The 144,179-nt window shown below is 42.5% G+C and overlaps 1 protein-coding gene and 1 long non-coding RNA gene across 4 annotated transcripts; one reads left to right on the top strand and one right to left on the bottom strand.

Moving 5' to 3' along the window:
• Positions 1 to 45,600: 45,600 nt before the first annotated feature.
• On the bottom strand, positions 45,601 to 55,854 carry LOC123625364. Its single transcript, XR_006730478.1, has 3 exons — positions 55,797 to 55,854; positions 51,715 to 51,835; positions 45,601 to 45,699 (listed from the first exon to the last, which is right to left on the bottom strand). It is a non-coding gene; the product is annotated as an uncharacterized LOC123625364 (long non-coding RNA).
• An 8,091-nt stretch (positions 55,855 to 63,945) lies between these two features.
• Positions 63,946 to 127,183, top strand: FAM107B (family with sequence similarity 107 member B). Of its 3 annotated transcripts, XM_045533770.1 has the most exons (5): positions 63,988 to 64,003; positions 85,723 to 85,807; positions 118,430 to 118,613; positions 123,702 to 123,852; positions 124,415 to 127,183. In XM_045533770.1, the coding sequence occupies exons 3-5, from the start codon at positions 118,486 to 118,488 to the stop codon at positions 124,529 to 124,531; spliced, it is 396 nt and encodes a 131-aa protein (XP_045389726.1). In that variant the 5' UTR covers positions 63,988 to 64,003; positions 85,723 to 85,807; positions 118,430 to 118,485; the 3' UTR covers positions 124,532 to 127,183. The 3 variants fall into 3 exon arrangements, with proteins under 3 accessions (XP_045389718.1, XP_045389726.1, XP_045389711.1); XM_045533762.1 differs by lacking the exon at positions 85,723 to 85,807 and having other exon boundaries at positions 63,946 to 64,003; XM_045533755.1 differs by lacking the exons at positions 63,988 to 64,003; positions 85,723 to 85,807 and adding an exon at positions 116,895 to 117,020.
• The last annotated feature ends 16,996 nt before the right edge of the window (positions 127,184 to 144,179 follow it).

Genomic DNA, 144,179 nt, shown 5'->3' with positions numbered 1-144,179 from the left:
AGAAAAAACAACCCTAAAATTTATATGGAATCACAAATGACCCCAAATAGCCAAAGCAATCTCGAGAAAAAACAACTGGAGGCATAATACTTCCTGATTTAAAATTATATTACAAAGATATAGTGGTTAAAACAGCATGGTACTAGCACACATAGACCAGTGGGACAGAATAAAGAGCCCAGAAATAAATCAAAACAAAAACAGTCAACTAATTTTTGACAAGGGCACCTAGAAGACACAATGGGGAAAGGGTAGTCTCTTCAATAAATGGTGCTGGGGAAACCAGATTTCCACATGCAAAAGAATGAAATTGTACCCTTATCTTATACTATACATAAAAATCAACTCAAATTGTATAAAAGACCTAAATCTAAGACCTGAAACCATAAAATTCTTGGAAGAGAACACAGGGGAAAAGCTCTATGACGTTAGCCCTGGCAATGATTATTTGGATATTATACCAAAAGCTCAGGCTACAAAAGTAAAACTAAACAAATGGAACTACATCCAACAAGAAGCTTCTGGGCAGCAAAGGAAACAATCAACAAAATAAAACAACTACCTAGGAATTGGGAAAATATCTGCAAACTATGTATCTGATAAGGGATTAATACCCAAAATATATAAAGAACTCATATAACTCAAGAAGAGAAAAACAAATAACCTGATTTTAAAAATGGGCAAAGGACCCAAATAAACATTTCTGCAAAGAAGACATAAAAATGGCTGACATATGACCCAGCAATCTCTATTCTGGGCATATACCCAAAGAAAATAAAATCACCACCTGGTAAAGACAACCCACGTTCATTGCAGCATTATTCAGGATAGCCAAGATATGGAAACATCCTAAGTGTCCACTGATGGATGAATGGATAAAGAAACTGTGGGAATATATATACACCGTGAAATATTACTCAGCATTGAAAAAGGAGATCCTGCCATTTGCCATAACATGGATGAAACTGGAGGACATTATGCTCAGTGAAATAAGCCAGACTCAAAGAAAAATATTGCATGACCTCACTTATATGTGAAATTTTTAAAAAAAAAAGATCCAATACTGTGTATAGAGATTAAAGAATAAAATGGTGGTCACCAGATGTGACAGGGGCAGGTAGGGGGAGGAAATAAGAGGATATAGGTCACTAGCTATAAAGTAGCAGATATGTAGGATGAACAAATCTAGCGATCTAATGTACAGCGTGATGACTATAGTTAATAAAATTGTATTGTATTTGGGATTCCTGCTAAATGAGTGTATTTTAGCTGCTCTTGCCACAAACAAAAGCAAAAACCCATAAAAAAGGATAACTATGTGAGATGATGGATAAGTTAATTGGCTTCACTATAGTAACTATTTTAATATTTATGTGTATTCCATAACATCCCATTGTATACCTTAAATAGTAACAATAAAATTTATGTTTAAAACACACACGGAGAGACGCAGACTGATTGGAAGTTAGAATTCCACTTGATAAAAAGTTTAAGTCCCCGAGCCATCAGCTCTCTGTGCTGTAGTTTATCGTGGCTGAGTTGATTCACTAGATTTCTCCAAGACAACAGAGGACCCGAGTGAAGACTGACTGTGTCACCGGGGTTTTTGTATGGCCCTTCAGAGGTCTGTGCACTAAATGATCTCTTGAGGTTGTTTCTAGCTCTAAGATCTATAACTCCATAAACTACCTCTATTTGTTATGGCTCGTAAAAGTCGCTGGCCGCGTACTTTATTCCCACTTGGCACATAAAGGATCAGAGAGGTTAATTGAATAACCCAGGCCCATGCAGCAAGACCACATTCATTCTGCAACCAGACTTTGGCTATCTGAAGCTCAGAGACCTACGGCTTCACACTTCCTTTCTTGATCAATTACATACAACATATGGACGGTGATCATTTATCTTCCAAATCGACACTTTGGAGAGTAAACGGGGACACCATTAATATTCATGCGGAGATGACAGGCTTAAACCATGACATATGGGTACTTAAGCCTAGCTGGGAGAGTAAGGTAGTTTTTTTATGAAGGTATCAACGGGTCTTAAATTTGAATTCTACAGAATTTATGGGGTACTTGAAATTTACAATCATTTGTATTGCCTGCCACTCATAAAAACCCTCCTGTGTGATTAGGTTTGGCTGCTCTTGTTGCCCAAAGCAAGCATATGGTGAATCTCAAGTAGAACAGCCTCAAATTCCAAACGTATTTAATACCCTTCTTACACATACCCCAATCTCTGCCACCTTCTCAAAGCAATAATTATGAGATAGTTCAAAAGGAAAAGCGTGTCCACAGAAGCTAATCTTTGGTGTGTCCTGGGGTGCACCTTGTTCTGCTTGCCCCTCTAATTTCTTTCTAATCCCAGAACAAATTGTTATCTGCGGTCTGATTTGGCCATGCGGAATCTGAAAGGGTCCCCTTTTGGGCTGCTTCTCCAGTCTGTTTCTTACTGTGTGGATTTAATAACAGAGATTAAACCAAAATTGCAGGATAGCCCTTTGCTTCCAAACCTATAATTGTCTCATAGTCTCCAAACACACTTTGGTCTTGGCCAAAGAGGACTGTCTATTCCTGGGAGAGATGATGCCATGGCACAGTGTAGAGTGGGGGCCTTGGTTGCAGACTCCGGTGCCAACCCAGCTGCTGCCAACTCCTAGCTGTTTCATGTTTTAAGCCTCCATCTTCTCTTCTGCAAAACAAGGAAGACAACGCCTGTTTCTAGGGTTGTCATGAAGAATATTTAATACTGTGTGTAAAGCTTTCAGCTCACTGCCTGGCCCATACCGAGCTTTTGTGATTGATTAGGGAAGGTTGGATCCCAAAGCTTGGGTCTCATTACTGAGCAGGTGAGGGGGCTTGACCCAGTGTGCAACCCACAGAATGCAGACCTGGTATTCAGCAGATCTTAGACTTCCTCCACTTGCTCTTTTCTTTTAGATGCATGGACTTTGGACACCTGAGCTAGATTAGATTGTACCCTCTGGGAATACAATCCCATCTCTCTCATTCTCCCATCACCCATAGCTATAGAGATTATATTTTCTGAACCTCAAATTAAAATATTACTATATGCTCTGACCCTAATAAGGGATGTTGTAACTAACACTGTCTCATAAAAGCCAGGAAGTATGGTTTCCTTACCCACTGTCCTTTTCATGTCGTTGGCCATTGGTCAATAAATACCCATGGAATGAATGAGTGGATCAACCAGATACCATCACTACCATCATTGGCACTTATACAGTTTTTGCATCCTGTCCTCCTCATTGTGTTTGCCTTATTAGTCAAGGTCCCAAGAGGAAACGGATGGCCTTCAAATTAGAATGATTCAAGGAGAGATTAATAAAGGGACTACTTATGAAAGTTCAGGTGAGGTGTAAAGAAGCCACGAGGGATACTAGTAACAGTGGAAGAGCTGTTACCACTCTTAGGCCCAGAGGGATGAGGGGAGGAAGTAGAAACAGGAACCTACAACAAAGAGCCTTTCATAGAGAAGACTGCCTTGGCGGGAGCCTTGGCCGTCAGTGACCTCAAGGTGAGAGCCAGTGGGATAAGCACCTTGACCTCACTCAGATCTGCTTGTGACTCCCATGGACTGAACCCAACGAGATGCCAGAAGGTAAAGGAACCCCTGATGTAATCCATCAACGCAGGAACAGAAGAATGGGGCACATGAAGATGGTGGGTACATGTGCTATCTCTGAGATGCAAGGTGTATTTCTGTTTTTTGAGACAGAATCTTGCTCTGTCACCCTGGCTAGAGTGCAGTGGCATCATCATAGTTCACTGCAACCTCAAACTTCTGGCTCAAGCAATTCTCCTGCCTCAGTTTCCTGGGTAGCTGGGACTACAGGTGCATACATCACACCCAGCTGATTTTTCTATTTTTTGTGCAGACAGTGTTTTGCTATTGCTCAGGCTTGTCTCAAACTCCTGGCCTCAAGCGATCCTCCTGCCTCGGCCTCCCAGAGTGCTAGGATTTACATGCATGAGCCACTGTGCCTGGCCTGTATATTTCTTAAAGAAGGAATTAAAAGGGAAAAATATTATCAGAGGATTTGTTTAAGGAAGCAGCTCCCTATAGGGAAGTTGGGTGAGTACAAGGAAGATGGTGTGTGCCACCACCTCCATCTTCTTGGCATGCACCATCTTCCCTGAGACTCTTCTTGTACTCGTCTCTCCCCACTTTCAGACAAGAAGGTGTCCCTCCTCCGTACTCCTGGTCACGTTGCCCTTCACTCTACCCTAGCACTTCCCAGTTTGTAATGATTGGTTTCCTTCTCCCAGAGCTTCTTGAGGACAAGGACCATGTGTTGGTCCCCTGGTCTCTCCCACACTAGCCCAGTGACATGCACATAGTAGGTGCTCAGGCAATGTTTGCTGAATGGACGATGTTTCCCATGGAATGAAGGAATGCTTGGTCTTAGATTACAACAAAATTCTCCTTCGGTTTTCTAGATTAAAGCCCAGAGTCGACCTCCTTCCCCAGTAAATCTCTCTCCTCCCCCTCAGAGAAGTAGGCATGTTCAGACCCACAGAAAGCGGTCAAAGGGCACTGATGGGTTTGGACATCTGGATGGTGTTAGTGGTGGCTGTGGGAAGCAGCAGGCTCGCAGGAAGGTGTGGGTGGGGAGGGTGGTCAGACTGTGGAACGATGTCTGGAAAAAGGAGACTCCGTTTATTAATTTCTTGTAAAGGAACTTTGGCCATAACTTAAATTCACACTCGAATTCCCAGCAACTCCCCTTCCCTTTCTGGAAGCTCTGGAAAAAGAGAGATCGCAACAAATGGCACGTCTCCTGCTATAGAGATCAGGGGCAGCGACAGGAGGCGTGGGAAGGCTGAGCAACTGAAAATCTCTTCACCAGACTTGCTGTTTGTTGTTTTCTTCACTTTTGGTTGGCTGCGCGAATGTGTATTTGAATGTGTACCTGCATGTGTGTGTGCTTGTGTGTGCATCCGTGTTTGTGTGTGTGTGTATGTTTGTGTATGCATGTGTGTGTTTGAGTGTGTGTGTGCACGTATGTTTATGGGTGTGCTTGTGCATGTGAGTTACCCCAATCTTTAGGTCTAGAAGTGGTTCTATCAGACCTTATCCAGGAGTTAAGAATTGGGCAGAGAAACATTTACAGGCAGAAAGGGAATGAAAATGGAAGTAACTATTGGAAGTACTTTTCATTATAACCCATCCTTGTCCACCTCCGCCTTCTTGTTCCCTGGCTGGATTTTCCTGGGTGCTTCATGCAGACATGAAACGCTCTGTAGGGTGAGGTTAGTCCACAAACAATAAATATCTGCTGCATGATCGCTGTGTGCAAGGTGACAGGATTCTATTCATTGGGTTGATTTTGTATTTGCCCAGAAGTACCTGGGTTCTGTTGAAGCCAAAAGATAAATACTGACCTTTATAATTATTTCTTTCTAAATAACAAGAGTGTTGAGCCTTCTGTTGTTCCAAAGAGCTCAGGATACTGTTCATGCTTCCTCTCTTCTTTCATTGATAGCTATGTTTGACCATGAGGCTGCAAAGAGCTGTTGTTCTCTCCTTTTTGTTCAGGAGAAAATGAAGCCCCAGGACGTGTGAACTTGGTCAGGTTCACGTAATTATGTTAGACTGGAACGTGGGTCTCCTGAGTCTCATTTTCCAGGAGATAACACTGCCTTTCTAAAATGAGCTCAACAAGGATTAATGGGAAGAATATTATTTTTACAAAAAGTATTGTATTACCGATAGCCTGAAAGATGAGCACTATATATTCACCCAAGGCAATCCTTAATCCCCTTATGAGGCTTTGCCAGGTTTCTCGAGCATCAGTTTTTTTGAAATTCCTAAAAAGCTATGAGTTGCATGACACGACTGTCATTAAAAGAGCTGGCACAATTATATTCAAAAATAATATTGCTTGAGATATGCTTTGTGAGGGTTCTGTGTATTGGTGGGGCCTGAGAGAGGGCTGGTTCCCTCCCTCCCTCTCTCCAATTCTTTAGTTGGCATTGAACAACCCTAGTTCAGCATTTCTTCCCAGGATGAATTCAAACTGTATTTTCAGTTCACGTGGGCAATCTGTGAATAGTACTTTGTGTCAACTCAAGCTTCAGGCAAGGAGCTTGGGTGTCAGACCTAAGGTCTACACTTCTTTATCACAACTCTAGCTTCAGCAAGGACTAGAAAAATTTAGGGAAAAAAAATCACCACCAAGTTTCCATTTATTCTGGAAGGTTCCACAGGAAACCAAAAGAGTTGTTGGGTGTCATTACTTAGGGCTGTGACTTCTGCTCGCAGACATAATTCCAGCTTTCACAAACACCAGGGCTTAGAATAAGTTCTGGGAGTGGGATTGGTTAGGATATGGAAGCTGGAACTCAGAAATAGTCTCCAGGATTTTCACAAAAGCTCCAAGGAGATGCTCATCCTGGGGCAGTTTAAGGTTCCTGACAGTACCTCTCATCCTTCCCTCTGCCTAAACTTTGAGGGAGCAAGAGGTGCCCACTGGAGAATGTCCAGCTGTGCTCCCCCAATGTGTGTGAGCAGGGGGCCCGTCTTTCTTTCTTTACAGGTGTGTGGTGGTGGGGCTCAAATTCCACCTGTAGAAACTGGGGGACAACGTGCTCTTCCCACCTAGCAAAGTTATTGAAGGAGTCAAAGAGATCATGGATTAAGTAGCACCTTATAAATGGAGAGGTACCCGCTAGATAAGAGGTATTACCAATTTTTTGAACCAATGTAGAGACAGAATAAAAAATGGTGCACCGATTTCCAAAAAAACCCCTCATTCTCTCGTGCACAGTGTTTTTATGAAATCCTTTTGGCACCGTACTGTGGTCTGAATGTTTTTGTCCCCCAAAATTCATATGTTGAACTCCTAAGCCCCCAGGTGATGATATTAGGAGGTGGGGCCTTTGGAAGGTGATTAGGTTATGAGGGTGGAGCATCCATGAATGGAATTAGTGCCCTTTTAAAAAAAATTATTTCAAAGTATTATGGGGGTACAAATGTTTTTGGTTACATGGATTGCTTTTGTAATGCTCGAGTGAGGGTTAAAACTGTGCCTGTGACCCAGATAGTGTTCACTGTGCCCGTTAGGTAGGTTTTCACCCATCCCTTCCTCCCCCTGCCCTCCTGCTTGATTTCAAATTAGTGCTATTTTAAAAGAGGCCCAAGGGAGCCTGTTCACTCTTCTTACCTGTGAGGATGCAACTGAGAAGGCACCATCTGTGAACAAGGAGTGGGGCTCTCACCAGACACCGAGTCTGCCATTGCCTTGATCTTGGACTTCCCAGCTTCTAGAACTGTGAGAAATAAGTTTCTGTTGTTTATAAGTCACCCAGTCTATAGTATTCTGTTAGCAGCCCAAATAGACTAAAACAGACATCTCTCTCAAACTGTGCATCATTTTCCAGGGATATGTAGCAGTGTGCCCTGAAGTGCTTGAGGCCATGTGGTATGCATACGTAGCTTCCCAGATCTTCTATTTTATGCAAAAAGATTTTTGGGAGAAACATATTTCTTTAAAACAAACATAGGTCATTCACATTTATGTATTCATTCAATAAGTGTTTATAGAATGCCTGCACAGTAGAATGAGATGATATAAGTAGCTTAAGAGCCACGATTCTCTCATCACTTACTCATGATCTGTGACACATACACTCCATACAATATATATAATTTTCAGCGCATCGGTATAGGCAACCAGTCTAACTTCTTCTGTTCTCCAGGAATTCGAGAAGAGTTTACTTTAATTCAGATAATTTTTGCAATCATTGTGGAACTTTGGACTTCAGACTAGTAGGCTGACTTACAGCTGAAAGATTGTGTCAAACTTCCCTATGCAACTGGTTCTGAAATTTCCACCATGTGATCAATGTTGTTTTGTTCCTGTGGTTTGCTTGGCACGGGGCTCTCTAACCCTCGAAACACACAATAGTCTGTCTTTGTAAAAAGGCCTCTCCTAACAGGAGGAACAGTCCCCTCATTCGGCTGCAGAACTGTGCCATCCACACTCTCCCTTACCTTGAAGTTCTGTTCACTAAGGAGAGCTATTCAACAACTTTGTTTTTCTTCCCACTGAAGATTAAATTTTTCAAAAATCAAAATAACACCAGCAAGGAGCTAACATTAAGGAAGGCAGTGTGATATTGATGAAGGAGTAGGTGCTTTGAGCCAAGGCAGATGGCATGAATTCTTACTCCACTTAAAAGCATGTGTCCTTAGACAAAGTCTTCACCCTCTCCAGCCCCTCTTCTGTATAATGGGGGCACAAATGTCTACATTGTTGCTCTCATGGTGCTTTTCAATCTTTGCTATAGGAGTGCTCTGTATGTCAGAGATTCCATGTCCAAACTGCCTTGACATTTCATGTTCATCCTATACATTTGTGCCTATTCCACATACCCTTCTGCACTGGAGTCAGACTTGTTTCAGTATACAATGTTTTCCCTCCCAAATCTTTGAGTAAGATTGGTGCTCCCATAAGAGACCTTGCGTAACTCCAGCACACAACAGCATACCTCCAGGATATACATATATTCTAGAAGTATGGTTATTAAGAGGATACTCAAGGCTGAAAATTCTCAACAGGTATGCATCTTTAAGAACATATTGGCTGTTAAAATATTAAATCCATCTATTCCCACTAATTAAAGGGTGCTCCCCGGGCCCTTGAGTAGTGTGCATTTCCCACATCAGCCCCCTCCCTGAACCTCTGAACTCTGCATGGTCCAGGAACTGATGGGTTAAGGCCTGTACACCAGGGACTCCAGGAGCCACCTTGTTCTCACTAGCCTGTGCCGTTCATGCTGTTAAATCTTTTGAATGCCACCTCATGTTACGTGGAACCTGTATGAAGCCCCTGGCACAAGCAAGGCACTAAATAAGCAGGAAGTATCTTTAGCCTCATGGCAGTGATTAGAATTCAGTCTGCTTGGGAGTGAACCATCGTGTTGTGGATATTTAGAACAGCACTGTGGCCAGTGGCCAGTGTCCCTTGCTTGCTCCTCTGCTTTGGGATACAGTCTTCTTTCGCTTGGGGAACGTTGCCTTCCCCATTCCATGAGGTTCTGGGAGGCTTCCAATCACAGCACCCCCTTTCTCCTGCCGGTGGCTCTGGGAATAGGCAGTGATTCAGGTCTGGAAAATCAAAGCCCCCACCAACTCCCCTGGGAGTAGTGATAGGCATGTGCCTGTGACTTGGGTAAGTGTGTGACCCAAGATGGACCACTCAGTCTTGTCCTGGAACTCTGTCTATGGATGTAGGGACTGAGAAGCTCCTTGTCCCCCTTTGAAACATGAGCCAAAAGGATGGGACCCCAGAGCTTCTGGTGACTTTGACCGTCCTATAAAGGAGGAGCCTTCTTGGAGGAACTGCTCCAAGAAGTACCTGGAGGGACATGTTTGAATTTTTATTATGGGATGTGTTACTGTGTTGGACGTTAAACACAGATATCAAGTAGAAGAATAACTGAATTCATCCAACAGTTGTTTGGTAAGTTTGGTAAACACCTGTTAAGGGAGAGGATAGACTCTGGATGGAGCTTGAAAGAGGAAGCCCAGCCTCTGCTCTGGAAGAACCTATAATTTAGTGGGACAGAAAGGGCTTAGATATTGGATTCTATGAAAAATTAAACATATTTTTATTAGTAGCAATGCAACACAGTAGGAGAGACTCTTGGCGCTGGAATGGTGGGTGTTGGATATCAGTTTCTAAAATGATTTCCAATAAGAGACTCTTCATATCCATCAAAATGTGGAATTTGATGCTACTAGAGAGGTTGTAATGAAACTTTCACCCTTAACACATTAACTTGCTGAAACATTTTTAGGGGTAATTTTGAATCTACATCAAGGGCCTCAAAGACACTTGTAGCCTTTGATCCACAATCCTATCCTTGAAATGCTAATCCAAAACTATTTGAAATAAGAAAAAAAATATTAAATAAAAAGCTACACACCAAAAGATGTTCTTTGTAGTATAGCTCATAATAGAGAGAACTTGAAAATTGCTTAAGTGTTTGGTGATAGGGAAATAATTATTTAAAATTGAAATTAAATCTTCTTAGAAAGGAATGAGTCATATTTGGACCCATTTTACAAATGGAGGAAGTTGAGGCCAAGAATCAGTTATAGACTTGGTACAATGGGTGGAGACAAATAGAACCAGGTGACGTCAGGAATATGGAGGAATAGGAAGCTCCTGACCCATCTCCACCCACAGATGCACCAAATAAACATCTGCCCATGGGTCAATTCCCTCTGTGAGAAAGTCAGAGACCAGTTGAGAGGCTCCTACCTACCGGGCAACTGAGAAAACATTCACAGTGAATGGATAGGAAAAGCCGAGGCACACTTGGGCACAGATTCCACCCTGGACACTGTACCATCAAATTGGGAAAGGAATCTCCAATGCCCAGCTTTTGGGTGAAGGTCTGGGCCCCACATACAGGTCCCTGACCCTAAAGTTTTCCCATGGCTTGACACTTAATTCACCAACCTTGAGAGTGAAAGGGATTAGATGCATATGTGTCTCACTAGACTGTAGAGGGAAAAATGGTTTAATATGGGCATTCAAGAACTTTCAGGAACTTCATACTCCTGGGATCAGTGCAGAGAAGGAGGTTAAAAAACACACCCAGTGTTTTTTTCTTTATTTCTTTTTTTTTTTTTTAAATAAAACACACCTTCACCGGCTATCTGATGGGCTGACTTCTAACTAACTTGCACAGAGGAGTTAAAGAGACAGTCAATTATTAACCCACCACCAGTCAGGGAGGAGGTTGCACTCATACCAAGAGCCTCAACACTTATATCATCCACCTAAAAGACTGCATCCTAAATCTCCTAGCTCAGGGAGCAGAGAGTACTGGCAAACGCATGTATTTTAAGACTGCAGGAAAAAAAGCAGTGGTTTTATATACCAGTGTGCAAGCTCTTTAAAGCTGTGGTCCCCAACCCCTGGGCTGTGGCCCTGTACCAGTCTGTGGCCTGTTAGAAACCGGACCACACATTACCGCCTGAGCTCCGCCCCCTCCATCCGTGGAAAAATTGTCTTCCATGAAACTTAGGAACTGGGCTGCACACAGGAGGTCAGTGGAGGGCAAGTGAGTGAAGCTTCGTCTGTATTTACAGTTGCTCCCCATCACTAACATCACCCCATGAGCCCCTGACTCCCCCTAGCCATAGCAAAATTGTCTTCCGTGAAACCAGTCCCTGGTGCCAAAAAGGTTGGGGGCTGCTGCTTTAAAGGACTCTATCCCCCAGGGAACACTGTCTAGAGGGGGCTTAAAAAATACAGCTGCTTGTATATCCTGGATATTAACCCCCTGTTGGATGAATAGCTTGCATTTCTCCCATTCTGTAGGTTGTCATTTCACTTTGTTGATTCTTTGCTGTGAAGAAGCTTTTTAGTTTAATATCATTCCATTTGTCGATTTCCACTTCTATTCCCTGTGCTTTTGAGGTATAATCCATAAAATCTTTGTCCCGACCAATGTCCTAAAACATTTCTCCTGTGTTTTCTTCCAGTAGTTTCATAGTTTCCGGTCTTAAATTTAAGTCTTTAATCCATTTTGAGTTGATTTTTGTATATGGTGAGAAATAGGAGTTGAGTTTCATTCTTATGCATATGGATAGCCACTTTTCTTGGCACCATTTATTGAATAGAGTCTTGGTACTCAAACAACTCAACAGCAAAAAAACAAATAATCCATTTAAAAAATGGGCAAATGATCTGAGTAGACATTTCTCAAAAGAAGACATACAAGTGACCAACAAATATATGAAAAAATTCTCAACATAACTAATCATCGGGGAAATGCAAATCAAAACTACAGTGAGCCAGTTAGAATAGCTATTATCAAAAAGATAAAAACAAAACAAAACAAAACCAAAAAATACAAATGCTGGCAAGGATGTGGAGAAAGGGACTCTCTTATACACTGTTGGTGGGAATGCAAATTAGTACAGCCACTATGAAAAAAACTATGGAGGTTCTCAAAAAACTAAAAGTAGAACTATCATATGATCCAGCAATCACACCGTTGAGTATATATCCAACGGAAAGGAAATCAGTATGTCAAAGAGATATCTGCACCCCCATGTTTATTGCAGCATCACTCACAATAGCCAAGATATGAGGTCAACCTAAGTGCCCATCAACAGATGAATGGATAAAGAAAATGTGGTATACATGCACAATGGAATACTACTCACACATAACAAAGAATGAAATCCTATCATTTGCAGCTATATGGATGGAACTGGAGGTCATTATATTTAGTGAAATAAACCAGGCACAGAAAGACAAATATCACATCTTCTGACTCATATGTGGGAGCTAAAAAAGTTGATTTCATGGAAATAGAGAATAGAATAATGGTTACCAGAGGCTGGGGAAGGGTAAGGAGAGGAGGAGTGGGAGAGGTTGACTAATGAGTACAAAATTTTAGTTAGGAGGAATAATTTCCAGTGTTCTATAAAATACTAGGGTGACTATAGTTAACAGTGATTTATTTTATATTTCAAAATAGCTAGAAGAGAGGATTTTGAATGTTTTGACCACAAAGCAATGATGTTTGAGGTGATGAATATGCCAATTATCTGATTTGAACATTATCCACTTATACATGCATTGAAGTGTCACATGTACCCCATAAATATGTGTGATTATTATGTGTCAATTAAAAAAAAATGGAACCATTCCTCCTTAATCCTTGGTCAGGATTTCTATCTCTTTCTCACACAAACTGCCTACTTGCTTCTAAACATGCCACCCTGGAGTGAAATGCTGATTGTTAGTATTGCCAAACTTGAGGCCAAAGTAAAATGAATTATTGTTAGTGATTTATATTAGTGAAGTTATTTTCTTCATGTTTTTGAAAGTTTTTTTTCTTTTCTTTTTCTTTTTTTTTTTTTAAACACAATGTCCAACTAGGTGAATCATAGGAAAAGAAATTAATGTATATCAAAATCATACTTTGAACTCAACTAAGTGTAGACTCAGGTGTGGGTTAGCATTGGCTTTTCAATCAAACACCTTGGGATTAGTTCTCAAAGGAGATACAGTCATGTACCATATAGCATGTCGGTCAACGATGGACCCCAATACAACAGCATTCCCATAAGCCTATAATGCTGTATTTTTACTGTACCTTTTCTATGTTTAGATGCACGAATACCTACCACTGTTTTACAATCGCCTACAGGCTTTTTAGTACAGTAACATGCTGTACAGGTTTGCAGCCTAGGAGCTATAGGCTGTACCATATAGTCTAGGTGTGCAGTAGGCGACATCACAAGGGTTGTGTAAGAACACTCTAGGATGTTCACACAATGACAAAATTGCCTAATGATGCATTTCTCAGAATATATCCCTATTGTTAAGGGATAGATGATAGTAGATGAAAATTCGAACTTTTTGATAAACTTTAATAGTACCCTCTTGGTACATCATCATGGTCACATTCAATTTAACAGCATTGCAAAGCATGATGGCATGTGAGGTACAGAACCAAAGATCCGCACACCTGACTGCTGGCTTCCCAGAGCTCGGGTTCTTACACTGACATATCAGCTAGGACTTGCTCTGTTAGAAGAGACAGAAAACCTGATAGAAATTAGTTTGATTAAAAAAAGAAATATATACATTTAAAAATAAAAGGAATGTATTAGCTGACTTACGCTGAAAAGCCCGGGGTGAAACGTGCATCAGGCATGGCTGAATTGGGGGCTCAACTGATGTCATCAGGACAAAGTATCAGTCCATTTCTTGGCTCTGTCTTCCTTTGTGTGGGCTTCAGTCTCGGCCCCATGTGATAGCAAGATGGTGACAACAGCAAGAACTGCAACCTCTGCAGTTGTCTCTGGTCTCCAAGCCAATGTAGAAATGAGTCATATTCCCAGAAGTCTGGGTCACATGACCACTGTGTACCAATCAGAGGGAGCTAGGCATAGGCCTGGGTCACAGGCTCCACCCCTGGAGTGAGGGACAGGGAGCATGGAGCCGGTTTCATGGACCACATGAAACCACAGTTCCTTAAGAGTGGGATGAGATGGCTTTAAAGAGGAAATCAGGACACGCTTACTACATAGAGAGTGAGTGAATGCCCAACAGCGAAACCAACAGATGTCCACTATAGTTGGACTGTTGTCATTTTATTCTAGCCTTGCTGGGAAAAAGCCACAAAGAACAAATTCAGCAAATCACAGACTTTCACTGAAGGGAAGAGACGCAAGGATCTGAAGAGCTCAGCCTCTTTTCTCTAAATAGAAAATAGTTTATGCTATCGAAGACAGATGCTTGTTTATCGTGTGCTGAAAGCTCTCCAGCCAGGAGGATTCCAGACACCCTTCCCTCTGCAGATTGTCGCAGGGCTTTGCAACTCTTACTAGTTAAAGAGAAACCTCGGGAGGAGCTATTTAAAATAGAGTAATAAATATGTTTGGAGGAAATCTAAAGGCTGTTATTTCACAATTCTGGAGTTCAGAGCAATAAAAAAGTAAACAGTCTTATTGGCTCAAAGGGGAGAATCTTTTCATCTCTGAAACAACTTTAGTTGGATTATTTTGGCATCTCAAAAGTCTTTCCCTGTGGCTATGTTATAAAATAACTCCTTGTGTTTTTATCATACACTGTTTTGTTGGGCCTTGTGAAACAAGAAATTACTTGCTGCATTTAGTTGCTGTGTGATGGGGCTTTTCTATAATTTATGTGTCCTTTGGTCTACTATTAATTCACACCCTTTTTTAAATATGTAACTTTAGAAGCCATTTTCATTAAAATTTCTTATAAGAAATAAATTTGAGATAATTGGACTGAAAGCTATTTACCCAAATTGCCCATGCCAAAACTACTTCATGGGTTCTAAAAGTAGGACAAATTTCTGGAACTGGTCTTTGACAATGACCATTTATTTGGAGATGATTTTTGATCTCTGGAAAAACGTTTGTTCCCAACGTTACCCAACAGGTAAAATCAATTCCCTTATGAGTTTATTCTGATAGGTGTTTAATGAAACTACTCTTTATAAATGATACACCTTTTTAAACTTTTTTAATTGATACATAATATTTGTACATATTTATGGGGTACATGTCATGTTTTGTTGTGTGCATAGAATGTGTAATGATCAAGTTAGGGTACTTAAGACATCCATCACTTTGAGTATTTGTCATTTCTACGTGTTGGGAACATTTCAGGTCCTCTCTTTTGTACCCATTAACCAGTCATGCTGCGTCTCCCTCCAGCCCTTCCCCGTCTCTGCTATCAACATTCTCTTCCCTACTTCCATGAGATCAACTTTTTAGATCCCATATAGGAGTGAGAACATGTGACATTTGTCTTTCTGTGCCTGGCTTATTTTAGGTAACCCAATCACCTCCCGTTCCATCCATGTTGCTGCAAATGACAGAATTTCATTCTTTGTTATGTCTGAATAGTTTTCCATCGTGTATATACACCACATTTTCTTCATCCAACTTTTGATGGACACGTAGGTTGATTTCATATCTTTGTTATTGTAAGTAAGTAGTGCTGTAATAAATATGGGAGTACAGGTGTCCTTTGATATAATGATTTCCTTTGAAAAGGACATTTTTTTAAATCTTAATAACTGAGCTCAAGAATCCGGTGGATTCTGATCCAGATGAAATATTATCTAAGAACTGGCAAATTTTGAGCAAATTTGGGAGTGTTCCTATCATAGCAAATATCAGTTTTGGGGTTCAATTGTTCCACTCTGGTTATAGAATAGCCCCAGTTTTTGTTGATGGAAACTCACACCCATGTGCTTTATTATGGTCTAGGATATCTTCTATTGAGTTAATTTCTTAGAAAGAACAAAGTATGCACAGAAAGCATGTCAGACTAGGAAGGAAGCCAAGTAGGCAACTCTCTGCAGTATAATTCAAGAGTTGTTAGAGAGGATCTTGTTTAAAGATTGAGATCCCATCGAGATAGCTCATAAAAGGCACTCAACAAATATCTGTGCAATGAAGGGAAAAATAAATGAATGAATCAGCATAAAGTCATCTTGCAGACAAATTAGAAAAGTATCATTTAGACATTCCTCTTAATTTACCTCCCTCACTTCTAAGAGGGTCCACTTTTATCAGTGTTTTAGCAGTGACAATTGTCATTAAAGAATATTATAGCAGGACTCAGAGAAGAACGTGTACACCCACCTTCCCAGAGATAAAAATAACTGTGAACAGTGAGCGAACTTTCAGAAGGACATGAATCAGCTCCTTGAATTGTGAAAAATAAAACTGTCTTTGTTCCACTGTACTGGCAGAACTTCTATCTTATGGAGAAACACATCACCATCGTGCTAAGTAATGAATGCTCCCAAATGTATTAGTTATAGGGGGACCCTGGGTTGTACTTCTCCAATTACAATATTCATAGAGGCTACCATGTGAATGGTACCCTGGAGTTGTGTAACCCAACATCCCCATAGTTATTCTCCATGAAACCTATTGTGGAATTTGTAGCTTGTCCAAAACCTCAGTTCTTTAGGGTTTGGTCTAATTTTTTCAGGTCTTGATCTCATATGAATTAGGAGGTTTGCAAAAAGTGTTGCTTTAAATTAATGCGTTATTTTTACTTTCTCCCTGCTTTTCTGGTTTGTGGGGCTGGAGCTTAGGAAGAAGGATTTCAAGAAGAGCCTAAATGCCTCGAGTTGGAACAGAAGATGTCCTCAGGTAGAGTAATTCAGTGTGATTCCCCCTTTTCTGGGCCGCTGTTGCTGACAGCATGTCTTAGAGCACCCGAAAGCTCTGCAGAGCACAAAGGAAAATCTGTATGTTCCAAACGATTGGAAACACGACTAGAAATGTCACATGTGATGTATTCCAGGCGCAACATCTGGGCAATCTGCTCACGATGCAGAAAATAGCTCGTTCTCGTCTTTGTCTTCTTTCTTTTATTGATTACAGTTCTTGATGAACAAATGCTTACAAAGAAGTAGATGATGATAATGATGAAGAAATTTCAAATTCAATAATGCTAAAATCGGGAGTGCAGTTATTTCTTGAAATATTTATGATTATCTTGGAGAACATTATTTGGATAAGTTTGCAGATTTTCTTTTGATGTTAGTGGATAAAGTATGCAGCTAGGCTAAAGTGATTTACCCCATAATAGGACTTCCCGTGAGCTCATGTGAAAGGAAACAAATGGCGAGCGAGTTTATAACTTAGTTTATGGCTAGAATCAGTAATGATAATGACATGCAATGGTCATAAAAATAAACATCACTAGAATGGACCTAATAATAATGAAAGTTAAATCTTAATACTCTCAGCCTCTATTTTCCGATGGCTTTTAGTTTGGTGTTTTCTATGATTCAGTGTTAAAGGATGACTCCAGATGTGTTCGCTGCTGGCAGAGGGTCCTGTTCTTACAATTTAATGAAAATGAAGGAGCAGGATGAAGAAACTGGAAATGGTAGATGAACAGATGATGGAAAGTAAGGGGAAAGTGGCTCCCTGCTCTGGCAGAGACGGATGAGAGACAATCAGCAATGAACCAGCTCCACCATTGCTTTCCACACCTGTCCCCTCCCACGTTGCCTAGGGGTAGGGAACCTGCAGCCTCAGAGCCACACGTGGCTTTCTGGATCCTTGAGCGCAGCCTTTTGACTGAATCCACATTTTACAGAACAAATCTTTTAATAGAGGGATTTGTTCTGTGAAGTTTGCCTTCAGATGAGGGGCCACACTTGGGGATCTGAAGGGCCCCATGTGACCTGGAGGCTGCAGGTTCCCCACCCCTGTGACACATGTTCATATTTTTCATGATGCTTTTATTCCGATACAAAATCGTCTTTCTGTTGATCTGTGGTTTATTAACTTATCGTCTGCTAGAGAGCAGGGACGTTGCCTGTCTTGTTTAAGGGTATCCCTAGCACCTTGGACAGTGCCCAGCACATAGTAGTCATTCAGGAAATTCTTAAGTGGCTCCCTCGTGTCCACTATGTGCAAGACACTCTCTTCCTCTCTGCAATGGGGACTCAGCTGGGGTGGGTCTGATATGGGCCAACTTTATGCCCATTTTAGATTTCTGGGATATGACATGGCACTTGCCGTCAAGACAACAAATTATGTTTGCAACGGGAGAAATAAATGGAAAAGATTGATAGAATCAAAGCACTGCTGGGAGCACTGAGGAAGGGGCGATGTATTTGCGCTGGGAAGTAGGATCAAAGAAGGTGCCTTGGGGTTGATGGTGCCCGTAATGAAGTTTGGAGTTTGAAAGCAGGGGCATGGCTGGGGCAGAGCTGGAGCTTGCCTCTCATACCTCTGAAAATTGTTCTGGGCACCACTTTTGCACACTGACCTTTGATTTCTAATTCCTCAGCAAGTTGAGAAGGCTGGGAGGATGGGTGGTCACGACTGTGACAATGCAAATTCAGCCACGCCAGAGAGTGTCCCAGCTGCTGTAATAAAGGATTTTATTTGCCGTCTTGGCATCATACGCACTGTGGGGCAGGAAACAGGATGTGCTAAAACAGAGACAAAGGCAGGGGGGGTTGGGAGCACCATAGAGGGGAGAGAAACCCCATTTGGGGGGATCTAGGATGTTTTCCGAGAGAATGTGGCAAATGAGCTGGACCTTGAAGGATACAGATGAAATTCATTTGTGAAGAGAGACACAGTAGTCAATTGAATCCAAAGTGATACCTGTTTGGACTTGAGCCCATGTGCTGGGAGGGCATCGCTGCTCGCCAAGGATTTTCTAAGACGTGAGTTGACCCTGCTGAATTCTCCCATGACATCTCAGGGTGAGAAAGCAGACATCCCTTTCTCAAAAGTCTGCTAGGGTCCCCAGATCTTTAGACCCTCAGAGCATATCATTAGACATCCAGCAAAGCAGGATAGATTTCCCTCAGCAAATACATTGGAGTTGGATATCCCCGTGAACAATAATTCTGCAAAAAAGGAGAAACAATGCTTAGTTAGAAATCAAGACTCCCAAGTTCTTGGTGATCAACTGGTATGGTTTTAGATTTTTGAAATGTGAATAAAGGGCTTATTTTCCTGATTCCTTCAAAAAACATATAATAATTCTCTTCTCTAGGTGGACATTTCAAGCGGAAAATGCACAGTTTCTCACTATTTCTGAAAAATGCTGAGGTCAGCTGCCCTGGAAGCTTGCTATAGAATCCCTCTTCTTTATTCGGGATTTATTCCCAAATGTGTGTCTTTGCATTGTGTCTTTCCATAGTGCACTTGTGTCTCTAGTTTTAGTTCATTCAATTCATATCTCCCATGTATATTAACCATTCTTTGAAATCCTGTTAAGTATAAGTTGTGTCTACTAAATTCTTTGAAAAGTATGAACATATATTCACGCAAGTAATCTTTATTGAGTATCCACTAGGTGCTAGGTATTTCGGTAGGAATTATGCTACACAGTCATGCATTGCTTAATGACAGATGCATGTTCTGAGAAACACATCATTAGGCAATTTCGTCGTCGTGCTAACATCAGAATGTATTCACACAAGCCTAGATGGTAGAGCCTGCTACACACCTAGGCTATATGGTGTAGTGTCTATTGCTCCTAGGCTAAAACCTGGACAGCACATTACTGCACTGAATACTGTAGGCAACTGTAACACAGTGGTAAGTGTTTGTGTATCTAAACATATCTAGGTGCAGTAAAAGGTGCAATAAAAGATCCGGTATTATAATCTTATGGAACCACGATTGTAAATGTGGTCTGCTGTTGACCCAAATGTCATTATATGGCACCTGGTTGTATATACAGTGGCAAATCTAACAGACATGACTCCATGCCTCATAGAACTTAAGGAAATGAGAAATGCAGCCATTAAAAAAATAAAAAGAAAGCATCAGTACAGAGAAACGATAGCCTTTAAACAGGTATAAGGTGAATGTTGGAGGAAGCAGGGTGCTGACCATTCAACAGGGCCTGTAAAACATGAACACATGACACTAAGACCAAAGGTAGGATACGGGACGTGTTGAAACACAGCCAAGAGCAGGAAGCTTGGGGGCACTAGAGAGGTGACAGGGAACCCAATTTGGGAGGATCCAGGAAGTTTTCCGAAAGAAGGTGGCCTATGAGCTGGGCCTTGAAGGATAGATATGAAATTAATTTGTGCACAGAGACACATTAGCCGGGGTCTTCATAAAGTCAAAACCAGACACTGTAAATTGAATCCAAAGTGATACCTGTTTGGAGTTCAGCCTATTTTTTTGGCTGGTGACCTAATCCTTAGGCATCTGACACTTTATCCTGAGGTCTATAATTTATACTTGCAGGGGCCACCCCGGGGCCAAGGACAGACTAATTAGGAGTGTGTGTAATCTTTTCCACCACCGTTACCTGCCTCCTGCCCTCGGATAATTCAGTCTACGTATCTTCGAGGGTTTTCTCCGTAGGTGACTTGTCTGTAATAGATAGGACCCTAGTGCCCATTTGGACTCAGGTGGCACCTCCCCTCCACTCCACGGATATATCAGTTCCATGGATATATTAGCCCATTTATAACAAGTCCCTCTTAATGTGACACAGTGTCAGTTGCTGTCAACAGGTGCCCCATTTCAGCAAGACAAGTGCTGGGCAGTTTCTTCAGGTAGATGAAGTTGACCTTTGTCCCCACCTGCCCTTTCTGTGTCCTGCTTCTCCTCAGTGGGACTCCACCCTCACCACCTGGAGTTCCAGTTTCCCTCCCATCAGGAGGACACGACTCAGGCATGCACACATGGGTACGCGGTGTCACCTCTCTTCAGCCTGTTGGTATTTTTAAGCCTCAGATCTACCTAAGGAATGGGAAGATGTGGTGGTTGTTAGAGATTTGAAACATCAGCAAACAGGGAAAGAAGGCCGGGGGTGGGGGAAGGGGTGGGAGAGGAAGGTGCTTTCAGCGGATTACACCGCATGGTGAGTCGCTTTCTCCACCTTAGCATAGGAAGTCCCCGAATCATGGCAGCACTCAGAGGGGACTCCCTTCGACTGTGCTCCCTAACAGCAGGAATTGCATCTGCTCAAAAGTGAGGTGAGACCTTTGTTGAAAGGCTCCATTTTAACAATACATTGCAGCCAGGCGCGGTGGCTCATGCCTGTAATTCCCAGTGTTTTGGGAGGCTGAGGCGGGAGGATTGCTTGAGGCCAGGAGTTCGAGGCTACAGTGAGCTGTGATCACACCACTGCACTCCAGCCTGGGCGACAGAGGAAGACCCTGTCTCTAAAAGTAAATGAATAAATAAATAAGAAAGATGCATTGCCATCCTTTGGATACAATATTCAGTGCAAAAATAAAGAAAAGGATATAAAACTGAATCTAAGCTATGCTTATAACTCTGCACAGGGAAGAGGAAGAATGAGGTAATAGGCCCACGAAAAATGGTGATACGTAGGGTGGAAACTTTGTGGAGGAAAGTTTTCCATGCTTAAGAGTTCCTTTGATGTGGTCAAGATGTTGTTCAGATAATAGAGAATAAAACAGCCGGATATGGTGGTTCTTGCCTGTAATCCCAGCATTTTGGGAAGCCAAGGCAGGAGGATTACTTGAAGCTAGGAGTTCGAGACCAGCCTGAGCAAGAGTGAGATCCAATCTCTACAAAAAATAGAAAAATTAGCTAGGTGTGGTGGCGTCCCTATAGTTTCAGCCACTCAGGAGGCTGAAGCAGGAGGATCACTTGAGCCCAGGAGTTCGAGGTTACAGTGAACTATTATGACACCATTGTACTCCAGTCTGGGTGACAGATTGAGACCTTGTCTCAAAATGAAATCAAACAAAACAAAACAAAACAAAGATGCTTTATTAATAGTGACAAGGAGAAGGCTATGGCTATAATGCCAAACAGAGAACCGTGTGTCAGTGCAAAGGCACAATTCGAAGTCTTACAACATGACTCTGAGGATAAGCCAGTTATTGGAAGTGGCTGAGGACAGGGACAGAGAGTGGTTTACCTGTTCTCACCTGGGCTTATGCTTTGATTCTCAGCAGCTGCTAAACCAAAAGCTCTATTTCTTTCTTTCTGTACTAGTCAAAGTTCACCAGAGAAACAGAACCACTGGGATATAGATACAGAAAGAGATTTATTATGAGGCATTGGCTCACATAAGGCAGCAAAGTCACACAATTTGCCATCTGCAAGCCGGACATCCAGGAGACCTGGATAGTTCCAGTGGTACAATTCTAGTCCAAGTCCAAAGACCTGAGAACCCAGGGAGCTGATGATGTAGGTCCCAGACGAAGGTCAGGCGGAAACTGATGCTCCAGCTCAAGCTGCCAGGCAGGAAGAAAAAGAGACAAATTCCTCCTTCCTCCACCTGTTGTTCTATTCATACCTTCAACAAGTTGGATGCTGCCCGCTGAACACTGGGGAGGGTAGTCACCTTTCCTGAGCCCGCTGACTCAAATGCTAATCTCATCCAGAAACACCCTTATAGAAATGCTTAATCTGGGCACCCCATAGCCCAGTCAAGTTGACACATAGAATTAACCATCGCACTTTCCCTGGGTAGCCTCTTTCTCCTTTTTGCCTTTCCATTGAACATGGTTCTTTCCCAGAACCTTCTACAGTTGCTGTGCCTTTTTTATATCTCAGAGAGAACATTTTAACATGAGGTTCCATTTAATCTCGTCTTGAAGGCTCTTGGAACAACAAGCCAAGCACCATGCATATATACAACAGCTTACAAAACTAAGATTAAAATCGAACATTTCTTTTTTAGTACAGAGACTCAGGTTTAAGCTAACCTACAGAAACTACAGATCCTGCCCTTACTAACTTTATTTGTAGCTGAATGAGTAGAAATGAGGTAGTACTACTTTTGTAAAAAGAGGGAGATTAGCAGTCTTTTAGAGGTGGCACATCATAACTGTATTCATGCATTCATTGCCTTGTGGGCAGGAGATAGCTGAATGGGCCAACCATGCTTTCTTGAGAGAATTCTTTTTGCAAATGAGTTGCATCCTTTCTGGTGGCTATGTTTAAAAACAAAACAAAACTCAAATGTGTTTGAAAAATGTGGGCACCGTCTTGCCATTCTTCTTGCTCAGGCTGAGTAGTTTTGAATGCTGAAGCAACTTTCAAATGTGTGCAAAACTCAAGAACACCTTGTGGCACCATTATCTTTTAGGTTGCACTCACCCTGTGCCACCAGGGCCTCAGAGATGACCATACTCGGTCGTACGAGGGGAGAACCCTGCAAGTTGGAGCCGTTTGCAAACAGTCCTGGGATTTCATCAGAACACACCCCCCCCTTTTTTTTTTGCTAAAGGTCACCTAGAGCTGAGTGGGGCCCAGCACGTTTTCGGAGTTGGCCGTGTCTGTCATCTGCAGTGAGTTCAGTTTCATTTCCTGTGGTTTGTCAGTTTCTTAAGTGTGAAATAACGAACCCCAAACGGTTAAAATCCTTCAGCTAAAAATGAATGCAGTGAGGAAAAAAAAATATGCGTATTTTTGTAACTTCTGTGGGGAAGTGAGACCAAGGTTCCCCTGCACAGCTCCCTGTGGCTGCACGTGCGAGGCCAGTCTCTCTACGGGACAGCCACACGCTCGGAGGTCAGGCCTTCTTGCTAGGCGAGGCACTTCAGGAGGGGGGAAAATGAAACCTATTTTCTGATAATTCAGACACATAAAGTGTCTGCTTTTACTTTCATGTCATGGGAGAACAGTCAAAAGTGAGGTTTCCACCAGCACCAACTATATTTCAATCATGCTCTCCTTTGATTTTGCAGAAAAGTTAACTTATTTTCCACAAGGACTTCTGTGGCTCTGGCTAAAGAATGCATCGAAAACTGTTCAGGGAGGGAGGTTAGGAAAATGAGAAGGAGGATATTTCCTTCATCCTGAATTTCTTTCTCTTAACCCTAGGCAGATGGTCTGAGGGTTCATGGGAGGCCATGTCTTAGGGAAAATGCTACAGGGGGTTGTGGATGCCTCTCAGTGAAGACCTGGTCCCTCAACTCCTTTATGGGACTTTTTGGTCTGCGGTTCACTTGCTTTTTGTTGGTTTTTCCCTTCCAGAAGGCAAGCGCCGTGAAGTCAGGGAGGTTAGACCATTTCGAGTCTTGCCACACAAATAATGAATGACTAGAGTAGAGCCTGACCTTGTAGCAGGTGCTCAGTAAACAGTCATCGAATGAGGAAGGAATGCCTTTTCCTTTTAAAGTCTTGCTGAAGCAGTTAAACCATCAGAAGCTGAACACCATGTCTTTTACTCTTCCCCCCACCCCAGCTCCTAGCACAATGCTTGCAGTATATCAGAACTCAAAATTAACGGTTGTTTGACTAGAGTACGAGTGCATGATTTACTCACCGTGTCTGATTTACAACCCAACCTGTGATATAAAAATTGGTGTTCATTTGAGTATTTAAGAAACACGAAGCCAACCATGACTCCGTGGGGGATCAAAGATGATTCAGACATGGGGCTTGCCTTCAAGAAGCTAAAGGTACTTCCTTTTTCTCGAGTTTACTTTCTTTCCATTCCCTTAAACCTAGGACAGTCTGACGGTTCGTGGGAGGCCTTTTATTAGGGAAGATGCTACTGGGAGTTGTAGAGGATTTTTAGCAAAGACTTGATCCCTAAACTCTTTCACGAGACTTAATTATCATACCTGTATTTTAGTCTAAAGAATCTTACTATTTTGTCTCAGTTTCAAATAATAGTGATTGGACTTTCACTATTATTATTATAAATTCTTCTCAAGAAGGGAAGGTGACAATATACTTGTTGCTGGAGATTTACTTAAGGAACACAGACTTGTGAAAATGACATATTCCCTACTCCAAAAATTTAAAACACTACTAGACTGGAGGCCATGGGCTCTAATATATATTTATTGAGTAAAGAGAAGTTGTTTCTAGAATGTACTTATAGGTCTTATGTTATCAAGTGTTAGTAGTAGGAGGAAGTTGTTTGGGTTTTGTTTTTTTTTAAGCCTAGATTTTTTTCTACCTGTTAAATCAGTTGGAACTGCCCTAGAATGCAAGGAGATGTTTCTCTGGTGACCAGGGCCAGAGGTAATGTTTGTCATTGGCAGGAGAAGGCAGCCGTGATTTGCTCAGTGTCTGAGGCAAAGGGAGACTTCCTGGCCTGCCTAAGAAAGAGGTACCAGTCTGCTTCTAGCTCACTGCCATTTTGCATTGAGAAGGTGCCAGGCTAATGAAATAGGATTTCAGTGTTCTCAGCACTCTTGTAGGCCGAATGTGTTAAATGATGTCACCACCCACGGCTCTGAAACCAGAGCATCTGTCCCCCTCTCAGGGTCATCTGGAGAGCAGTCTCTGTGCTTTGCCCTCTCACCATGGGCAGAGAGCTAATTGTTTCCAGAATTTTTTAAACTCAGGAAATTCAACAGACCACTGATTGTTCATAAAGGGAATGGAAAAATACAAACATAAATAAAAATGAGAATGCAGTTTAGTCGTCCATGTTCAAGATACACCTGAAATGCCATGGATTGATGGGGTACCTGTGCCTTAAAGGAGAGCTGGGCTGCACCTGATAGTGAGCTGTTCAGTCTTGACCTTGTGCCCACACACCCACGGGACACTTTGGTAGCCCATTTAGTATGGCGGACCAGTCTCCACCCAATCCTATGCCCTCTTAACACAGTGGAAGTGGAGAAATGGAACTTTCTAGAAGTGTACCCAAGCTGCAAGGTGAATTGGTTACCAGGAAATGAAATTTTCGGTGTGGTAACACTTGGAGCAGAATTGCCTGTTTTGTTTGTTTGTTTATTGTTTGTTTTTTGTGCCACAAGATGTGTTTCTACACTATTTTACTTTCTTTTAGTATTATCTTATGTGTTTGTTTAAAATTTAATGTTGGCCTTTAGTAAACATTTTTTAGAGGAAGAAGAATTGTGAAGGTGACATTAACATCCAAAATCAGAAGTAAAGCAGTGGTCTAAATGTTTCCACCCTGGAGGAATCTCTCTAACCACTTCCTACTTCTCACTTTCCTTCCCTCGAAAATGAATAAAAAGGCAGAACTTGTGTTGCGTGCCGTGAACTTGGACGTGCAACCAGCTCTCTCCTTGGACTGCACCTTTCTCCCATTCTCGGCGTGTGGAAGGTGGAAGTCATCATCTAGAAATCTCAGCAGATGTTTATAAGAGAGAAAGCCCGAGGTTTGCAAATCTCCAAGAACGTTGCTGCTGGCATTGTTTTTGCTATTTACTCGTGTTTCTCTGCACATCTTTAAATGAAGTGACATTTTTGGCCCTAGAAGTCCCTGTGATGTCAGCTTCTTTATTTCCCCCAACTCTCCATACTCCAGTTCTATTTGGCTTAGTAGCCTCCACACCTTACTCTACACCACCTCGTGTCCTGGTCAATCAGTCACTGCTCCAGAAGTTGCACATAGGAGGGGCACAGGGCCAGCAACATGATGGAAGAGACATTAAGGGACTAAATGTCCTAAAGTCGCTCTTGCACAGCACTTTGTGTAATACTGAGAAAATGTCAATTGGCATGACAAGGATTGGGGGGCTGATGAAGTTGGGACGTGTGGCCGACACTTAGCACTCTGCTCTGTCCCTTTGTCCTTCACCTCAGTGTACACTGGCCCCACTTCCTGCACCTGCATGTCTCTCCCTAAAGCCTTTCTCTTACCCTAGAGTCCGCCTTAGTCCCTGGGGACCAGTTCTCACCCAATCCCTGATGGGACTTAGTGAGTACTGACACCTGCTTGCCCCGGAGTTGGTAGCTGTGGCGCATGCGCCGCACCAGCTCCCGGGGTTTCCCTGGCAGGGCGAAGCCCCAGGCCCCCACAGGAGTCACTGGCTGGGCAAACCCTGTCCCAGTTCCCCGCCCCTCCTCCACCTCCCACATATCTGCTTCCATCTGAATCCACATCTCAAAGTCTGCTTCCGGGGGAACCCGAACTAAAAGAGGTCCCGTGGGACAGTTACTGTGTTGAACACAACCGTAATATATTGAAAGCATCAGTGAGCCTGATTGAGATCATACATGCACACAAAACTATCAAAAAGAATTTAAAAACTAAATGCAAAGTAGCTTCTTTGACTACATACTTAATGCCTCACTTAACTAGTCAAACTGATGGCCTTCCCAAGCCTCTTAAAATTCGCTGACCTTTTTCTGAATGCAGTGTTTTATCCTGTGTGTCCACTGGGGGATGTTTCATGATGAAAGGGAACGTGATTTTTCCATCTTGAAGTTGACTGTCACAAAGCATATCTGCCTAGTTACTGCCATATTTCAACTCAATTAGAATGCACTTGATTTAAGAGTGGATTTGAATCATAAAATCATTTACTTTTGAGCCCCCAAACGTGGGCCGTAATGTTCAGCCTAGTTGCTGACTGTTCCTTGTGAACTTGAATATGTAATCACATCCTCTGTTTTGAGCCTTTGTTTTGTTGTTTTCTAAAAACAGCTTAGAAAAGAACACCCCTGGTGTCTTATCCTTCATCACAGAGAGATGATGAGAGAAAGGAATAATATTTTGCATCTTTTAGCTGGTACCTCCCCATCCTGCCTGGCTTCCTCTGCAGACATTCGAAATTTAAACACCAGCCTTATGCCATGAGGAAAAATTTGCCAAAAAAGGAAGGAACACAAACAAATGATAAACCTTACAATTTTCAAGCAAGAAGAAACTCTTCCTCTCTCTTCCTCGCGTGTTTATAGTTTTATGGACAGTGTGGTGGTTTTGCTATTTTATCAGAAATCTCTTCTTTGGGTGTGGTCTGGGGAGCAGGTAGGCATGTGTGTGGGCCATTGCTATGGAAACGGGAAGAAACACTTAGCATCGTGGTGCTTAGCTTGAGGGTGCATACCTCGGCGGGTGATCTTTACACAGTTCCCCAAAGTTTCCTGCAGTCACATTTTACTCTGTGTAAGAGGCTATAATACCATACTATTTAGGGGCTTTTTGTGATTTGGGCAATAGAGGATTACAAAACATTTTGCAACTAGGAAGGATACTGCCAGGAAATGGAACCATTTAATGGATGGGCATGGCTGAGCAGCTAGAAGGAACAGTTCTACCTTGTACCATCATGGCACAGGTGGTTGAGGTCTCAGGGAAAGTTCTAGAATCCTGAGCTTCTCCCCTAAGCCCTCTCCTTTAAGGAAACTTAGAGGCCTCTGTGCTCCTGAGACGCTGGGGTAAACAACAGCTTGTCCTCTAGCTCCGCAAGGCTGATGATGTAAAATTGCCTTTGTGAGCATTTGCCCCTCTGCCTGTGTGCCCTTTTAGATGGATTTTGATCAAGCATCACTCCAGTGAAGCCACAGAAGCAGAACAGATCAAAGACTCAAAAAGTCAGGGCACATTTTGCAAAGGCCTGATTCTAGTATTTGGCCCCAATTGTAAATACCGTGGCATCGGTCCATTCAATCACAAGTTTAATTTGTCCATGTGGTTCAGTGAGCATTTATGAAGCCTTCCCTCTGTGCAGGGCACTAAGATAGGGCTGTAAATTTTGCCTTCTTGGTTTTATGCTCAACCAGAGCCAGTTACCACTCTCAACCCTGATGGTCAGGTTTCCAGAAGTTGACGCCTTATGATTTTCCCTGTGCCTGGATTCTTTTCATGACTGCCCTGCTCTAAGTAGTTTCACTGTACGTAGTTTCCACCAACTTGAAAAGGGTTCAAGAAAATGGATCATTGCATCGATTCCTTCAGTTGACTGCAACTTTCTCAGCTTCTTACCAATTCTAACCCACTGGTTGTGTCCTGAGTTCATCTGGTCCAGCTGCCATATTTGATTTTAGCACATTCAGGATCATATTATCTTAACTGGTCTTTTATCACGACTGAACACAAGACATCTGGTGTCTGTGCTTGCCTTGATACTATAGCAATAACAATAGCTAATATTTACTAAGTACTGTAATTGCAAAGGGCACCATGCTAAGTGCTTTACGTGGATTTCTTATTAATCCTCTTAACAGCCCTATGAAGTAGTACTATCTTATCACTACTTTGCAGATAAGAAAGTTAAAAAGCTAATTTAGCCAAGGTTGCACAGCAAGGAAGGGCTGGAGCCAGGACTCAGCCCAGTCCTGGTTGAGTCCAAAGTCCAAAATGATGAGTCTTCATTGGTTGATTTTATATCCCTCTGATTTGAGGGAGTTTCTGAGCAGGGATCTTAGAGCTGATATCCTTTAAAAAGCCTAACCCTCCTGGATTCCTGGAAGGAGGAAGGTCTGGGTCTGAGTTCTTGGAATTTCCCCTGAGCATATAAAGTCATGCTTCGATTGAGATGAAGTATAGATATGAGAGTCATTACTTTAAAAAAATTTTTTTTTAGATTTGGTGAAGTTGAGTAAATGTTTTAAATCTTACTTCCCTTTTTTGGGATGTCCTGTTTAAACCTGATAGAATCAACGACAATAACAAATATCCCCCGAACTTGGCTCTTCTCTCTAACTGTACCACTTCTGTTCACGGTGCCACCAACCATCTTGACTGCCAGCTTCAAGATCGTGTTGGATTCCTTCTTTCCACTTAACCTCTGTATCAGTGTCATTGAGTATTTCAGTATTTCTCATACATATTCCAAATCTCCAGTCTTGGTATCACACTCTAGGTCATTATTCTTTTATACCCAAATGCTTCTTTATCGTTTATTAACTGGTCTTTCTGTGCATGCTTTGGCTATTCTGATAGATCCTACACACCACTGCCAGAGTATCTCTTCACCTAGTAAAATCACACCTAGATTTGAAGGTCCAAGTCAAATTCTATAGTCTCCATGAAGTAATGAAGTACCTATGAAAAAGTAATCGCTCCAGTACCTCTCTTATGGCCCATAATTTGCAGTGATGTGAGGCTATGTCTTATCTCCCATGGCAGAGATGGCCAGGATGTTGTTTACCCAATATTTATCTTCTCTTCCTTAGCCACAGATCCTGATATGGTTGGGTGCAGTTATAGCCCCAGCTCTAAAACTACACTTCCTGGTAGTCCCCCTCCCCCGCAGCCTTATAGATGGGGTACCTATCTGGCCAGTGATCTATGAGCTTGAAGTTGTCAAGGGGTGTCTTCATTTGGTTCCCCCAGAAGTAGATCCTAAGATAAAGCTTCTAGTACAGCTTGTTTATTTTGGAGGTTGTCTCAGGAAACACAGGTAGTGGAAAGAAATAAAACAGCATAAGGAAGACAGCCAGTAAAGCATTGGTTTATTCAGAAATGAATTACTTTTAATGATTAGAGTTTCATCCTACTGGGGAACTCCAGGATGTATCTCAGGTGCTAGAAGATTCCACCACTATCCTTAATGCTTAACACCCAACTTATCTTTAAGTTGGGGTGGTGTGCACTGAAGGGGTGAGAGCAAGAGAATATGCTGTTTTTTATTAATTTCAATTTTACTATGAGCATATATTACCTATTAAAAATTTAGTAAAGTGGCCCAGTGTGGTGGCTCATGCCTATAATCCTAGCACTCTGGGAGGCTGAGGTAGGAAGATCACTTGAAGCCAGGAGTTTGAGACCACCCTGAGCAAGGGTGAGACTCCATCTCTACAAAAAATAGAAAAGTTATCCAGGTATGGTCCCAGATACTTGGGAGACTGAGGCAGGAGGATCTCTTGAGCCCAGGAGTTTGAGATTGCAGTGAGCTGTGATGATGCCACTGTACCACTGCACTCTAGCCCAGGTGACAAAGTGAGACTACTCTATCTCAAAAAAAAAGAAAAAAAAAAAAGAAAGATTTAGTAATGTAAAAAAATGGAACAAAAGCTAATTATTTAACGCTGTGTGGAAAAAAGTGGCATAAAAAACTGTTTACTGTAGTTATAAGTACAGAACACAGCAACTGATGCATAGCTTTACAAATTGAGGAAATAAATCAGAATGCTTACCTCAGTTGCTCACCTTTGCAGCCCTGGCTCTTAGCGCAATACGTATGCAATAAGTATTTATTGTTCTTAAATAAGTACTGGGATTATGGATGAACTCATTTATCTTCCAAATTTGCAGTAATGAGATTCTGTAATCTTCATAATGAAAAAAAAAAAGGAACTCTATACAAATAAAACTGATTTTACAACCTGAAACAACACAGGCAAAGGGGCTTTGATGTTGTTGCTCAGAAGACTTCAGATGTAGCATCCACTATAGTAGGGCTTCTGGAAAGCTCCATCCAGGGAGCACACCCTTCCTCCTTCTTCCTGTTTGGAACATTGACAGGCTATCATGGCAGTCACCTTGGACCAGGTGGTGACCTTAAAGATGAAACCCATCAAGGATAGTGGAGGGAGAATACAAGAAAAGGCTGGGTCTCTGGTGACCAGGGAGCAACAAAACCAACTCTGGACTGCCCACCTGCAGGCACCTCTTATGTGTAAGAACCAAAAAACTGAAACCTGCTATCTTGTTGGCGCCGCTGTTACTTGTGTTACTGTGGTTGGTAGCCAGCTAATCTGCATTTGTGTTTCTCTTGTAAGATGTAGAAGCTTCTTCAGGGGAAGATTATCTTTGTGTATTTCTGCTTGTGTCCCCTCTCTTGCACAGTGCACGTAGTCCTCAATGGATCTTTCTGGAATGACGGAGTTGAATTCAGTGAACTTGGAGAACCACGTGTGAGACACTGTGCTCGGAGGTGTGGGATCAGAAGACGAAGGAAACAGTGTTTCACTCTTAAGGGACCCAAAATGAAACTGTGTGCGGTGTGTCACTGTGAAATTGTGTGCGGGTGTGTCACTGTGAAATTGTGTGCGGTGTGTCACTGTGAAATTGTGTGCGGGTGTGTCACTGTTTGCCACCGACACACATCTGGGTAGGAAAGGCAGAAGGTCTCTGAATAAAAACAAGATGTCCATTCATGTCTGGTTGTCCCCCAGCCCCTGTGGGCTCTGTGGCGTCTGCTGGGAAAGCCGGGCTTTGCCTGGGGTTACCATGACGTCTGAGCTTTGAGAGCCATTGCTCCCCCACCCCCGAAGTCGAGGAGAGATTATTCCAGCGATATCTGAATAGCTTGAGTTAGCTGTGTACGAACACAGAGGAAGTGGTTCCCTAGCAACAGGCGCCTCTGAAAGTCTCTTAGCGCTCAGCACTTCTCCAGCCTTTGTGTTTCCTGTCCTCCATGTCGCCTGTCAGCAAATGGCCAGAGCGACTGCACCTGCTCCGAATTGGGCCGGACAGTTCAACTCTAGCCGTTGGGTTTTACTGACTCAAAGCGCTCTGTTCCTCTCATGGTCATGCGTCCCTGTGAGGTGTCTGGGGCCTCTTTGGCACCTGGTCAGACCATAACTACCTCAGACCGTACTTCCTTCTTTGTTGTTTAGATTTTGACCAGAAATGGAAAATACTGAAGTGACTGAAGAAAATTGTAATTGAATGGTTTAAATAATACTATTTAGGGTGGTGGGGGGAGGGGAGATGGCACATTTTTGCATATGTGCTAAATCTCCTAAGAAAACGTTTTATTTTAGTCATCCTTTTTCCTCTGCCTCTGAAAAAGGGATTCTCACCCCATTCTTACTTTCAGTTTTTCCACAGAAAACAAAACAATTTCTTCAGTCCTTAAATATGCCAGCATCTGAATCCATATTTGAATATGCAAGGTGGTTGGGACAATACTAAAGTTTTTTCTTGGAATGTGTTTGCCGCATTGCTTGAGGTTCTACAGACAGTTCTACCTGGGGGCATAGGTCCATTTGTACGGACCATAGCGCATAACTCTGGCATGGGTCCAGAACTGCTGACTAGAAATGCCTTCTTTCCTTTTCCAACAGCAATCTGTGTGAGAACAGCAATCTCAGGGGACATTAGACATCTGTGCCTACCAGTTGACTAGCATCGATTCGTAGTGTTGAAAACCTGTCCAAGGCCGCCAGTAATAAATGACTGCATGCAGCTAAATTATAATGGAGCCTAACACCCTCCAGAATTCTTGTCATCCATACCTTTGAAAATATTTTTGTGCATTCATTCAACCCACAGATACTTGTAGTTGAGCGTTTCCTATGTGGAAGACGCTATGTTGTGTCTTATGGGAAAAACATGAATGGCTGGTCTGTAGCCATAGGGAGATCTCAATTTACAAGAGGAGGTAAATACCAGCGTTACTAGTAACTATCAGGCAAGATGGTAGCCTCAAGAAAGATAAACCAGGCCTTATAGACATTCTCTTTAATCTCCTCTTCCTCTGAGCCTGGGGTGGTGGTTTAGGGTGAACCCACCTTTCAGAGGAAGATGGAGAGCTGAGGAGGTTGTGTCTGTTCTGTAGATAAACAGAGGGCTTGGTTTCCAAGACTATTACTGGTTCTTTTCATTAACCTTTCATTTATTAAAGTAACTAAACAGTAAGATCCCACTGCATCACAATATTCTGTTTCCACCCAAATGGGCTATTTTTAATCAAAGCTAAGAGCTTGACATATGTCAGCCCAAAGTGACGTAAACCAGAAATCTGGAAGAGAATTTATCTGGAAGCTGGGAAAAGTGAAAAAAAAAAAAAAAAAAAAAAAAAAAAACCAACAAAATTAAACCCTAGCTTAAGGGCCATTTGAATTGCCACTGTTTATCTCATTTTTGGCCCAGTTGTTATTTTCCAGGAGTAAATGAGAAAGGAAGAAAAATCCGTCTTAGTAGCCAAACCCTCTGGGAGCGAGGCTGTGTCTTTAACAGCCATATCCCCGACAAGCAGAGGCAGCTCTCCGGGGTAGCATGCTCACTTATAACCATGGTCATGGTGAACTGGAAAAAAATGAGTTATAAATGAATGGAGATGTGGGGGAAGAAAGGAGCCACTGAATCAGACAGCCACGGTGTGTGCTTTCTCAGGCTCACTTAGACTAGCAGGGAGCAGGAATCTGAAAGTCATTCTTCATGTACACAGGTGACAAGCCTTTGGGGATCATTCCAGATTTACTAAAACAGCCATTGCCTTCTGTGCTGTTGACACCTCTTGAAGATTTATGAAGTGGAGAATGGGAGACAGGCAATAAAGGAGCTTTTTGTAGCCCAATAAGTGATTTGCACCCTTGGGCAGAAAGGACAGTGATGTCTCACCCATGAAAAGAACCTGAATTTCCCCAAAGACATGACCTGAATCATGAGGCTAGAGCTCTAATGTAACTCAGCGGTTCCTGAGGCAGAGTTCCCTCATCCTACCAGACTCAGTGTTTTCAGTTTTGAATCTGATCACTTACAAGAAAGATCATGGCTGGTGACTAGTGTTGGGATACTGCAAATGGATTTCCCATGGCGCTGGGTGGGCAGGTGGGTACCAGGCTCTGCCTCCTATGCCCGTTCACACAAAGCAAGGAAATTAATATTTATCTAACACCTACTAGGTCATACATTCTACGTATATCCTTTCTTATAATTAAGAAGCAATTTATTACTAGTTCCTGCTTTGCACAGCTGGGCAGGAGATGATGAGTTAGAGGAAGACTATAAAGAGGGCCTCTTCTGTCTCCTATACAAGAAAAGGTTTCTGTGCTTTGTAGCAAGCATGATCATACCAACACCCACATTTGTATTAATATAACATTCTTCATAATGCTTTCAGAATCATTTTATTTGCATCTATCATTAAACACCTTGATGCAGGATGGGACAGATAAAATTTTTACTTTACAGGTAAAGAAACTGAGTCCCAGAGAAATTAAGCGACACGCTTCAGGTCATATGGAAAATTAGAAGCAAAACCAAAATGAGATCCGACTTCCAGCCTAGAGGAGTGTATCAACCATATTTGTATTAATTATTTCTGCTCATTTGCATGTTCCTAATGGGTCTTAGCAGGGACGGGCAGCATACGTGTGAAAGAACATGGGCTTCCTGGCCAGACATGCTGCATGCAAATCCCAGCTCAACTTCTGGTTTGTCGTTTGACTTTGGGACATTTCCTTATTGGTAAAATAGGATAACAAGACCTACTTCATAAGTTAGTTGTGAGGATAACACAATATAATATATAGAGTGTACAATGCTAGTTATAGTAAAGGATTAAATAGAGAATTAAATGAGAAGAGTGCCTGGAACATAGTAAGCATTTGATGAATGTGAGCCGTCATTATTACTATTGTTGTATCATTGTAGAAGCTCAATATATATTGCCACTCCCCTCACAAGTCTAATATTTTACTGCACTAACAGGATTAAGTACACAGAGGAAGAGAGAATAAAAATATGAAGAGGGAGAGGAAATATCATTCATTCTCATACTTGATTTCTCCTTCTCAATTACTGGTATCATTAGGTAATTTCTAAATAAATGATACAACAACAGCTTTAAAAAAAAATCTTAAATGGGACAGTTGTTTTCTTACGTCTTTTCCCAAAGTGACATCATTTAAATTGCCCTCTGGAATTATTTCTTGGAAGCCTGCAGTGGCTGCTGAGTGCTGAGGTCATGTCCCTGAGGATCAGTATAATGGTTAATTTTATATGTCAACTTGACTGGGCCATAGGGTGCCCAGATATTGGGTCAAACATTACTCTGGGTATGTCTGTGAGGATGTTTCTGAAGGATATTAATGCTTGAATCAGTAGATGAATAAAACACATTGACCTCCCTAATGTGGGTGGGGCTCAACCAGCCAGTTGAAGACTTGAATAGAACAAAAAGGCTAAGGAAGAGGAACCTCTTCTTGGCTGACAGCTTGAGCTGGGACATTGGTCTTTTCCAGCCTTTAGAAACAGACTAAAATTCTGGCTCTTCTTGGGTCTTGAGCCTGCCGGCTCAAGATGGATTGGAACTTCACCATCAGCTCAGGAGTCTCTGGATTGCTGACTTTGATCATGGGATTATCCTCCCTAATCCCATTAACTAATTCCTTATTATCTACCTATCATCTATCTATCTATCCATATATCTCCAACCAGTTCTGTTTCTCTTAAGAACCCTAATATGAATTTTGAAGTCAAGTAGTGGGAAGATGCTGTCACAAATACCTAAAAATGTGGAAATGACCTTGGAATTGGGTCATGGGTAGAGGCTAGAAGAATTTTGAGGTACGTACTAGAAATATGAACAGTAGGGGTGATTCTGGTGAGGTCCCAGGCAGAAGTGAGGATGGTGTTATTGGAAAGTGGAGGAAAGATAATCCTTGTTATAAAGTGATGAATTGGCTGAATTGTGGTCTAGTGTTTTGTGGAAGGTAGAACATGGAAGTGATGAAACTGAATATCTAACTGAGGCGATTTCTAAGCAGTGTCGAAGGAGTGGCTTGGTTACTCCTCACTGCTTATAGTGAAATGTGGAAGGAGAGAGAGGAATTGAAGAAGGAATTGTGAAGCCAAAGGGAACCAGAACTTGAAGACTTAGAAGATTCTCAGTCTTTCCGTACTGCAAACAGTAAGAAAGCATGTTCCGAAGAGAACACTGAGGGTGTGGCTGGACTACCACTCAGTGATGAATTTATAGGGTTATATGAGCAGAAACACTGCCAGTTTGAACTGAAGTGAGTGGAGAGGGGACAAAATGAAGGAAGGCTGTTGGACTTCTTGGATTTGACAGGGCAGGTCAATGGGGCTATTTGGCTGCAAATGTGTGTTATTCTCCAGGAAGAGGAAAAAATGATGCTAAAGCAATTCAGAGACCATCAGGTCCATGACCTTGGGTCCAACAGGCTGGACAGCCTCTATCTGGAACCTTGGGGACAAAATCTCCCAACAGGACCCAGTGCCTGGAAGAGCCATAGGGGCAGGACCCATGCCTGGAGCCCTGGGAATGATGCTGCTACCCCAGTGGGCCTGGAAGGTGGGACATCAAGCCCAAGAGGATGATTCTTGAGACTTAAGATCTGATGGAATTTGCCTTGCTAGGTTTTGGACTTTCTTGGGGACTGTCACCCCTTTCTTCTTTGCAATTTTTCCCTTTTAGAATGAATGTCTGTCCTATGCCTGTCCCACCATCATATTTTGCAGTGCATAACTTGTCTGGTTTTACAGGTTCACAGCTGGACAGGACTTTTGCCTCAGAATGAATTGCTCTTCAAGTTTCATCCATATCTGATGTAGATGATATTTAAATGACTTTGGAATTTAGACTTTAGAATTGATGCTGGAACAAGTTAAGATTCTTGGGGCTGTTGAGATGGAGTGAGAATGTATCTCACATGCAAGAAGGATATGAATTTTGTGGAGATGGGGTGGAATATTATGGACTGAATTGTGTCTCCCCTGCACCCAAATTCATATGCTGAAGCTCTAATCTTCCATGTGGTGGTATCTGGAGGTGGGGCCTTTGGGAGATAATTAAGTTTAGATGAGGTCATGAAGATGGGGCCCTCATAATAGGATTAGTGCCCTTAGAATAAGAAACACCAGAGAGCATTCTCTCTCTCCCTCCCTCCCTCTCTCTCTCTCCCCTCCACCCCATGTGAAGACACAACAAGAAGGTGGCCGTCTGCAAACCAGGAAAAGAGTCCTCACCACAACCTGACCATGTTGGCACTTGGATCTTGGACTTCCAGCTTCCAGAACTGTGAGAAAGTAAATTTCTGTTGTGCAAGCCACCCAGACTATGGGATTTTGTTATGGCAGCCCAAGCTAAGATGTACAGTCACCTTAAACTGGCCAAACGTGGTTTTGCATCTATTTGTCTAACTCAAGCACAGTGCTCAATGCAGCCACTTAAATTTTCCCAAACCTATGTTGGCTCAAATTATTCAGAATTCTCACATGTCAGAAGACCCCAAACTCTCAAAATGTGTTTTATGTATTTATCTATAAAGGTTAGTAGTTACTATAAGCTTGGTGATTGTAATGATTAGGAATGGAAAGTACTGACTTGGTTATTTTATCTTCGTAAGAAGAAACTACAGAGGGTAGCACGGCTTTGTTGATGATCAGTTACATTATTTAAAGCAAACACATTTGGATAAAGCACATTTCCCCTTCTGCTGAAACTGCTGGTAAGGAAAGCAAAGTAGTCTCTGCATTTGTGAGACAAAAGAACATTCATCTGATAGGATGTTATAGAACCACCATAAATCCTTTGAATCTAAGCCAACTTGGATGTGGAAGCCATAGATAATTATGTTAGGTAAAGGATGAAACAATTAAATCTAGATTATGACTCCTTTAATGCAAGTTTTTTCTTTAAAAAATGGGAAAAAATGTCAGAATTGGGCATTGCCCTTGGAAAAAAAGATGTGCCAATAGATTAGATTTTCTAGTATTTTATCCCCTCTGGACTCTGGCTCAGGAATCACTAACTAACTGGGTAATCCTGGGCAGTTTGACTGTTTTGCTGTTATGAGCCTCAGTTTCCTCGTCATTAGATTAAGGAGTTGGAATGCATCATCTCTAAGGTCCTTCTAGCTCTGAAATCTCCATGATGCTAGCTAGGATTTCTGTAGGGTGCTATCCTAGGAACCCAACAAGCAAAAAGAAAATGCACTGGTTTTATTTAACCTTCAGGAAAGCAGGTATGTATTAGCCAGTATTTGCCACTCAGCTAGGTCATAGTGGGCTCATGTCGGAGCTCAGTTGGTCCAGGGTTGGCCAGTCCTCTGCTTTTCTTCCAAGAGAACTAGAGCAGATGAGAACCTTCCTTGAGAGATGTGAACCAAAGAGGGTTTACCTTGGATGTGCTAAAGTGAGCAATGAAGGCATATGGGAAAGAAGAGTTAATCACCACCTACCATTCTGGAGAAATCATTCATGTGTGCACACATTTATTTAACCAGCACTTATTGGGAGGCAGTATAGTACATGGTTAATGGTTCAGGCTCTGGAATTATTAATAGATGCTCTGGGTTCAAATCTCAGCTTGTGTGTTTTGTGGCCTTGAATGAACACCAAATTTCTCATTCCCTTCGTCTGTAGTCCTCATTTCAGAGGCTTGCTGCAAGGGTTAAATGAGTTAATACATGCAAAATTGTAACAGTGCCCAGTACATAGAAATCATTCAGTGAATGTCATGTGTTGCCATGGCCATCTCTGCATTAGATACAGATGGGGACTGAGAGATGGCACTATGGACAAGACTGCAATTGACATACAAAGAAGGAAGTGGGAAAACTTCACAGGGGAGGTAATTTCATCCGAGTGTCAAAGTTGAGGTTGAGATAAACCTTTGTTAGACAAAGAAAGGTTACTCCAAGTAGCAGAGGCAGTGTTCGCTGAAGGAGGAAGGTACAAATTCTGCTTCTATTCAGATAACTGTGTTGGGTATGGCTGGAGTTTAGGAGAAGGAGAAAGCTAGGTGGGAGGTGAGGCTGAAAGAGAAGGTGATTTCATGGAGGGCTTCATGGGGGGGGCACTCTATGTCCCATGGAAGCCACTGAAGTCATTTTAAGATGGAAAATGCCATAACCAGTAAACCCTCAGGTTGGGAGCGAGGCTGGAATGGGAATGAGAAGGGAAGTCAAAGAATGGGGTTGGATTTGGATCCAGGGTCTGGGGGATCCTGGAGGTGGTCTTGGGGCACATGCTCTTTCCAAAGGGGTCTCACTCAGTAAGGTGCTTTTGAGCAGCTGTGATTGAAAATTAGTTGCTTGTTCCTGCAAGTGGGTCCTTCTTGGCCTGTTGCCCCCTCATCTCTGTCCTCTGCTGGTTGGACTCTCAATGCCCTGCCACCCACTGCATCTCTCCCTCCCTTTCTCTTTTGTACCTTACCCTTTCCTGGAGAAAAAGTTACTTTTGGATTTCCATTACCTAATAATTCTCACATGCAGATTTCTGAATCCTGTGGGAGGATTCTAATGATGCCAGTGGCTCAGGATCCTGTACTTTTCTCCATGGGCTACAACCTGTGCAGCCCTACAGGGACCTGCCCTCAGCAGAACCCTCACTTGGCTTCATCCTCTGCTCTCACCCTCTGGAAATGCGAAATCATCTTTTCACAAAGGGCCACACATTTTCATTTTGCCTGGGACCTCACAACCTATGTAGCCAGCCCTGCATTACAGAGAAATGCTCACGGGGTTGCGATTCACTGTGGAGCAAAAGGGAAGAATCAGGGCTGATGCTGAAGTCATTGGGGTGAGGACAAGGAGGCGAGGAGATGGGAGGAGGGCCTCTTTCTCCCTGGAGATCTCCTTAAATTGCAGGGCCAGCTTTGGGGGACCTGGAGGCAGACTTCCTCTAAATCAGTCAGGGAAACTTCTAGATGATCATAGTCAATTCTGGTCTGCTCCTGAGGAATCTCTGCCAAATTCCAAAGAAACAAGCTGTCTTTAAAAATAGATGGATCCTACAAGTCGTGCCGTGGAATTTGCACACTGGTCCATCTCTTCCATCTGAACAGGTAGCTGAATATAAAAGGATATACAAGATTATTTTCCAGGGAAGTGATGAGCAAAAACTTGTCCTGAGATGACACTTTCTATGGATGTTGGTTATAAGGAGATTTTATCTGGGGGGGTCCAAGAGAAACATCCTAGGAGAGCAAACCAGGAAGAGGATTGGGATATAGACCTGTCAAAGAAGAGTAAGATGGTGCCCAGGCAGAGCTTGGGGAAAAACACTGAGACTCATATGTGAGAAGGAAACAAAAGAAGATGTGAGATAATTACAAACTGTCCTGGGGGAAAAAATATCTATGTTGATCCTAATAGAAAGGTCTTTGTAATGACCAGTACAATAGAAAGAGAGACAGGGTTTAGATTACAGATTCATGCCTTTCTGTTTGCTCTGTGTTCAGTGTTTTGTTGGCTCTCAAAAAATGTAAAATAATAATAAAAGTCCATTAGGTAAACCATTTCAAACAGACTCGATCCCATTATAATTCATAGAATTCAAACAATAGCATTTGAAGGTCCTTTACTGATGTTCTTAAAAAAAAAATACACACACACAGAATTGACTGCGCTTAAAGAGAATGAATTTCAAAACATGGTTTTGAAAAGGGGAAGAGAATGTAATACATACACATATGTATGTCAAATCCAGCTCTGCCTAAATGCATTGTTTTATTTCTTTTTTGTTGGGATTCTTTGGGAGCAGTGGACATTTGTAGGCAATTCTATATTTTGCTAATGATCACTATGGTAAATCTTGCAATTCAGATGTTTTTTTTCCTGCAATTCTATTTCCATTGTTTCTTTTAGCACCAGGGGAGAAGTAAGACATAGTAAATTCAACAACCGTGTCTTAAGCATGTATGGGGCATAAAGAGTTTATGTTACAGCTAACTGCTGAAGTGAGCAAGAGAAGTGTATTTTGCAAGTTTTCTTGAAAGGCTTGATTATTGCACTGAGATTTAAGTATGAAGAACAGGAAATTCTTCCGTGAAGGAAGCTCCTATCTATACCTAGCATCCTGCCGAAGGAGATAAAGTTCCACCAAGGTTTTACCATGCATGATAAATACAGTTCATTTATTGTATAACCTCAAAGAAGATATATAAATTTTCATATATCTTAGGTGGAAAGATGGTTTGCACTTTTGCAACTTATGTGTTTTTTAATATTAACACTTGATTTTAAAAAGTAAATTTAAAAATCATGATTTTTCCTTAAGTTTATAAATGTTACACTATATATAATGCTAACAAACTTTAACAATTATTTTTATGTCCTTGATTAATATTTGGTCTCACTTATAAACTTAAACTCTCTCAAACATTTTTAAATTGCATTTGTATTTATAGATTTTATATATATTTAGCTTTCTTTCTAAGTCCTTCAATTTTTTAACACCAAGATTTTCCAGACTTGTAAAATAAAGTTAACATAGATTAATAATATATGCATTTTTATGGTCTTAAATTCTCCTAAGCTTTTCAATACTGTTTACAAATGTGGTTTTACTGTATCATCTTAAAAGCGTGAGTCTAAGTCTATTAATCATGCCAAGTTGTTTTAGATAATATTAATGCAAACATTTAAAATGTAAGGTACATGCAAACATTGCCCATCTTCACACCAAAATATTAACACTGTGAGTGTTATTTATTTAATCATCTTTAGAATTGGTTTTAAGCTTGTTTGGGGTTAAAATACAGACACCTAACCAAGGAACCAATCACAGTATCCCACATTCATTCTATTTGTCTTTCCAAGGAATTGGGGAATATTCTTCCAAGGAAGTTGGGGTTTCTGTTCCAATGCATTGGGATTACCTTCTCAGAGCCTGAGTTGTACGTGACTAGAGATTGGCCCAGCTATGAAATGTAGAGCCACAAACTTCCAGCATCACTTTTCTTACCAACAAGCTGCTGTATTTGGCCTTTTGATCATAATGGCTTGTACAAACTGTGGACTCCAGGTCAATGTCCTGTACTCTAGGCTCCCTGAATTCATTCTCATCCTTTGTAATTACTCTAAATTGTGTCCTGTGATTAGGGCAAATGATATCATGTAACTTTCCCTCCAAACTCCAACGCCAATCTCCCTCTTTGCTTCACTTCCTGATTGGATTCAACCCCTCTGTTTAATGTTTATTTCTGCTCAGAATTTTTTTTCCATTCTTTTTATCCGGCAGAGCCATTATGTTAACAGATATGTGCATGATTTTAACAGATATGCGCATAGCACCCTTTAGATTCTGTTTGTCTCCTCCTGCCTGTTTATCCGTAGGGTCAGTTTCTAAAGTCGTCCTAATGATAATATTCCATACTTAACATTACACAGATTGGGACATAGAAAATTAGGACTGTGATAAAAGTATGTTATGGTAGAATCAGATTACAGTACTTTAAGAATTAATACTATTCATTTAGGAAATTTTCCTTTTTAATCCTATGACCACAATTTAGACTCTGCTGTTCAAGCAATGGCAATTTTCCTAAATTGCCCGGTAGTGATTGGGGCCGGGAAGGGGCTAGGCCACCCATGTTTGTCTTGTAAGTATCCTGCCTGAAACTCACCTTCAGGCCATGGTCATATCTAATTAGGGGCATCTTGAGAGAGGAGAGCTGTTGATGAGAACAGGGAACATAGCCAATGGGTGCAGAAAAAATCCGGATAATAAATGAGGATTTATAAAGGGATGGCCAAGAGATGGAATGAGATACAAACAGATCATGCGGGCACAGATGGGAAACTAATTCACAGGCTGGTGATCAGATTTCTCAGTGGTGCTTTTTATGCATGGCCCAAAGAGCTTTGCTGAGATGCACAGAGATTCTTATAGGAACCAAGCAGAGTAAGACAACTAAAGCTATAAAACGATCCATCTCAAATGCCAAAATTTGTTTCCATGAAAGTCAGGTCCTGTGATAACCGGGACCCCAAATGAGAAACCAAATAGCAGAAGCGTTGTGGGAGAAGATGCTCTTTTGCACCTAAATTCCAAGGTTTCCGGCTTTTCAACCATTGTACAATTGGAAACTCCAAATTGCCATTCAAGTATAAAACGGCATTGTTTTTATTGTTTATCTAATGAATTGTATATTGAAGACAGAGGAGAGGGGAGGGACCTCAGTTAATTCATGCTACATGAAGAGAGGCTTCTGTCACTCTGAGGCCACCCAGGCGCTGGCAGTGACCAGCAGTGACCAGCCCTCAACAAAGTAAATGAAATCATCACCATAACAGGAGATGGCTTTTCTCTTCCCTTCTGCTTTGCCAGCTTCAAAACAACCACTGTCTCAAATGAGTCCCGCGTGTACCTTGGGGGGACCCCCATGTCCTGAGCCTCCTGCAGCCCTAATGAGGGAGGAGGATGTGCTTTGCTTTGATGTACAGCTGCATGTTTTCTAACGATGCAGGCAAGAGATCAGATTCCATTAGGACTTCTCCTTTTAAGCTTTGATTATTCAGCAGCCCTGTTGAAATTAGCTGTTCATTTATCCACGAGCAGCTGCATGGAGGGTTGGGTGGTTTTGCTTGTAGTGTCAAACCGAGTGGGTCTGGGCTAAAGCACTCTTGAATATTTATTTAATTCAATTATGCTTCTGTGCCGCTTTTCTTTTTTACCCTTCTAAGCAAGAGCACTAGATTCTGCAAGCACTAGAATTGCACCATAAAAAAGACCAAGAAATTTGATCTGGATTGTGAAATGCAGCTCAGTTCTAATATGAGACAAATCGTTTCTGCCCCTTCCGCCTGTTTCTCCTGCATGCGACATTAATGCTGATTTTGGCACATCATGTCACAGCTGCAAAGCAGAGCGGGTCCCTCCTGTTTCCCTGTTCTGATGAGCTCCCGCAGGGCTGCCAGAACAGTCAGGCTCTGGCTGGAGCAGTTACAAAGTCCTCATCTCAGAGCAGGGGCCAGGCTTTGCTTGCTGCCCTGGGGACGTGGGTGGGACTAGATGGGGCTTTGTCAGCGAGTGGAAGAAGAAGAAATGAAGGATGACCCTGAGACAGGGCAGAGATTTAGTGCCAGCTGGGACAATTGGCAGGGTGGGAAGGGATTCTCACACATATACACACACATAAACACACATATGTACACACACACACATGTATACACATACAAAGTGACATTCTGATCAGCAGAACTATTGTCATCCATTTAGATCAGTGGACTTCTAGGAGTACAAGAGTTTCTTACTCTTAAATGTTTATTGATCAAGATACATAAACTTTGTTATGTATGTACTTTTTATCAGACCTCTGTATTATTGATTCAATAATCCCACCCACCTTGTTCTTTTATCCCTGTTGGCCAGCTGTTTCTGTTATTATATCACATTTGTCATAAGGACAGCTTATTGTGCCCAGATATGGAAAACTACTCAGGAACATTCAAATTCATTGGGAATTGACTCTCAAGTTCTTTTGACTTTGAGATGAAGGAGGGTAGACTAAGTCTTGGCCATTTCTTGTCCAGTGTTTTCAACCAACATTGGGGCAGCTTCCACATGTCTCACATTTTCTGATGGGTTTCATGGTCTTATTTGTTGCTCTGATGGCCACTACATTGTCAGTATTGTTAATAGATCTCTTTCAGGGCTTCTTTCTAGTGGTTTTTGAATGGCCCTCGTGTGTTTTCTGAATCAGGCCCCAGCTTCCCTCACCTGCCTCTACATTGTCTTACGTTTGCTAGGAACCATTTAGGGGTAAGTTAGGGGATGTTAATGACATGAGCAACTGATATCTTATGATGCTCCACTCATCAGAAGAATGTTTTATAACTGGTGTTGGCAAGTTCATTAAAAAAATGGTGTCTTCACCAATGTTTAGTGCTAATGCTGAGAAAGATGAGTTTGACATTTTCCTTGGACAACAGAAAAATTAAGAAAAATGGGCTGTCTTATATGCCTTTAAAATACAAAGATCAACTGTGAGATATTTAGCTTGGAGCCTGAGCCTGTCCTCTGGTTCTCTCATCTATTTCTCCTTCTTTTGTGCCCATCTCACGTCTCTGTTGGTCACTCTCCTTTGCAAATCTGTGTATCTTCTGTAGTACATATTCTTTTACCAGATCTCCACTTAGCCACCGCCCGGATGAACTGTCCCCTAAATTCATGACCTGCTGGACTCTTGCAGCTGATGGACTATTCCGCATACACTTCTGCTTGTACTGATTGAGTTGTTTGCTTATGAAGAATAAGGTGTGTTTGCTTTAAACTTGTTTGTGCTACTTGTACTTGTTATTGTCATACTGACATACAGGTAAACATTAAGTTGTATGAGCAGAAAAAGAAAGAGGGTCGTGATGATAAAAATCAAGTCAAATGCTTGGAAAAGGACGAAGATGAGCTGCTTAGGACGAACTGCTGTCCAATGAGGTGTGGGCAAGAGAATTGTATCAGACTGATGAATCAGCATCCATCAAGATGGATTCTTGATTCAGATCACTTTGCAATTTTCTCCACATTCTTGCTCCCCTTTAAAGAAACAGACTTGAAATGATGTAGTTGATGCATTATGGGGGTGATTTCTGCAGGAAAGAAAACAGGGAACTCCAATTAGAAGGCTTAAGCTTAAAGAAAAACCCAGACCCTGCAATCAACCAAAGTGGGAAACAAATGCCCAATAGGTTTAAATTAAATGAAGTGTTTAAGGCATACATTATTTTTCTATAAATTCCTGTTCTGATTAACTGACCATCTACCTGAACCAAAATAGCTGGTAATAGAGGGTTTCTAGTGTCTGGAACCTTTAACGCAGTGCTCAGATGCGATCTCCTCGCTTTCTGACTCCTCTCCAGCCTGGGTTACGAATCCCCGAATCCCCTGTGCTGGCTCCCAGGTGTTTGTCCATCACAAGCATTTTATCACATCGTCAGTGTTTGCTCTGTTGTCTTTCTCCTCTGCTGGGCTGTAAGCTTGCTGAGGGCTGTGACCTCATTTTTTTATCTCTATATTCTTAGGTCCCAAAACATTGCCTGTCCCCCAGTGTGGATGCATGGATATTTATGGAATGAATGTTGAAAGATGGGCTTTATTAAAGGTGTTGATGGAAAAGCCCAGATTAAAAAAAAAAACAAAAAAAAAACAAAAAAAACAGGTCTTTTATTTTATGGACAGACTGAAAAAAAAAAAGCTTCGTTGGTATAAGGGGGTCATTTCTCTGGTATTTAAGATGTGTATGATTAATTTCAAGAGAAAAGATATAGAGATCACAGAGCAACTTGAATATATTTTGTTGTTAGCGTTCATTGTCTTCACAGATCTTAACTGCAAGATATTTTTGTATGTTGTTTTCACTCCGAAGAATTTTTCCTGCGTTTTCATTTTGCTTTCCATGTGTTATATACTCTGCCTCCAGCAGCTAGCAGGCGAGCTGTGCAACAGGGCTGGGACCACCCCGCATGGGCTGGGAAGGCCTCAAAGAATCTGAATCCTTCTGTTTCAAATCTTGTTTATGCTCCTTCCTCTCTTCCCCAACCTCAAATCAACAGATGCTTCTAGCCTGGAAACCCAGGGGAGTTCTCAAGGCCCTGTATCCTGTTTCTTTTAATAGCGTTACAGTCTAACTAAGGTAAGAATTAGCTTCTTTTCTGACCTTTAGATTCTTTAATTCCTTGGTCTTCACTCTTTAATCAAATGTCTTGCTTTAATTTTTCCTTGCCCTGTAGCGTTTGGTTTATGTCTAGCCACAAAATGTTCCATTTTGTATACATTTTAAAAAGTGGACCACAGGAGGAAATATTCTAGCCAAGGGGAACATTATAGTTTGAACCACTTAAGATCTCAGAATAAAATAGTCTGCAGTAGGATTCAATCACAAAATACAAATAACACAGGCATGGTTTCACAGAAAAATTTAAAAATGAAGCCATGTAATATAAACAGCAGTTAAATGTATGCTTTCGGGGTTATTAGATATGAAACTGAATCTCATTCCCCTCACTGGCAGCAAACTTGCCTCCTACCCTTGAGTTCCGTGAAAGGAATGGCAAATTTTTTAAAATACAGAACCTAACAAATATTAATAAAATGGTCTTCATTACAAATGGCACCATTATCTACATTAACAGTCCCAGGGCATTATTTAAAAAACTACTACAAACTAATATGTGACTTTGTCAAGTTCATAAGATACAAGGTCAATATATGGGAATCAGCTGCATTTCTATATATTAGCAATAAATATTGGAAATTGAAGTTTTAAAAACATATCATTTACAATAGCAACAAACCAAGAAATATTTAGGGATAACTTTAACAAAATATGTGTAAGGTTTGCATGCCAAAACGTATAAAATATTGGTGAGAGAAATCTAAGAAGACCTACACATGTGGAAAGATATACCATGTTTATGGATTAGAAAACTAGATATTGTTAAGACATTGGTTCTCCCCAAATTGATCTATAGATTTAATATAGTTTCAATTAAAGCCCAGTAAGTATTTTGTAAAGATCAACATGTTATTCTAAAATGTATATATAAAAAGCAATGGAACCTAGCACAACCAAAATAATTTTGGAGAACAACAAAGTTAGATGACTCATACAGCCTGATTTTTAGACTTACTGTAAAGCAAGACAAATAAGACAGTGTGGAGTTGATGAAAAGGGATAGATATATAGACACACTGTACAGCATAGTAAGTCTAGAAATAGATCCACACTTACATAGTCAGTTGACTTCCAGCAAAACTATCAGAATAATCAAAGTATAAAACATAGTCCTTTCAGCAAATGGAGCTAGAACAATAGAACAGCTGTATGTTTAAAAAAAAAAAAAAGAAACAAACAAACACATTCAATCCTTACCTAGCACCATATGAAAAGGTTAACTTGAAATAGATCATAATTGAAGTGTAAAAGCAAAAGCTATAAAACTTCTACAGAAAAACATAAGAGAAATTATTTGAAACCTTCACTTGAGCAAAGGTTTGTTTAGCTAGGACACAAAAACACAATCTGTAAAAGAAAATATGGATAAATATAAACATCACATTTAAAGGTTTTTTTTTCCCCTCCAAAAGACATTGTTTACAGAATAAAAAAGAGAAGTCACAGACGGGGAGAAAAATACTTGCAAAACTCACATCTGATAAAGGATAAAAGAACTCTTACAACTGATTAATTAAGAAAACATACACAACCAATAAAAGCTGGATGAAAGACTTGAACAGAGGCTTCACTAAAGATACACTGTTGGCAAATAGCATATGAAAAGATGCTCAACATCATTACTCATTAGGAAAATAAATACTAAAACCATTATACACCTATTAGAATGGTTAAAATAAAAAACACTGATAATACCAAGTGCTGACAGATTGTAGAACAACCAGAACTCCCATGTATTGCTGGTGGGAATGTAAATACAGGCACTTTGGAAACCAGTTTGGCAACTCCTACTAAGCAAAATATACACTTACCCTTTGCATCATTTTCCTAGGGTTGCTGTAACAATGTAGCACAAAGTGGGTGGCTTAAAACAACAGAAATTTATGGCTCATACTTCTGGTGGCTGGAAGTGAGAAGTGAAGGTGTCTGCAGGGCTGAGCTCCCTCTTAAGCTTGGACGAGAGTACCCTTTGCGTCTTCTAGCTTCTGGTGTTTGCCTGCAATCCTTGGCATTTCTTGGCTTGGAGACACATCACTCCAATCTCTGCCTGTATTGTCACATGGCCATATTCTTCCTGTGTGCCTGTTTCTGTGTCTCTTCTCCTCTTCTTATGAGGATACTTGTCATATTGGACTAAGGGCTCACCCTACTCTAATATGACCTCATCTTAATTACATCTGCAATGACTTTTTTTCCAAAGAAGGTCCCGTTCTGAGGTCCCATGGATTAGGACTTCCATACATCTTTTTTGTAGGGGCACAGACACAATTCAACCCATAACACTATACAACCTGCCAAGGTATTTACCCAAGAGAAATGGAAACATATGTTCTCACTAAGACCCAGTAGCAGCTTCGTTCGTAGTCACCCCAAACTGGAAACAAGCCAAGCGTTCAATCAACTGTAAATGGATGAATTGGGGAAGATCCATCCAACGGAATACTTGGAAACACAAAGAACAAACTACTGATGTGTCCAAGAACATAGCTGAATCTCAGAAGCAATGGAAGTGAAAGAAGCTGTACGGAAAACACTGTAAACTGCATGGTGTCATTTCTTCCACCTTCTGGAAAGGGCAAAGTTATGGAGCAAAAATTAGAGTGGGATTGCAGTGGCTGTGGGTTGGGGGAAGAGTGTTCAGCACAAAAGGGAGCAAGTCAACTTTTTCAGGGAGCGAAATGTTCTCTATCGTCATTGAGCCAATGATTACCCAACTCTATCACATTTGACAACATTCAAAGAATGGCACATCAAAAAGAGTAAAGTTTACTGTATATAAATTACACCTCAGGAAAATGGTCACAAAAATTCTTAAATACTACAATTTGAAAACTAAAAGTGCTTAAGAAAAAAAGACCCAAGATTCTTTGAGATTCAAGGAGTGAATGAATACCAAGATTCGCTGTGGGTAATCTATGTGTAAACTGTTCTAATTTGAGGAATTATTGCTGCTAACAAAGATTGTTAGACATATTAGGGTTAACTGAAATTTGTAAAAAAATCAAGAAAATTAAAAAAAGAAAAAAAAACAAGGAAAAATGCAGGAAATCTCCAAATAGGCAGGGTCTGCACTTTGAGGATGGTCCTTTGGTGACTACAGGCAACAGCCCTAATGACAAACTCAGGTCTGGGGTGCAGCAGTTAGGCTTCCAGCTCTGGTTCATGTGCATAACTCAGGCTATGTCTTTGGTATCTTCCTAAATTGTTCCCTAGTTCTTACTTCTTTTCTCCTGACAGCCCTTTCCTAGACCTGCCTGTGTTCTGCCTTCCCTTCTAGGACAGCTGGCTCTTGGATTACAACTGCCTGTGACTCTGGGCTCACAGTTTGACTATTGCCTGAACTCAAATGTAGACAGCTACTTCCACGTTTCAACAATTCGAAGAAGCCATCAGTGGTAAAATCATGATATCTTAAGCTTCAAATGCTAGAATGTACAATTTTATATGAAATCATACTCAGTTTATACCATTTTTTTAAAAGATGGTGTTTCCTGAATGGCTTAACTTCTCATGAGCAAAACTAGGGCTCTCCCCCACTTCCTGTTTCAAGTTTGAGAGACGTGCATCCTCCCCCTCCCCAGGAATCTAAACCAGCAAGGGCCCCATCCTTCAGGTGCAAATCCCTTCTCTTTGCAGATATTCTTTTCTTAATATGCAACAGTCGCTAGCAAGGTGCATAACAAGAATTATACACATGCCTCAACAGGAAGGTTTGTTTCCTGCGTCTTTAATTCACAGTGAAAACCAGAGCATGACCTTCCAAAAATATCTGAAAATATCCCAGTTCGGCTAATTTCCTTTTCCTTCGCTCCTACCCCATTCTTGTCTATGATTAGTTTTTCCTCTTCATCTTTTTTCTTCTTTTTCCTCCTTTTTTCTTATTGGACCTTCTTCTCTTTCTTCTCTTCCTCATCCTGCTCTTATTTACCCACCTGCCTGCCTTATTTTTATTTATTGTTTTACTTTCTTTACTCCCATTAGCTGACTGTCCCAATGGCTCATGTGTCTTTCATTACCGCTGTTCTTATTCAAAAAAAGTTTTGTGTTCTCTGATAAGCCTAGAAGAAAGTCTGCCACAAACTTGCCAACAATATACCCACGGGGTCTTTCCATTTTTTTTATACCAGGCTGACCTAGGCAATGGAACAATACCTTTTATCGGCTTCTTGGTATGAGTCCAGCTCATGCATATTCATTTGCTACCTCATTAGTAGTCCCCTGGGTTTCCTTTATGTCACTGGGGGAGTGGTGGAAATCTCAGTAAAAACAATGTCTCTTGTCTTTTCCTTTGCCATGGTGTTTTTGAAGCTTGAGTTTCTAATAGCTCCATAGAACTGCTAATCAGATTGTTTTCCTATATCTAAAACTGAGTTTTCTGGCAAACGTGCAATGTGCCCTAAGTTCAGCTTGATCATAATGTCCCATAAAGACACACAGTTCTGCTATCCAAAATCAGAATCATTCTTGAAACACACTGCCCTTAAGGATCTTTCTTTAACCCAACAAAGAAACATCTAACCTCTTTTAGAATGTTTCAAAATAACTGTTATAAAAATGTTTGAAGGAATAAACTATTAAGCTAAGTTTTTGTGATTATTTCATATAATTGACAAGTAGGAGAATGATGCCTTAAGTAATTCCACTATACTTATTTTTAATGTAATTCAATAAATGTCTACCTAGCTCCTAGGATGAACCTCTCATGGTGGTAAATGCTGAGGAGATTAAAACATTAACTACTGGCTGCCTTCAAGATTTATAGGGAAATTAGGGAAAAAAAAACATATGTACAAAAAATTATTTTATACCACAGATATGTTTGTTAGCTTCTTGAGTATAGATACTATCTAGAATACAAAAATTAGGGAAGGTCTGGCAGCAGAAGTTAAGACTTGAGCAGAAACTTAATATATGGGTAGAACTTTCTCACATTTCTGCTGGATGGAATGTCACCAACGGAGATTCCGAGGTGGGAGGAAGCGTGTTCATGTCTAACTGAGGGAAACTGGGTGAAGCAGAAGGTTCACTTCAGTGAGGCCACAGTTGAACGTCTAGAAGACCAAAAAAGATATTCACTAATCCTCTCACTACAACGTCATTTCAGCTTACAGAAAATCATCCATTTCTCCCATTTGTAAGACAAAAATGAAACAATTCAATGAAACATTTTGCGGCACCATATCCCCCTCAGTCTACTTACCCTTGACAAATGTGGCTCTACTAGCAGCCTCCAATTCTTCTCCTCCCGTCCTTTCTTGAAACCACCCCGGCCAGGCCTCCCTCTCCCCACCCTGCTCCCCTGTGACACTCTGGTTGGTACATAGTCCCTATCTCATGCGACTGGCAATTGCTTTGACAAAGGTGACTATGCTCTCCTGCCTGAAACCCCAGCCTTGCCTGGCTCCCAGGCCCCAGGTTCCCTTGGTTCCATTCTCCCTCACCGGCCACTCCTTCTCAGTCTCTTTCACTCATTCCCAGCAGCTCCTTAACCCCTAAATGACAGGGTGGTCCAGGACACAGTGCTCAGTCCCTCCCCTGTTAATACGCCCATGGCCTGGTGTCAGCATCACACACACACTGACGACCCCTGAGTTTAGAGCTCCTGCCTCGACCTCCCGCTCAGCTCTTAACCATATCCAGCTGCTTCCTTGATATCTTCATGAGATGCCAGGTGACCGATGGCATCTCGGACCCATCGTGGCTTCTCATGCAGCCTCTCCCTTCTTTGAAAGAGGAGACTTCATCCTCTCAAGCCCTCAGGCCAAAAACACTGGAGTTGCCATTGACTGTTTTTTATTCCCATTGCACCTCTATTCCACGAGCAAATCCTGCTGGTTCCCCCTGCAAAATATCCATCACGTGATCATTTCTCAACCAACCCCCTCCCTCTCGCAACAGCATTCTGGCTGGTCTCTCTGCCCCCACCTCTGTGCCCCTAGAATCTAATTTTCAATGCAACAACCAGGTGGTCCTCTTAAAATGTTCATCAGACCAGATCCCTCCTCTGTTCAAAACCCTCCAATAGCTTCCGATCTTGCTCAGAGTAAAGGCCAGAGTCCCTAAATAGCCCACAGGCTCTGTGATCTGTGGCCCTTGCCCCCGCCCCAGGGCTGCCCCCAGTGTCTGGCATCCATCCCTTCTGGCTGCTGTCCCTTGAACTCAGCACGTGTGCTCGCCTCAAGACCTCTGCACTTGCTATTCCAGCTGCCTAGAAAGCTTTTCCTCCAGGTAGCTGCACAGTTAACTCCTTCGCCTTCTTCAGGTGTCTGCTCAAATGTCACTTTCTCAGAGAAACTGTCCCTTGCCACCTTATTTAAAATGAAACCCCTCCCACTTTCTCTCCCCATAGCGTAGCAATAGCGAATGCTGACATCCCGTAAATATTTCTATTTTTCTTATTTCTTTTCTTCTTCCTTCCTGCCATTCCTTTTCCTTTCTTACTTTCATTTTGGACTCTGTCTTCTAGAATGTACCTCCCATACTGGCAGGGATTTTTTTCTGTTTTGTTCACTGCTGTGTCCTCAGGGACCACAACGGTGCCTGGCACAAAGAATGTACTTGCTAAATGCCATTTGTTAAATAAATACTGAGTCTTAGAAAAGTTGAATGACTTAAGGTTTCTCAGCTGATAAGGGGGGAATTTGGGACATAAACTCATATCCTTTGGCCAATGGACCCAATTACTATAATATCTGGCCCCTCCAGTAGGCAACACAAGCATTCTTTCCTTTCTTTTTTATTTTCTTTTTTTAATGACAGGGTCTCACTCTGTCACCCAGGCTGGAGTGCAGTGACACCATCAGAACTCACAGCAACCTCAAACTCCTGGGCTCAAGTGATCCTCCTGCGTCAGCCTCCTGAGTATCTGGGACTACAGGTGTGCTCCACCATGCCTGGCTAATTTTCTTTCCTTTATCTTACACAGACATGGCATTATTCTCCAAGATATTTTTAATTATATTATTTGATGACTTCTCCATGACTTGAAAAATGTATGATATTTTTCCCATTATTGAGAGTCACAACTTGCTCAAAAATAAATAAGGGTGATAAAAGAACATATGAATTCCAAATCCACATGTTACTTTATAGAATACTAAAGGTTTTATTTGGGGATTCATTTCTAATTTGAGAAGACAGAAAAAAATCAGTAATTGAATTAAATTCATTATCAAAGTAGTAAAGCAGATCAGAAAAATTTCATGAAAGCAGTGTTCAGAGTTCTTCATGACTTGGCTTATCTATTTTCACCCTAAACAAACAGAGAAAATAGCTAATTGGGGAAGAATTATCTAGACATATGTTTTGATAATTGTTCATAAGACCCAGGTCTTTCTAAGTCATTTAAAGAAGCTACTATTTCTGAAGAAGTGTAAAGTTTTCTTTGAAAGTGATCATTCTGACCAGTAACTATAATTCATGAGAAAATGCATTATTCTGAGAGTGAAATTCTCCTTCCTCTGTGTATTTTCTTAATTGTCAGCTCAGCTGTGTTTAGGGGAAAAGAAAACCATTTCTTTCTTTCTTTCTTTTTTTTTTTTTTTGGTTGATTATTTGTGTCCTTTTTCTTCCATTTATTTTTTATTGTATATATTCATGGGGTACAAGTGCAATTTTGCTACATTGATACATCACATTGTGATGAAGTTAGGGCCTTCAGTGCAAACATCATTGAAGCCACCTACATTGTACCCACCAGGCCACATCCCATCATCCACCCCCCACTCGCCCCCCACCTCTCCAAGTCTCCACTGTCCATTGTTCCACACTCTGCTTCCATGTGGGCACGTTATTTAGCTCCCACTTATAAGTGATGGAAAGCCCTTTCTTAAAAAAAGAAGTAACTCTGAATTTTAATAAAAGAAGAGCCACTGGTCTGGCTTTGAGGGGGAAGCATTGTGTCATTTGTTTTACTGGCTTAACCGAGCTGATGTGGCCTCCTTGGGAGATGGCTTGAGTCACAGTGTCTACTGTGTGGGGCAGATGGAAGGAAAGCCGTAGCAGGTGACAGGCACTCGGTGAGGATTATGTATGTGTGGGCCAGGCAGAATTTGATAGGAATAAAGAGGAAAATGTGAATTTGAGAGAAATGATAGAGAAAGCAATAGCTTGGCTTTGTCACCAAAGTAGATGTGGGGCCTGAGAGAGGAAATGAAGATTTTCTTGAAGTTTATGCAGCAAACTGCCAGGGTATTCTTGATAAGGGACCACAGGGGTAAGTAGGGAAATAAAGAGTGAAAAGAGGCTGGACACAATGGCTCACACCTGTAATCCTAGCATTTTGGGAGGCCAAAGCCGGAGGATCGCTTGAGCCTAGGAGTTTGAGACCAGCATGGACAACATAGCGAGACACCTGTCTCTAAAAAATAAAAGTAAATAGCTGGGTGTGGTGGCGAGTGCCTGTAGTCTCAGCTACTTGAGAGGCTGAGGCAGGAGGATCACTTGAGCCCAGGAGTTGGAGGCTGCTGTGAACTATGATGATGCCACTGCACTCCAGCCTGGGCGACAGAGCAAGACCCTGTCTCAAAAAAAAAAAAAAAAAAAAGAGTGAAAAGAGAAGTTCTGCTTTTGATTAGTCACACTGATAGACTGTCTCTTAAAAGACTATCAATCTTTCCAACCAAGCTAAGAATTGTCATGAGCAAATCATTATTAAAATCAATGTTCATACACTAGGTTCCTCCTATTCTGTGAGAAAATTTTAATTTGCAGTCCAATTCGTTGAAAGTTTATGGTCCCCTCTAGGTTACCTATTTCATCCTGAGTCACTTGTAGCACGTTGTATTTTTCTAGGAATTCTTCTAAACTTTCCAAGAAAGTTGTTTGTAGTGTTTTTGTATTCTCGTTTCAGTTTTGAGTATCTACAGTTATGTCTCCATTTTCGTTCCTAATATCTTTTGATTTGTTCTTTGTGTGTCATTGTCTCTTAGCCTCTTTTGTCTCTGTCTCTCATCATTTTGGACAGAGGTCTGTCAACTTTTGGGGGCTGGCGAACATAAAGATGGTGTCTACCATATCTTCACATTTTCTTCTTTCTTTTATCCCTAGGAGTAGTTGTGTACGAAGTGTTGTAGATGACAGCAAATGGCTCCCACAGTTGTTGTAAAGAGAAATGAGCTGGCAAAACAGGTGCCCGTCAAAGTACAGTGTCCTGCAATGTGTCTCAGCTGTTGACTTACAAAAGCGAGGTCACCGGGGCAAGTTGGAATCTGAGGACAGGGCAGGTTGTTCAGAGTCCTGGTGGTGACTGTCTGAGAGGGGAATGGGGAGAACTGGGTAACATCACCAGAAATTGCCCTCAGCTGCCTCAGAAGCACTCTGTCCTTTTATCATTCATTCATTCTTTTGTCCCTTATAAAATTCAAACTTACATGAACATTAACATTATCTGGCTGTTGCTAACACCAGTTTGTTAGTTCATGTTCAATTTTGTGTTATCACTTGGAATGCAGTTTTAAAAGTCCACTAATCATTAGCAGTTCAGATGTGTGGGTGGCACACTTCCCTAAGCGGAGTTAATAAGCAAACCTTCTCTGGCAGGATTTAACCTTAGCTGCAGTTTGGACTTTACTGGCAAGCTCAGAGTGGGTCAGATTGACCCTCTTTCTAGCCAAGTCTGGGCAGCAACACTGCTAGTGCCAAACTTTTTATACATATGAGGATTAATAAATAAATAAGCTACAAAATCACTTACCATTAAGTCCAGAAGAAACTGAAGGCTACAGTGAGTTAAGTGTCTTATCCGAGGTCACCAAGCAGACCTCTTTGGTCCTAGCCTAGTCTTCATTTTATTATTCCATGCACTTATTTTATTACAATGAATAAAAGGCAGGTGAATATATAAAAATGGCGTTCAAGTAGTTATTACTAATCCACGCATGCCAAGGGGTACTTCATGCTAATGGAAATGTGTGTATCAAGAGTGAAAAACAGAAAGAAGAAAAAGTTGGAGGACATTCTAGAACTTTCTCAGTACAATGGCCATTTGTATTATACGTTAGTTAGTTGAATTAAGAAATACATAGGAATTATCTTTATTGTGTTTAAATACAGAGATGGTTTCTTTACTCATTGATACCGACTAGTAAGGCATCTTCATATTTTTGAGAGGGTGAGCATTTGAGGATTCTTTCCTCTCTCTGGTTTGTAGAGATTTTCGTTTTAATATGCAGGAAGACTCTCAGGAAATCCTTTTTTCTGCTTGTGGATTCATGGAAAGAAAAAGACATAAAAGTCACATCTTTGCCTCCTGCAGTGGTTCATGTGACTAACGGCAGTTACAAATGAGAACCACCATTTTACAGAGTCGCTTTAATTTTAAAATTGCAAACAACAAAGAGCAAGTGTTTTATCAAAACCCAGTTAAGCATTGTAGGCGATACATATATTAAAGGTTTTGAAATTAAAACTCTCCTGAATTTTAAACTCTCTAAAAGTGGTGAAGTATTCGGCTACATTATGAAATATAGCTCTGTGTGGCGGAGCTTGCAAAATGCTTTGTGGTGAGTAACTATCGCACGACAGAATATCCATCTTTATTAATGGCGCTATTAGCATATTTAATGAAATGATTCCACTACTTTGCTCACAAATGCTCATGCTCAGAGGCTGTTTTAATATAACAGCTTATGGTCTAGTTTATAACACCGTCATTCAGATTTGAGTGTATCATTTGGATCCCTTTTAAGTGCTACTGGTTTTAAAAGGTAGATATGCACTATATGTACTTGGCAAACCACACATCTTTTCAAAAAAATTTTCCACCAATGAATTCTATAAGTCCCTTCATTGACAAGCATTATCCTTCTGGGCTATGGAACATTATGTTAATATCACCTAATAACCATGCAATCTAGTTAAGCAAAGTAAGGGAAACACTATTATATTAATATTATTGTGCTATTTAAGTGATGAAATTAGGGTGCCATGTTCTTAACTTTGTTTTACATTCCCTATTTTTTCAGGATTCAGGTTGTCAGGGTTCAGTGAAGACTGACTACCCATTGAGCTGTGCGGGAGCTCCGTTATTACCCATTAAGAATTCCTTCTGGCTCCTGGCTTACCTGAATAACTGCCGAGCTCTGTATGCAATGCCTCTGCAAGGCTCTCACCTTCCGCCTGCCCTCACATTCTCTAAGTTTTATCCTAAAGAGCATCTGTCTGTCTGCCTGTTCATCCATCTGTTGTAGAATTCTAAGACAGCCTCCACGATTTCTGGCGCCTGGTACACACACCTTCACCAGTTATTCAGCCATATATTAATACTAATCTAGGTATTGCTGGGAAGGGATTTTGCAGATGTAATGAAGGTCTCAAATCAGTCGACTATAAGATAGGAAGATGATCTGGGTGGGGCCTGCCCTGATCACATGAACACTTTAAATCTGAGTCTAGAGGAAGTCAGAGATTGGAAGGCCAGAAGGATTTGTCGAGCCATTGCTCATGGGGATAACCACATGGTGAGGTATGTGGGCAGACTGTGACACCTGACAGTGGCTCCCAGGTGATAACAAGGAAACTGAGATCTTAGTTCTAGAACCACAAAGAACTGAATTCTGCCAGAATCTGAATGAGCTTAGAAGAGACCTTGAGCTCCAGATGAGATGAACCACGAACCCTGCCAAATTTTGATTTTGGCTTTGGGAGGCCTTCAGCAGAGAACCCAGCCATGCCATGCCTGGATTAACAATGAGGGTTATGTTAAGCCACCAAGTACATGGTAAGTTGTTAAGCAGCAATAGATGTCTAATACCCCAATTTAGAACCTGGTCAACCTTAGTTCCATTCGAGTCCTAAAGCCTTTCTTCTTTTTTCTTTCCCTGCTCCCCATTATTATTTTAAACCAAAAACAAATAAGCAGAATTTAATTATTTTCTTTGATCTATCAATTCAGGACAGGAACACCAGTTTATCGAATCTGTTCTTACAGGTATTATGTTCAACGGCAAAGGGCTTTTGTCTTGTTTATAATCAGAGAGATTTCCCTTGAGACAATTGTAGCACCTGTTACTGTCACCCTCCGCTATTAGTTCCTCATGTCTGACTCTGGGGAAGATTATTTGCAAAGAGGGCCACACCAATTCTTCCTATCTTAGGACTGTACTCAGGTCCCTTTGCAATGTTACTACTGCTTCTACCATCAAAGAATGGAATCTATTTCCCCAATCCTTGGATTTGAGCTGGCTTTGTGATGTTTTGGAATGAGCGAATACTGCAGAATGACCTTGAAGCTATAACCTCACCATTTCCTCTTTCGCCCACATGGTCCTGGCTGCCACATAGGGAGGTCTCAGCCATCTTGCTGAGGAGGCCCTGAGTAGGGCATCTGAGATACCCACGCCCATAACTGCAGTCACCTTCTGGACTTTGAGGCCAGCCAGGACAAGCCAGTCCCTGGCCAACCTCCCAATTGACTTCAAATGCAAGACAGAACTCAGCTAATGCCACATGGAGTAGAAACGACTTATCCCAGCAGAGGCTTGTCCAAATTGCCAGCCCACAGTATTGTGAGCAAATCACGCACTCTAGTTTTAAGCCACTAAGTTTTCAGGTGATTTGCTATACAATAATAGATAGATAATGAGGCCAGGCACGGTGGCTCACGCCTGTAATCCTAGCACTCTGGGAGGCCGAGGCAGGAGGATCGCTCGAGGTCAGGAGTTCGAGACCAGCCTGAGCAAGAGCAAGATTCCGTCTCTATTAAAAATAGAAAGAAATTATCTGGCCAACTAAAAATATATATAGAAAAAATTAGCCGGGCGTGGTGGCGCATGTCTGTAGTCCCAGCTACTCGGGAGGCTGAGGCAGTAGGATCACTTGAGCCCAGGAGTTTGAGGTTGCTGTGAGCTAGGCTGACACCATGGCACTCACTCTAGCCAGGGCAACAAAGCGGCCGGGCGCGGTGGCTCACGCCTGTAATCCTAGCTCTGGGAGGCCGAGGCGGGTGGATCGCTCGAGGTCAGGAGTTCGAGACCAGCCTGAGCAAGAGTGAGACCCCGTCTCTACTAAAAATAGAAAGAAATTATCTGGCCAACCAAAAATATATATACAAAAAAATTAGCCGGGCATGGTGGCGCATGCCTGTAGTCCCAGCTACTCGGGAGGCTGAGGCAGTAGGATCGCTTAAGCCCAGGAGTCTGAGGTTGCTGTGAGCTAGGCTGATGCCACAGCACTCACTCTAGCCTGGGCAACAAAGTGAGACTCTGTCTCAAAAAAAAAAAAAAAAAAAAAAACAAAGCAACACTCTGTCTAAAAAAAAAAAAATAGATAATGGGTGCAGATATTAAATGAAATGGCTTAAAATATATGATTTTAAAATTAAAACTTTATTTCTTTTTGAATGTATTATTGCCTATTCAAATGTCCCTGTACACAGTGCAAAATTTAAGATACAAAGAGTATACCTGTAAAAACAAACTTCCCTCCTCTAGGATATTGTTAAGCTTTTCTCATCTCTTTGGAGCTTTTCAGGGTGATGGTTAGGGCAAAAAGTAACAAGATTATGCATAGGGAAGATGACCAAAGTCGAAGATAAAAAACAACGTATCTTATTCTAAATTGATCTGCTTTGCTCCGTTTTATGTCCCCAAATGTTCATTTCTGCTTTCTTCAATTTTCCTTAGGAATGAACTTAAGAGGCCCCCAGATGTCAAAGCAAAAGATTGAGGTTGAGGCTGAGTATAAGGGTGAACTTGTGGGTTAGCAGGCTAAGATGGAAAATTGTTATGTATGTTTTCCAGTAACGTGAGATTAGAGAATCTCTCACCACTGATGGGTTAAATGACTCAGAAACCATTCAGAGGAGTATTTTGTTTGCATTGTATTTGGAGGAAGGAAGTCAGTAAAGGCCCTCCCTGCCACCTGAAAACTATGTCAGCCCAGGAATAAAAACCTAAGCACAGCACAGCAGGTTCCGCGGCCACCGGCGCCCATGACCTTTCGCAGAGTGCTGTCCACATTCAGGAAGTGCAATCTACAGGACATGCGACTCAGGCTGAGAATCTAGTTTCCCTGGGAGAGCCCTGGGAAGTCCAGCTGTGTCCCGAAATGCCCAGCTTCCTCATTCAACGGCCACCTACCACACACAGATCGGTATGCTGCAGGTGCTATGGTGGTGGATGGTACGGACACAAATATAATAAATATCACCCTAGTCCATAACCCTGAAGTTCTTATTTCTGGGATCCACCCACAGTGGCTCCAGGGGTCCCCAATCAAATTGGATACTTGATCTTACCTGGATCAAAATCCCCCTAAGATCCCCTAGGGATGGGAAATAGCCCCAAAGAGTGGATTTAATAAATAGGTGTTGGCCTCCTGTCTTTTTATAAAGCTTTGAGTTGAGAAATTCAAAGTAAATATTTGCTCTCCACTTATTTGTTTTTAGTTTAAAAGAAAGTATGGTTATCAGTGCAGGGGGGAAGGTCATGACTTCCAGCCTGTAGGCTTTTGTACCCCACCCTACGGAACAAGCCTCTGTTTCCATTTCTTCCAGAGGACTGGGAAGAGACTGTGGGGTCACTTATCACATACAGACTCTCTGCCTATGGCTTGGTGTCACAGACGTTTGTCCAGGTTGTTGTGGACAAGTCAGGTTCACTGGTGGGTGAGTGCTTTACCAAGGTTAGACTCTAGAATCCAATGCATGTTTCTTACATTAGTCTGATGGGGCTGCCACAACAGAATACCACAGGCTGGGTGGCTTAAGCAAGACATTTTATTTTCTCACAGTTCTGGAGGCTGGAAGTCCCAGATCAGGGTGCCAGCAGGGTTGGTTTCTGGTGAGCCCCCTCCTTGTTTTGTCTTCACATGGCCTCTTCTCTGTGTGTGCACAGAGACTGAGAAAGAGATTTGGTGTCTCTTTCTCTTTTGATAAGGTCACCAGACCTATGGGCTTAGGGCCTCACCCTTATGACCTCATTTAGCCTTAATGACCTTCCTACAGGTCCAGTCTTCAAATACAGTCACACTTGGGGTTGGAACTTCAATATGTGAGTTGCGGGGGGTATGGGGGCAGGTAACCCAATTCAGTCCGTAACATTCCTAATATGTCAGATATTGCATTAGGCACAGGGTTGTAAAGATATATATGTATAGATGTCCAGCACAAACTCTGTGCTCAAAGAGGCACATATTTACAATACAGTGCAATAATGACAATACCATGCTAGGGGTGGGAGGGGTGGAAAAGACTGATTCAGTGAGCAGGTCAGGGATGGCTTTTCGGAGAAGCCCAAGTCTTAGAGAGGAGATGAGGTGGTGAGAGGTGGGGCAAAGGTATGTTAGGCAGAGGCCGAGGCACCTTAGAAGAATGTAATGAGTTGACATACTCAGTCTGCCATCCAGTCGTCACCATCACATCACAGAACAGGGCCATTTAGCAAATGTGGCACTCTGGCTGGGGTGGGTCCCCTGGGTGTTTGGGGGATTGTTTAGGGGCTGTAGGAAGAACTCACAGAAGTGGTCAAGGTGGTATCAGAGAAGTAAGCTGCATTATGGGCTGCTACTATACTAAGGAGCTTGGACTGGATCATGTAGCAAGAATTGGGCACCCATTCAAGAGTTTTAAGCAAGGGAAGGAGCTGAGCAATTTGCACTTGGAAAGTCCACTGGGAAATCAGTTGGGAGGAAAAGACTGAGTGAGCCTAGGGCCAGTTAGGAACCCCCTGCCACAGTGTGGTGACAGGGTCCCAAAGCAACTGTGGCAGTGTGGGTGGACAGGGGAGAGGGAATGTTAGGCATCTTGTACAATGCACAGAACTTGGAGTTGACACGAGTGTGGGGAGGGAGAGGGAAATTTTAAATTGGATGCTATTAATAGGTTCTGGTTTGGTGACTGATGGAGCCATTGTCAAGAACAGAAACAGTGCAGGGATGGGGAGAGAAGGAACAATCCTGGGAGACACCACAGATAAGTTCACACACCTCAGCTTCTTGGCTGGGAAGGAGCTTCTCTCGCCAAATCCTGTGGCAGATGACTCCACCTCTCAGGGGGCTTCGGGTACCTACCGATGGCCAGGCCCTGAAACAGCTGCGGGGCTGTGGCTTAGGGCATTGCGTGTGATAGATATCCTCAGAATAAGTAATTTGTTTACGAAAATCCATGGTTGATATGACTTTTCTTTATGACTATAGTCCGAGCTGTCTTAGTGAGAAAAGTTTCCCAATAAATAAACCCTTAGTCATCCGTTGCCAAGACAATGAAAAAGCTTTTGATCTAAAATCCATGAACCTGTTGTCTTTTTGGTTGCTCTGAAACAGATCCCGTTTCAGATCCCGGTTTTGTGCCTGCTGTGATTCAGGTAGATGGTAATCTCAGAGTCCTGGGGTTGGCCAGAGAGGCAACTTGTGGTAAGAGAGCTGAAAAAAATGAAAAGCAGGGAGAAAAAGAGGTAAAAGAAACCCTTTCTCCCTCGTGGACACATTTAAGTCTCTAATTACCCTTTGATGAAGGGAGTAGGTGGAATGTGAGTCTATCTCCAGGTCACTGGGTTTTGAGTCCCGGCTTGGCAATGAATTGCTCCTATTTACAACAAATCTGCTTCCTTTTCCTCCCTGATTCCTTTTGAGTTTTCTTCCAAGATGTATTGGCAGGATTTCAACGGGGACAAGAGCATCACAGGCGTGGACTGGAGATGAGACCAGACACCAGGTGGCCAAACACTCCTGAGAACCTGAGAGAGAGACACACACACCGAGAGAGAAAACGAGAGAGAATGTGAGAGTGCGAGAGCGCGAGGGCTTTGCTTGTGGCTGTGAACTTGGGTCTGCCATCGTCCCATTTTGCCCTCTCTCCTGGTGACGCTCAGTGTTTTGCTTCAGACGTTCCCTCTCCCCTCCCGAGAGTCCCCGAAGCCAACCCAGCTGAAGCGACACCAGCCCCTCCCGGCACGACCCCGGCGCCCCCCGCCTCTCTCCCGCGGCCTCGCGGCGCACGCGGGCGGGCGGGGCGGAAGGAAGGCGTGGGCGCGGCGCGGTGGGCGTGGCAGAGGCGTGGCATCGCCGGATTCGCCCCGCCCCCGGTCCGCCCCGCTGCTTAATTCGGACGCGCGGGGCCGCGGGGTGCGAGAGCCGCCCTGAGCCGGACGGGCTTGCGGGCCTGGCCGCCGCGGATTCGCCCTCGCGCCGCCTCGGGCCGCCGCCGACCAGCCGCACCGCCGGGGCCGCCGCGGGCGCCCGGAGCCGGCCGCAGGGAGCCGCGCGCCTTTGTGCGCACCGAGGTGGGTTCGCCTCCCGCACTTACTTTGCACACAAAGACGAGGGGCGCGGGGAGGCGGGCTGCCCGCCGGGAGGCTGCGTCGCGGCCGCCCGGCCAGACCCCGGCCCGGGGACCCTCCCTGCGGGTGGCGGCGGGGCTGGGGTCCCTCGTGCGCGGGAGCGCGGCGGGCGTGCGGGGGGCCCGGTCACCCCGCGCCGCGCCCGGGGAGGTGCCGGGGCGCGGGGCCGGCGCGCGGCGGGGCCCGGGCGGTGGCCCCGGCCGAGGGGCGCCGGGGGGCGCCGTGAGAGAAGGGGGCCCGGCGGCCGCTCGGCTCATTGTTGCTTCCTCGGCCCTGCCAAGGGGCGCCCCTTTCCGGAGCGGGGTGCGCTGCCCGGCCTGGGAGCCCGGGGTCCGCGGCGCCAACCCCTGCCCGGCAGACAAAGGCGGGGCCGCGGGGGGTGGCCCCGGCTCGCAGGGTGGCCGTGACACCGGCTCCAGTCTGCAAGTAACTTTTCCCCTTTCGGCTCTGCTCCGTCGCCGCTGCTCCAGGGAACCCAGCATATGGGTGGCATCTGCACACCAGAAGTCCTAACATTTTGGGTCGCATCATTTCCCTCCAAGCATCTTCAGGTCCCCGGGAGGTGGCAATGATTCGTATGGCCAAGTTTTAACATGCTGTGTAGGGCATGGTGTCAACCCCATGCCACCTTTGAAGAGGAATCCTACTGAGAGGATAAATTGCAGATCTTATTCTCTGTAGCAAGGTGCCAACCAGACCTTTCCTTGCTTGGAAAGATTTTAGTCAGTGACAGAGCAAAGTTACTTGCTTGGAATGGGTGAGATATTGAGGGGACATTCAGCAAAGCAGAATGAGGCCTATTAGACTTTATGTTCCTAAACTTGAGATTTCTTGCCAACAGGTACATCAGTTCTCTTCTATGGCCACATCCCCCCTCCCCCCCAGCCTTAACTTTAGAATTTTAGCCGACAACCAAGTTGCTTTAAATTGAGGTAGTGTTTGGGATACCTGTCTAGAGATTTCTTCATGCTAGTAGTTTCAAGTTTAAAACTGCTAAATGTAAGATTATATTTAAAATTGAAGAAATACAGGAAAAAGATCACTTACATGCCCATCACCCAAACACACCGGAGGATGAAGGCATCTTTGCTTGATTTGTGGTTTGGGCCATGGTGTGTTTGTGTAGATAGCTAGAGAGACAGACACAAAGACTAAACGAAGGTGTTACCGATCCTTACCTGTACTTCTCACATCTTTGATAATCATAGTTCTACAATAATGGTTTGCCACTTTCATACGTGATTAATGCTGACAAGTTGTTTTGAAATATATTTCTTATAGGCTTGTAAATAACCACCTGTACAGAAGGGAGAGGGAAGATACAGGAAAAACAATGTAATTACCACTTTATTTGGAAGACGGAGTTGACAAAAAACTTTGATGGACTGTAGTCTTTGGGTTTCAGGAGTAATCTGGGATTGACTTCTTTTTTTAAAAATGAAACCATCTTTCAGCTTTTAAAATATTTAAAAAGTAAAATTGTGTTCTGATTCATGAGAAATATGTGATGAAAAAGAATTCTGTTTTGTAGAACAAGGAATTAGCAGTACAAGGAATCTACCGCTAGCTACATGCTTGCTCGGAAAGACTTTATACTGAGAAACTAAAATAAGGGATCCCTGTGAATAGTGAGTAGTGTTGAGTGCATGTGTTTGGTGCAGACAGAAATCATTGTTCAGCCACAGATTGGGCCACTGAACACTTTTGTGATGACATACTTTTATTGTCCCGTTGTAAAATCTTCAGACATTTGAATTCTCTAATATGCAAAGTAAGAAAAGGTCTTTGAAGGGGCTAAGTGCAGTGGCTCATGCCTGTAATCCTAGCATTCTGGGAGGCTAAGGCAGGAGGATCCCTTGAGGTCAGGAGTTTGAGACCAGCCTGGGCAAGAACAAGACCCCGTCTCTACCAAAAATGGAAAAAATTAGTGTGGCCAAGTGTCATGCAGCTTTGATGATGCCACTGCACTGTACCCAGGGTGACAGAGTGAGACCCTGTCTCAAAATCAAAAATAAAAAGAGATCTTTAAGACAGCCATTTAGAAGTAGGTTGATCGTTAGGATGATGCAATACTTTTTGAAGTTAGGAGGATTTACAAGAAGGAAGTTGCGGTTATGTGCTATCAGGTGCATTCTCACTGTTCCTAATACTCGGGGCTAATCTGCATGCACGCTCAGGGCAGCGTTGCAGCGTGGTGGTGACCTGTGAGTGAATACGTCAAGCGTGTATTGTCTGCTCTAATGATCAGCATTCCTTCCGGAATCGTGGTACCTTTCTCCATAGAAAAGTCAAAAGAAACTCCAAAGGGAACTGTCAGAATCTCCTACCCTGGGAGACTGAAGAGTCCATTACTGGGGTGGTTAAAAGTGAATTTGGTTTGTGCTGGAGAGAAGTGAAATGAAAAAACTTGCTCCTGAATTGTGGGAGGATGGATGCTGTCATTCATTCATTCATTCATTACCACGATGTTTTTTTTTTTTTAATTTAAAGTGTGAGAAGTAAAGGTGTTCTTTGGGAGTGGTTGTGGAGAAGACTTTTCTCCTGACTGAAAGAGGGAACACAGAAGATTAGTAATATGGTTTCATGTTACCACTAACGTTCCATCTGCCCCTTCCCTCTGGAGTTCTGTGTGCAAGTGTCTTGAGAAAGTGGGTCAGGGAGTTTGGTTAGGTAAGATCTAGATTTCGAGCATTTACAGAAGCACCTGGATTTGTTGGGGAAGTCGTCACCCTTTAAGTCCCTTTAAGCTATCTATTCAGCCATAGATTTGGCCACTGGATGCTTTTGTCATTGCATTGTTTTTATTTTCCCCTACCAAAGATGTTCTGCCAAAGATGTGAGTCAAGCACACCTTAATAGGAAAGCAGGATGTATGGTCTGGGCTTTATCGTGGTAGTATAGGTGTGTGTGTGTGTGTGTGTGTGTGTCTGTATGTGGGTCACATGGTTTGGTGACAGTAATGTTCCCTCCACATAGGAAAGTCTTGGAGTTCCAGGCTGTGGCATTGAGAGCTGGGGTGTAAGCAAAGCTCCCCTTAGAGGCCATGCAAGGGCAGGCCTTGCTTGGGGTGCTCCTCCTGAAGGGCTGTTGGAGAAGTCCTTAGCAGCATGAGACTTAGAAGTCTTTAAATGGGAGGGACACTGAGCCTCGGAAACCTTCTGGGTTAAGTATGTGTTGTCAAGTCTCCTTAAACAAGGTTGAAAAAATGCAAGATGCAGACCAGCTGTGGCCATCATGGCTGCTGTGGGTACATGTGATTAGAGGATTCTCTCTCCTCTTCCTCTGTTCTCCTTTCTGTTGTCAGTGCCAACCTGAGTTATCCAGGAGCATCCATGTGTGACAGCTCTGCTTGGCCATGGCTCTGGACCAGGGGAGTGGGCTTGCAGAATAAGGCAAGGTTCTTCATGTGGGGTAGAGGAGAGGCTTGCAGCTTTGAGCCATGCACATTGGAGTTGGAATCCAGGCACCAGCTTTGTGACCTCTGGCAAATCACGTGAGGCCTGTGAGCTTCAGTGTTCTCATTGATGAGGCTGACTTGGCGGTTATCTACCTCCCACGGCATGGTGAGGACACATGTGAGGTTGTGAAGTCCCAGCACATGATCCCTGAGACTTGGCAGGTGGTGGATGTTTATATGCTGCTGCATCAGTGCCCACAGTCTTTTAAAAATGTTCCTTTAAAAATGTTATTATGGGGAGAACACTTAACATGAGATCTACCCTCTTGACATACTTTTTAAGTGTACTTGGTAGTATTGCCAACTGCAGGTACAATATTGTACAGCAGATCTCTAGGCATCGTTCATCTTGCTTTTACGCCCATTGATTAGTGACTCTTTGTTTCCCCCTTATCCCAGTCTCTGAGAACCCCCATTCTACTCTTTGAGTCTGTGAGTTTACCTATTTGAATACTTCATGTAAGCGGAATCACATAGGATTTGTCTTTCTGTGCTTGGCGTATTTATTTCACTTAACATAATGTCCTACAGGTTCATGCATATTGTTGCATATGGCAGAATTTCCTTTTTTTTTTAAAAAAAAAAATAAGGCTGCATAGTATTCCATTGTATGTCTATACCACATTTACCTATTCATCTGTGGGTGGACTGTTAAGTTGACTTCCACAAAACTCTTAGAAGAAATTGTAGGGGAAAACCTTCATGACCTTGGCCTTGGCAGTGATTACATGGCTATGACAACAGGAGCACAGGGAACAAAACCAAAAATAAACAAACAGGGTGGCATCAAACTAAAAAGCCTCCGCACAGCACAGGAAACAGTCCACAGAGGGAAAAGGTAGCCTATAGAATGTGGGAAGATATTTACAAACCACGTATCTGGTAAGGGGTTAATATCCAAAATATATAAGGAACTCTGACAACTCACTAGTAAAACAAAAAAAACTAATAACTTGAATCAAAAACGGGCTAAGGACTTGAGTGGACATTTTGCCCGTAGCATTTCAACTCAGATTTTAGTGACGCAGCCGGCAGTGATCTCGAGGTGCTGACACAGGGCCACTTGGGAGGGCGAGGGTCTTCGTCCTGCGTCCTCACCTGGCTCCCCGGGATATCATCATGCTTTCAGGAGAGTTTTAAAGATAACCTGGTTTTGATATTAGAAATAGCATGTTTTATTCTATTCTTGGACACAGTTGTGACATTTTTCCTAAAGTGTCATAGTAAGGTGTATAGGAGGAAGGCTGTGATACCGTGGCGTAAGCTTCTCTGTGTCATCATTACTATATGAGACAGAGCTTACTTTGTGAGGGTTAAAGTTAAAATTCATGCTTCAACCAGGTTTGAAGGCATCTGGGCCCGAGGGATGCTAATGAGTTTACGCAAACCATCATATTATATTATAAAGTCCTATAGAGTCATATTATAGAGTCCAGCAGTATAATCAGTCAGAAGTCGTTTATGAATGTCTAACATAGATGGATTAAAATTCTCATGTCCTGGAGGAAGTTGAGAGTGTCATTGTGAATATGTGTATGTGGAGGGACTTTACTTATAATACTGTTTCCCTTATGAGTTGCTGTCATTTGAAATAGGCAGAACTGTGGTAAGGGTTCTTTTTTCTTTCTTTCTTCTTTAAGTGGATGCTCAGAGTAATGTAGTGTATTGGAAAGAGAGAGGCCTAGACTTTGAAAATTTTCAGAATCTTAAACCTGAGTACACCGTGAATTGGTATATGATCTTGGGGCAGGTCATTATTTCTGTTTCCCAACATTCTCCTCTGTAAAAAACCAGAATCACACTTACCTACCTCTTAGAGGTGTCTTGAGGGTGAGATGGAAGCCTGCGTGCACTGTGCCTGGTCGTCCTTCTCGGGAACGCCCGGGGATTCTGATAGCACGTGGACCACCCTCCCGCACAGGTGAGAGAAGGCAGGGCGCAGAATAGACAGAGAAGCGGCCGTATCATCTTTTAGGTTCCTGCTGTGGTGGGTCCGTGCTGTTAGTCTGGGCTCATGGGGTGGGAGGCTTTGTAGGAGTAACAGACAATCAGACTTAGAGTTTGACCTCTCAGGGCTCCCGTATTCTTGTCTATGAAATGCAACAATAATAATGGCAATATTTTTATTACCAACTAACAGTTCTTGAGTACTTCCTATGTGGCCAGCCATCATGTTAAGCGCTTTATGACATTTCATTCGTTCAGCAAATATTTAAGGAATGCAACTGTGTTCCAGGCACTGTCCCAGACTCTGGGGATCTGTGGCTAGGATGGTGGCGAGGACAGACAGAATCCCCACCTGCGTGGAGTTTATATGCTAGTGGGGTGACAGACAGTAAATAAGGACATGGATAAGGTGATTCCTGTGATCCCTGCTGTTTAGGAAACGAAGTCAGGCCAGGGGCTGGAGTCCGGTGGGAAAGCGGGTGGTGTTTTTAATAGGGTGAGGCCCCTCTGAGGAGGGGACTTTGAGATCTGGGTGAAGCAAGGGGGTGACCTTGCTCCAGTCTGTCTGTGCAGAGCAAGTGCAGGTAACAGCCCTGGGGCCACAGGACCTGTGGTGGAAGGAATGGCGAGAAGGCTGGTGTGGAGGGAGCCAGGTGGGCAGGACAGGAAGAGGGATGTGAGGTGGAGTCCTTGCAGGGCATCGGCAGGACTTGGCGGATGGGGCTCTGAGCAGGGCATGGAGAAGACTGGCCTTGTGTTTTACAAATGTCTCCCTGGCTGTGGAGGGCAAGGCAGGATGCAGGCAGGGAGATCAGTGGGGATGGAGCTGGTAAGGTGGATGAGAGCTGGTGTTTGAGACAGAAAGGAACTGCCAGACACACCAGCCGCTGGGTGAAAGATGGTGCTGTTGACTGCTGTGGGAAGACTGGTGGTGGGTTATCTATATAGTGCTCACCACAGCCTCTTGAAGTATTGTTTTATTCCCATTTTTCAGATGTGGTGGAAACCAAGAGTGAGAGGAGTAAAAAGTTTGCCCTGGGAAGAAGCTGAGCCAGGATTAGGATCCGAGTCTGATTAGGGCCCAAGTTTTGCATTTTCAGCCATTTTGCTGTGCTCTGTAAATATCCGAATTTACGGTCATGCCAGATTGATGTGAGCCCACCCATGCAGACACTTTGGAAATGCAGCTACTTTTTTTTTTTCAGTATTGCTTTATTGAGGTATAACTTATATTTCCTACAATTCACCCATTCTAAGTGTACAGTTCCGTAATTTTTAGTAAATTTGTAAGGTTGGGCAGCTTCCCCACTGTCCACGTTTAGACTGCAGTCTCTTCCCACCCCGTTCCCAGATCTTTTTTCTGTCTTTAGAGTTTTGCCTTTTCTAGAAATTTCCTGCAAATGGAATCACATAACATGGCCTCTTGTGTCTGGCGTTGTTCGTTTGGCAGAATGTTTTTGAGGTTCATCTGTTGTTACTTAACACATCTGCTTTTGAGGAACATTCTTGGCCTTTGTCAGAAAGAGGTGCTCTGTGATAATGAGAAAAACCCTCCAGTGAGATGTGCCTTGAGATGATTGTAAAAATAACGATAGCTAACATTTACCAAGCATTTGTTATATGCCAGGCATGGGCACCTTCATTATCTTCTGTGATCTTCCAAGCAATTCTGTGGGTGCCATTATCAGTGTTTTACAAATGGAGACGCTAAAAGCATGGAGACGTTTAAAAGTTTGCCCAGGGTTATGAGATCTGAGATCAAACTCGGGTCTTCTCTCTGCAGAACTGCCTCTCGAACACTCCTTGGTGTTCCCTTAAATGAATGTTTATTTAAAGCTTGTGGCGTCTTAGCTTCAGAAAGGGGTTGGAGTCCCAGTTGGAATAATGCACTTGCCAGGTAAATCTAAAACTGTAGGTTTAAGGAGAGTAATTGTACTGAATTTTTATTTTAACATTACCATATGGAAATTATAGTGTCTTAAAGTGAGTGATCCATTTGTGAAGTAGTTTTCTTATGCGAAGTGTCAGGATGGCACCAAATTAAAAACTTAATTATGTCGTTAGACAGAGCTTGTGTGTTTGAGTTGTGTTTTAAATATTGTGTTTACCAGAAACGCCATTTTGGTACAAAGCATCCCAAGGCTATTACCTTATTAATGGATGGAATTTAATTAGGCATCATGCATTTTGCAAGATGTTTATATAATTGTATTATATATTAATACATTTTACCCTCCCTCTAACAATTCTGTAATTAAACAGTATTTTTTCCTATCCACATATAGTCTGTGTTGCATGATTTCATATATTGTATTGCAGAGGGATTCTTCCTAACTTTTTTATTTTCCTTCCTAATTTTCTAAATGGAATTATGCCATCGTTAAACTAACTCTTTAGGTGTAGTACATCTTCTACTTCAGAGGACTTTTAATTATAATCCCATTTTACTAGTTCAAAATAGCCAACAAAAAAGCTACATTTTATGTTAGAAAACCTGGTTTTAAGTATAAAGAAATTAATAATAGTAATACTAAATTTTAATTTTAAAAGATTTCCATCACATCTTTATTAATCTCTTTATATGGTTGGAACCACAGGACAGTCTACCATTTTTTAAAAGATTAACTGGTGAAATGCTAGGCTTTTGAAACAGGTGAAAGAGGACAGTCGTCATTCCATACTTGTTGGGCAGTTCTGGGCAGGTTCAAGCTAGAAGCTTGGGGGATGGTAGGATTTGGGGGCAGAGGTAGAGACTTAAATGGTGCAGTAAAGAAGCCCTTATCTTGTAGTGGCTGCCGGACATGGTTCAGCTTTAATCTCCATGTCCTGGCTGGACAGCGTGCGTCAGCTGCTCAGGCCACCAGCACCAGCATGCGGGTCGCAGTCATTGGAAGCGGGCCCCAACCTGTTTCTTTTTCCATTCCAGACTGGCTGCTGATGGCACATGTCTGCAGGGGAGGGGGTATGTGACACTGCAGAACCAAACCAAATTGAAATTGCAGGGAGTAAAAATTGGACCCTACATGTCCATGTGTGCGCTTTATGCAAGTTATTACGTCAATTATCTGTCCAAAAAAAGATAGACAAAAAGCAAAACAAAACCACAAAACCTCCAGGCGTAGAGGTGCTGGGGCGGTGCCCCGTTAAGGATGCAAAATCAAGATTGCCACTTTGGTGTTGTGCATCTCTTTTTCTCCTCTCCCACTTCATAGGTACCTCGCTTGCTTCCAATGCTGGTTTCTCTGCTCAGAATGGTGATTTTATGCTTTTTATGTGAGTGGCTTTCAGAGGAAGCTCAGGTTGCTACAAACCTATCAGCAGAAATTGCCAGGAGGGGGTCCTGTACATTTCCTCTGTAGACAGCCCCAGGAACTGCCTCTTGTTTTGCCGAGCATGAGTTGTTGTACCTGAGGGTTTTGCATCCTGAGATGGATGGGTCCCAGCCAACATAGCCTAGTTTCTGGGCCCAGGCCCTGCTCTTTCACCTGGGAGGTGGCTGGATGTGCAGTTTGGGAAATCACATGGCCAGAGATGAGGGAAGCCCAGGGGTCTGTTGAACTCCCACCTCCCCAACACTGATTTCACCCCTTATTAGCTTAAAAATGGCTTTTCACAGTTGGTTTCTTCCAACTAGAACCCTAACAAAGTCCGTGCAGTGCATTTGAATATCATACCTCGTAAAGCTTCATAAATCTAGAATAGTCCTTCTTTCCCCACCCTTTTTTGCCCGTGTTATTGATTTGTGGAAGAAATCAGGTCACTTGTCTAGTAGAATGTCCCACATTACGGATATTACTGCTAGTTTTCTTTTAAAACTTGTCCCACTAGACACTGTATTTTGTTAAACTGGAAGTTGGCCTTCAAGCTTGATTAGATTCAGGTTTGGCTCTTTTGGCAAGATTAATTTGTTGGTGGTGTCATCTACTTCGTGTTGCATCGTCTTGGGAAAATGGCTGTGTCACTTGCAGGGATGCTGAGATTGATCACTGGGGGTCTTGTGGTGGCAGCTTGATCCTTTCATTGTGAATTTTCCCGCTGACATCTCTCCCAGTGCCATTGGCATCCATTGATAACTGTTGCTGGGATTAATTATTTCATTGGAGATTGTTAATTCTTCTCTCTTAATGAGTCAGGAGTGAGTGTGAGATGAGATTTAAACTGGCCAGCATATGAGGGAAAACTGTCAACGCTAATGCAGCTTAGGGGCATCTAAAGAATTAATAGAAAAAAGCAAAGATTCGCTTGGTTCTTACAGTCATTGTGAGTACTTCCTATCATTAATGCTAATTACCGTTTGCACAATCTTTTATAAATGTTATTGTATCAGGTTAATTTTATTGTAAATCTTGTTTAATAGCAATATTAAAGTCTTTGCACTTAGGCTAACTCTGTTGTTTACATAACTTGGGCGCCTGCTCACCACCTAAATGAGGACATTGTGAGCTAGGTTTATGAGATACAATTCCACGGGATGGTGCAGACCATGACAGATGATCTTTTCCAATCATTTAAAATTTTCTGACACATAAGAACATTTATGCTCAGTCTTTTCTTAGAAAAAGGTCAGTCATTGGTGGGAGGAGAATGATAAATCTGAAAGAGTTTTGTCTTCTGCTAAAATGTAAGAGACAGACCTCTAACGGCAACTTTCGACTTCATTGTTTAGAGTGTTTGGAAAGGCTAGATGATTGCATTGTTTCCAGTAGGAAGTAATTGAGAGTTCCTTTTAAAGGAGCATGATCATAACAAATGAATATAATTTATGTGTGTTCCATCACTACCAGGCCACACTGTGAAATACTACATCAGCAGTCTGATTTGGGGACAGCCTCAATACTTGAAGTCCCCTGGAATGGAAATATATTGAGTCCTTCTATCACAGGCATGGCTTCCTTTTGCTGCAGTGTGTTCCTTGTAACCACACTATGAAAAGGATCATCGTAAAGTAGGTTCTAGGTTTCACAACATCATTATCTCATAATTAGGAATTATGCTTTTGAACATACACTTGCTATCAAATAAATCATGGCTGTGACCATGAAGTCATAAAAGAAAGATGAAAACTAGAAACATAAAAGACTTTGAAATTGCAAATGATGGTGTGTCATCAGAGAGGGTTTGAGCTTGGAGAACCCGTAGAAATCAAGAGATCATCTAATCACAGCTTCTCATTTTTCTGTGAATAAACCGGCACTTAGGTATGTTACTAGCTTGCCCAAGACCACACAGCTAATGATGGATAGAGGTGGAACCCAAACTCATCCCAGAATAATGACCATTAATACTTGAGTGTTTCTTATGCTCATGCTAAACGCTTTTTACATGCATCATTTTTTTGGTCCTCACGACAGCCCTGTGATGTGGGACTATAATTGGCTTTATTTTCTTGGGAGGACACTGAGGCATAGACACATTCAGTAACTTCCCCAAAGTCACAAGGACTTAGATGTATTCACTACAGAGAATATGCTCTTGTTCACCCTGTAGTACTGCCTTCAGGATCATTCATTTGTTCATTGGTTCCTTTTTATTATTATTATTTTTAAAACTTCATTATTCCTTATTCCTAATGGCCCATAAACATTGCTTTTCAAGGGCCTTTCATGTACTCATAAGATCTATTTTTTAAAAAGCACACTGGCTCTAATTTAGTTTGTCAATGTGGTCAATGGCAAGTGAGGCACTAGCTGTAATAAATATTATTTAAACAGTTAGTAGTTTTGTTTGGCTTGATAGCATTTGAAAGAGCTTTTGCTGATGGATGGTTCAGGACTCTTATAAGATGTCCAGGTAGGTTTGAACTAATAGCTTCTTTCTTTTGATAAATGCCCTTTGCCAACCCAGAGCTTTAAAAATAATTCCTTTGATCATTCTCGAAAAAAAAAAAAAATCACCACTTATCCTTTAAATACTTGAAAACATCACCAAGGAGTTGACTTGATGGGTCTGGAACCCTCATTGTCTCTTCTTTCTCCTCCTCTTCTTCAGTGACATCCCAGGCTGTCCTAAAGCTGAGATTTCATAAAGATCAGGTGGACTTTTGGGAGATAGTGTGAGGTGGTGGGTGGGGAGGAATGAGCTGAGAAGTCACCCTGTGGCCATGGCAGAAGGTGCTTCGTGTTGATATCTGACTGTCAGCCTCGTTGTCTTAAGATGGTTCAGTGGACGCTCCCCATCCTTGTCTGTGCTGCCCACCGAGATCCCAGGGTGGGTGTTTATTAGTCTCGGCTACCTGTGTTGAGCGAGCACACGGGCAGGGGGAGATGGGAGACCCTGGTAATGTCTAGGGAGGTGTCCACTTACACCTGGTTTGTTCTCTGATCCAGTGGTGACTTTAAGCAATCTGTGATAAAATAACACAATTGGCTCTGCAGCTATCCATATGTATGCCTGGAGTAGCTTTGTTTGTTTTGTCTGTTTTAAATGCTTCTAAATTGCAATTCTTCATGAGCTTCCTATTTCATACTTACAGCTGAAATGTGATAATTGGCTCTACCAAGACTGTTCTCCCCCCCACCCCCCTCCATTTGTGCTGGAAACAAAACAGCTTGCACGTACCCTCTGGAACATGTTGCATGCATGTGCTTCTTGGTGGGCCATAGCACATAGCTGACTAATTTCAAAAACTGCCTATTTATAGCCTCTTCAGAATCATTATCAGACATTAGGCGTTCTCTCTGCTAACATCGTGTTGATTAACATGGCTTTGTAAGTGGAGGTGAATTGTATTTTACTCACGGATGAGTCATTGGATAGTCTTTAAATGCACACCCCACCGATTCTCTAAAGTGTGTCACCCTAGTCATCGGCCCATGCTGGGGTTTTCAGCAGTCATCATAGGACTGAATGCAGGACAAGGCCTTAGAAAACACAAAACCCTCTTATTCTATAGATGAAATTGCAGCCCAGGGCTGCTTGGTTCCCCAGAAAACAAAAGCCCTTAGTGCATATCTAGGACTCTCACAATCTCCCTTGACCTCTAATTTAGCAGTTTCCTTCGCTGTCACCCTACCGACCCCAAGCACTGGCATCTGCCACCATAAAAGATGAAAAACAAGAACAGGAAACCCAACTTCCTACTTACTGGGATGATGGCGATGATTTTATTGCAGAAAAAAAAGAATGATGTTTAAAATTCTGTCATCCTAAAAAAACTGTCTTTTTTTTTGATGTGTAAGACAGATGCTTATTCATACTAACAGAAGGTCTTAAAAACATTAAAAATAGTTATTCATACTATAAACAAAAGCCTTCTACACCTGAGGGGCAGTTTTATAAGCGGTGGCAGGATAGAGAGGTGAGTTAGGAAGCTCATGGGGCAGGAGGCCCAGACTGGAGCTCTGGGGTCTAACTGGAGAGTGGGGGAGAGACCCTGGGCTTGAAGGTGTGGATGGCTCTTAGTCTGGGCTGCTGTAACAAAGGCAACACACTGCTCGGCTTATTTATTTCTCCTCACGGTCCCAGAGGCTGAGAAGTCCAAGATTAAAGTACTGGCAGGTTCAGCGTCTGGCGAGGGCCCACTTCCTGGTTTGCAAAAGGATGCACCTTCTTGCTGTATTGTCACGTGGTAGAGAGAGTTCATCTCACTCACATCTCTTCTTCTAAGGGCACAAGTCCCATTCATGAGGGCTGCATCCTTGTGACTTAATTACCTTCCTACATCCCCACTGCCAGATGCCTTCACACTGGGGCTTAGGACCAAGGGGGCGTGAGGGAGTGGACCAGGGTCCAGTGTGCCCTCTCGGTGCTGTTTATAATTGTAGGGAGAGTGATTCTTATTCCCTTTGGGCATGGGCTCTGTGTCCCTTTTGGGAAGAGTTGATGTACTTCCTTGAACTTCCACACCAACCGTTTTATTTGGATACCATCATCTTACAGGCGGTTGTCATGTTTTGAGGCTCCTTTGTGGTGAAACGGAAGGAAAGACGGCGAGTGCTGAGAACTGTAGGATGAAAAAGTACAGTTCCCATCTGCAGCGGGACCTGGGACGTGCCCTTCCACCTTTGGGATGTTCCCGTAGTCACTCGCTTATGTTCTGCGCCTTTGCCGTATCTGCTTGGAAACACTGCGGAAAGGGACTGTGGCATCCTCATCTCTGTGTCCCTGTAGGGTCCTTGGTCAGTCTCTGTTTTGGATTCAGAGTGCATCAGCGTCTGGATCTGCGGGAGGAGCTGGAAATTCCTGTTAAAAGAAAGAGTTCACTTCTGTGTTCGTATCATTTTAGTTCCACATTTCCTAAGGACTTTCCTTGAAACACAAACGATGAGAACAAGTCCCTTCCCGGGGTGGGAAGCATTGTCATATACTTTGCATTGTGTCCCAGGGCCTGGATCCCGAGAGGTGGCCTTGGGACATCCAGGAGAGTGTCCCCGCAATATTGGAATACGGGAGATTTTTCTAGTGAGTGGATGAAAGACTTGTGGGTTTGTGCAGTGGTTTCTTTCCCTTCTCTTGCATTCTGCCAGTGTGAACTTTTCCCCTTCCTGCATTGTGGCACATGTTGACAAGTAAATGCTCAGGTTGGTTGGGCGGAGCCCCTTCTTCTTCTGTCCCCACCCACCCTATCTGTATGACTTGGGTGGGGCGATGTGTCCGGCCACAACTTCCATCACCCCATTTTAAAAAACTAAAACAAGCGGAGAGCCATGCCACGTGCCTGTGATCTCCCGCAGGTGCAAGAATATACTCAGATGTAAAAGGAGGACAGCCCACGATGAGTGGGTGGTTGTGGCCAGGGAAGGTGAGCTTGCGTCCTGTTTTCAGAGTTCCGTGGTCTGTGCTGTGCTTCTGCATTTCGTGTCTCTTGTCACTAATGAGCAGTAGATACTTCCCCTGCAGTATATTTAGCTCTGGGTTACACAGATCTCCCTCCAGGATCTCGACTCTGGATCTTATATAAGACACCAACTCTTTCATTAGCCAACTGGAAAAGGATATGTCCTTTCCTCTCTTCCTGGGCAGCTTCTGCCAGATGAAGGATTTTTCTCTTTCCAGTTTCTTTAAACTGAGAAGCAGTATGATTTGACGGGGTTTGGAATGAGACTGCTGGGGTCCACCTTCTGGGTCTGCAGTTTACTAGCTTTGGGATGGTAGGCAAGTGAATTACCTGCCTGAATTTCAGCTTTCTTATCAGTAAAATGGGGTTAATAATAGTGCCTCCTTAGTTTTACAGTAATAAAGTTAGTGCACTAGCAGGGGGCCTGCATGCAGTAAGCACTCAATAAAATGTTAAAAAAATGTGGACATGCTATTGATAACCTCCCTCCATGATGCTCTGGTACTGTTTTTAGAAGGACTGTTTGTTATCTGTCTCCTAGAGGTGTGGTCACGGTTTATTCAGTAATCATGATCAGAGTGAATTGTTTGAGAACCACGTGTGCATTTATGGGGATGGCAAAGAAGGGTATTTGAAATTGGGAGTGTCCCAGAAGACCTGGATCCCTTTGGTAACCCGTGGCGAACAGGGTGATGATGATGATATTCTTTATGGTTGGAGACAGGATTTTACTCTAATGTTCTGTAACAGGGAGTATTAATTGTTGTCACCAAGAATGTGTCAACAGCATGCCGAAACTGATACTCTTAACCTGGGGGAGCATGCTACACAGTTTTAAACAATCAGGCTAAATGCTGTAGATGTGTCTCTGTATGTGAAATGGGCACTGATTTTAACACTACTGGTGCAGACACCTGCAGGTGATGCCAGTCAGAGTTAGATGTCCCCTGGGAACTTCCCGATGGCTTGGTGAGGTTGTGGCAGGGATGGCCTTGAACATTTCAGGCCATTTGATTTACTACATTAAGTGGCCTGGAACTGAGACCTGCATCAGCTGTTCCTCGAATTGTGGAAGTGAATTTGGAGCCCGGCTTGCCCGCCACCTCCCTGACCCTCTGCCGCCTCCCTGACCCTCTGCCGCCTCCCTGACCCTCTGCCACCTCCCTGACCGTCTGCCGCAGCCCCACCGGCCTCTTGGCTATTTTCCCTGAGCCACCAAGCACAGGCTCGCCCAGGGCCTCTCCGGAAAGCTCAGACCAGACGTGCTGCAGAGGCCTCCCCGGCCTCCCTCTTGTCCTGCTCTGTTCTTCCTAACACCGCAGCAACACCATCGCAGACACTCATGTGCTCATTTGTGTGTCACCTGCCTTCCTGCTCCCCTGGCCCTGCCGCTATGATGTGAGTTCCACGGAATCAGTGTTTTGTACTTGCTGTACCCAGCAACAGAGACTCGCTTTAGTTCCTGCCATGCTTTGCTGCAACTTTAGATGTCCTTTGCCTGGGTGAGATGCTTCTCATACTTGGCCAAAGTGACACAGAGTATGAGTCCTTTAGGTTTGGGTCGCTGAGGATAACTGACTCGTCTGTCTTCTCAACTAGCTGGCAGAAGGAAACGGTATCTGGGAAGAACATTCTGCAGGATACATTAAGTTGCGTCTTGGTTAGGATCCTGGGAGGCCAAGTGTGAGAATCCTGTTAGCATTTTCTTTCAGTGAATTAAAATGGATTAGAGGCTAGTGTATTGAAGGCCAGGCCCAAGCCTGTGCCTTTGGCCTTTAACAGCGCATTTTAAAATAGAAAACTGCCATGTGTTCAGTCTGCTTTTATTTCTGCGTGAAGGAATAAAGGATATTATCCATACTGTTGCTCATTGTCCCTTATTTAAGGTTCCATCTGGAAAACTTCTTTTGGACTATCATGCCGTGATATTTTTTTTCTTTCCCTTGAGAAGATGGATACTAATTTTTTTCTAATAATGAAAAGTATGTAACTTTTTTGGGTGGTGAGACAGTCCTGGCCTCTAGGAAGCTCAAAACCGCATTTAATACTCAAATCTGGAGCTTATATTATCACTAGTAGGTTAACCTTTTTGCTGTCTCTTCTGTAGGGTGGCCTTGACTTTCTAATTATTTACCTACTTGCATATGTGACTTTTATTTTAAGGTACCCCAGAGCTTCTTTGGGAAGAACCAGGGAATGACGAAACAATTTTATTCCTCTCTCATCTCCTGATGTGTGGTATTGAGTAGCTCACTTGGTTTTGAAATTCTCTTGCTTTTGTGTGTTTTTACTTGGGTAATGCGACTGACAGAAATTTCTGTGTTTGCTTGCTGGAATTTCCATTTCTTTGGCCCAGAGTAGCAATTTTGGGGTAGTTGCCAGGTGGGTGAAGAGGTAGGAACTTGTAAATAATCAGAGTACAGTTCTGAGGTGAATCTTTCACTGGTTTTGCTTGTTTTATTCCAATGGTGAGATTTTGGTTACTTTGCACTAAAGGGCTTTATATATGCACTGTTTTGGGGGAAACCGGATGACTGGCTTCTGAATGTTACAATACAATTTCTTCCGTATTGCAGCTTTAAAAGGACTGAAGTTTTTCTCACTTAGCGCCTTCCTGTGTTCCAAGAATTCCATTACTTTGCACGGATGTTTACAAATGATGCTTCCATGGCTGAACCTACTTTGGAGAAGCTTACTGTTTCATAAATGAGTTTTCAAAACGAGTGTGTCAAACGGGTAACGATTTCAGAAGCAAATTAAGAAAACATCCTAGAAAATCAGCTTATTTACTGACTTGAGCTTAATGCTTCCTACGACGAGTGGGTCTTTTCTTAGGGGTTTGTTACCAGGAGTCTTCCTGAGAGGCCTGTGCACATTAATAGAAAATGGGTGTGTTTCTTTTTTTCTTTTGTTATAATTTTGGTAAACTCTTAAAGTGAAACGTGAACAAGGCTCTCATTTTTCTTCTGTCTTTGAACGAAAACGTTCTATACTTTTCAGAGTCTGAGCAAGCATTACTCAAAGTAGCGATAAACCACAGTTGAATTAAATTGCCACATTCTTTAGATTAAAATTTGATTGTGTCATTGTTAGTTTCAACAATGATCTGTCAGGCACTATGCACATATTTCTCTTCTGCCCCCTTCTCCCTCATTCTAATCTCTTCTAAAATAGTCCTGTTTTTCTTTTGTTGAACAAGAATTCCCAAAGTAAATGATTCCTTCTTGTGACTGAGGGTGTGGCGTGTGAGGTTTTCTTGCCTTTTGAATGGCCAGTAGCTGCTTTCTGCCTATAGGAAGTATGTCCTCAAGGAAAACTGCTATTATTTACTGTATAAACAGGACCAGAAAGGGAACAATTTGGCAAGATCCTGTCTCTGGGCAAGTCTGAGATGGATTTTTTTTCCCCCCAGTGAGGACTTGTCATATTTATAGGTCAGTGATGTTATTTCAGAAACTCCAAAGGAACTGTGTATCTGTGATAGGGAAGGAAATTGTTTATTCTAGGTTTTTCTTCACTACATTTCTAACGTTGAGAAAATTACTCAGAGAGGTTTGGCAAAGATGACAGATGAATAAAATTAGATTGAGTTTGTGGAATTGTATTAATTTAGCTGATATTTATTAAACTCCTAATGAAGGACCCAACATCCTGGGCCCAAATAAATGTACAGGGTATTTATCCTCAGGGAACTTACGTATCATCAGGGAGGCTAACTCCATCCTATAGTTAGCAAAAGTGTTAAGAGAAAGAAGTCACTCACTCTGCTTGGAAGCGAAGTTGTTACCATTTTGTTTAATGAACTTTTCTTAATTGAAAGAAAGCTTTGTACCCCAACGTGCTCCCTGGCTTTGGCCCTAAAGGTTGAGAGCCCCCTGAAGCCTTAAGCATTAAGATAGGCGTCGCTTTAGAACTGAGTTCAGTTCAGCCACTTTTAGGTGTTATAGTACTTTTAGTAAAACTTGGTTTAATTCAATGTACTTCCCGGCCTGCTGCAGTCACAAAAATATTAACTCTCTAAAAATGTTTATTTTGGAGAAAAAAATGACCTTAATATTGGAAAGGCAGGTGAATAGAAAACTACAGATTTTAAGTAAATACTTTTATCCTCATTTGTAGTTAATAACATTGGGCCTCCTCAACCAGGATCACCAGTGTGGATGTGTGTTGTCGTAAGTAGAGGTTTCTACATCTAAGCTTAGAGAGCTTGACACTTGGGAACCTGGTCCCAAGATTAGGGTAAAAGAACAAGGCCTCCCCTACCATCCTGGAAACTTAAATCCTAGGGTCTCAACCTAAAAACCCAAAGGCAGACACGGTGATATTAATCAGCATACCTTTGGAAATAAAAGGAGTTTTTAAAAAGCAGCTATTTTTTAATTAAAGAAAAAGCCTTACATGATTATATGTTCTGTTTTAAATCAGTGTTTTTTTTCCTAGTATGTTTAATAGAGGTAACACATTACTGATCCCAACATACTTTGGGAAGATTTAATCTAGTAAAATACCCTTCCTCTATTCAGTGATCTGATCATTTCTGTTCTTCGTAACTAAGTTTTCATAGTGTTCTCAACGTTGCTGTCAACACACGTGTGTGTCTGTCTGCGTCATGTTGGTAAAATGTTTCTTTTTAGCAGTGGTCCTCAGACAGGTTTGGAAGCCATGCCCTGAAGGTCCTAGACATTGGGGTTTCTCTGGCCCCCTTGCTTGTGTGCGCCTGTGTGAGTCCCTTTGTGGTGTGTGGTGTTCCCCTGGTGCCCAGGCTGCCACACGGAGCCCTCGCTTTGCCAAGTTTGTACCCTCTCCAGTGAAAAGCTGCCTGGCATGTGATACCTGGTATAGGGAAGTATGAACTGCTTCAACTTTTTGAACATACACCTTCTGCTTCATTCAACGCAAGAAGCTTAAGCCCTTTAGTGCCTATTATTGATTCACACAGATAACTTAGTTTTATGAGCTACTTATCTCCGAGGTCAGCAAAGTCAGTGTTTTTATTAAAGGTCAGCATGAAAGACCGTGTTCGCAAAGAGTGTCACATGTCTTTTCCTAGTGTTCTCAGATCAGGTACAATCTAGTGTAGAGTGTCAGGATCTTCGGAATAGAACAGACCGGAATTCAAACATCCTGTTACTTACTAGCTGAGATTCCACCATCTTTACGCATAATTTATAGGACCGTGTGTGACTTGTGTTGGAGGTGGATATGCACTAGGGAAATGCGTGATATAATGTTATTAAAAAATGTATAATATTTGATTTCCTATACTTTATGCTAACTAAGCATATAATTTCCTAATTCCTTTTCTATGAATTCACTATAACGGTACTAATAATCTGTGAGAGATCCATACGTTAAGTTTTTTTCTCATTCTCCAATCTTGGCCAGTTTTGGTCTACGGGATAAAAGCAATAGTGTCTGGACAACTCGTCTGATTGGCTGCCAAGACCTGGACCATTGTGGTCACCTGCACCTGCTGTTCTGAGTTTGCATGAGGGTGGTAACTCTTGATTGGTAGGAGCTCAGAATAGGAATTCTGCAAGTATAGGTGGGAGCGGTGTTTCCTTAATGATGTTGATCCAAGGCACATTTTTACCAGTCTGCAAAATGTCCTACTGAAGATCCTTCTTAAAAATGAGTGGATTAAAAATAACAACAAAAACCGTAGCTCACTTTTGAGATATTGGATAAATTGTGTCCCCCATGCATACTTAGTTTTAGTGGCTCGTGGTACAGAATTTAGAGAGTAACAGTTCATTCTTACAGATTCAGTTGGGAATAACTGTGTTAAGATGTCTGAGAAAAATATTACTCTGTTATCTACTTATTAAATACTAATTAAAGATTTGGGAGAGGGGGCTTGCATATTCTGTTGTATGTGTGTGTATGTATGTGTGTTGTGTAATACTAAACCCTGTTCTCAGTGAATTGATTTTTTTTTTTTTACATTTTTTACAAGCACAATGGAGCTAAATTCTTCAAGTATATACCTCTCAGTGGGACACTTTTCACATTGAGAGCTATGCAGTGTTTCCTGTGTCGTGGGAAGAGCAGACTATGAAAGAAGGAGCAGGAAAAGCAGATAAACTCTTGGGACCTAGTCTTGTTTGTTTGTTTGTTTTTTAATATTACATATCCACAGCGATCACTTAGAAGGAGTCCCAATCAAATGGGAGCCAGTCAGCATTGTTTATAGACAGTGTTTTAGTCAATTCTGTGCTGCTATAACAGAATACCACACACTGGGTATTTTATAAAGCAAGTAAGTTTATTTCTTACAGTTCTGGAGGCTGGGAAGTCCAAGGTCGGGGGCCTGCATCTGCAGAGGGCCTTCATGCTGCGTCATCCTAAGGTGGAAGGTGGGAGGGCAAGAGAGGAAGGAGGCTGAGCACTTTTCACCAGGAACCCTCTCTGGGGTAACTAACCCGCTCCCGCTATAAGGGCATCAGTCCCGTCTGGCTTACCCAACTCTTAAAGGTCCCACCTCTCAACACTCTTGCATTAGGGATTAAATTTCAACACGTGAACTTTGGGGGACACATTGAAACCATAGCAGGCATTTTCAGGGCTTTCCACAGAGCTGCTCTGTCCCCATGGTGCCCTGAGCCGCGTCACTCGGAGGTGGCTGGCATCTGCTGTGCCTTGGGCTGGATGTGGGAGTTTAAAAATACCTGTGGACCAGACGTCACCAAACAGATGTCTACGTGTGCCTCTGCGATCATAATTTCACACTCTTTGCTTTGATGTGGATTTGATATCTCCTAATAATTTAGTAATAATCTAAAACTAGAAGGAAACCTCCTTGTTTTGGAGAGGATGACCCTTCAGCCCAGAGGTCATCCATATAATTGGACAGAATTGGGACTGGAACTCAAGTCTCTTCTCCTGCTGGTGATTTTTTTCCGCCTTATTAACCACCCCCATCCCCTCCAGTAGAAAACTCTCCGCACATTTTGTAAGTGAACTATGATGCCATGCATCACAGCCCTTAGGAGTGCAGTTCCAATTTGTCTTAAAGCCGCTGTGCTATGGGTATTGTGGTGATGTTACAGCAAGTTTGAAAACTCAGCCTCCTCTGGTTGGAAAGTTGGTTCAGGCATGTTTCCTTCCGATGGTTAGCTTGGGCAAACGTTGGGATGGGGACAGTACCTGTCCAGGGCTGGGGAGATCCAAGGGTATATTTGCTTACAATTAGAGGAGCTGATTTTTTTAACATACAGCTAAGTTTTGCTTGTGATTCCAGCCTGTATTTGTTGGTCTAGAAGATCAGTTCTGGTCCCAACGCTGGTACAGTTTATTTTTCATTGTTTGCTCTAGTTTCTGTGTTACGTGAGGTCATTCGGTTGCACACAGTTCCTGCTTTCAGAAGTTACTAGAGTATCTTCCTTTGAACTCGAACTGTGACTTTTTTGATTTCCAGAAAGAGAGCTCTTTGTGGGTGGTGGTGGTTAATTCTTGTTTTGGGTATTTTCTTCACCACTCTAGGGAACTACCACAGCTGGGAGGTGCCTTCTCCCTGTGATCTTGTCATTTGTTGTCTTGTGTGAGGAGCCTGCAGCTGTCTAAAGAGGTGAGCTCAGTCTCTGCAGCCGTTGGTCACTTGAGCCTCGAGAGGTAATGGGGATGGGACCATTTTCGGGGCAAACTCTTCTCTTGCAAAAGGATGATTTTTCACAACCTTGAACGCTCATGATTAGAGCATAAACAAGAAAATATGCACCTGAGGTAAGAATAAATGCTGGAATCTTTCTATGGGCTGTTGAATAATCTAGTCCTTCGCTAGAAAATGTGGGAACATAGATTTGTGGGCTACAGAGCAGCAGACCCTACGAGATGAAATAAAAGTTACGCGTTGTTACAGTGAGTGGTGTTGGGTATCGTGTCTGTGCCAGGAAGAGACTGTATAATAGGATGTCTCATTTGCAGTCACCAACTGTATGTTGTTGTTTTTTTTTTTTTTCTCTCTAAGATGTCTTCAAATGCTCAACCATATCTTGTCAAACTCTGGACAAGTTGTCCTTTGCTTACCTTTTAAAAAAGTCTTTTTATGTTCAGTATCTTTTGTCTCCGTTATTTTATCCATGCTCTGTTAAGGGTCTGGGATCCTGATGACTAAATTGTGCATTTTCTTTGAAGATATCCATTTCCAGTAAAATGTGACTATTCGGTGAGGAATTTGGGACTGATACATATTTTGGAGTGTTTTGTTATGGCCTGAATGTTTGTCCCCCACCCCTCCCCCAAAATTCATGTGTTGAAATTCTGACCCGTAATGGGATGGTTTTAGGAGGTAGAGCCTTTGGGAGAAGATGAAGTCACGAGAGCAGAGCTCCCATGAATGGGATTAGTGTCCCTGTAACAAGAGACAGGAGGGCTCTCTGTCTCTCCCTCTGCTCTCCGCCACGTGAGGACACAGCGAAAAGACTGACCTCTGCAAACCAGGAAGAGGGCCCTCACCAGACACCAGACCTGCAGGCGCCTTGATCTTGGACTTCCCAGTGTCCAGAATTGTGAGAAATAGGGCCAGGCATGGTGGCTCATGCCTGTAATCCTAGCACTTTGGGTGGCTGAAGCTTCTTATTCTTTGGCTGGGATTGGGAGAAAGTTTCTTGGGTGCCCACTCTGTTCGTATTTCCAGTCCCTGATCCTGTCTGAAGAGACTGAAATGCTCTCCTTCCTCTTGGTGTAATCATTTTGACAGTCGCCTTGGCTGGGCTTGCTACTTACCCTGTTTAACCACCCTGTCCTGCCTGACCCGGGTGTGCACAAATATTGGATGAAAATCTAACGTTGACCTAGACAAATGGATTACCCACATGCGCGCGCACGCACACGCGCGCACACACACACACACACACACACACACACATTTTTTTTTCCTATAGGTGCATTTGTAATATCTTTTCATTTGGGAAAAAATACAGGCCACCCTTACATTAGCATAAGGCACTCATCTACCGTGTACACATTCATATTTATTTCTATAAAATAGAATTTTCACTAGGAGTGGTAAATGCCATCCTGAGTAATAGTGGCTTAACATTTGAAAGCTTTGAAAAGGATTTTCTTTCTGTAGTTAATGAAAATGATTTACAAATGTCTATTTGTTGGTAACTGTAGAAAATGAACTTAGCGGGTGTTTCTGCATTCTGCTGTCTGAGGAGCCTCTGGGCTTGCCCAGGACTGAGGCTGGGGAAGGTGCCCGACTGTCGACGTCTGTGGGGCTCCCTGCCCACCTCACAGCAGGCCCCAGAGTCCCGGTTCTGGTTGGAGAAGCACAGCCTTGCATTGAGAGAGGAGCAAGAGGGAGAGATTGAACTCATCTGTGAGGGAGAGGAGGCAGAGGGCCCTTGGTTACCCTCTAGGACCCAAGTATCGAGAACCTGTCACTTCTCCTGGTGCCCTGTGAGCCTGCTGTATTAGGGTCTCACACCCCCAGGCCTGGCCTATTCGCATCTTCCCCAAAACTTGAGAGGAAGGTTAGACTGAACAGAAAGAAGGACATGAGTTGTTCTTGAGTTGAGGGATTTTTTTTCTGCATATATCTTTTTTCTAAATAATGCTAAAGGGTTTTTGCTGGAACAGTATGTTTTATTGTTGAGTCTGTCCAGGCTCCAGGGGACTTAAATCACCAGATGGTGTAATCTCACAGAACACACGTGTGCGTGCATACACTTGCACACGCACATATGCGGGCACGCACTGTGCACGAGACAACTCACCGCAACACAGCACACACCCTCCCCTTCCTCGAGGATGTGATAACTTCAATCCGTTTGGCTTTTACTGTCAAGAAATGGTTTTTACTCTGTATTTCTGTGTTGGTTATTGGCAGTTACATCCGCAGATCAAGAGGATGCTCTGGATTCCGTTAACCAACACACATCATTAACGAGACAGGAGGGACTTAAGCAGACTTTGGCAAAGATTTGAATAAATATCAGAATGAGGTTGGTGATTTGTGAAACAGACATCTGAGAATTGAGTTCCAAGAGGAAAGGACTTTTAGACAAGGGCCAAAAGGAACCCCATTCTGGAGCTCAGAAAATTCCTAACTTTTTTTCCTTCAGGATGAATATATAATATCTTTACACCAAACAGCAATCTCAGTGTGTTAAAACGCGCCTGTGCCTTGTGTCCCACAGATGCTGTTGGTCACCAGCTCCCCTGTGGTTGCCATTCCCTATGTCACTGATGATTTGGGGGTTTAGGGTCCCACAGATCACATGGGGTGTGGCTCCCTCCCCCACCCCTTATGCCCTTTCCATCCTCATCCCTCCGGCTCCTGGGACTGTGCTCCCAGGACTGCTTTGTCCTTTCCCTCTGATGCCACCCACGCCCTCTCTGTCATACTCTTCCGCTGTGTGCTCTGCTCCTACCCTGTGGTCAGCCAGCTCTCATCCCTTGGCTCCCTCGTGCGTGGAAAGTGGACCTTCTCCCATCCCTGGGTGCTTTGGGGCGTGGAGGTGGGAGCTGGGGTCCCTGCCCTCGTGGCCACTTTAAGATCGTGACTCTCCCCCTCGCTGCTCCTTGGAAGCTCATCGCAATCACTTCTGCCTTCCACCCCTCAGTGCTGTTACTGACTGGATGGCAGTTTCTGCTGCAGGCGTCAGTGTTTGTTTAAGCTCACCAGTGATTCTAGGGGAACCAACTCTGGGTGCCCAGTAGGCCGGGTTAGCCTGGGACTGGGACGGTGGCTGGAGCTTTCTGGGATGGGAACATTGAGTCTTGGGACTGAGGATTTTCCCAGGATACAGGAGTGGGTCACCTGAAAGAGTCTAGACCTTGTTCATACCAGGACCTGCATCTGAGCGGAAATTCAGAGATCCCACTCGCTGGCCAGAACCTTCTGTCCTTCTGTTCATTTGACAGATTATCTCGGGGTACATGAGGTTTATCCCTTTCTGGGTCCATTTCCAACCCCTTTGCCCCTGCCTGAGGCTGCCTCTGCTCTGCGAATCCCCGCATTTCCTCTGTGCACGTACCAGCCCCCGAAATGCCCTCTGTCTGCTGTCTTGGCAGATTGGGTGGCCCACTGTGCCTGCCCCTGGTCTTCGAGTTCTGCCAGAGAAAGGTACGCAGATGCCTCTGTAGGATCCTGGCCCCTCTCACCACAGCCTCAACCTGCCTGGAAATGCAACGTTTTCCTCATCAGCCCTCTCCGACTCCGTGATGACTTTTCCAACCTTCCCCACATTTCTCAAGTCTCCAGTTTCACACTCGGCCCCATCCCTCCATCTGGTCTCTCCTTCTCAGCACATATCTTTCCGCTGCTAATAGGACAGGCAGGGGAAGGCCATTTTCCATCTCCCTGCTGCCCCTTTGTGGATCCGCCTGCTCCTGGACCTGTCCTTTCCTCATCTTTCTGTTTACAGTGAAAGAAGAATCCCTCTCACTTTCTAAAAATCAGTTTCTCCTCTGCCGTCCTCTCCCACCTCCCATTGCAACCTCTGCCCTGGTGTTTCCTTCTCCAGAGCATTTACGAGTACTCGTGTCTCTTGCATCTTAGGACAAAAACAGAACGGAACAAACACTGTCAACCCAGGCCTTTCCTGTACTATGTTCTCTCAGCTGCCACTTTCTCTCTCCTTCCCTAGATTAAACTTTTGGAGAGGGGCTTCTCACTTACATTTGTTATCTATTGCTGCATAACATGATTCTAAATGTAGTGACTTAAATGGCGCATGTCAGTATCTCAGTTTCTGTGTGTTGGGAGTCCAGGCACAGCTCAGCAGGGTTCTGTGCTTCAGGGGCTCGCCAGCCTGCAGCCCACGTGTGCAGCAGAGCTGTGGTCTCATCAGGGGCTCAACTGGGGGAGAATCCACTTCCAAGTTCAAGCAGGGGATTGGCAGAATTCATTTACCCACAGTGGTGGCACTTGGGTTGCCCGCAGTTCCCTGCTACATGTAGGCTACCGGCTTCCTCACAGCCGACAAGGCAGGGAGAGGGACTCCAGCATGACATCATCGTGGGAATGATGTCCCATCACCTTTGCCATGTTCTGTTATTAGAAGCAGGTGACAGGTGAACAGCAAGAGAAGAGGAACTCAGGGCCACCTTAAAGTCCGTGTGCCACCTACCTGGTCGCTCATTCCCCATTCACACTTCAAACCACTGTATTCTGTTTTTCATCTCTATGGCTTTACTGAAACTGATACCAGAGAAGCAGGATCGGCTACAAATTGGCCACACCCAGTGCAAAATGAAAATAGTGGGCTCTTTGTTCAAAAATTAAGAAATTTCTAGATGGCAACAGGAAAGCATTACACCAAGAGTGGGGCCATCTGAGCCTGGGGGCCTTGAAGGTCCCACACCCACCGCCCATGAAGCCCATGGAGCCAGCAGCCCATAGAGGGGCCTTGAGTCCTCCCTGCTGCTAGATGCAGAGGGTGTCTCCGCTGTGCCCCACCTGTTTGCTCGCCAGGACTCACCACTGCAGCACTTGTTCCTTTTTGAGACGTTCCCCTATCTCTGAGCTCTGGAGACACTCTGCTCTTCCGGGTTTCCTTCCCCCTCTGGACGCCCCCTTCAGCCCCTTTTGCAGGCCCCTCTTCCTCTCCCTTTATGTCTGGGCATTTGGGGGCACTTTTATCATCCTGCTTGCTGAATAATATCAGCAGTTCCAGTAGCTTCATTTGCTTGTAGGCCTGTGCCTGACTCCTGAGCTCAAGCACCTGTGTCAAATGCTTCCTTTATATGTTCACTTGCATGTTTCATAGGTATATAAGGTGCAACGTGTCTAAGACTGATTTTCTTATTTTCTCTGAGCCACCAAACTCGGTTCTCCTCCGTGTCTTCCATTGCAGCACATGCCCCACTCTCTACCCAGGGGAGTCTGGATTTCTGCCTGTGCTCCATCCTCTCCTGCTCTTGAACAGACTCGTCTTACTTATTCTTGGAGTCTGTGCTGAGGGTTCTCCCGTTGGACTGTATTTCATCAGGATGATCTTCCTGGACTTGTGTGGTCTGTTCTCATGGCGACCTGAGCTTCCCCTGTTAAAACCTGGCACACTTCATAGCTACTCCATTGTTAGATGTCTGCTTCCCACATTAGAAATGAGTTGATATCATGAGAGCATGATAAGCAGAGATAAGTGCATTTCAGGTACTGTCATCTGAATTACTCTATTCTTAGCCCCACTGTATTTTCATAATATTTTTATTTTATATTCTTTAAGCAATAAGTGGCGAGGTAGTTGTGGTTAGAGATCTACATCTGTAAGTCTCAGGGGCCCTGTTTCCCCACGAGCCTGCAATATCTGCTTTGAAACAGTGTTTGACATAAAATGATGAAATATATTAAATATTTGGGGTCCTGATCATTCAGGGACTAAATGTGGGCCAGAAGAGGAAGAATTCTACCCAAGGAAGGTGCTACTAATCTGTAATAGAGAAGGTCTTGGAGCAGCCTCATTTTAAGCAGAAGTCAGTAACAAGCAAACAAAATAGTAAATGGATGTATTTATTTGTTAAAGAAACTCTATTCTATAACCTACTGGGTCTCAAACTTTTGATGTCAGGACTCCTCTAAACCCTCTAACGCGGTCTAAGGACCCCATGAAAAAGTATTTGAGGATCCTAAAGAACTTTTTCTAAAAGTTGTATTGATATTTGCTATACTAGAAATTAAAACTGAGAAATTAAAAAATTCACTAAAAAATAACAAACATAACCATAAACTTATTACATCGTAACAAAAAGATCATTTGTAATGAAAAATAAACTTTATAAAGCATAAAAAGGTGAGAGGCAAGTATTTTTCATTATTTTATTATGCACATCTCTTCAATGATTTTTTTTTTTTTAAGGAAAACTATTTTCCAAGCCAAAAAAAATATTTAGTGAGAAGAGTGGCGTTGTTTTCCATTTTTGTGAATACATCTGTTTCATAACTGGCTTTAATAGAAAATAACTGGGTTCTCTGTTTCTGTAATCAGTCTGTTGTGATAGGTTGTTTTGATTGCAGTATATGCAGAAAATCCAGTCTCACACAGAGATGTGATTGGGATAGGTAAGGGTATTGAAATAACCTTTTTAGATAATTATAGATATTCTTCCTTAATAACACACCAAAATTTAACAAGTGGCAATGTCTTAAAAGCTAGTAACAATGTGGATTCTGAAGCCGTAACAATGAAATGTAACTTTGTTACATTAAAATTGCTGAATCTGTCTTGCATTTTGAATAGTGCAACAGGAATAGTTACGTCAGTTATAATACATCCATATAATGGTATATTTTGCAACCACATTGAAAAAGTATTTTACCACAGATGAAATGCTTACAAATGTAATACATTATCTATTCACTGTGATCCTAGTTTTGCTAAAAAATGAAAAGAGGTGTATATTTCTATTAATTGAAAGGAAATATATCAAAATATTGGTTTGTTTAATGATACATTCATGGGTGATATTTTATTTTCTTTATACTTTTCTGTGTTTCCAAAATTTTGTATGATCAGCACGTTGCTTTTAAAATCAGAGGAAAAAATAAGTAGTTTTTTTTTTTTTAAGAGAGAAATAAGTCTGTCTGTTAAAACTGTTACCCTTATCTGTAGATTGCCTTTTACATGTAAAACCCCAGTATTTCCACTTGGAATGTAACAAAGATCTGTTTTACCCCACAAGTTTTTGTTTGTTTAATAGACTAATGTAACCTTTCTATGGCTGTTTTAAGCTTTACAAGTTTTCCTCTTTTATTTTAATAGCAATTCATTAATTTAGTAGAGAAACTTTTAAGAGTTATTCAAGAAAAGTAGGATAAATTAGCCTTTCACATGTAGCAGAGACATACTTTGCTTTTTCTCATTTCTGTTATAGCTCAGGCAAGCACTATTTCTTACCCAAGTAAAATGGCAAAAACATCTTGTCCTGCAGTGATAATAGGTGAGAAATAACCTGGAAATTAGCATGTAGTCAACTTCTGGGTTGATGTGTCTGAGTTGTTTGCCAGTGGTGTAAGCATTGCATATTTCTCTTCACGGTTTTATGGCTGGAAGTTGAGGTGGCTTCAGAACTACAAAGGGCAGCTCACATCTGGGGATTAGTTCCCCGCCTGCCCCTGGATTTAGAAAGGATGCTTGCCAGCTATGAATGTGGCTGATGTGGCATTGTCATAAAGGATTGCCACTTCCAGGCTTTTGTCCTCTGGCTGTGGACAGGAATCCAAATTCGATGATGGTCTGTTTTCTGGAAAATGGAGGATTTCATCATGTTTGTATTTCTTTGTTTTATGTTTCTCATAATATAATTAAGTGATTATGATGAAGTCTACAGAAGCTGCAAAGCATCCACAAAGCAGAAAATTAGCAAGCAGCTATGCGTCTACCGCTAATGTTAAAGCTGAGAACATGATCACTTTGGCATTTCCAGGCGAGTGCATAGTTGCACGGCTTTAGCTAAAGTGGCTTTAGCTAAAGTGCCAGTGACTCTAAGGGTTTGGAATCTCTCCCAAGGCCGTTTATGAAGACACGTCTCCCTTCGTAACGTAAACTCTGATGGAAAACTACTTAATTGCGTAGTCTAATATTGCTTTACATTAAAAGATCATTCTGTCCTCTGCTTAAAACAATTGAGGATAATTATCTTTGAGGCTGTTCCTAATGGTTAAAAACCTTCATTACATTTGGAAATATTCTAAGCTAATTTCCATCAGATTTTATGGATTGAACATTTTGGAGGGTAGAAAATGCACTCCAAGTATACCTAGTGGTTTCTTCTTTGTATTGTTGAAACCACTATTTACATCGAATTATCTCTTGGGTCTGTCAGTGTCTTTTATGCATCAGACGGGGGCCTGGAAGGATTTGCAGATTCTAGATTGAAAATGAGGAGTGTTGTTATTATTGTATTACCCCACCCACGAACTGCAGGGGCCGGTTGCCCTGGCCTTCCCGTGGTACTGAGAATAAAATCAGACTCCTTACCATCATTTGGTTCCTGACTGTGTTGCCTATCTTCCTTCCCTGCCGCCGTCTTCACTGGGCTTTGTTGCTGTTTCCACCTTGTCCCAGGTCTCTGTGTTTGCTGCTCACTCTGCCCGAAGCTCCTTCCCTCCTTAGCCCGTGGCTCGCTCCCTCACCTCCTTCAGATCTCTGCTCAAATCCCCTCCAAGTGTCTGCTATCTGCTCAGCCAGGTCTCCTGGGAATGTCCCAAACAGCACAGCCTGCCACTGTTTCCTCTGTGTGTTTCCCCTGTAGCACTGATCACTGCCTCGTGCTACATTTCAATCCCTTTGTCTCTTGTCTGCCTGCCCTGGGAGCGTAGGCTTCCTGAGGGCAGAGGCTTGGTTCCCTTTGCTGCTAAGCCCACATTGTTTGGAACAGTGCCTGACACTTAACAGACGTGGACTAAATACTCGATGAATGAACTAATGGAAGAGTGACTTCGCCACATTCTCTCTCGTGGGCGGCTATAAACAGGTTGGCGTTTGATCTCCAGGTGTTAAACCTCCTTTGAAAGACGAGTGGGTGGCTTGTTCTGTTGTAGCTTGACTAGGACAGCGCCACACACTGTGCCTGACATCTGGTAGTCACATACTTAGAGAACAAAATTATAATTGGATGGCCAAATAGCTGGCTATTTTTGCGCTCATCCCTGTCGTTGGCTCCCAGAACAGAAATATGCTCTGTAGGTGAAGAAATTGGGGACATAGAAAGCCCAAGGGGGTTGGCGAGAAGCAGTTTTGAATTTCTAATTTGTAAACATTGGGACGTTGGCATACTTTGACATGATTTTGATGATAGAAATGGAAGTAGTATGAACAACGGTGATTAGGTTCCCATGGAGAATATTGGTGTGTCAAGCGTTTATCATAGGTTGAATCAGAGGGTTAATGGTGGCTGTTTTTATTATTGTTATTCTTCATCCACGTGCCTGGAACAGTTTCCCTCATGCCTGTGTCACTGAGGATCATGTCACAGGTGAACCACGTCTGATTTCAGAGCCCTGCCTTAACTGCTCTTTTTACCTCTTCAGCCTTATTTCCTGTTCTTACCTGGTGAGTCCTCCGTGATTCAGTCTGGCGGTTTCTCCCTCGTTTCCTCCGTCTGGGGGCCGCTGTGCTCTGTCAGATATCCCGCCTGGTCCCTGCTGGCTCTGCCTGGCCACAGCCTTGTTCCCAGGCCTGCTTCAGTGCAGCTTTCACACTCTGTGTATTTTCCCTGCTGCTTTATACAGTTTGGTTCCGAATTAGGATGTGACATTTTGCAGTACTCACATCTTATATGTCTTGGTTTAGTTCTTACAAACAGACCAAGCACTCTTAAAAGGGATCTCGGAGTTCTTCTTGGGTGTCTTTCATAGCCCCTAAGCCTGTGATGGACATTTGTTCCAAATGAAAAAAAAACAGAAGACGAAGAGAAAAAATAAGAGACCCAGAATGCCGGGGCACAGGGAGCGAGGTGGGGCAGAGACTGGCGTGGGTGCCAGAGGCAGGCTCAGGTCAGGGAGGAGGGAGGGGCGGCCGCTGCCAGGGCTTTGGGGAAGCTGTGCAGAGGACCTGACAATCCCATGGGAAGAAAGTCAGTTCTTAGTGCATGTTTCCTTCTTGGATGTTTTTCTATTCAGTAATGAAAGCGTGGGTGCTGCTTTTGTTTTAGTCGTGCAACTATTAGTAGCTGGGTATGTTTGAGAAGTGGCAGTGCCGAGGTGACCTGCTGAATTCTTCCCTTGCAGTTCCGTTGCAGGCTGAGCTGTGAAGCCAGGCATGGCCTGTGGCCCAGATGGCATCATGCAGATCTGGTGTGAGGGGCAATGGCATTGAGCACACAGTAGGCTGCCAGTCGGGTCTGGAAGTTGCGCACGGCTTTGTTTTGTCCAGAACAGAGCTCTCATTGGGTTGGGGCTGCGACAGACGTGAATATTATAACCCGGGCCAGTATCTGGCATGCTGAGTGCTGACGGGTGTATTTGCTTTTTCAACCACAGAATCCTGGCCAAGTTCTGAACAATCCAGAAACTCTGAGATCAGCACTTCTAGATCTTTTGTGCATTTGGGAAGAGTTACCATGGATGCCTTTATCAGTTGTGCATTTCTGATATCAAATGGCTAGCCCTCAGATCAGTCGGTTATGATGACAGGAAGGACTAGGGCTCTTTGGAAAGTGATTTTAAACATATTGTTGTTAGTCACATAGCTCTCCTTTTTATATTGAGTATTGAGAAAGGAATGGAATGCTCTGTAACTGCAGTTTGGTTTCTCTTTGTGCGTGGTCACCTCCAAGTCCTGAGAGCCCCAGATAAGGCATTGCAGCCACAAGCTTTAACATGATTTCCTATGAATCGTAGGTCTCTACGGGTCACCTTGTTATTTGTATTATAGCTGCCGATGGGGAAAGAACAGATTTCTCGTGTTTCCCCTTTGGAGAGTGTGTACAGGTTAAAAAGGCTTGTCCCACATGGCCTGAGTGCACTGCCCAGTGTAGTGTGCGAGTGAGAGAGAGAGAGAGAGAGAGAGAGAGGTGTGTGTGTGTGTGTGTGTGTGTGTGTGTGTGTGTATGTAAGTCTGTTAGTTTGGAATCAGACTGCCCTGGCTAGTGAGGACGTCTGATCGCCTAGTCCAGGGCTCAGGTGAGGACATGTTGACCCCAAGGAGTGAAGTTACTTTCTGAAGACACAGAGCCTGTGGGGTGGCAGAGTTGGGATTGTGCCTGGCATTTCTGACACCTGAACCTGTGCCCTTTGACAAAGCCATGCCTGTGCTGTTTAGTTAATTGTAAAGAAAATGGTTGAGCGACAGATGTAATGAGGAAACAAAGATCGCCCAGTTATTCCAAGTCACTGAATTGAATCTTTTTCTTTCTGCCGTGAACAATTTAAGAGAAAACAAATTTGTTTCTTGCTAATGGGGTGGAAACAGAACTTATTTTTAGAAAATGAGAATGAGCAAAATAAACCTAGGTTAAAAACAGAAATAAAATGTTAGTCTAGGATATTTTGTATGTCTGTTTTATAATCAGGCATTAGATTGTGATGTTAGTGGGACTATGATTCCAATTTCATAATGTCATCAATACTTAATTAAAATAATGGATGTATTTGTAAATCTGCTTTTGTTAGGTAATATTTAATCTAGTAGTGAGTTTTATAATCAACTTTTTCCCTTGAGATAAAAAACATTATATCTCTTCAAATTATTAAATAACTTTATAATAACAATGTCCTGTTTCCTGAACATTTATAAATTCGATTTATATCATTTAGGCTTATGGGTGCTTTTTTCCAAGTCAAGGTTATGGCTTTGGTCATAAATCCCTGTGGTTTGAGAAAGTAGTGATTTCTTAATCCTTGGAAGATAGTTTTTGTACCAATTAATGGCATATGTATAATGTAAAACAAGGAGCTCAACTGCTTAATACCAATCTGAAAAGGCATTGTTGTCCACTGTTGCTGTGACAACTAACACTTTAAGTCTAATTTATAGCTAACTTGTTATACCATAGGAACACACGTACAGTTATTCTCTACTTGCTTTAAAACATGCCTTGATTCAGTCATTAGGTGATGGTGTATTACTGGCATGTCTTTCATCCACTTGGTTAAATGAACTTGGTTGATGTACTTTGGTTAATTCCATTTACCAGCCTGTCACTCCCTCCATTTACCCACTTTTTTTGGTAAAGGATTGGAGGGGGTGGCAATTGCCAACTAATACAGGAAAGAAAGGGAGAATGTAACCCTCTTTTGAAAAATTCTGTCGAAACTTATTAGCTACTTGGTACTGGTACTTCCTGTTTCCAAAACCAATGTTTATGCAACTCTGCACTCCACTGTGAGATTGTTTATTGCCTAGAGCTGAATTCCTGGCATATTTGAGGCCCTGCCGCTCTCATTTCTGCCAGATCTCCAAGCCACGACTGGCCCGATCAGATCCCTCTCACACCGGCAGTACCTGCCTCCCTGCTGTCTGTGGTAAAGACCTTGTTGGGTAAATAAGTTTAACCCTGATGGGCGTTCCGGTGCGTTCCTGCTGCCCAGTCTGAGTCCTGGCCCTTTCGGCTATCTGCATGACATTGTCTTGGCTTTGAATTAAGCCTGACCCATGTTAGACACCCACCTCCCTTCCTTTAGTAAATATACTAATGATGGGTATCGTATTACTCATATCCACAGCACTGATGAACTGGTCATATTACCTAAGGTCAGTGAAAAGTATTCACGGGGGAGGTGTGTTTGAGGCGTGAGGTTTGTGGCAGGGTAGACGGAAAAAAGATAAAGCCTGCTCCTGACTCTGAACAGGTGAGGCCGGCTTACCTGCGACATATTATATAATATATACGACATGTGCATGGTAATGAGCCTTGTGTGACAGGCCAGGGGTGTCGGTCCAGACAGCAAGTCTAGGAGGTGAAGACAAGGTCCCAGGCTCAGAAGGCAACATGAACCCGCAAAAGAGTTTTGAAATGAGTCAGCCTGTGTTTGAATCTTGGCTTTCCCATGATTAATTATATAAAACTGGCAAGTTTCTGAGCCCCTCTGGCCATCAGAACCTACCTCAGAGTGTTGCCATAAAAATTCGTGAGATAATGGGTATGGGCAGTCCGGACTGCGCAGCCCACGGCTAATATTTTTATTGAGCAATTATTTCTCTTGCTTTTATTGTTGCACTCAAGTTAGCTACTGCGTGGCAGAGCTGGGCTGAGTTTCTCAGACTCTAAGGCTTAGGCTCTTCTATTCCTTCCTATCACTGTTGCCCCATCTGTTTCTGTCAGGAAGAAAAACAGGTCAATTCTTCGTGTCTCCCTGACCTTTTCTCACCCTGTGTCCTGTGTGGTGGGGACAACTCTTTGGTTCCTGGTACCTGGGCCTTGAGAACTTCCTTCTACCCATTGTCAACTCTGGCCAAGGGTGTAGAATTTTGTTCAGCTTATTAAAAAACTATACAAAGAGAATTATTGTTTTGGTATTAAGAAACTTATTAACTCAGTTACACTACTTTTTTTTTTAAAGGCAAATGCAGTTGAAGCTGATTTTAAATATTTGATTTACTTTATCATTTTATTTGTGGATAGAGAAATGACTGCAACTGCTTTTACAAAATATTTTAATAAGTGGGGAACCTCCCCGCCCCACTATTTTAGTCATCTTTATTCCTCAGCTTCCATCATAGCAAGGAAACAAACTTACCTAATTATAAACAAATATAATTCTTGAAGTAATCTTTAATTTGAATTCCCTCCCTCATTCACACAGATAAAAAGATTTGAGGTTATTCTTTCTTGATTGGAGTAGGGATGGTTTAGAGATTAGGCAGAAGAGAAGATGATGTACCAGTATCAGTGATGCTAACCCAAATAAAACTTCTTCGGGGTATCCCATTTGGAAGGGACAGTGGCAGCTGGCATACAGCAGCTCATCCCATGGACATTTCTGTTGTATGTCTTCATGTGCTTTTGCTTTGCTCGTCTTGAGAGACCTGCCAGATGATCATGGCAAGTTTAAGTAAATGAATCAAGATAGGATCTTTCAAGCTGCAGATAGGTGCATTAGTGGGTCATGAAAGCAGTTTAGTGGGTCACACCAGCATTACAACAAAGTGAAAATGAAATAGTGAACATATCAGAGTATGCAGTGTTGTAAAGGCTATTGGTCTTGCTTCTGGAAACTTTTATTTCATCTTTTTTCATTGTGTGTGGAGGGTGTGTGTACTCACTCTATGTAACTCACTATATATAAAGTGGGTTATAGACAGAAAAATTTGAAAGCCATTGATCTGAGATGCTTTAGAAAATTTATCAAAGTTCTTTAGAGTGAGTCTAATTGTGCATAGAAGGAAAGTGCTTGTAACTGAATCTTAGCTATCTTTCCATCCGAGTGGATTCATTGTGACCCTTCTAGGGTTTAGGACTTTGGTCATCACAATGGCATTGTTTTGCAACATATCCCTGACTTCTGTGGTTACCACTATGATCTTCCCAAGCATGGTGTCTAGATGAGAGAGTCACACTTAGCCAAGCCAGTTGTCACAAACACAATTACCCAGTGGATATGACCACACAAACTGTAATTTTCAAATTTAAAAATGTTTTTTTTTCCCTTGAGTTTATCATTTTTCTTCTCTCTACACCAAATCCAGATCCTTTACGATAGAACCACACTGTATATCACAGAAGGTAAGTCTCCAAGAAGGCTGTGTGTGGCAGAAGTGGGCAGAAAGGGAGGACAGTCCAACCTCTGCAGAGTCGAAATATGAGAAACTAGCTTCTCAGTCCACCAAGAGGACTCCAAAGCACAGGGGAGCTTTGGGAGAATTTGGTAAAGCAAAAAGAGATAGAAATAACGACTGCTGTTGAGACTGGCATATCAGAGGATTAAACTGTAGAAGGAGAACAAGAGATTCCTTAACATTGGCGATAATATATTGCTATCGGGCATAACAATTTTTAGTAATGGTAACACAGAGATTTTTTTTCCAGAGCTAATACCTTTTATAAATGGAAAGTAAGTTTTATGACTTTAATTGTAAAGATTCATAGATGAAATTAGGAAAATAGAGGCCTTCTTAAATGAACATGTCACGTGTACCATTGTGTTTATATATTTACTACTATAAACCCAAGATTAAAATCTTAGATAAATTTTACTCACAAATACTTGGAATATTATTCAGCTTGCCATTTATAAGATTACAAACCAAAGTGTGGAAAATTTATTTCCAGATTTTGTTCTTTGAACTCTGAATTATCTTGAAAAACTTTGAAAAGAATTGTCTCATTTTTCATGGCCCTTCTGCTGCATTTTACTTGAAGTGCTTAATCCATTTAAGAAAGTAAAACTATCCTACTGTAATTAAGCTTTTCAGATTAGTTTTTTAAAAAAGGAGTAAGGGAAGTAGTTAGCTATCATGATCCATCTCTAGTTTCGTATTAGAGAATTATAGTTGTTCTTCCAGAAGTGATTAATGATTTCCTTTATAACCAGCTGTCAGTAAAAGATGAGTTTTCACATTATGAATATGTTGACATGTCATTTGTCCTTGTCCTTTTCATTTAATTAACCAGTAGCCCCTATTAGTGTGAATTTAAGAATAGGTACTATTCAAATAAAGTTCTGATCTTTGTGACAGGAGCTGTGACAGAAGTCAAAGCTGATGGGAAGTTTCTGGATGCTGAGTTCTTAGGTAATGAATCCGGTTGCGACAAAAGAAATGAAAACATTTACAGCTTGGGTAACTTCAGGGAGAGAAGCAGAGTTCATTTCATGGGGAGCTGGTATCAGGCCACCGTGTTCCATTCTTCTACTTGATCATTATTGCTACTGTAGGATTTAAGTCTCTTGATGATGTGTTGAGACTATGGGAAAACATTATTTGACCATAGTATTATTAGGTAGTAACAGATTTGATTGACATGCCATGACTTGCTGATGAAGGGGTATGTTGGTATTTGGGGCAAAAGTCATAATACCTGGTGGCCGAGAACTTGGGAGCTGTAGACTCAGAGGTAGGTAGTTGCTGTTCTCACATGCTTGCATAGAGGGGGAAGCGGTGACTATTTAGGCTTTATTTTGAGAGAGAGAGAGAGAACTTACTTGAGGATGGAAGCTACAAAGTAAATATGAGATTATTGCAGTAGTCTTAAATGATCCTTAAAAGCATCCTGTTTGAATGAAGATGAGTCTGATCACTCAACTTCTGTAGGATCTGGATTATGACTGATGTGTCTGTTCCCCATCAATATAACTAAGTGATTATTTCTCTAAGACCTCTTTTAACTCCAGAATTATATGAATCTTTGAAATCTTGAATATTTTCTAAAACAATGAGCCCTTTCTAATTCCCATAAGAATAAAGGTTGTTATGCTTTATAGACATTGTGGCACCTGCTGTCTGCTTGTTCACATGTGAGCTCCTTGTTTTTAGGCTTTCATCATTCTTTGTTTCTTGTTGGCCAAGTACAGTTCTGGCATTTTTCCCCATTTTAATTTTAAAGGTTTTCCTGTGCCTGTTACTGTCCATACAGATAGTGTAAGCCTTCAGCTTAGCCTCATGGGGAGGTCACTTCCAGTTTCTGGATTTGGATGGCTGAGATAACTGTTCATGGTGAGTAACTGGTCTCGTGGAGCCAGAGTTGCCTTTTTTTTTTCCATGTGACTCTGCAAGGCAGCGTGTGGGAAAATGGTAAGGAGTCTTAGAACAACAAGCTTCCAGAGGGAGTTGAATTAATGTGGAGAGTTCAGGCAAAGAAGGTTGAGTTGCTGTAGTTGACTCTCTTGTTCCGGTGCCTACACCCACTACAAATGTGTTTGTGTTTGAACTTTTGTCAAAACCCCCTTCATTTCAAAAGGGAGGTTTTGAATAGATGGAAAAGCTAAGGCTGCAAGGGCTTCCATTAGCAAGTCTCCCATCTTTGTTACTCATTGCAGCTTTCATTATAGATACTGTGAGTACTAAACACGTCTAAGAAATTATCGCTGTTGTTTCCCCTTCAGCGCAGAGCTGAGATCCAGAGTAGCTAAATGAGGGCCCCATGAGCCCCCCTTGTCAGGAGGTTGGGGTGCTTTTGAAGGCAGCTGAATATAGTATGTACCTTAGTCTGTTCAGGTTGCCATAACAAAATACCATAGACTGAGTGGCTTAAACAACAGGTATTTATTTCTCACAGCTCTGGAGGCGGAAAGTCCCAGATGAAGGTGCCAGCAGATTTGGTTCCTGGGGAGGCCTCTCTTCCTTGTTTGCAGATGGTAGCCTTCTCACTGTGCCCTTGCATGGCAGGAGGTGGGGCAGGGGTTGGAAGATTGAGAGCAAGATTAAGAGCAAGCGAGCTCTGGTCTCTCTTCCTTTTCTTACAAGGACACTAATGCCATCATGGGGGCTCCAGACTCATGAGCTCATCTAAACCTTACTACCTTCCAGAGGTCCCACCTTCAGTTTAGGGCTTCAACACATGGATGTCAAGGGTCACAACACTCAGCCCATGTAAGCCTGGGTGGGGCAGAGTTGATTGACTGCCGACAGCCGTTGCTGTCTCCTCTTAACTGCTGATGTGCCAGGCCGTGTTTTCCCAGCGTTCTTTTTTGCAGGGGTGGTCACGTGCCACCGTTCTGGCCAATGAGATGAAAGCAGCCCCCCACCCCACCCCGGGGGCTGCTGGGAGTGCCTTCTCCGCCCGCTGTGGAAAGCAGCGATGGCGGCCTTGTCTGCCTTCCCCTCCAGTGTGTCGGGGGGCTGCTGAGGCAGGGCTAGACAGTGAGGAGAGCCCAGTTCCCTGGGGACACCCCCAGCTCCGAAGCAGCTGTGGACTGACTGCAGCGGACCTAGTGTACCAGGGAGGACCCTCCTCCACCTGGAGCTGGCGGGAGGTGCCTCTTCCCACCCCCTCGGCGTCCGTGTCACCGGGTTGCCGTGTCTCTGGCTGTATCGTGCGTGCCCGTCCTAACCACTGATCTGTGAGCTCCCTGCACGTCGAGGACCCTGTCGCGTTCCCTCCAGATCTTTAGGGCCTACCCTGTCGTCACAGGGTGACTGGTTAAGGAAATGGACCAGTGCCCTGTCGCCTGGTCCTGTCGACAGCTGTAGGTTTACTCTCCCTGTCTTGCTTTCGGTGCCCTCTGTAAGTCCGGCTGTTTGTTGTTCTCAGAAAGCCCACGAGGTAGCCTGAAGGGAGGTAAGTGGGAAAACAGACTTTAATTAAAAGTACCTGGGCTGTGTAAGTAACTGCTCTCTGGGGTTTAGTTAGAGACAGACAATCAGTCCTCCAAAGACCTAGATGTAGACATGCCCCACTCCTCGTACTCGTTTTTTATTGTGGAAGCAGAAATCAAGTAAGAGCTGACTTATATTTTAACTATGGAACATTTGAACCATGCAGAAGAACACCTAATGGTAACCATTGTTTCTGGCATGAAGGTCTCTTTTTTATTTTTAAGAGTGGAAACTTAAGTTTTGTAGACAAACACTGAACTGTGCAGTATTTCAAATTGAAATACAGGTTGGGCATCCTGAATCTGATATCCAAAATGCTCCAGAATCTGAAACTTTTTGAGCTCTGACGTGATGCTCCATTCAGATTTTCAGAAATATTTGCAGATATTCCAAAGTTTGGGGAAAAATCTAAAATCTTAAACACTTCTGGTCTCAAGCATTTCAGGTAAGAGATAATCTGTAGTAAGTGAATGGTTGGAACTCAGAAAACATTCTTCCATAGGAACAAACCTGTTTAACCCACAATATGGCAGACATACAGAGATTTGGGATGAAAAGTTGTAAAATGATAGGATTACTGGCTGTCAGTTTACCAGTAAGGAAACAAAACCAGAGAAGTGGTAAGTTGGGATTTAGGTTTGTGGACCTTTTATTTAAGGTTCTTTCTACTCTACCATATGTAACTTAATTAAGACAAAAAGGTCAAATTTCATCAGCCAAAACCCATCAGGAATAGGTGCAGTTGTACAGAAGTTGGCTTCATTCAGCTTGCTTCAGCAGAGGCCAGTGTACCCAGAAGAACCTTGGGATTATCTTGGAAAGGCAACTTGGGGTTGTACTTGGACTCAGTGATTGGAAGGTGGGATTAAAGAAATGGAGCCAGTTCTGGGTTGGATGTGGCCAGGAGGCAGGCACAATTCAGTGATTGGGTATCTTAACAATTTTTATCCAGGAGGAAGGAGGTTAAAGTGGAGTTAGAGTGGCTATTTAGTAAAGAATTAGCAATCACACGTTACTCTTGGGGTGGTAATGTGATCCCTTCTGTGTCCCACTCTGAGCATTTGTTGTGTTCTGATGGGAATATTGGGATTAAGTTGTCAGTAAAGCTGGTCTGCCATGGTTGTTGGTAGGGCTTATTTCTCGTTTGTTTAATAGTTTATTTATTTTTATACTAAATGCTGATGCTTAAGGAAGGTTAACTTTTCAGGGTCTCACTCTGTCACCCAAGCTGGACTGCAGTGACCCAATCATAGCGATCCTTACGTGATCCTCCCACGTTGGCCTCCCAACATGCTGGGATTACAGGTGTGAGCCACCATGTCCAGCCAGGAAGGGTAGTTTTAATAGGAGAAAAATGAGATGGTAAGTAGAGAGTTAGAGGATGTCTAAGTGACTGTGTCTGAGTGGTCACTATTTTTTAACATTATAATTGCTCAGTGGTAACATTAAAAAAGGCAAATCGGTAGTTTTCTCCTACCTTCAGAGGCTTTAAAAAAAATCATCATAATGACTTTGTACTGTCCTGAAATTTGGCAGGATATAAAGGCAAATAACTGTGGTGCTATTATTAAAGTTTAATTTAAACATTTTTTATAGTCTTCAAAAATGCCATCCAGTTATTGATCAAGAGATAATGTTAATTGCAATGTTAGTCATAGTGTCAAAAATACCCCCAAGTCAGTAGAAAATATGGAAAATCAATTTAGAAAATTAAGAAAGCAGTTGGAAGTGGGAGAGGCAATGTGGGATAGTGAAGAATGGACCAAAGCCAGCTCTTGGTCTTAATGTCCAGGCTTTGCCACCTTGTGGTCCAGAAGGGCTTTGACCTTAGTCATTTCATCTTTCTGGGCCTCAGTTTCTTCATCTGTAATAATAAGGAAGTTGAACAAATGGTCTCTGTGTTCCTTCTAAATTTTCTGTCATTAAGTCCTTTTGAAGCTAGAGTCTCTTCTTTTGAAAATATTAGTTTGTTTGGTCAGTTGGGCCAGGTCATACATTTTATGGAATTACTGTTCAGCCCTTAAAGACAGGAATATTTAAGGCTTTGAAAGCTAGTCCAGCAGGAAGTTTTTTCTGGTCTGTTTAGTTTCCTTCCTCTCAGGAATGACTTGGCCTAAATCAACCATCTTCCCCGTCCATCCCCTTTGTAGTTTCCTGAAATGAATGACCGAAATGTTTCCTCCTCAGAAAATAACATACAAGAAAAATGCCAAGAGAGATCTCTTTATTCAGGAATTTGCAGTTTAGGAATAAAGTGTGCTAACTTTATTTTGCAAATTTTGATTTTGTGAGTACAAAATAACAAATATTTAAGTATTGGCATTACATACAAGTTTTGAAATAATGCAGAAACCAAAAAAGTAAAAGAAATGATCATTTCAAAGATGGTAGGCCAAGTGGTTTGGAAGCTGTGTTTATGGGTTTGCTACATGGCCACCCCACTCTAGCAGGCCACGGAAATGCCTTACTTGTTCAGTGTCATGTCCCATGCTGTAGCTGGTGGTATTCAAATTTCTGCTAATATAGGCTAGTATTTAATGTTGCACTCGGATCTAAGCATCTTTTTATAGCCTTCAGAGATGTCAGCCAAGTATTAATCAAGAGATTTGTTAATGGTGCTGCTAGTGATAGTGCCAAAAATACCCCCCAGTCACAACAGCATTTGTAACAGAAGTGCTCAACCTCTGTGAAGAAGATCAAACAACAGGTGGGATGCATCATGCTCTGAATTTTCAGGAAAGAGCACAGAGCACACTTCCAAATATGAGAGTTAATATAGAGAGGCACTGTTGCAAAGTGGTTCAGAGTGTGGACTCGGGAGCTAGCTGCGTGACGCTGCCACTTACTAGCTTTGTAGACTTAAGCAAGTTACCTAGCCTCTCTGGGCCTCAATTTCCCCGTCTGTACAATGGCATGTATTTAATGTCTATCTCAAAGGTTGTGGGTCACATAAGTAATCACGAAAACAGAGATTCCAATCCGATAGATCTCAGATAGGGCATTTGCATTTAACAAATTCTGTGGTTGTGCTGATGTTGCTGGCCCTGGGACAACACTTTGAAGATAACTGTGCTGTGCATTTCTTTTTTTATAAGCACAAATGCACATGTAGGCATTTGCTTTGCCAAAGGAAAAAAAAAAAAGGCATGCTGTGTTGGTACCTGATATTTTTCTCCTACTTAATGCATTGTGAATATTTCCCTTTCATTTATTTATTCTAATATATATTAATATGACTTTAAACTGCATTGTATTCATTGTTAGGTATTTAGGTGGTTTCCATTTTTTTCACTATCATAGATCATGCTGGAATAAATATTCTTATACATACACTTTTGCCTACATCTCTCTTTATCTCTTTGGGGTAAATTCCTACAAGTGCAATCACCAGGCTCAAAGGTGTTCATGTTAAGGCCTCCTGCCACACACTGGCAATAAATTCTTTGGAAAGGAAGTAGCAAAAACTTATCTTCTTAATAAGTCATCTATGAGAGTAGACACTGATTTTCTAAGTGTGATTATAGGAATGAGGAAAAAAACTTTGTCGTTAGCTTTTTGCATGTGTGTTTGGACTCTGTGGGAACAGGCAAGGAGAATATCCGTGAATTTAGCCTAGGCAAAGATACGCCAGGAAGAACTAGGGGAGGAGGAATAGGCTGAACTGTGCCTTGAATTTGGGAAGTTTCTGGGATTCAGGTGAATTAATTTAATGATGCTGTAATATATATTCGATATAGGTGATTTTACGCAGAGAGGAATAAACATTGCTTTATTTTTATTTATCATATATGGTGTGTGTGATTACTGTTGCTAGTCCAAGGGTCTCAATTTTAAAGAATGTGTTTCTTGCCTGTGATACCTAGGACCCCCTTTGGTTTCATAGGGTCTGCTCCACTCTCCATTCCTGTATGGGCCTCCCTGGCCCTAGGCCGGGCAGCTGAGGCTCCTCTAGGGGGACTTGGGATGAGGCTGGATGCAGCTGGGGAAATTCAGCACCACGGCCCCCGGACCCACTCACAGCAGGTTTCATGCGGTGAAGTCAGGGATTCCTGGGAACAGGGGTACGTGGAACTGGAGGCCAAGGTGGGGTTTATGGGGAACCTAAGGGGAGCACCCTCCACAGGTCAGGCTGGCCCTCACAGTGGGGCTGGAGCTCTGCACTTTGGTTGTAAGATAAGCTGAACTCTTCTTCATTATCACAACATTTGACAAGTAAGGGATCTCAAGGGTCATCTGGCCCAGCCTTCTCTTTTTACAGATAAGGCAGTTAAATAATTTATGATTTTCAATGCAGCTTCACCATATAAGAAGCTTTTTTTGGTTAAGTTTTTAGAATAAGATAGCCAGCCTTGGAACAGAATTGGCTGCTTTTCATTTCGTTTTTCTGGATGAGCTGAGGTTTTGAGAACTGAAGTGGCCGCATGGTGGACAGGCAAAGCAGGAAGGACAGACAGTGTCGCAGAGAGTGAGGTACCCTGTGGTCTTCTCACTCAGCCTGGGGATGGGGCTGATTTCAGGTTCACTTGTGCTGCTCTCGAGGCAGGGGTCCTGCACCACCATGCCTCTCTCCCAGGGCAGGCCGAGCTCAGAGCTGCACAGTCATTCCTGTGTGGTCCCCAAAGGCTTCAGAATGACCTCGGATGACAAGCAGCTCTCTTCTGTGCCAGTCTCTCGTTTCTTAGAATTTACGTACTAGTTTTCTTATTGCGATTCAAAAAACTTTCATCATTTCCTTTCAGTAAAGAAACACATGTGACAATTCCTTCTTTTAAAAAGCAGTAGTTGCCCTGAACACAAACTGTACCTTTTACCACTGGGTGACACTGTTAGACTGCAGAACACTTCACTGGTAGCATCAGGAGTCCTTGAACTTCAGATTTTATCAAGCTCCTTTATGTAGAAGAGAGAGCAACTCCAAATCACTTAATAGTTATCTATCAAATGTTATTTGATAAGTATAATTTATCAGTCTAAGGCAATTTTAAGGCCATTGAGTTTAAGGCAATCAGTTATTAAAGAAATCCATTAATTGGACATCATTTCGATTGCTTTAGAGGTGTATGCAGATTAATGTGCTGCACATTAATGAACTAATAATTTCATGAGAATATTTCTGCAAGTCAATGTATTATTTCCAACTAGACAAAAATCTGCGTTATCTTTCTAAAGCAAAAGACTCATTGTTCCTACAGCAATCAACATTATGGACTTTCAGGGGGATTTTATTAAACCATTTTATTCAAGAGAGGGTATAATCTGCTAGTTAGAAAAATGGGTGTTTGGTTCTTGGTACTGATCTGTATCAAGAAGAATGTGTCCCTAACTAGGTTTGGGCTCCTTCAAGGTCAAATGAGGACAAAGAATTTGTTCAAGCATGGGTTGACCTTGCCTCCCCTGTTTTTGGCTCCTGTAACTCAGAGCTCTACTCTTCCTGGGTTTGACCTGAGCATTAACTGGTCAAATTCAGGGGAACAGTATGTGACTGAGATGTTTCTGATGATCAGAAACGAGTAGGAGTCAGGCCTTCCCTTTGTGCGCTTAACAAAAGGGACAAGAAAACTTCCAATTTAATCTTAATAGCAGCAGACTTGAGTATCCTAAGGGAAGTATTAACAGTGTCCCACAGGGATGTGAAGGAGGAACACGAAGAGGAATCAGGGCAGACTTGATGGAGTGAGTGCCCCTGTTTGGGCACTAATCCTGCAGCGTTTGCCCCGTTCAGTCAATACATTTTGTGAAATGCCCACGGTGTGAAACACCATCTGGGGCTGGGGAGTGTGAAAGGAGTAAGACCAGAGGTGGTGTGGGCTCCCATGGAGCCCAGCCAAAGGCACAAGTCGGTGGCACCAGATTTCTACTAGTTCTTCCATATCTGTTAGACGCCACGTGGCTGCTCCTACTTTGTATGGCTTGTGTACAAGGCCTTGTGCTAGAGCCGTTGGGGAGATGGTGGGTCTCACTCAGCAGGCTCTTCTCTTCTGCAGAGATTCACATCTGTGCCCTTGCAGGGAGACAACACGGCAACACATGGAAAATCAGCTCACCGGGCAGAGGAGTGCAAATGTGTTAAATTCATGGGGGCAAGGAGCAAAAAGTCAGGTCAAATGAGAGGAGGTGTCTCTTGAGGAGTGGACCTGGAGGAGTCGTGGAGAGGCAGCTGCAAGCGAGGTCTTTTCGAGGCACCTGGGGTCTTCGCCGGCCTGCAGGAGGGAAAGAGGAGCAGAGGTGGAGTTGGGAGTGTGTGTGGCGTCCGGGAGGGACGGAGGCCAGGGAGCCAAGGGCAGGCTTCTGAGAACGAGGAATGAGCATGTGAACCCGGGTTCTAGCAGCGGTGATGGGGAGGGTTTTCAAGTACATTTATGAAAAGTAATCGATGACTGATTGATTATCAAAGCTGAGGACATTGTCAGAAATAACTTAGATTTGAAACCTGGTGGGTCATGGAAACTTTCAGAAAAATAAGGAAGTCAGGGGAAGGTAGTGAGGGATTATTTCAGTGAGAAGTTGGTGTGTGTGGTGTCTTCTCTGTCGCATTTTGAAAAACAGTAGCTTCAACTTAGATTTACCTGGGATAGCTTGCACTACAGTGTGACCCTGGGGGGTTGGGGGTGGGTGTCTGTCTGTCCTGGGTCCTCCTCACCACCCAGGCAGTGCCTGGTGCCCTGGAGGCCCTCAGGAAACGGGCAGGTGACGTGGAGCTCAGCTTGGCACATGCTCATTCTGAGGTGAGCCATCCAGGAGGCAGTGGGAGTTTTGGAGCCAGAGCTCTTCATATACACTGAAGAAATGGCTCACGTAGTAGAAGGGGTAAGAGTGCTTGGGGTCTCCAGAGGCAAGGGAGAGAGAAGAGAACAGGGATGGGGACCTATTCCTGGTCAGCTGTTGGCAGTGAGGGGCAGGAAGGGAAGAGGAAGCTTGGGCAGACAGCTAAGGGGAGGACAAGGAGAGGGTGCTCCCAGGTGCTGGTCTTTAAACCAAGAAGGAGACGGACATCAGCTTCAAATCCAGGGAGAGGCTGAGGAGGATGTCATTGAAGAAGCCCCCGGATGTGGGCTGTTACGCACAGAGGAACATGCTGCAGTAAATGAAGAATGGCATTTGTTTTCTGTTAGTGACCATGGTGGCTTTTTGTCCTTGGCTGCCTCATGGATCACAGCCCATGGGGACAGACCTTGAGGGCCAGAAGCACGGGCATCTCTTATCTGAAAGAACATCTGCCCAGCCAAGTGATGCAGCCAGACCTTAGATAGCAGTTGGTCAGGAGGATATTTGCCAAAGCCCTTCTCAGGGTGAGATTTCTCTAGATTAGTTCTCAGTGCCAGCCATTTTCCTGGAATAAGCCCAAATGCACTGGTTTGGTTGATAAGCCATTCTGAGCTTTTTGGACTTCAGATGGGACTAACCAGGCGGGGGCATGCAGAACTGCGGAGCGGAACAGGCTCTGACTTGCTGCCCTTGTGTAGCTGTGCCACCTGTCACCTGTGCACGGGATGGATGCCAAACCTCTGGGCACCTTTCTCACTTCTTGCTTGCGTGTGCTGCTGTTGGCCAAGGCTTAGGAGCATTTCTCCCTCCCATCATGCACTACTCACAGAATTAGGGGAGTTCTGCAGCCTACCAGGAAATTCTAGAATCTACACTGGAGTGGAGGAAGTGAGTGTGCAGAATTCGTGTCTTATCTTAAATCCTAGGACTTGTTTAGGTAACTGAACAAAATCACCAAGGATCAGCCTCTTGCCCCAGAGCAAGGGGATGTTATAGTTGGCTGAGGGCCCTTGAAGGATTTTATTCACCTCTTAAATCATTTTCATTTCCTCCCTTGACCCACAACTTTTAATGAGTCTTTATTTATTTTATATTAGTTTTGTTCTTTCTGGAGATTTATTTTCTTATACCTGAGTGTTTTTCATTTCTCTTTATGTTTTGTCTTCAAATATTTCTAAGTTAGTTTGAATATCCAATGTTCTAGCAAAACTGCACTATTCGAGAACTACTTTTTGTTTTTAACCTTTGATCATGATATAATTGGGTGATGCAGAAAATGCCTCTTGGCAAATGGTTGGACTTTGGGGAGCTAGAAGGCAGAAGGAATTTAGTTGCAGGAGCATTTTGCTAGTTTCTGTGAAAAGCAACCCAAACTTTCATTGATTGACCATCAGCGTCACTTTCTGATCCGGCAGCAGCAGGGTTTTGGGTGCCCAGCTTTGGCATTGAGTCTCCCTGAGATCCAGCTTCAGTCATTGTACCTTCTGAACAGCCGTTGTATTTGTATGAGTAATTTTTTGTTGGATGTGAATGTAAATGCATTGTTAATAGTACAGAAGCCTGATTTGAAACGTGCAGGAGTAGTAAACTGTATGTCTGATGCAACAGAACGAGGTGTAGAAAAGTAAACTATTACAGTGCAATAGGACATTTTTGTTATCTGTCCCCAGCCAGTTGCTTATCTTCTCACCCCTTTCCACAGGGTTTGGTTGAAAATTATGCAAACCATCCCTCTAAAAGGATCTCACTTAATTTCTGTTTGGGCTTTTTTGTGGCGTTGTTATCTATCAACAGGTGGTTAGTTCAGATTCCAGGACCAGGAGGGACATGGGAAGTAAAAGTTAAACTCTTTAGATCAGGTGAAACTAGGAGATGTTACGTTTTTGTGGATCTCTCATATTTATGTGTATAATTGCCCTGTGCTCAAGATAGTTATTCACAACAGATTACTGAGAAATCTGAGAGGGAAGGCCATCCCGTCTTACGGGTGAGAGGACTGAAGTATTGAGACTGGGAAATGATGGGGTTTTTGAGGTCGCCAGCCCCGCCCTGTGGTTTGGCCTTGCCCATCAGGGATTTTGTCTTCTCCCCCGACACTTCTTCCTTGTGCCCTGTCTGTCACCCTTCCATGTCCAGATTAGAAAAATGAACATAGGCCAAGATTGGGACTGTCCATTAAAATTCTTTGTCTAAACTAGTATACTAGTAGCATTTGGTCCTCCATTTTCGTATATGTGGGACATGAATTAGTGGATGTTGGAGTAATTAATTAGTATGTTGTGACTGCCCGGTTTGTTGAGCATCTGCCACGTAGGCAGGTGCTGTGTAGGATAGATGTTTTCTCTGAATTTTCTTCCATGCTTAGAACAACTCTGCAAATACAGGTGTGCCAGCTCCAATTTCCATTTGAGGAAGTCAAGACTCAGGTTAAGTAATTTGTATACAGTCACATAACTGATAAGTGACCTAATCCAGCATTCTAATGTAGGACGGGTGGTTTTCAAACATGATGATCTTTTCCGTGATACCATATATCTTCTCATGATCTGAGCACGGTTTAAGATGTCTCCATCTTAACATTACGTTAAAAAACTGTAATAGTGTAGCAGCAACCAAATAATTTCTAGATAGTAGTTTTAATAGCTATTTATATGTACTCTGTTTATTGAGGTATAATACACGTACAGAAAAGAGCGTACACCACGAAAGTGTACTGATTGATGAATCTTCAGAGTGAACACCCTTATGTAACCAGAATCCATATCAGGAAACAGAACATTACCAGACCCCAGGAGCCCTGTTTTTACTGTCATCAACTCAGTCCCCCTTCCCCAAATAACCCTTACCTTGACATCTAACACCAAAGGTTGGTTTTGCCTGATGTTGAACATTATATACATGGAATCATCTTTTGCATCTGGCCTATTTTGCTCAATATTGTGTTTGTGAGATCCTGCCATTCTATTGCTTACATGCTATTGCTTGTAGTTGCTGTTCATTTTCATTGCTGCATAGTAGTCCATTGGATCAACACTCCACTATTTGTTTATCCATCCTACTATTACTAGCCATTTGGGTTGCTTCCAGTTTTTGGCTATTATGATCAGTACTGCCATGAACATTCTTATAAAAACATTTATCTATTTTAATGAAAATGTGTCTTTCCTGCCTCCTGTCTCACTTCATTGTCATCCGTTGCAAGATGTTTTGTGTTTGGGATTGTAAAGCTATGATGTTGGAAAGTCTCTAGAATCTTGTTGACAGATGGAGGAAATTGTCTTGTTGAAGTCAAACCTGGTTCTTCCATTCGTTATCTCTGTCCATGGAATGCTTAAGAGCTTCCCTCTGCAATCAGACAGACTCAAGTTCAAATTTTGGTCCTGCCCTTTAGTAGCTGTGTAAACCATTGGGCAGCAGTGACAGCATTATTGTTATAATTTGTTCTTCATAAAAGGTGTCATTTATTGAAGGCTTACTACATTCTAGGCACTTTGTTTTCTGTATTTCTTTTATTCTTCATAACAACTCTGTGAGATCATCTATCATTCCTTTTTTTTTTTTTTTTTTGAACAGGCAAGGGCACTTGTCCAAGATATAGTTACAGTAAGTGTCAGCCTGATTTGGAGCCCATGCTTTCGAAGCTGTCAGCTTTTTTTTTTACCCCACTCCAAGACTCTGGGGAATAATGACTCCTACCTCCGAGGGCCATATGAGGACTAAATGATAGGAAGCAGCTTACATAACGTCTAGGGCACACATACACAGACTCCAAAACGGATTCCTTTCATCGCACATCTCTAAATGGCAAAATGCTTTGGGTGTGTGCTTTGGGTCAGGGTGCGGCATGGCTGCTCTGCTCTGGCTGTCCTCAGGGAAGCAGACCTGGTGTTCTGACTCTGGACGCCTCGTTATTTGTGGAGCCATCGCCACCTACTGGTTGGTTCCCCCTTAGAAGGGCCAGCCTGTCGATACTGGCTTGTGTTCTGACCGCCTTATGTTTCTTGCCTGCCTTAGTCGTCTCTCCTTCCTCCTCTCCTCTTTTCTAAATATAAAATATGTGCCTTATTTTTGAAAATACATTTTGGGGGGATAAAAAAACTTATGAGAAAATGAGTTTGATATTTTCCCAGGAGCGTCACTGTTTGGCATGTGTACAACAGCACATTGGCAGCAAGTTTATTCTGACTTCGTTGTTGTAAATGACCAGCTTGGGAAGCTGCAGAGAACTTTCCTTCAGCAGCAGCAGAGCTTGGCAGACTATGAAAAAATAACATTTCTCCACTTATGTAGATTACTCCAGTGGGACATGCTCTCTAAGCCTTGGTGTCTCAGCTTTGTGGCCACAGAGGTTCTCTGGGTACTTGTCTACTGCCTTTGGGTGCTGGAGGATGTCACTGTCCCCTGGTCCAAGACTGAATTTTTAGACTTGCCTCAGGAGCAGGCAAACCAGGAGTTTGTCAGATAAAACCAACTGCCACTGGGAGAAATTCTTATCTGAACTCCCTCTCCTGCCTGTGTGGGAACTGTGGGTGCTGTGGGAGATGCTTTGGGTCCAAGAAGTGCCTTTCCTTTTGCAGGCTGACCCGGGCCTGGAATTCACCAGCCTGCCATCTCAGGTGTCTCGGATTTCTCAGGGCGTTGCTGGAGGGGAGCCCGGAGTCCTTTAGAGACCTCCTGGGAAATAGATTCTCTGAAGAATACCTTGAAATTTGTTGGAGCAGTTTGAAAGTTGAATTGTTCACTTTTGATTGGTTGTGATACACCTGTAAACTGTATATATTGCCATGTTCTGGGTGATTATTTTAAAAAGGATTCAAGTATTAGTGCTTCTGGGTAGAATTAGATTTCAAGTATTTAGGTACACATGAAAATTAGCATAATCTCTAAATTCTGATTTTTAAATCTCACGGGATTAGTTTTGAATTATATCTGTTTGCTGTAGAAGTATACAAATGTGAAGCCAAAATAGTGTCATAGGGAAACTCAGCTACGATACATGTCTGTTTTATTTGCGCAATTGTGAAAGCTTTCAGCGGGAATAGTCATTCACCGCTGGGAAGGAGTCAACACGAAATGCCTGGCACAGGCTTGGAGCTGGGCCCAGAGTGAACCTTTGAAAGGGAAAAAAATGAAAAGCCGGACTCCAGATCCATCTATAAGGATGGGATTTCCTTATCCTCTGGGAGAGTGGGGTTTGATAATGATTTCCATTTGTTGATTAGCAGAAATTAAAGGCAGAAATCTCATCAGGTGACATTTTTCATTGTGTACTGTGAGGATCTGTCTAAAATGCAACTCTCTGTTATTATTCAGCTGCTTAAAACCTTTCAGGGAGTCCGCTCCATGCAGAACAGCATGAAAGTCCCTCATCACCGGGCCAGTCTGTGTCTTGCCTCACCCCTGCACTCTGCTGGAGCCGTTCAGAACTCTGTGTAGCACCTTCACAGTGTGATAGGCCTTTGTATACTTTCCAGAAGGTTCGTATGTTTGTAGCATGAACGGGTCTTAGAGTCATTGAATATAATCAGAGAGAAAGTCTTTGGGCCGTTCAGTTGAACTCATGCTTTTGAAGAAACCAAAGCTGTGCCCAGCCTCCCATCAAGGCAACCCAGACCATCTGAGTCACTCAGGCCACAACCCCCTGAGTCATCCTTGATTCCTCTGTGCCTTTCACCCTCGTTTCCAGAGTCCTTCAGGAAATCCCATGAGGCTTTCCCTGCAGACTGTGTCGCGAATCGGGCTGTCCACGCTGTGCGCTGCAGCCTCCTGGTCTGAACCGTCTGACCTGGATTACCCTCTGCCACCTGATTCTCCATCTGCCTGCTTCAGTCTGTACTAGGTGTTGACGTGGTCTTCTAACACATAGTCAGATCTTGTCATTTGTCTGCTCAACACCCTGACGTGGCTCCCATGTCCCTTGGGGCAAAGACAAGAGTCCTCACTCTGGCCTTCACGTTCCCACACTCTCACCACCCCTCTCCCGCTGGCCACCCTGGCCTCGTAGCCATTCCCCATCCTCCCAGGCACATTCCTGCCGAGCTCTCTAGACTGCCGGCCTGCACGCCCTTCTCACAGGCACCTGCGAAGTCCCCACCCCTACTGTAACAGACACCTTAGAGGCAGTCCTCTGTTGGAATGTGTCACAGAGATTACCCGTGATTAGGGCAGAGAAACAGATCCTTTTATGGAAGTATGTGGCCTGCTTGTCTATTGATTAACAACTAGAAGGAAACAGCTGTTGGCTTTCTAGACATTGTGACTAGGTAGAGGTGTGTATATAGTGCAGTTAAGATTTCAGCCAAGGAGCACGTTTTTCCACAGGGCAGCGTGTGGAAGTCAGGCTGGCTGTGATGGGTTCACTGACTGTGCAAGGTTTGTCATTCTCAATTCGGTTAAGGTTACAGGTGTTAATTCGGTTAAGGTTACAGGTGTTATTTCAAAATATCCATGCAGATGGCGGCTAAGGGATATTTGGTGTAGTTTGTTACATATGCCTTATCGTATGGCAATTTTGAGTCTAAATCATGAGTGATACTCAAGATATTTAAACAAATGGTGCAGGTATAATTTTTCTATTTTAGTTGACTTTTTGGCTTTTAATTCTCTTTATTTTCACATTGGTTTTCAAGAGGTATTGCTTTAAAAATGTTAGGCATCATAGTTTGGTGGCTAGAACATAAAGCAGGGAAGTGCTGGGGGCGGGGTTGGATTTTTTTTTTTTTTAGCCAGGAGGAGGTCAGGCCTCCCCAAGAAGGTAACATTTAACATTTGAGGAAAGACCTGAAAGGATATGAGCAGGATGAATCCCACTGGGTGCTCAGGGAGAGGGACAATGACCAGTAGCATCACAGGACAGGACAAGGACGGCACCGAGCTCCAGAAGCCTCTGCCATTGATGCAGGGTCAGCGGTGATGTGTTTGTAGTGTGGATTCATTTGCTGAGTCTGAAGGAGGCAGTAATGTACCTGGATCTGCTGCCTGCCGACCAGAACCTGAAATAGCAGGCATTAGAACTTAGAGAAATCACAGTTAGACTCATTCTCGGCCAAGTTTGTCCCAAAGCAGGTGAGGCACAGCATCTGCACGTTTTCTAACAGGCACATAGGTGGGAAAGTGGGTAGGGAGGCAACAGCTGCATTCTTGCGATTCTGGCTGGCACTCGGGGACATGTACGCAAGATAAGGTAACTATGCGACTGAGTGTGGGGAAAAAGCTCAGGGTCCGGTGCAGACTGACTCTGTCCTGTCTTTGTTCCATATCTGATAAAGGTTTATAACCAGTACCTGTCAGTGAAATATTTAACAAACTCCAGTGAACAGGCAAAAGGTCAGCTTTAGCTGATAGGCCTCGGTTTTATTACACATGTGCCCAACTGCAGCCATCATGGGCCACTGTTAATTTTTTTTTTTGAGTTTTCCATTTTCTGAATGTGCCCGAGTGCTCGCTGTGAGGTTGGTGTTGAGACATGGCAGCAGGAAGCGTTCTGTGTGCCTTGCCTGGAACTCGGGGCATGTGAGGGATCGGGGCTGGGGTCGGGTCACAGGCTCCTGGGCCTTAGCCACGGGCAGCACAGCACCAGGCTACTGGTCTTCTCTGCCCCGGTGCTCCCAGTTACATTCGCAGCGTTGTACGTGGTTTATCAGTGATGTCCCAAAGTGGGCCCGGGTGGATGACATGTCTTAGCTTAGCTTTACCAAGCACAGCTCTGTGCGCCTCTGCATTTGTGAGCCACGTCTTAGCAGGAAAGACCCCAAATGAGTATTTCCCATCTTCTGTTTCAGACGGCCCACTTGAGGAGACTGACCCTAAGGACTCCTATCTCATTCCAAGAAACGTCATGGCTGAGCCGGACTATATAGAGGATGACAATCCTGAACTAATTAGGCCTCAGAAACTGATCAATCCTGTCAAAAACTCCCGGAACCATCAGGATCTTCACAGAGAACTTCTTATGAATCAAAAAAGGTAAGATGGTTTCTTGAACATAGTTTTTCTTAGAGGACTTCTAAGATAGTGAGTTTCGATTTTAATGGTGTTTACAAAAGCTTCAAAGAGCCCTTCTTTTCTTGCCTTTACCTAAGGCTTGCTTATTTCCTGTCACATCCTAGAGCCAGGTTGTCCCTCTGTGCCACAAAGTCCCTATAGGCAGCTGCTGCTACAGCGGCCTGCAGTCCTTCCAGACTCCTGCAGTCCTGGGTCCCCTTCTGAAGTGCATGCATGTTTTAAAATTCTGATGGAAAGGGGATGGATTAAGGATAGAAGAAAGTATCCTAAGCTGAATAGAAATATATTACTTCTTAAATTTAAAATCTCTGAATTTTCCCCTTTCATTGGGGAAAGTAGAGGAATCAGACGTAAATGCTGCCTACTCTAGCATTGTAAGTGGCAGGGAGAAGTCTCTAGAGTCATAATTAGACTTAACAGGTAAGGATACTCTTTCTTAGGTTTTTGTTTTTAAGTAGCATTTTAAGTTATTATTATCATTTTTATTATTTATTTTTTTGGAGAAGAGCAAAACACTTACTGTCTTCTTTGCAAACCATTTGTTAGCTCCATCTGTGCCGTAAATAATTTTAGATGTTGGGCTGGTGTACTCCGCTTTTTAAGTAATGCTGGGCAGGTCCAGTAGATGGGGGAAACTGAGGATGCAAGGTTATTTTATTTAAAGACTAGTAAGCTTCAACTAGGTCTATTTTCAGATTTTGTAAGACTACAGATCATTCATCCACCCACTCTTTGCTAAGCCCTGGTGAAGGGTCTACCATTGAGCTGAAAGTTACTGAATGAGATGAGCACAGAGCAAGCTTTATGCAGAGACTTGGGCCTTTGCTCTGCATAGCTGCCAACGGCTCACAGCGCTGCAGCAGCTGGTTCACTTAGTTTTTCAAGTTACATTTTAGGGGTCTTAAGTTAAAAGCAAAGTCACTGCTTAGGAGAATGAACACCCATTGGTCTTCTAACTCTGAAACTTATACTGTTTCAAGTACATATTGCCATTCCTCTGTTTACCATCTTTTGGACCCAGCTAAGTTCCAGGTTCCAGGTTAAAAGTCTTTAGGCCGCTAAGTCTGACTGTTAAGACTCTATCAGGTTCTCAGCGTCCACAGGTGTTTTCAGCAACGACCGATTTCAAAGGGCATCATAAAGGCATTATTTTTGTAGTTGAAAGATCAATGTTGAAGAGGTCTTAAAAAAACAATATTTCTAATATAATTTAGAGAGATTGTGTCCTCTACAAAGAGTACTTTTGGAGGGCAAATAGGTCAGTTACTTAAACATATCCCTAAAATTGGTAATTGTGGCTTGTACGTTTCCAAGTCAGTGGTTTCTAGTTCCCTGTGTTTTTAGTTGATCATCTTTTGGCACGCTTTGCTGGACACGTAGTTCCTCAATAAATACTCGCTGCTGTACAACATGGGAAAAGATAGGGGAAGTTCTGGTAACACAGGTTAGAAGTACTTGTGTTGGAGTCCACACAGGTAAAAATGGCTAAGGCAAAAATGCAGGTGAGGCTAGCCAAGCCAGAAGATCCCAAGATTAAAGATCAGGGCTGAAATCCCAGGGCAACCTTTCCCTCTACCCCACGAAAAAAAAAATAGGCCAGGAGATGTTTGACCAGGGGGGCAGACAAGTGTGTTCTGTGGTGGTGTGAGCCCCAGATCTGTTCTCTGGCTGAGAGCTCTCCCAGGTGAGGAGGTGACTTCATTTCCTTGGGGGTGTGGCGTTCAGGTGGAGGTGGCATGGATGTGGACTTCCCCACCTGCCCCTCAACCTGCTCAGTGGTTCATGTGAAGTGTGAAATGTACCTTTCAAAGTTGTCTGTATGTTTCATGCACTGGGAAGATAAATCATTGTGACCTTTTTGGAGGGTTGTTTGGCAGCGCTCATCAAAGTATGAAGTATGCAAGTGCTTAGCCAGCAGTTGCATTTGTATAACTCTAGCTGACAGGAATACTTGTGTAGGAATGCAGCTAGAAATGCACACGGAGGTTCATTGCCTCATTGTTTTTAGTGGTGAATGATTGGAAACCAACTACACGGCTGTCAGTTGGGATGTGGCAATGTCAATAGGGGTGTGACAAAACCTATGGCACTTCTGTACTCTGACATGTTACACAGATGTTGCAATGTTTATGTAGGTATAGAAAGTATGGAGGAACATAGACCAAACCTTCAGTAACTGATCTCTCTGGGTGCAGGAGTGGGTAGGGTTGATGGGGGCAGGGCCTCTAGCTTGTGTCACTTGGGGAGCCACCGTTCACATAGTGTAATGTTACAGCGTAAACGGTGCTCCCATGATTTGTTTCATGGGTGGGGGATTGGGTGTGTTCTCACTTTTTATTTTACATATATGGATATATTACCTGACCTTTTTGTCTGTGTGTGAAGAACACTTAATAATTTCATAGTTTTTTAAATTGGCTTTGTCCACTGCAATAGTGTCAGGTAGCTCCATGAGCAGGAAGCAGACTTGGGAATTATTGTTGGTCTGGGGAGATACAAAGACTTGATCAGCCGTCAGTCATAATGGATTGAAAGTACTTGTTAGTTGTATATGTCAGAATTGATTAAAGAAAGCCAGCTGTTCTCATGTAAGGGATGGTACTGTATATAATTAATTACGAAGTTTGGAGAAGCTCATTTCTGTCTGTGAACACTATGTCCGCGATCTGATCCGTATTAGACTTAGAGAATTGTACAGGCAGTGCTTGACTTTTTCCATTCAGCACAGAAAGTTAAGTGACCCACTGTGATAAAATATTAACTAAATTTATATGACTTCTGGACTGCTATAAGTGTAGAATATTTATCATGTAAGCACCATTTTCCTGAATTTTCTGTTACTAAATATTTTATCATACTGTCACCATTGTGTAAAATTTTTGAGCAGAAAATGAATACTGTATAATAGTTCAGCCCATTCGTATGTTGCAATAGGCTGTCAGCCTAATTTGTCATATGTCAAGTTTGTTCAGCAGCTTTTACAGAATCCAGAAGAATTTAGTAATAGTTGAAGTTAATTTGGCCAGTGAAATATAGGGAAGGAAAAGTGTTTGAAATTTAAATTCCTCAGGTAGCTAGTCTTAATCCTAAGATTTAAATCCCTTAATTCTATCTGTAGTGTCATACTGAGACAAGACTTTTTAATAGTCAAAACCGAGTGGGTCTTTATTGTGGTTATTTAAAAATAATTTTAAATTTTCCTGTGGTTAATGACACCTTTATTCTGAACTATTAAAGTACTCATAAGCAACTTCTATTGTGCTGGTTAAAGATTTAATTTCCAGAATATTCTGTCTATACTTTGTCCCCCTCAGATAGTCTATCAAACTGCAAAAGAAACTATAATTAAATCACAGAAGTAACCCGCCTCTTTTGTTTCATTGGAAATTTGGCCAAATTTCATTTTCTTTCTTTTTTTTAACCAAAAGTTCTGGTAATGAAAATTGGGAAAGTGGAGACATATATATTGTTTTGACTGTGTCTTTTATCATCAGAGATGGACTATCCTGGTCTTTGTAAACAACAACTTTGAAAACACTTTTCTTGTGATTTAAAAAATATCTAGATAGAAGAGTTACCAGAGTTTTTAAGAATTTAAAACCAACAAAGAAGTGTGAAATTGAAGATCAGTTCACAAATGTGATCCTGTGAACTTGAAAGAGATTGAGGTGTGGGTATGCTGTTGACGTTTTCTGACCAGTGCACACTTTTCTGAAATTGCTATTTGATTTAACAATTATTCGGGTGACTCTTAGTCAATTAGTCTAGTTAGTTGATTGGAGTAGTTAAGACGACAACCCCACGGCAGGCATCCCTGATCTGCAGATAAGTCGCCAGCATCAAGACCAGGAAGTGTGTGGGAAGGTGCATACATAGGTCCATGCTAGAGTCCAAGGTCACGTCGGCTGTGCTCGCTACCTGCAGCCCAGAAAAGCATGAATTACTGTTCAGCCAGGTGCACATGTGCATGGCATGAGTGTGTGTACGCTATTACCCATACCCCGTGCTTTTCCTGTTTGGTGCTTTGTCTTATTTTTATTTCAAATGCTCTTAGTAAATTTCAACATCAAGTTGGGATTACTTAAGAGCTAGTGGAGACTGGCTCAGGTAAGGAGCTAGGGAAGATGACGAGGAAGGGGTGGGCTGATGTATCCAGAATCCTGGAACGCCCAGACAGGAGAAATCCTAAGGAAATGGCTGAGGAAATAGAAAAGGTGACACCTCACTCACAGTTAAACATAGACATAAGTCCCACCTGAGAAATGCTAAGGCGCATCTTTCCCTTAACTTGCCTCAAACATTTCAGATGGACAGTGGCTACCGAATGTTCTGTTTTGATTTTGTTGCTCCCCATCTGGAGAAAGGGTAGCCTAATTTATCTCTCAGGAATGAAGAACTTCCTGAAACCTGACTTGGGTGCATTGCAAATAATAAACTAAACATCTGAAATGGTTTAGGTGCAGGAGCACTGGACTGGGAGTTCGCTCAGATTCTGCGTGGCCGTGTCCCTCAGTAACAATATACTCTTGGATGTGACTTTAGATGTACGAAAATGCCCTTTCAGATCTGACAAATGAAGGGTGGGAAGGTTGCCAGGGCCATTTTGCTGTCTAAATTCCGGTGCCAGCCTGTCTCTCGGTTGCATTTAGTGCATGAAAGTGGGGCTAGATCTTGGGAAGCCTCCCCTAAGAGTCCAGGTGGAGCCACCTCATCTTCTGGGTGTCTCCGTCCCCATCATGGGTCCCCATCATATGGGCATCCCCACCTATCCCCACCCTCCTTTGCATAGCTTTTGTCTTACGCACAGTAGGTGCTCAACACACTTTTATTGAATGAATGGATTTTGCATACTCTGGAAGATGCTTTTGCTCCGACTTTCATGCTGGTGAATTTCTGAGATCACCAGCATGGCCTGTTAGTAGTAGTATCACCATCGTGCTAATTCCTTCGACCTCTTTTCTGTGGCTCACCCCTTAAATGAAATTCCTAGTCATCAAAGATGTATCTATTAGATTAATGTTTTTTATTTGTGTTAATGCTTTTTTGCAGGGGTCTTGCACCTCAGAATAAACCAGAACTGCAGAAGGTGATGGAAAAGAGAAAACGAGACCAGGTAATAAAGCAGAAGGAGGAAGAAGCACAAAAGAAGAAATCTGACTTAGAAATAGAACTGTTGAAACGGCAGCAGAAGTTGGAGCAGGTACGGGTGATCGGGTAAAAGCTGTCTTTTTTGTCCTGGGGAATAAAAAAATGTTAGAACAGACAGAATTTAGTAGACGTGTCAGATGTACATGTTTCTACCATGAAAGAAAAATAGGAGACAGATGTCAGCCAGTGAGGTCAAATACATTCAGGGCAGGGCACAGGATCCTGTTGAGGGCCTAAAAGAGATCCAGGAGGCAAAAACAAAACAGGGAAATAGCACTGAATTCACACGGAGTATTGGAGTAATTTAATGAAATTGACCCTCACTGAGACTCCAGAGCAACTGTATGTTGATCTCGGGATTTTTTTTTTTTCTTAGTCTTGTCTCTACAATTCCCGTCATCTCTTGGTGTTGCTTGCATTAACACCAACCAATTGCTGCTGTGCAGAATTACCCTTGGACCCATATACATACACGTTTCTTCTTTAAGTGGGGGATCAGGAGAGACTTTCTTCCATTGGGAAATGAAGTTCTTAGGGACTTGGAAAAGAGAGAGGGGCATTTTGAAAAGCCTCTTGGTTTGTAAATCATTTTCCTGTTTCTGAATTTGGTTTAGCTTGAACTTGAGAAGCAGAAATTGCAAGAAGAGCAAGAGAACGCCCCAGAGTTTGTGAAGGTGAAAGGCAATCTCAGGAGAACAGGCCAAGAAGTCGCTCAAGCCCAGGAGTCCTAGGCAGAGGCTGTCCCGAGACCGTGTGCGTCCTGTCCCCGCTCTTCACCGCACACAGCTGTGTCTGTAGGTGCCTCCTCAGCACTTCGTCTCAGGGCAGAAGCCCCTGCAGAGAGTTCCAGCCAGCAGAGAAGTTTGACTTTAAAAAGGGTTTGGTTTGATTCTCCTACAATCTGGGTGGATAAATTGCCTTTGACAGTTGCAGCTCCTATTCGCCAAATGAGGGGCATTGCCCAGCACCTAAGTTGGAATAATAGACCTGTGTTCAGAGACTGTAAAAAACAAGACAAATAAACAAAAAGATAAAACAAGCAAAAAGAAAAAAGGAAGAGGACACTGGAATAAATTCTTGAGAGTTGCACTACTTGGTTTTTCTTCCATTCCAAGTTTAGTGGGGGCACAGAGCCTTTTTTCTCTTGAAAGCTAAAAAAGAAATGTTTCTTTTGTCTTTTGTTATCTGTTAGATAATTTAGATGACATAGAAATGCATTTAATCTGTTACATCCAATATTTGTAAATTTTATTTTGAGGACCCTAAATTTCTTGTTTAATTTATACTTTCATCCATGTTAGGATTAGCATCAGAAAATGTTAGTGTTGAGCACAGCTGTGACCTTTGTTGGCACTAAGATTTAGAAATGGGGTAAGAAGGTTTAAAACATGCAAACATCCATCTTGATCTCATTTTAATTCCTTTTGGTTCTCTGTAATAATAGTATGCTCCGTATCCACATTCCAGTTCCAAGAGGGCACATCATGTAAACTCATTCATTGCTTTCATAACTAGTAGGGCTTTTGTTCAGTTTTCTTTTGAAATTTCTTGCTGAGCTAGTTTTTTTAGATGAAATCATCCCCTGATCCTTTGGAGAGTGGAACTAGTCCATATAACACAGCTTCAGTTTCAAAATTAGAGGGTCCAAAATCTTTGCATTTTTTCTCTGAGAGGAGTGTGGAGAACGTTCCCATGAGGAGCTGGGCAGTGAGGCCTTCTTTAGGTATTTTGATGTGAAACAAGTGTAGATGGGTCTCAAGGAAGCTTCGTTGGAAGACTTGCGGCATTTGAATATGTGATGATAATGAATATCATTAGAATCTGTGCTTTGAAAATTTCTGATTAATGATCATTTATTACTTTACTCTTTTTGTTTTTTCCTATTGAAGAAAGACTATTTCACCACTATCTCAGTGATGATGCTGTTGCTAATGATGTCGATGACTACTGTGTTGCATCTCTCAGGAAAAGCAGAGAGGAAAAGAGAGCCCCGCTCAGTTTCCTCGTTCTAGCCAGCATGCTGTTCAAAGAGAAGCCCAGTTACAAATAATAGCAACATTCTCTTGCAAAATTAATTTTATACTGCTGGTATGGGCACAGGTACCTTCTTCTTGGGGTGATATGGAAAGATTTTTGTGGATTTAATATGTTCTCCATAGAGACAGTTCAGCCAGTAATTTCTACATTGGAAACTCTTACACTTTCTTTGAAGACTCATAGAAAACTGAATGCAGAGCTTTTGAATCCTTAATTAGCAGAGTAGAAATCAGCTTTCCATGGAAATGCTTTAGTTTTAGTAGTTGACAATTAGGCCCATATTCAATCCCAATGTGAACAAAAGCAAATGCAATGATGACACACTGCTAGTTAGAGAAACATGGTAGTTGATTACACCTGAAATGGATTATTTATCTCATCAGCAAGTATTATTTGAATAAAATAAGAGATGCTTAAGATAAAATGTTGCTCTATAATAGTTTGCTTTTGAAGAATGGAATGATAACTTTTTTCCATCATTCTTCCTCTTGAGCCGAGAAAGTGCGATAACTGATCATCTAGAAAGTACATTTCAGATTGCACATTGACTCGAGTTCTTTCTTGTGTATGTGGACTAAGGACGCTGTTTATAAAATGAAGATTTGGGACTGGCTCATATCTTTTTATCTAACTGGATGTTAGATCTTTAGATCTGTATCCTCGAAGCAATTCTGCCACTTGGTACAATTCTCAAGGGCCCTGACAGGTTCCTTTCAGGAATTCTAGGAATTCTGCTCCTAGAACTTAACTAGAATTCATTCTTCACTGGGAAAAAGTTAATTAAAAAGGCATTTCTTTCCTAATCTCACTGAAATTCCACAGAATTATTTGTAGTTAGTAATACAAGATCTGGCCAAAAGAAGACTTGTAAATAGCATGAAGTGGTGTCTTATGCTACAGTGTACAGGTAGGGAAGCTCTCGGAAGTTGTCAGGTCAGCTGGGCTCACGAGCCGCAGTCTCGCCTCCTACCTTAATACCGTACAGTCCAAACCCTTAGGACTCTGCAACAGCTGAGCAGTTTTGTGCTTTGAGCCGCTTTTTGACAAAAATGGCTCCATTTTTCCACTCTGTGGTTTTCTGTGTTTTATAGTCTCATAGTAGTAAAGTAGTGTTGCTTTCTAAGCTATAACAGTTGACTTTATTCTTCTACTCTGAAAAATCTTGACTTGTTTGAGTGTATATAATATATATAAAGGGAGCCTTAATGGATTTGTTTTCATAATTTAATATTTTTTGTATTTGCTCTTGTATAATTGTTTTTAATGGGAAAGTATTACAGAATTGAGGGTGGAATTCTTAGAACCAAAGTTATTCTTAATAAAAATCACCACATGCTTGGACCATGCAGCCGTGTGTGTCTGATCTCTTTAGTGGACATCTGGGATGGAAGAAGGTTGTGTTCAGTTCAAGGGTGAGAAGGGGTCTCCCTTTGGTGACTGTCCTCTTTGACAGCCTTCCCCTCAAATCAGTTATGTCCTTTCACCTTGTGTGAGTCAAGGCTGACAGTGTGATATGTCAGATGGATTCATGCTAAGGTACTGATGACACTGTAAGCTCCACTTTGCACAGAACATATGGTGCTATAGCAGCAGCTGTCAGTCCTCAGCTCACAGTATTCCGAATTTTTGGTAGCTCGGTAGGACAGTGGGAGGCATGTTTTGGGAAGGGCCAGTTTTTAGTGCTTGTGAGCTACTAGTACATAGACCATGTCTAAAGTGATTTTGAAATTTTTTTGTTTATTCAGCTAAATTCATGTTATCCTCAAAGAAGTTACTTTGGGAAGCTATCCACTTGATTGCATTATACTACTGGTTAGAATATTAATAGTTTGGAGGTTCAAGTCTCTTTACACCTTTATTTTCCAACCACAAATTATTACTCAGCTTGATCCACCCAACTTTTAGTGTCTTTGGACTCTTTTCAAAAAGTTATATCTACGCAAGAGAGTGGAGATTTGCTATCTCTAAGGTTATACCATGAGCTCTAAAGCCAGCATGGAAGATGGATTCCAAAAATGGTTTGAGCAGTAGCTGCACTCTTGGAATAACTAGGCAGTTTGCCAAGGTGACAGTTTTGAGGCTGTCAATCCATTTAATTGGACCACTGTATATGTGTTTGTGTGTGTGTGTGTGTGTGTGTGTGTTTTATAGTAGCGGTAATAGATTTGAAAGAAGACAAAGTGATGAGATTTAAAATGTTACAGTACAGCTTAAAAGTATTAAAATAATGCTATCAGGTTTAACATTTACTAGTATAATAAGAAATGAAGTATTTTATTTCTAAGGTCTTGGGATAAATAAAATCTTTATGAGCTAGCTTCACAATTGCAATTTCTACTTTTTTTCTTGCCTCATGAGAAAATGTAATCTGATTATCAATTGGAGGTATGTTTTGAGTAGCTTCTCACTTGCTCCTAGATTTTCTAGCAAGATGATAATTACCAAGTGAAGTCTAGCAAAAAGAACACTTGGTTGTTGATGGAAAGTATGTTCATTGCTACTGGGTGTTGCTGCTCCCAGGCCCCCTCAAAGTGTGTATATATCTGTGTGTATAAGGGTAAATATATGTGCACACATTTGCGTTGATATTTACTTTTACATCTATTTATTGAATGTCATTAAGTTCACATCAATGTCTCCAGTTCCAATCCAGTAGCACCTTCCACCTTTCCATGTTTGTCACTCCCTTCTGCAGCAGTGACAACCCCGGCTGCCAACCCTTCTGCACTTGTCTTCTCAGTCCCCCGGGTGTACCCAATCCTCTGACCTGCCTCAGCCTCTTTTGTCACTCAGGACTGCCTGGTGGCTTTTTGACTGACTTAGGAAGAAAGGAAACACCAATTTTCCTTGAGCATTTAAACATTTATTGTGAATTAAATTGCCACAAACAACCTAAACTGCAACTACAGATTTAGTACGCCTGATTGTTTGGAACCTTTCACTCTCCATAAACATCCTAGGAACCATAGTGCATACAATTAACACATTTAAAAATGATTTAGGTGGCCCGGCGTGGTGGCTAACGCCTGTAATCCTAGCAGTCTGGGAGGCCGAGGCGGGTGGATCCTTTGAGCTCAGGAGTTCAAGACCAGCCTGAGCAAGAGCGAGACCCCTTCTCTACTAAAAATAGAAAGAAATTATATGGACGACCAAAAATATATATAGAAAAAATTAGCTGGGCATGGTGGCACATGCCTGTAGTCCCAGCTGCTCTAGAGGCTGAGACAGGAGGATTGCTTGAGCCCAGGAGTGTGAGGTTGCTGTGAGCTGGGCTGATGCCATGGCACCCTAGCCCGGGCGACAGAGCGAGACTCTGTCCCAAAAAAAAAAAAAAAATGACATAGGTAAACTTACTTGAAAAATCAGACTTCATGTCTGTTATTTTTACACTTTAAAAAATAGTCTCCTAGTACTGTGGCCATGTTTATTTTCATACCCTCCGAGGGATTCAGTTGTTCCTGGGCTTATAATTTCGCCAAGCCTGAAAGACAAGGGAAGACCCCCTCAGACTAACTGAACAGGCAACATCCGGGTTGGTGACTGATTCTTACTTAGGACGTTGGGCAGCAGAGTCCAAGCTGATGCAACCAGGAGGCTGCGACTAAGTCCTTTTTTATAATTAATTCCCACTTGCTTTGTCACCGAATTTTTAATACCTTGCCATTTATTTTACTTGATCTTTTGGAAGCTTGGTGTCCTTCCGAGAGATGGTGTATGCTTTCATTTTTCATGGCCAGCATTACCTCCCCATTGTCCTGTCTTTGTGATGTATTGATCTTGTCCATTAGCATTATTGAAAACTTAACACATGCCTTATCAATACCTCATGTCATTAGAAGGGTCATTTTGAGATTTTTGTCTACTGAAAGTCATCAGTCAGATGAATTCTTTGGGGTATTTGGCTATTCTCTGGCACATACTGCTGGGTCTTCTTTAATTTGTTGTCATGTGTGATCAACTAGACTCCTTTTCTACTTGTTCATTATATGTGGCCACTGGTGGTGTCAGTCCTTTCTTTTACTACATTTTTCTAGTTTATCTTACGATATCCTTTATTTATTCTTTCCTGCATGCATAGCTAGAAGCAAGTGCATGCCTGTGCTTTATGAAAATGCATGTTCCTCATTCAACAAACAAAATAATCACGTGATTATTCACATAAACATACCCTATAATCTTTATTTTGTATTATAACTCCTTTTTCTCTTTGGAGTTATCATTATGAATCTGTGGCCCTGTATAGACTCAACTTATTATAATTTTCATCTCTTTTTTTGGATACTTAGAATATTACAGTTTGGCCAGTGAAAGCCCTTCAAGCTTATTCCATTGTTTTTGTGGGTTTTCTTTCTTTAAAAGTATTGCTTCTGACAGTTATGACAACATCCTTAACTTTCTTACAATAATAGTATGTTTTGGGCCATCATAGTTTTGTTTTGTTTTGTTTTGTTTTCCTGACACAAGGCATGGAACTATGTGCCCTTAAGGAGTCCTGTTCCTTTTTTTTAAGGCAGAGTCTCGCTCTGTCACCCAGGCTAGAGTGCAGTGGTGTGATCATAGCTCACTGCAACCTCAAACTCCTGACCTCAAGTGATCCTCCCGCCTTGGCCTCCAAAAGTGTTATTATTGGCATGAGCCACTGCACCCTGCCCTGGTTTCTTTTTTGGTGGACATTAGAGATCGAGATCTGGCACTAGAGGTGTACAAGACAGTTGCTGGTGAACAAGAGTGTCCTTGCGCTTTTAGTAATGGCAGAGCTAAAGAACATGAAATCACCCTGGTTTTTCCCCTTATGTGGTTCTACCTTATTTTTCTTATGAGGTCCCATTAAACCAGAAAACTTTTCATTACACTTACAAAGATTAGTTGAGATATTTTCTTTAAAGATAAGAATTATGAAGGGATTTGCCTAACTGGATGCCAAAACATACGTTCAAGCAATAATAATTTAACTGGTTCTATATTGGCCCTCAATAGACAGATAGATCAATGGAACAGCACATAAAGTCCAGAAAGAGACTGATTTACATATTGAAATTTACTATGATTAACATAGAATTTTATTTCAGATCAGTTAGGAAAGGATAAACAATTCATGAAAAGTGTTGGGACAAATGGAACCATACAAATACATATTCCTCTACTGAATGCCATAATTTCTGAATTTATTAAACAGTTCCACATAAAACTACAGAAGTATTGGAAGAAAACATAAGGGAATATTTTTACAATCATAGGGGTGGGGGAGGCTTTCCCAAACAAGACATCTAACCCAAAATCTCTAATGAAGAGAACTGACAGATTTAGTGTAAATGAAACAGTTTTGTACAAGACAGATGTTAAAAGTAAGACTAAGATATATTGCATATATGGTAGCAAATGAATAATACCTAGATTATATTCAGAATATCTGTAAATGTCAATTCAGTAAAAAATGAACAAACTATATTAACAGGGAATTCACAGAAGATGAAATACAAATAGTTCGTCCACAAAGAGATGCTCACTCACTACTAACCAGAAAAATGCAAATTAAAACAAACGAGGTAATTTTACATAAATATTCACAAAGCAAAAAGTTAAATGCTAGATTGATAACAGCTATTGTTGGTGAGGATTTGGAGAAGCAGTTATTATATATACACCTGCAATGGGAGTGCAAATTAGTAAAGCAAATTTAAAAACATGCAAATCTTCACACCCACTGGAATGGATATAATAAAAATGACAGACAGTTTTGAGTATTGAACAGGTTGTGGAGAAATTGAATCCCTCCTTGCATTGCTGGCAAGAATGTAAAATCACGCCGCTACTTTGGAAGTTTGGCAGTTTCTTAAAAAGTTGAACAAAGATGTATCATGTGACCCAGCAATCCCACTTCCTAAGTATATACTCAAGAGAAGGGAAAACATACCAAGCCATGCACACAAATGTTTATAGCAAGATTATTCATAATAACTAAAAAGTGGAAACAACTGAAATGTCCCTCAATTGAATGGATAAGCAAATTGTGGTATATCCATGCAGTGGAATATTACTCAGCCATAAAAAGGAACAAAGCACCGATAACATGCTGGCTGCAACATGAATAAACCTCTGAAACAATAAAACTTTTAAAAATGTATGTTATCTTGTGACACATCAACTTAATTTCTAGGACTTTGACCTTTAGAAATATTTATGTCCATAGAGATTGTTCTTCAAAGATATAATTGCAGCATTTCTCATAATTTCTCTTGGATACAACCCACCTATCTATTAAGAGCAGTAGTTTACCAGATTAAGCATAATACTAATATATCCCTATTTGTGGACTATAATGTATTAAAAACAATAAGATATATTATTTTATATATGTACATAAATAAGACTTTGAAGCTATACTGTTAAAAAGCAAGCTGCAGAACAATATATGTAGTATAATCTCATTTACATGAAAAAATTTCAAAAGTATACATACCTATACATCTATACAAATGCTTACAAATGGGACTGGAAATTTACCTATCATGTTATCAGTGTTTACTTCTGGGGAAGGAAAGGTAAAGTCAGAAAGAAAGGAGGCTTCCATATTTAACCTACATATTTTTATATTTTTAAAATTTTGTACAATGAGGATGTGTCCTTGAATCATTGGTGTTTAAAAGGGGCATAAAAGCAGACTGGGTGCGGTGGCTCATGCCTGTAATTCTAGCACTTTTGGAGGCCAAGGCAGAAGGATTGCTTGAGGCCAGGAGTTTGAAAACAGCCTGAGCAAGAGCGAGACCTGGTCTCTACAAAAAAAAAATAATAATAATTAATGGAAAAATTAGCCAGGTGTGGTGGTGCACACCTGTAGTCACAGCTACTTCAGAGGCTGAGGCAGGAGGATCACTTGAGCCCAGGAGTTCGGGCGTGCAGTGAGCTGTGATGACGCCACTGTGCGCCAGTCCTGGGACACAGTGACACCGTGTCTCAATAAAATAAAATAAAATAAAGGCAAAGAAAAACTTGTGAAATCAGTGTCCTTAATATAAAATTTTACCTTAAAATTTGAATGTTATTAATTTCATAATTATTGGTGTACACAGTACATGTGCAGTGAGAGATTACAACAGAATGGTCCAATGTTCTAAAAACACACAGGCCTGTAATTGACATAGGGAAAAAAGCCCCAGTGAAAAAAATAAAGAGAAGTTTGGACTCCAGAGTGGCAGTGAGGAACCTTTCCCTCTGTCGACCCCATAGGGCTGCAACAGAGACCTGGGCCCAGACTCCTCAGAAGGGATCCGAGCGGTGTGTGTAGGCTTCATCATGGAAACAGCATCGCCCTTGAAATTTTTCCTCTGCTACTGGAATTTAAGGTAAGGTAGTTACAGCACTCTGGTTTTGCTGGTATGTTTTTTGTTGGCAGGGGTCAAGGCGATTTGGAACGTGAGGAAATGGCAGCTCGGTAATGAAATACTGATACCCTCTGTGTGCAGGGCCTTGGGGCAGCTTTAGGTTGGCGAAGCAAAGTCTTCTTGGCAGAGGTTCTCTCTTGGATGATGGCGAAACTTCCATTTCCCTTCTCCCTTGATTCCAGGTGGCGCCTTCATCATATTACTAAGACTACACATATTACTCTTAGTGCTCCTTCTGGTGGAATACTGGAGATAGAAACTTGGAAAAGGAGCCAGCCAAGAACTGGAGCAATGCTGACTCTTGGCCCTGTACAAGCCCAGCTAGACGCTCTATCAGGGGCTAGCCTAGAACAAAATTAGCAGCAGAGAATAGCAGCTGCAGCTCCTCTGTTCTGACTTCGAGATGAAAGCTTGAGGTGTGATCACCTGGATACCTCCGTGGCCATTTGCTCTGAGCTATTTATTCACTCAGTAGGTTTCGGGGAAGCAGTTGCACCTGTGTTAGCAAGCGGCCACCAAAGAGCGAATGCAATGTGATTAAAAACATCCACAGCCACGCAAGAGGGCAATATCTTACACGACGGGCTTGTGAGCCAGAACCAGGGTTTCTAGGCAGCCTCCTCAGAGCAGATCACCACCCTCGGACCTCAAGGAGGAAAATACTCACTGTGTAAACTCAGATGAGCAAAGGGAATTTTCGGGGCGCTGCAACTTGGCTTTAATTTGATGCGTTGGTGCTCTGTTATCTGGCGGGGCTGTCCCAGTTAGCGCTTTTTCCTCCTGTTCCCTCTTCCTTCCTTAGTGATTTCTGTGTTTCTCGGAGATAAGCAGCATTTCAATTAAGTACAAGTGCTTTACCGTGTATGTTTACAAGATACCTTGCTAGGAGCCAGTTCCAAGGCCTTAAGGTGTTTATAATCTTGTTCAGAGATAAGACATTGCATAAGACGTAATGAATAATAACAGGTATTACATGAAAGGGCACATGGATACTTAGAAGACAGGAACTATAGAAGCAAATTAAGAAAAGAAAATACGCCCACTAAATCAAATGGTTTTATTGCTAGATAGATGCTCATGTGAATGTTCTCCAAGGGAGGAAGTGGAAGTTAACGGTTCAAACGATGTTTTAAATTAAATGTGAATTTTATTTATTCTTGATCTTCCTCTCTGCTTCCAAGACCGTTCTTCAAAAAATACGACGGAGCAGTTTGAAAACGCAGGTTCTTCCAGGAGCAGGAATGGGGCACGGGGGAGTGGATATAGCAAGAAAAGGAAACAGTGAATAAGCCTCCAGCCTCCCCTCTGAACAGCAGCTTGCAGGGTTGCTAGGCAACAGCTGCCGTTTGTTTCCTAAGAACTTCCTGAGGTGCTTGAGGTTAGGCTCTGGGTGAGTTCTGATTTGCTTCCTAGCCGTGAAATCTGAAGCCTTGTGTGGTTTGCTGTGGCGTAGGCAGTAACAACCAAGTGGCAGGCTGTCCCCGTGCACCTGTCATGGGTCTGCGGTCACACGGATGAATGGGGCTCCAGGGAAGCATGCATTTCCTGCCCAGCCCGTGTGCTTGTCCATTTTTATCACAATGCTCAGCGCTGAGAACACGGTGGGGCACAAAATCATGTTCATTCCCTGCCTTTTTGGAGCTTAAAATCAAGTGAGGAGACAAACATTCAAAGAATCACGCAAATGAATATAAAATGACAACTGCGGCAAGTGGCACGAAGGAGAAGGACAGGCGCTTATGACAGGTCCCTTTGCTGATGCTCAGAGCGCCAGTCGCCAGCCACAGCCGCTCTCCACGTGCTCAGGGGGATCTGCTGTAACTCTCGCCATGTACTTCACGGATTGGAAGAATTAATATTGTTAAAATACCCATACTACTCAAAGCAATCTACAGATTCAGTGCAATACCTCTTAAAATTCCAATTTTGTTTTTTTTTTAATCAAAATTGAAAAAACAACCCTAAAATTCATATGGGACCACAAAAGACCCCAAATAGCCAAGGCAACCATGAGCAAAAAGAACAAAGCTACAGGCATCACATTCTCTGATTTCAAACTATACTACAAAACTATAGTAATTAAAACAACATGGTGATGGCAAAATAATAGATATATTGACCCATGGAGAAGAAGAGAGCCCAGAAATGAACCCATGCATGTGCATAATAAAAATAATGCAGTTAATCCCATCCTGATCTGACCACCAGCAGGCTGAGTTCATTGGTTTATCAATTGCTCACGATCAATGAATTGACCTCAAGTATTGAGGAGGTGAATTTGTATGATCAAGTTTTTGCAGGAAAAAAAAAATTATTTTCTCTTGTTGGGATATATTGTTTCCTCCAAGAAAATGAATATCAACTCTGGGATATTGACTTCCTGCTGAAGGGGGTTTGGAGCCAGCTGTCTTTCCACAGTGAAAAACAAATATCTAGGCTTGAATTGTTTCAACAAGCTCAAAGCAACTCAAATCAGGCATACAGAGTTAAGAGTACACACACACAGCACTTAAAAGTCAAATGTATCTACTCTGGCAACTGGTAAGTGGTTATTTTGCATTGCAAATGTGCCACAAAGCTAGTTACCTAGCTATGTGCTAGAAGACACCACCTGTGACCTTAGAATTCTGTCTCTGAGTTCCCTCTGTGGATGCCCGTGGGGCCCACAAAGCCTCTAAGCCCCTCAAAGAAGAAGGAGCCCAGGTGTGAGGGGGACCCACAAGACAAGTCATGCAATAAATCCAGCCAACCAGACACCACTAGATGGGCAAGGTCATGGCCAAGTCTGGGTGGCACAAAATGGAATGCACATCATTGCCCGTTCTCGTCCACATTTTATTTTTCTGGCAAGAGAATTTAACATACAAGGACTTGGCTGATCTCAACAGCAGGGCTATTTATTTACTCTAATTGATAAGCCATCAGTCTTAAGGATAAGTCCCCTCTCCTGTCACCCTCAACACAGCTCCTCCACCTTCCCTCCCTCCTCCCTCCCTCTCTTTCTCCTCCTGTCTCTCCTCCCTTCACAGCGAAACAAAGATGTCTCAACTGCTCATCATAAATTGCTACTCAGCCAGGCGAGTTCTTTTCTGCAAACATTAAAGAATCACCTCTCTGTCTTGGAGGTCACAACGTTTATTGCTTTATTCTCTGTAACGGCCTGTGTTTCTTACCCAAGACCCCACGGCAGTTCAACAAAGCACCGTGTTCCTCCAGGCTGGGCTGGCAGTTTCCCTCCTACCTGACTTTACGCCTGATGGCTTTGGCTCTGGATGGGCATTGTCACCTCTCTCTCCCTGTGATGGAGCAGTGACGCAGGATGGAACCGGAGCCCCTGGGGGAAGCCCGGGAACAGCCAGGCCGAGGAGCAGGTGCCCAGGTACCAGAAGAGTTGAGAGAAGACCATCCTTTTCCTCTCGCTAGGTTGTGCTCACACTTTATTTTGTGTCTCTTGACATTTATTGAGCCCCTGTCTCATGCCAGTCAGCATGAGGATGGAGAGAGAGTAGCGTAGAGTCCCCATCTGTGGGCCCATCTACCTTGGGAAGCCCCACGGGCACACGAGTGTCCCCAACATGCAAGGAGCTGCCTCGTATATCGACCTTGACAAAAAGTGGGTGCAGAAAGGGTCATCACGGCCGTGAAAGTGCAATTCGTGTTTTCCTAAGAGTATAAGGGAAAATCAAATGCAGTTGTCACAAGAAAGTACCACGGTCTTGTCTGTGTCACCATGTGGACACACCTAGAGGCTCTCTCTCTCACACACACACACTTTTTTTTTTCTTTTTAAGCTAATCCCATGACAGATTAAATGCACATGTTTTAAGAGCAAAATGCAATGAGCCAAAAGCACGACCCAACTCCCGGTTATCTGTGGCTTCCTTTCTCTAATTGTAGGACTAGTTCTCACTGGCTGACGGTGTGAAGCCAGGAGGTATCTGGGGCTGGTCTCCTTCAACAGTAGGAGAGTGTGTGTGGGTGTGTGTGTGTGTGTGTGTGTGTGTGTGTGTATGTGTAGGGGAGGTCTCTGCTTTCCATAGCCAAGGTCCGATGGAATTCACAATGGATGTTGGTTTGGCTTTCTGGGAAAAATCGAGTGGGCCACAGAGTAAGGTTAGGAGCTCAGGCTCTAGAATCAGAGAACTTGGGTTTGAATCTTAGCCCCACTGCTTTTCAGCTCTGTGATTCTGAGAAAATAAATTCTCTGGCCTCAATTTCCTCATCTGCAAAATGGGCATAGTGATGGTGTCTGTCTCACTGAGTTTTTGTAAGAGTTGAAGGAGTTGATCCATGTAAAGTGCTTCCTAGACATTCGTGATGATTATTGCTGTTGCTGTTTTATTAATATTTGTTATCTGTATGTTGTGTCTATGAGGTTCCAGCAAGTAAAGGCTCAGAACCCTGTGGGGCATACAATGCCCAGATACCCAGAGGAAGCTTTTGTCCCATTGGAAGAACCCGTAGGTAAGAGGCTTCTAGAAATCAAGGCTTCTCCTAAGGGGCTTCGTCAGCCACAAGGCAGCAGACGCCGGCCCCCAGAGAGGGAAGGAAACCTCTTCCCGTGCCGGTTCCGCTGGTGACATCAGGCTTCAGCGACTTGGGATTTGATTCCTTCTGGGATTTGATCCTTTGTGCCAGGATGTTTAAATCTGCAGTAGTGAGTGGTTGGGAGGCTTGAATGAAATAATATTTAATACGATCCAGCACTGGCCTAGGGCCTGGTCTCTACAGACCCTCAGGGAAGGCGACGGTGCTGTGCTCGCTGTCCCTAAAATGATGCACGATGCTGCCATCTAGTGTGCGTCAGCAGAACTTCTTAATTTTTAAATTAGAATTGCAATGCGTTTATCGGTTTATTGTTATTGCTGTTGTTGTTGTTGTTAGTATTTATTATATTGGTCTTAGCTTTTTTTCCAAAACCCTAATCGGTTCTTGGTCTGAGATGAACCAGTGTAAACCATGAGTCGTAAGTATTATGATTAAACCTGTCGGTTTGATATGATGGGTTCTGGCACCAAGAGTCAAGAGTCTCCTTTTCTGGTCCCTGTGCTGGGACAGCGGGAAAGTCAGGAGGCTCCTGATGTTCACTTTGGTGCATCTGTGGAATGGGCTCACCATCCTGTCCCCGTGCACAGCCGAGTACTGTGATGACAATTGCAGCTCCACCATTCATTTACCCAGCAAATAGGTGCCGGGCACGGGAGCCCCAGGGGAGTCAGGAAGTCAGGGATCCTGCCATCGGGGAGCTGGCATTCTGCAGAGGACTAGCTCACACTTACACACACACTTGCATGCTCACACATGTGCACACACGCACACACACACACACACGGGACAAAGCAATAAACCATTCATCACATTGACTAGTAGAAGGCTCACTTTCTCCGTTCCCTGCATCTAATCTTTCTCCTCTTACAACAGGTCAGCTCCTTCCTGAAACACAAATCAGAGCCTATTACTGCCTTGCTCAGAAACTTGTCCCTTGTCAACATCATAAAGTCCAATCGATTGATGATGGAAGCTACAGTCCCAATCGAACTGGCCAGCTTCCTCAAGCTCCTTGTGGTTCTCTGAAATAACAGGTGTTTTGCTCAGTGCTTTATCAGTTAATCTTTACAACCTTCTGAGCTATTTCCTCTTTTTGCACCCTGTTTATCTCCAGGGAAATCAAGGCAGAGAGAGGTTAAAGGAACACACCTAAGGTCACACGGCTAGTACATGGCAACCTGGAACTCAAAGCCCTGTCCCTGTGACTGCTTCCTTGCCCACTGGGCCACACTGCCCTACTGGTGCCAGCTTCAGGTCAGCTGCATCTTCTCTCTTCCCTCTCCTGGCATCTGGGGTGCTGCCTGGCCTTTCCATCGCCTTCTGGTGAAATCTCACCAACTGCACACAGCCCCGCCCACCAGGATGCTCCTGACACCCACACGATGTACCTGCCCTCCTACTCCCGGCTCCGGAAGACTTACTCGCCTGTCGTGCATGGTAGAGGCTGTATACGTGCTTGTCTCCCTTTGCACACGGTGAGGGTCTTGTAAACATCTGCCGCGGTCGGAACTAAATAAAGGTTTGCTGATTTGTAGCAAATGAAACAGCACAGGAGAAAGTGCTCTGTAAACTGCAAAACATCAGAGAAGCATGAGCCAGCAGATGCTGTTAAAAGTTCTTGGTAAAATGTAGACAGATTTCCAATATGAGGTATTCATTTGTGCACGAGCATTTTCTGCTTTTTGATTTTAGGCTACTTTCCGTACCAACTGAGGATTGCTTCTGCCCTTTTCACCAGAGATCTCTGGATGGGAAAATGTTCCCGTTATTTGCTGAGAGAGAGATTTGAAACTATCCCTCTGCAGACTTTGCACAAAAGCAAGCATGTCCCTCCTGAAAGAGCTTTAAAAAGCATCAGTTATGGGCTTCGTTGGAGGAAACTCTCTCCAGGTAATGCAGCTTGGCCTGGGGTCAGGCTCTTCATTCTGTCTGTACCACATTGAACTTCTCAGAGGAACAAAGGAGCCACAAAGTGATTTCTGGGGTCCCTTCCAATCCTCGGGTTCTTACATTTGAATTTAGGTTCTGCAGCATCATTACTTGGAGCCACTTAATTGATTCTGGAAATCAATTTCCACGCTTATAAATTGAGCTGGCCTAACTTATCAGAAAATTGTGGACGTTGAAGAGAAATATGAATGTAAATTGCTCATGCAAGTTAAAAATCTAGTAAATGCAGAGAAGCACAAAGGAACCTAGTGTTGTCCAGAGGTTAAGTGAAAAAGAACGGCTCCTTAGCCTAGTGGTGGAAGTTCTCTCTTTTTGGTAGATGAGTTAGGTAGGTGGGGGCCTGAAATCCTTTCTTCTTTGGGATGATAAACTGAGATTTACACAATCTGTCATTAGAAACTGTGTTCCTTGTTCTCTAAGAAGGCTGTTCTCTTCTTTTCTCTGGTCATCAACTGCTTTCATTTCTGGGAAGATCTATCTCATTTTTCCTCTGTCCTTCCTAAGCAATAGTTCTAGACTAAAACGCTAGCAATCTTAACATCTACCTGTGGCTGGTCTTCTAGCTGCTAATGAAAATTGCTGTATCTGAAATAATTTATCGTCAGGGAGTAAATATAACATTACAAAACCAAAATTTTCATAATAGTCCTAGAGGCTGGCTTCAAAGACATTGAACAGTGGTCAAAAACAATTTGAAACGTCTAGGCAAAGATAGTTTCAATGGCAAGTTCTGCCAGATAGTTAATAAAAAAATAATTCCAATTATTACACAAACAATCCCCAAGCACAACAAGAGAGAAAACACTTCCCACCTCAATTTATGAGGCTTCCAAAATTTCAATACCAAAAACCTGCCAAGGATAGTAGGAGACAGGGAAATTACTGACCAATCACACAATCGTGTATGCAAAAGTTCCATGCAATAAATTGGCAAACCAAATCTAGCAACATATCAAAGGGATTATATATCCTAACCAAGTTTATTCCAGGAATGCAAGGCTGGCTTAATATTTAACATTAATTAATGTAGTTTAATTTTTGGATTAGGGGAGAAAAATTGTATGATTATGTCAATGTATATAGAAAAATATTTAATAAAATTCAACATCATATATGATTTTTCAAAATTCTTCTCAAACTGGCTGGGCACGGTGGCTCACACCTGTAATCCTAGCACTCTGGGAGGCCGAGGCAGGTGGATCATTTGAGCTCAGGAGTTCGAGACCAGCCTAAGCAAGAGTGAGACACCGTCTCTACTAAAAATAGAAAGAAATTATATGGACAGCTAAAAATATATATAGAAAAAATAAGCCAGGCGTGGTGGTGCATGCCTGTAGTCCCAGCTACTCAGGAGGCTGAGGCAGGAGGATCGTTTGAGCCCAGGAGTTTGAGGTTGCTGTGAGCGAGGCTGACGCCATGGCACTCTAGCCAGGGCAACAGAGTGAGACTCTGTCTCCAAAAAGAAAAAAAAATTTCTCAAACCAAGAGCATTCCTTCACATGATAAAGTACATCTAAAAAACCCCCAAAGAAACAAAACAAAAAAATCCTGCCATGGATATCCTTCTTAGTGGTGAAAAGGTGACAACATTCCTTTTGGGATACATAATGGTGGAAGGACTCTCAGTAAAATCTCATACTGGAGGTTTTAAAAAGTACAGTAGATAAATAAAAGTGTAAGAATTGTAAAGAAATAAAGCCATTATTATTTGCAGATGTCATGATGTATAAATGGGAAATCCAAACAAATCTAGAGGAAACGTATTAGATTTAATAAAAAGTTTATCAGGATTATGGATATAATATCAATATAAGAAAACCTATTGCCTTTCTTTCTAAAGCAAGAAAGCTTTAGCAAATTAAAGAGATGCCCTTTTTTTTGCTGTGAACCTAAAACTGCTCTAAAAAATAAATTTTATAATTTTATTAATTTTGTAAAAGATGCCATTTGGAATAGCAGTAAAAAGCATTTAAAAAGTCAAATAAATAGAAATGGAGTAGAATGGTGGTTATCAGAGGTGGCGGGGAAGGAATTGGGAGAACTAGGTAAACGGCTACAAATTTGCAGTCAGGTAGAATGACTATGTCTGGAAATTTAATGAGCAGAATGAGAATTGTAGTTAATAATATCGTAATGTATATGGAAAATTTGCCAAAAGAGTAGATTTTAGGTGCTCCTGTCACACACAGTCACACATACACACAAAGTAATATGGAAGGTGTTGAATAAGACAATTTGCTTGTCTGTAGTAATCATTTCACTTTGTATATGTTTATCAAAGCATCATGATGTACACGTTAAATGTATACAATAAAATAAATTTAAAAATATTGTTAAGTGGGTAAGGATGATAAATACATAAATTTGCCTTATGAAAAGATAAGAAAAAGGTTTTATAAGTCCTCTAAGATTTCTCCATTCTGTTTTTGCTTTTTCATGCATATAAAATATTTGCATTTACTTTATATGTAAAATGTCCCAGGCAATAATGAAGAATTAAAAGTTAAAAAAAGAATAGCACAAACGTCCTGAAAATTGTAAAGCTTAAAAAATATTGATTGAAAAATATGGAAAAAATCCTAAATAAATGGGCAAATATGCCATGCTCATGGATTAGAAGATATACTCTCCAAATTGACTTATATATTTAAAGAAATCCCAATAGTGTGCACACACACACACGTGTGTGTATGTGTGTGTGTATCTTAATAAGCAGATTCTAAGTTGATATGGAAATATAAAGGGCCAAGTAGAGCCAAGGAGAAGAGGTCAGCCTAGGAAGGCTAGCCCTACCAGATAGAAAGCTATGGTATGAAACTACAGTAATTAAGATTCTGTAATATGGATGCAGAAATTTCAAAAACAGAACAATGGAACAGAATAGGGTCTATAAAACCAGATCTACATAGACAATGTTACTGGATATGCAACACAGGTGATACTGTAAATCAGTAGGGGAAGAACCAACATTTTAATAAATGCTTCTGAAATAATGAGTTATTCGGATGGGAAAAATAGTATTGGATCCTACCTCATACCATCCACAAAAATCAATTCCAGGTAGGCTAAAGGACCTAAAGTTGAAAGCAAAAGTGTAAACCATTTATGAAAGGATATTTTCATGACTTTGGAATAATGAAACACTTCTTTAGGCAACAATTATAAGATGATATTTGCAAAATAATAATTGATGAAGGACACACATCTATAATATACTCTTTAAAGGAATCTTACCAATTAATAAGAAAAAAGAATCCAATGGAAAATTGAGTTCAAACATGTGAACAAATATTGCACAAAAGAAGTGAAACTCACTGGCTGCAAAACATATGCAGAGACAGTCAGTCTCATTGGGAATGACAAAAACGCAAAGTAAAACCATAGTATAATAAATACCATAGAGTTTCTGGCCTGCCCATGGCCTTCTATGCTACTTCCCAGCACTGTTTTCTTTGTCTACTTTTATGATCTTTGGTTATTACAGTGGGAGTTGGAGAGGAAAAGGATGTCTCAGCCACAAAAAACAATGGTGATCTAGCACCTCTTGTATTATCCTGGATAGAGCTGGAGCCCATTCTACTAAGTGAAGTATCCCAAGAATGGAAAAACAAGCACCACATGTACTCACCATCAAATTGGTATTAACTGATCAACACTTACGTGCACATATAGTATTAATATTCATTGGGTGTTGGGCAGGTGGGAGGGGAGAGGAGGGGATGGGAATATTCACACCTAATGGGTGCGGTGCGCACCGTCTGGGGGATGGACATGCTTGCAGCTCTGACTCGGGTGGGACAAAGGCAATATATTCAACCTAAACACTTGTACTCCTGTAATATGCTGAAATAAAATTTTTTTTTTCAGATTATAGCCAAAAAGAAAAAAAGGATGTAAATAGAAATCTGAAGGTGATTCTAAAAGGGAAATTCCAAACAGGCAGCCTCATTATAATAAATGTGCTCTGATTACTTTGAAGATAAAAACACCAGTTTGGGCGTGCCAAGTCTGTGACTATACATTTGTTAAGAAGTGAAGCCCATTCGTTTGAGCATACCAAGCACGCTTCCCCAGGGCCTTTGCATGACTCTTCCCACTGCTGGGCTGGGTTCTTCCATAGCTCATCCCTTCTCTGCACTCGGGTCTTGGCTCAGATGTCCCCTCCTCAGAGGGACCATTCCTGAATGCCTTCTACCCACCCATTACCATCTCTCACTTTCCTTGCATTACTTTTATTTTTTTAGCACTTACCAGTCCTTGACACTGTATTATGTATTTATGTTTGCTTTTTGACTTTCCCCTCAATAGGAATAAACTCCAAGAGGGCAGGGACTTTGTTTGTTCACGTCTCGTTCCTCGGCTCTCAGGACAGTGTGGGCACCCAGGAGCACTCTGTCAATATCTGTTGAACGTAAGGACACGGTTCACTGTCACCATCTGTGGCCGTGGAGAAGGGTGACAA

The sequence above is a fragment of the Lemur catta genome, chromosome 1, assembly GCF_020740605.2.
Source record: "Lemur catta isolate mLemCat1 chromosome 1, mLemCat1.pri, whole genome shotgun sequence".
Lineage (NCBI taxonomy): Eukaryota > Metazoa > Chordata > Mammalia > Primates > Lemuridae > Lemur > Lemur catta.
Note: the sequence above shows the minus strand (reverse complement) of the source record. Positions and strands in the feature narration are given on the sequence as shown.

Bases quoted from the DNA above. Each gene is read 5' to 3' on its own strand.
- FAM107B (XM_045533755.1), top strand. From the start codon at position 116,999: ATGGGTTCACTGACTGTGCAAG. The intron at 117,021-118,429 runs GTTTGTCATTCT...CTTCTGTTTCAG, and splicing joins GGGTTCACTGACTGTGCAAG to ACGGCCCACTTGAGGAGACT. The intron at 118,614-123,701 runs GTAAGATGGTTT...GCTTTTTTGCAG, and splicing joins CTTCTTATGAATCAAAAAAG to GGGTCTTGCACCTCAGAATA.